At 32.2% G+C, this 121,525-nt stretch overlaps 4 protein-coding genes across 4 annotated transcripts; 2 read left to right on the forward strand and 2 right to left on the reverse strand.

Annotated features, from left to right (window-relative positions):
• Nucleotides 1-656: 656 nt before the first annotated feature.
• Nucleotides 657-27,391, reverse strand: LOC124360309 (heat shock protein 60A). Its single transcript, XM_046813816.1, has 10 exons — nucleotides 27,243-27,391; nucleotides 24,725-24,892; nucleotides 22,759-23,011; nucleotides 21,906-22,054; nucleotides 18,909-19,032; nucleotides 16,644-16,812; nucleotides 15,689-15,896; nucleotides 10,500-10,812; nucleotides 6,367-6,545; nucleotides 657-1,376 (listed from the first exon to the last, which is right to left on the reverse strand). Exons 2-10 carry the CDS (start codon nucleotides 24,890-24,892, stop codon nucleotides 1,215-1,217), a joined length of 1,725 nt encoding a protein of 574 aa, XP_046669772.1. The 5' UTR covers nucleotides 27,243-27,391; the 3' UTR covers nucleotides 657-1,214.
• Nucleotides 27,392-27,991: 600 nt separating this feature from the next.
• Nucleotides 27,992-35,009, forward strand: LOC124360310 (10 kDa heat shock protein, mitochondrial). The gene is made up of 3 exons (XM_046813817.1): nucleotides 27,992-28,245; nucleotides 31,443-31,610; nucleotides 34,705-35,009. The coding sequence occupies exons 1-3, from the start codon at nucleotides 28,243-28,245 to the stop codon at nucleotides 34,843-34,845; spliced, it is 312 nt and encodes a 103-aa protein (XP_046669773.1). The 5' UTR covers nucleotides 27,992-28,242; the 3' UTR covers nucleotides 34,846-35,009.
• An 8,550-nt stretch (nucleotides 35,010-43,559) lies between these two features.
• LOC124360311 (exosome component 10) lies at nucleotides 43,560-83,992 on the reverse strand. The gene is made up of 16 exons (XM_046813818.1): nucleotides 83,746-83,992; nucleotides 75,450-75,583; nucleotides 74,518-74,629; nucleotides 71,863-71,985; nucleotides 67,874-68,079; nucleotides 65,222-65,414; nucleotides 64,123-64,266; nucleotides 63,210-63,400; nucleotides 61,360-61,516; nucleotides 60,536-60,684; nucleotides 59,787-59,952; nucleotides 58,578-58,805; nucleotides 57,094-57,264; nucleotides 55,586-55,681; nucleotides 47,619-48,077; nucleotides 43,560-43,719 (listed from the first exon to the last, which is right to left on the reverse strand). The coding sequence occupies exons 1-16, from the start codon at nucleotides 83,824-83,826 to the stop codon at nucleotides 43,648-43,650; spliced, it is 2,682 nt and encodes an 893-aa protein (XP_046669774.1). The 5' UTR covers nucleotides 83,827-83,992; the 3' UTR covers nucleotides 43,560-43,647.
• On the forward strand, nucleotides 66,623-96,542 carry LOC124360312 (bromodomain-containing protein 8). The gene is made up of 6 exons (XM_046813819.1): nucleotides 66,623-66,675; nucleotides 93,194-93,295; nucleotides 94,716-94,912; nucleotides 95,510-95,642; nucleotides 96,041-96,164; nucleotides 96,372-96,542. The coding sequence occupies exons 2-6, from the start codon at nucleotides 93,204-93,206 to the stop codon at nucleotides 96,525-96,527; spliced, it is 702 nt and encodes a 233-aa protein (XP_046669775.1). The 5' UTR covers nucleotides 66,623-66,675; nucleotides 93,194-93,203; the 3' UTR covers nucleotides 96,528-96,542.
• The last annotated feature ends 24,983 nt before the right edge of the window (nucleotides 96,543-121,525 follow it).

Consider the following 121,525-nt stretch of genomic DNA (forward strand, 5'->3'; position numbering starts at 1 on the left):
TAAGATGTGGAGATTGGTTAACTGTCTATTGCCAGAGTACGAAGGTAGTGGTTTCTTTCCTGGTTAATCTAATTCTATTAATGCTTCCAGGTATTCAAGTCATTCTTTCAAAGTGTCAAATTTTTGGTATGTTTTCTGATTTTTGGTCTCGTAAAAAAGGGCAGGTGATGTCCATTGCTCCAATCTTTTGCTTGCATTGCATGTTTTAGTTTATCCATACTGTTGTTTATTTTAATTTTATGTACCGTATTTGTGCAAGAGTATTCCTTGTGTTAATATCACATATCTGAGCATGGTGGTCCAATATTCCTGTTGCAAGGACTTGGGTGGATATGTATACTTCATCCAAGTTTGTGCACACAGTCAATGGAAGTTTGCACTGGCATTGAGATCATTGGAGGAGTAATTACACTGTCTAATCAAAAGTAACTAATTTAAATGCTGTATAATTAGTTGAGTGTTTTGAACCTTGCTACACATGAAAAGATTTTAAATTTTTATTTGAATTCGATAGAACTATAACTTGTTAAATCTAACCTGTTAGGACACTGGAGGCTAAAGAAATATAGTTATAAGAAATAGATTGGGGGTAGATCCACCCTTATACAAAATGTTGGCGTATAAAACATCAAGGTGAAACTCAAGGAAATACTCAGTTACTTGATCAGTTTTATTTAACAATTATTCATATACAAAAATTTCTATCATAACTATTACAATACTACAATAACACTATCATTCTCTCGCTCTCAAAACCTAACTTACAAATGCATCATTCAACTGAGACAGTACAAACATAAGAAGGAATAGTAGAACACCGGTAACAATAACTTCTTAAAAAATCAGTCTAATTATAATTAATTAAATTGATTAATTAATTCAAATCATTTTATAATAACAACAAAGTGTTTTGTTTAAGTTAATCTATTTATTCCTTAAAAATACAGTCATGATCAACTTATATTGATTGGAACGTACAATCAACAAAAAACAATTTTCACAACAAGGTTTCTCATGGAATTTTGTTCAAACAATGCAAGACTGGAAAGATAAACAAAAAAAAAAAATAGTTAAGAAATCTTCAATTTCCGGGCAGTTGGAAATAGTTAATTTATAATTAGTAACATAAAAAAATACAAAAATATAACGTAAATAAATGAACACTTGTTGCGACTACCACTGTAATCAAAGCTTAATTCATTACTAAGAAAAGCTTACATCATCCCTCCCATTCCTCCCATACCTCCCATCCCACCCATTCCTCCCATACCACCAGGAACAGCAGGTTCTTCCTTTGGAATTTCGGTCACAACAGCTTCAGCTGTCGTTAATAATGATGCAACTCCAGCAGCATCTGTCAGCGCTGTCCTCACAACCTATAAATTGATGATACAAGATATTAAAAAAAAACCTATTACATCTAAAAATAATCATAGGGGAAATTACGTACAGATGGTTTTTGTAAGTTATACTTTAGGGATGGTGACAGGAGTATGGAAGATGACTAAAATCAGTGGTTAGAGTTTGCCGGCGCAGCGCAGTAGCGTTTGGTGAGGATCAATCATATTATCTCATCTCAGCTATTTACCTATTATTTTAAAGACTAATGATTGATTAGTTTTAACCAATCTTTTATTCTCCTAGTAAAAATAACTTCGGCTCTGTGTGTTTTGAATGGAATCTGAAATATGATACAATTGAGATGACTCCAAAATGTTTATAAAAGAAATCGCTGAAATTAAAAAAAATATATATCTGATAAAAGAGTTTTGTGGATTTAATTTTCATACACCTTCAACAATTTTTGAATTGTACAGGATTACAGGTTTTTAAACATTGAGTTAAGTATTTTTTAACCCTAAGGCTTAATTTATTGTAACAAATTGTTACATGTCATCTATATTTTCTATCTAGATAACATTGAAAAAAATCAGGCAACTATCTCAACTATTCAAGTTGATAGAACCAAGAAAATTTATAAAAGTTAATTAAGTTCAAAAAACACTAACAACAGTAATTACTGAATAACAATAAATAATTGCTTCATATGTTTTAGATCATTTAGCTACCTCTGGGGATGCTTTAATTCTGGCCTCTTACCTGACACAAATATTGGAACAACTTATATAATACAGGCATATAACATTCATCACAATACAAATAATAAAGTCTTCCACAAAAAAGAAAACTGGATTTGTTAAACATACACAACTAAACCAACGTTTTACTATTACAAACTTCTCCCTGTATTCCCAAAACTAGAACAAATAAATATATCCAAGCATCTTAGAATTTTTCAAAACAATTATGTGGATTAGTAGTACCATGAAGTAAAGAGTAAAAGTAGATTTCTAAAGTCAGATTTCAGTCCAGCAGCAGCTCAATGATTGTATAGAAGGGGGTTGGGGGCGAATCGGGGGTCTGGAATATCCCCAGCTATAAGCGGGTCCAGAGAATAAGATAACAACACCTTACTTCGAATAAGATACCATATTGCCTGCAGTTACTTAGCAGAAATAACAGCCTTTATAATGCAGGCAATGTACAACAAAAAAAGTTTAACTGGCTATTCAGAACTGCATTTACAGGTGAATATAAGTCAAAAACACAAAGTGAAACTTTGTTGATTTTTGCTTAGTTTAGCCATAACCTGCCATTTGTTTTTTGAAATATTGATTTAAAATTATTATAAATAGTAACGTAAAGTAATTATACAATAGTAATTATTTCAAGAGTAACGCCACTGGTTCAGCAGGATCTGATGAATGTCGGACAAGAGTATTTTAATTTAGCAATTGCTTTTATATGGTAAGTGAAATTGTTACTTCTCCAATATTAAGAATTTTGTTCTGTAATAATTTATAACATTAGTCTTTGTTTCAAATAAGTATCGATTGTTTCCAGATGCCACCCAAGTGGAGAGCCCTATGGGAGTGAAATTCAATTTTTCAGTTGATTAATACTTTCCTCTGAGCTGTACCAGTGATGTTTGATTTAATGTTTCAGAAGAGACAAAAAACATGCCATGACCACAAGTAAAAATATTTAATTTTAAAGTTTCAGAAGTTTGTTCTGTCATCACTTCAAAATGAACAGCCTCAATTGATAAACAAATAAAAATACAACATACTGCACTATGTCAAAGGCTGCAGTTTTACTTTAAATGGTTCAGTGATATCTACAGCTAACACAGAAAAGCTTTTGTTAAATCAAATCTAACTGAATGAGAAGTAACGGAAAAAATAATGGAATTTATAACTAAGAAGAAATTTAGTTAGCTTTCCTTCAACAAAGATGAGATTTCTTATTTGGGGGTCTGAAGCATTGCAAAGTGTGGCTGACATTTGTAGAGGAGAACTTAGTAGAAAAGTATTTTTGAATTAGACATCAATTTGCTGTGACAGAATTGATATGAGGTGTTCTATTTTCTGCAAATGTTTTACACCAGCTTTATAATAAACCTTAGGGGTCCCATTTGTTCCCCACCAGGTAGACTCACCAGGTCCAATCAATTTCAAGTGAATATACATATATTTCAATATTCCTAATGTACATGTCACTATAAACTAAGAAATTGTAATAAATTCTTGTTTTTTACAAGGAAGAAAGTACCTTTGCTGTAAATAGTTAAATAATGCAAAATAAAATTTGTGTTCATCATTATTTGTTGGATTAAAAAAAAATGAATTAAAAATACATTTTTGTTCAGGTTTTCACCTAATTTATTTCTTTCTGAGTCAAAACTATAAGGAAGTAACCGTCATAAGTATTAGTCATGTTCTAAATACCTACATAATTATGTTCATGGCTTAGGAAATGTCATTTGAAAATAAAAATGTATATTGTAACATATATATACAACATATTTGATTCAGTAAAATATACACATTTTAGCTTATGAAAGTAAGTAGTACTAATTACATGATAAACTGTAGAAGTGGACTAGTTGGTGTGCTGTTTTGAGTAAAGTAGCCTACTTGAACATACATAAATTACTTGGGTTCTCTTTCACTTCAAAATTATTATATCAGTACGATAGTAAAATAAAATAAGTCGTTACTGTAACAATGGCTTATAAAATTGTACATAAAATTAAAAATGAACCAAAAGAAAATTTACTGCTGGGCATATTTATTAAATATATACATCACCATACAGAAGGCCTACACTTTTTAGCTTTTTGTAGTATGATGCTTGTCAAAACACGAGTTAGGATGGCTGGACTCCATGGCTTATGTTTGCATGGGCATAACCATAGGCATAGGTCTAACCCTACCTGGTGCTGAAGGTTGTTGTTTAGACTCGTCATCTAAATCACGATCACTACAATTTTGTCAACAAAAATAGCAAAATAAGAATTAATGTCGTCATCGTCACTAACAAAATCAAACAGTACATCTTCAATGGCTTCATTGTGTGAAACAATTCCATCACCGCCTTGGCTCATTGGGATCATTTCAGTTGAAATAGAAAACTCACTTTACGTGTTCCTTGTTGACAACTAAATAATCATAATATATCTGCATCTATTCCTAAACAAATTAATTCAAAGCAAATGTTTAACCAAACATCAGAAGACGCTACAAGTCACTGGTCAGCTGAAAATAAACACTACGCAGGTTTTCAACTAGCATTTCAAAGGCCTTTTGTTAACTAAAAACTCTGGAAGAGACATAATCTATAATATCGGATATAACTGTATTTGGTGTTTTGGTCAAAGTCTACCAAGTCTACCTTGGTTAAAACCCTTTCACAAGATCTACAGAGACGTTACATCAAACCAATATGAGTCTGAATGACTTTTTTGTTATATATACATGTAGCAACAGATGTCGAACTGAGTCCGGCCTTGGATCTCAGAAGGATAAGAGGTATCTAGTCCCAGCAGTAAGGGATGAAAACATAAACAATGAAGAGAATCAGTTTTGTAAAAAAAAATATATAGATAGTACAATGTTGATAGTATTTCTTGGGAGGGGCTTGTAATCAGATTGTACGAGATCTGTCCAAAAAGTATCCAACCGCTGACCAGTAGGCGGCCGCGGCGTAACCGACCGGATCGAACCTGTTATTGGAGGGGAGGGGCGAGCCTACTCCTTCCCATATTAGCCATTGAATACGATTCAGTCACTCAGTGAGTCACAGCGCTTTGTTCCGTACAGTAGTGCCGTGTGTGTGCGTCGCATTTCAATATGACTGAACGTGTTGAGCAGCGAATTTGCATTAAATTTTGCCAAAAACTTGGCCATTCAGCATCAGAGACGATTACTATGATACGGAAAGTTTATGGTGACGTGTCTATGGGCGATACACAAATAAAAGAGTGGTTTAGGCAGTTTAAAAATGGCCGCATATCAGTGGAGAGTGATGACCGATCTGGCAGGCCTTCAAAGGCCAGAAATGCTGAAAATGTTGAATGAGTTCGTGCAGCAATTAATGAAAACCTTCAATTGACTGTCCGAGAACTGGAAGAAGATTTAGGAATACCAAAATCGTCAGTTTGTAACATTTTACACAAAGATTTTAAAAATGAACCATGTTTCGGCAAAATTTGTTCCTCAGCTGCTAACAGAAGACCAAAAGAACTGTAGACTTGAAATCGCACAGGACAATTTGAATTTGATAAAAAGTGACCCAGGGCAATTAAAAAAATGTATTACTGGTGATGAGTCATGGATTTATGGCTACGACCCTGAGGCTCAATCTTCACAGTGAAAAACTCGTGAAGAGCAACGGCCGAAAAAAGCAAGACAAAGTCAAAGCAATGTCAAGACAATGCTGACAGTTTTTTTTTTACCAGGATGGCGTTGTTCATCACGAATATGCTCCAAGATGCCAGACAGTGAATAAGGAGTATTATCTTGAGGCCCTAAGGCGGCTACGAGATGCAGTGCGAAGGAAACGACCTGAACTGTCGACAAGCCGTGACTGGATCCTGCACCATGACAACGCGCCAGCTCATTTCTCACATCTTATTCAGGGTTTTTTGGTCAAACACGACATCAACCAACTACGACAGCCTCCCTACAGTCCTGACATAGCTCCTTGTGACTTCTGGCTATTTCCGAAATTAAAAATTCCTTTGAAAGGAAAAAGATTTGATGATGTTGAACAAACAAAATGCAAAGAAGGACCTGTTAGCCATTCCGCAAAATGAATTTAAGGAGTGTTTCCGGAAGTGGGAGGAGCGTTGGAATAAGGTAGTGGCTTGTGGAGGGGAGTACTTTTAAGGGAACCAGATTGCCGTTGCTGCTGAGTAACGTCAGTTCATGCCGAACGTCAAGGTCGGATACTTTTTGGACACACCTCGTATAATTTTTGTACTAAAAATTTCTTATTTTAGTTACTGACTAAAACAATACTAACCTTTGTAGGATCAATGATGCCTTTCTCGATCATATTTACATACTCATTGTTTAAGGCATCATATCCCATATCACCTGAAGCTTCTAAAACTTTACTAACAACTACTGAAGCATCTACTCCAGCATTTTGTGCTATCGTCATACAAGGCATTCTTAATGACTTCTTGACTATTTCAACACCTGTAACAACGACAAAATAATACTTTATATACTTTATTAATTTTATTTCTATAATCAGCTTACACAAAAACTACAGAGTTCCATTGTGTAAAATAAAGATGAAACGCTAATACAAGTTTGAACAAGTAATGATTATTGTTATTTCACTTATGTTTTTGACTATTTAAAACAAAAACAATAAAATAACAATGTTTAATCCTTTTGGGGGCCACTGGCATTTTCCTAAGTCACATGCATAAAGTGCCGGGCTGTTTTTTTTGCAAGCTTCTGGGAAAAAAAGGTGTTATAAAATAACTATCAAACAGATTTTCATAATTTTGTAATTTTTTCCTAATTAAATGAAGAATAACAGAAATTTAATTAAAAACAAAATTATAAAAATATAAAAAGTTTAGTTTCTATATGAAATGATTTTACTTTTTTTTTATAAAATTTAAGTTTTTACTTAATTTCAGTGTATATGGTATTTTATTCTTTATTCCATGTGAAAGGCCATGACAATCTGAACAAATGTCGTATATTTTAACATTTTTTTTTACCAACAAAAACAAACATGTAAGTTGACTCAACCGAAAGTAACACTTTACTTCTTTACTTCAAATTACAAGCATTTACGAAAAACACGATTGCAAAAAAGCTTTTCTTTGATTTTCATGATTTAAAAAAAAAAAAAAAAAAAAAAAAAAAAAAAAAAAAAAAAAAAAAAAATGGAGGATAGCATTTCATTATTTTCTTAGATTTTAAGAATACAAAACTTGTTTAAAAAAAACCCCACTTTTTATAAAATAAAAGGTTTGTAGTAAATTTAGTTAGTAGGCACCGACTTTTTCAATATTAAAAATCCATTTAAACGTATTTGGACTTTGGCATTGATAGTCATTTGCTATTTCCACGTTTTTATTTTATACTCTACTAGCGGGCCCGGCGCGCTTTGCTGCGCATTTCAATAATTTTTTGCAAAAGTTGCCCGCGGCTTCGCACGCAATTTCCCGTTGAAAACAGTACACTATATTCACTTATTCTTTTTCTATCACATTCTAAACATTGCTGAGATAATTGATAGTCGTTCAATCGTGAGCCTCTTGGGCGTATTATGAAGGTATGTACCATATTCCTGCCTCTATCTAGCTGTTACCCACGGCTTCGCATGCAAATCTTAAGAACCGAAGTCCTTATATTACTTAGTAAATTTTTTTTTTTACTATAATAAATTTTAGATTAAATTAGTTATATCTCCGATGCCACGATTGAGCTTGCTTTGTTGTCTCGATCGAGAGAATATGTACACACGGAGTTTTGAGAACCATACTTCTGTCAAAAAAAACAACTAAGGTTGATTTTATAACATTCTTTATATTTGTAGCCAACGTAAGATAGTAATTATGATATCTGCATTGCTCTTCTGATCAAGCATGAGCATGGTTTATATTAAATAAATATTGCAGTTAAAGGTGAATTTTTACGTCAAATTTGAATTGTATTATCTGGATAGTAAAGTCTATGTTTAACAGTGATTGCAGAAACAGTTTAAACAAAATTTGTCGTTTCTCTTAAGCTTACTCTATGCTTTAAAACTATAAGTGTAATATATGTTTACAAAGAACAGCTGATTAAAAATTTGAAAAGACGTTAACATATGTTTGCTGCAATGCATTTCTTATGGGTATTTCTGTAACCAGTGGGGCGGAATCCTGAATCGGGAAAGGGATGGGCATAGCTTATAAACCTTCTCCGTGGAAAAATACATATACGTACAAATTTTCATCATGATCGGTCCAATAGTTCACGATTCCATAAAGGACAAACATACAAACATTCATTTTTATATATATAGATGAAAGATGAATTATGATCTATGAAATGATGTTGGCAGTCATCTGGAATATCGGAAAAAGTGGTTTGTTTATCATGTCACGGCGGCCGTTTGTTGTTGTTCTACTAATCTGTCATCTGCATTGTAATTGTTTTGTTGGTACTTTGGGATTATACCGACCACACCCAGTAATGAATCGTTATTTGACATTTTGTTTCTACTGATTACTAGATTAGCGTAGAACAATATTTCGTCAATATAAAATAGGTATTGTCTTATCGTAAACCCCTCCCCATCCTCAGACAAAGGTCAAAGTCGAGCGGTCTAGTAGATAACGTGATTGCAGAGTCTTGCCGCCCGTTCAGCTGGTGCGTCGCTTTGTTGTACCCTGTGTTTTACCCCTACATTTCTCCAAACACAAAAATTCAACAAAAACAAACATTACCAAACAAAAACTAAACTCTTTATTGAAAAAACTCACAAAACTTGTTTTTATTCTTGGTCACACTCCGCCACCCAAAATGCGAGTGCCTCCGGCCATTAGCACGGGCTTCGGCAGTGCCCCGCGCTGATGTCAACAACAGAAAAACATCCCTCGAGATAGTACCTATCAGTAAAATATCAAATTCTAGAGGGGGGGTGATCAGAAATATAAATTGAATTGTAATGGAAAGGCAATTATGTACCGTGCAAAAACTTAAATAATCATGTGATGACGCGCGGACTGCCATAATCAGGATTCTCGAGAAAGATAAGATAACAGCGACAACAATACCGATCATAATACCTGGAAATTGCTTGTTGATTGATGGAATGTTAGTTCTATTACTCAACTACATTGTTTTATAACGTTGTAAGTTCATCGAAAAAAGTTTAAGCGTTGGGGGTATATAACGGAATCTGACCCCATTAACAATTGATAATCATTGTAAGTTTGTAATTTTGTAATTAAAGAGTTGTTTTTTCATTCTATCATGTTTGTTTCTATAAATTTATATTTTTGTGTTCTTCATACTGGTGTGGTCGGTATAATCCCAAAGTACCGTTTTGTTTGCTATTACTTTAGTTTACAATGATTGTTTTGTCAGCAACTACAATTAATCATGACAGTATTGAAGACAATCAAGTACTAGAAGAGTTATTCAGATTTTTAAGTGACAGTGACAATGATGATTTATTCCCAGATCACACAGGTAGATAATGATCATAATTTTATTACCGATGGACTTCTTCGAGACACAAGTAATTTGTTGACATTGTTTTCTTTTTACTCAAATAACAAATGAAAGCTAAACAGTAATAAAATACAATAGCAAAATTGCAATGTGCAAAGAATCATGCTTCAAGACTTTCAACACTAAAAAAATATTTAAACATAAGTGGATTTCAGATTTAAATATGTCTAGCTATAGTGACAGTAATAACAATGAATACAGCAAATAACAATGAGATATATACTTATGTTATAGACTAGTTAGCTATAGACTAGTAGACATGGTGATATTTTTGGTCAACTTTATTTATTAAAAAAAATTTGTTTTTTATTTTTAAAACAAGACTTTCTGTTTAAAAAAATTAATGCATGAGAATTTGTGTAGAAAGAGGAAGAACTCAGCTTAAAAAAAGCCACATATCTTTTTTATAATTGGTTAAAGTTTTTATAAAAAAAAATAAAATAAAAAATTAGATGGCAGTGTAAGAAAGTTGTCAAAAAATAGGAGGCGGCAGTGAAAGTGTTAAATAAAGTCTGTTCTTTTTATTACTGTAATTTATTTTGGTCCCTGATAAGGAAAACACATCCAAAAATAGTGGCTTTCCAATAATACTAAAGTACCCATTGGGTATTTACCCAGTCTCATACGGCTAATAGGATTTGTATACATGGAGACAGAAAAAAAGAAACTCTTTACAAAAATTTTGTCAAAAAAGAGCAATCAGGGCTATGTTCACTCTGAATTTTTTGATTCTGTCAGAAAATGTTTTAAACAACTTAACGTTTTGACTGTGATAGGGCTTTACATTTTTTAATCTATAATAATCATAAAAATAATCTACAAAAAACCTCAGAAGGAGGACATAATCTCCAATTTGGATTTATCATTTAGTACTTTACGACAAATAAAAATTAATAGAGGTCATACCTGTTTGTTGATCTGGATTGGTAGTCTTCAGTGACTCAAGGACTGACATACACCTAAGAAGGGCAGTGCCACCCCCAGGCACAATGCCCTCTTCAACTGCAGCTCTTGTAGCATTTAAAGCATCATTTACACGATCCTTTTTCTCGTTTACTTCAACTTCACTAGATCCACCGATTTTGAGAACAGCTACTCCAGATGCCAACCTAGCTAATCTTTCTTGCAACTTCTCTTTCTCATATTCTGACGTTGTTTCACTGATCTGGTCTCTGATCTGTTCTGCCCTTCTGTCTACATCACTCTTTTTACCTTTCCCCTAAAAATATGCAAATAATGTAGTACAAACAGAATTACGATCTTCTTAATTAATCTAGTTTGACAAATTCTAGTAAAAGTGAGGACAGTAGCATATCGAGACATGAATGAGAACTAAAAATTGAATTTTAGTTTAATTTGCTTAATCAATCAATAAATTTAAGTCTTCCATGGCATACTAATTATTAATAATACACGAGATTAAATTATTGTTTTCGTCATAATATGAGGCATGTTTTTAAAGTAAGTACCGTTTTTAAATTACGCCGCCGCAGCACTGCAGTTGCCGTTTAGCGCATGCGCGTAGTGTAGCTACATCAGTTTTAAAGCCACAGACACCATTACAACGCTGTTTGATCGAGTCTTCGTTTGTTTACGTGATTCGTTCTCTCTGTGCTAAAGGCTTAAAAGCAATTGACATTCATCGTCAAATCAGTGGTTTATGGTGAAAACATGAGTGAAGGAATGGTGCGGAAACGGGTTAGGGCCTTCAAAGATGGCTGCACAAACGTTCATGATGAGGAACGAAGTGGGTGACCTTCAGTCATTACTGATGATTTCCTTCAAAAAGTGGACTGTAAAGTGAAAGAGAACAGACGGTTCACAATTTCCTACTGTATCAAGAAGTGTTCTCTACAAAATTGTGTCCGAACGTTTAAATTATCAGAAACTGTGTTCACGGTTATAAAAATAAAATAAAATATAAAAATATTGAATGATGAGCACAAAACCAAACGATTGGGCAGTGCATTGAACTTTCACGAGCGTTACAGTAACGAGGGCGACAATTTTTTAAGCCATATTGTTACAGGCGATGAAACGTGGGTGGAGTACGTTACACCAGAATCAAAACAACAGTCAATGGAATGGCGGCATTCAACATCCCCTAGGAAGGTCAAATTCAAGCAAACAATTTCTGCCCAGAAAATCATGTGCACTGTCTTTTGGGACAGACAGGGTGTGCTGTTGGTCAATTTTCTGCCTAGTGGTGAAACAATTAATGCAGCTGCGTACTGTGAAAATAAAAAAAAAACTGCGCCGAGCAATTCAAAACAAAAGGCGTGGCATGCTGAGTGCAGGCCTCGTTTTGCTCCACAATAATGCTCATCCACATTCAGCAAATCGAACGCAAGAGCTCATCACTTCATTTGGCTACGAACAATTGGACCATCCTCCATACAGTCCCGATCTAGCGCCTAGCGACTACCATTTGTTTCGGCACTTGAAGACGCATTTGGCAGGGAAGCGTCATTCCAATGATGAAGAAGTAAAAAACGTCTGTGCAACAGTGGTTGTCCAGTCTGGCGGCAAGCTTCTTTGACGACGGCATACAAAAGCTGGTCCCAAGATACGACAAGTGACCTAATTATAATGGAAATTATGTAGAGAAGTTGAGGAAAGAATGCTCTTTCAGGTAAATAAAGCTTTGTTTGAAACATTTACTTGTTGATTTTTTTATATCAAAACGGTACTTACTTTAGGAAACATAATGGTATCACAACAACATAATCAGGCTATAAGAAACTAGTATTATACATTTACAAGCTTGTATCTGGTACAGATTTCTCCACAATGTAGTAATTTGTAACATTATAAAATGATATAACTCTTATAATAAAATAATACTTGTTCTTAGTCATTGACACTTTTAAGTGTGGCAAATCCAAAATTTTATATTTAGAAAGATATTCAACACAGCCATCATCAATGAATAATGTTGATTGAATGTATAAGAGGTAATGGGGGATCCTAGCATTTCAAAATCTGCAGTTTAAAAAATTTAACAGAAGCATTTGAAATGAACTGCGTTTCTTAAAATTTGTCCTTGGCTATAGATGTATGATCAAGGACTTTCCGAGTTTGAATCAACCAGCAAATCTCGATCTGTTCAATAAGAGCAGAATATGTTCTAAAGAGTTGTTACTGGTTATATTCTAAAAGCTTAATCTTGTCAGTGTAAGATTTGTTAAGGGGTAAGAGCGTAAAAAAATAGACAAAGTCTCAGCAATGCTAACAGTTGTTTTTTATCAATAAATATACAGGGTGATTCATGAAGTTCTCCCCCCACTTCTACAGCACATTGCACTAGTAAAAATAATGAAAAAATGTTATATAAACATAGGTCCGAAAACGCTTCGTTAGCGAGTTACAGCTAGCGAAAGATTTCGCCTGAATTCCTGGGTAAAGAGTAAAATAAAGCCATACTGAACTTTTGGAAAGGTTAATTAAGTAAGAAATATCGTGGATTCTTATGTATTTTTACCTGATAAAGCTAATAAAATAGGTTTCAGAACTGTACCTGTAGTAGATTTTGAGGGATTCAGGGTTAAATGCAAAAAATTGGGGCACGAAACAATGTTTTTTTAAGTTTGATGTACAATAACTTTGTTAAATTGGTAATAAATACATACATCAACAAACATTAATTGTAGAGAATTTAATTCTGAAAAAATTGATATAATCAAAATCTAAAATAAAACAGATATAAGTACCAAAAAAATCAATTTTATTCAGTATAATACATTACTAGCTGTAAAGAAGTACCGTACGGTATTTAGTTAAAATAAAACAAAACAAAATGTTTGTTCCTTAATGATGAGATAAATTGAGAAAACAAGATTAACTGTTAAATAAATTTGTTTGTAAATATAAATATCATGTTTTATTACGTTGTATTTTTGTTTTAAATAAAAATTTACTTCAAATGTTCGAAAATAAATGAAGCAAACATTTTCCCCATTATTGTTTACTAATCATCGAAAATGTAGTTTTTGTTTTATTAATTTTCTAAGTTGGTAACGCACGAATAACATCTGGATCAACAATGGTATTCTGTACTGTTACGTTAGAACTGTGTATTAGTGGTGTTTTACAAGCTACAGCAGGAGATCGGGTTTTGTGAATCGTGTTATTAAATGCAATTTTTCTGTCAGTTATAATTCGATTGTTTATTCAGCGAAAAAAAAATGCCTTACTTATTTACATCAGAGGAATACGCTGATATGGTTTTTATTTTGGATTACTTTTAATGGTAATACTAGAGCTGCTGTAGAAGAATATGAACTACGTTACCCTAATAGGAGGATTCCAGATACCAAAAACAATTTCAGGAACTTTTCGTACTCTTCGGGAAACAGGATCACTACCAAGTACTAGAACCAATTATGAACGAGCTGTCCAACTTGATGATGATATTGTTATTAATGCTGTTCATCGCAGTCCAGGCGACGTATTTCTAGGCGGATTGGAGTTTCGCATTCAACGGTGTGGAGGTCACTTAATCGAAAAAAAATTGTATCCGGTTTCATAAACAAAAGGTTCAACATCTACAGCTAGGGGATGGTCCGCTTCGCTTGGAGTTTTGCAACTTTTTGAATCATATAATCAACTCTACAAGCGTATTTTGTTTACGGATGAGGCACAAATTCACTCGGGATGTGGTGTCAATAACTTGCACAATAAACACTCATGGGCAGAAGAAATCCACATGAGGTAGTGGAACAGAACTTTCAACACCGATTTTAGCGTCAATGTCTTGTGTGGCCTTTTGAACAATCGGCTGATTGGACCTTTCATATTACCTGGACGCCTAAAATGCTGAGTTATATTTGCATTTCCTTCAAGAAAGAGTTGCCGCATCTGTTAGAGAATGTTCCTTTACATCTCAGACAAAATTTGTACTTCCAGCATGACGGAGCACCTCCCCACTTTTCACGTGCCGTTTCTGCTTACTTAAATCATCAATTTCCTGGACACTGGATTTGGTCGTGGAGGGCCTCACCCTTGGCCATCAAGATCACCAGATCTATCTCCATTGGATTATTGCATCTGGGGATGGATGAAAGACATTGTATACAAGACAAAAGTGAATTCTCGTGATGAATTAATTGCCCGTATTATGGATTCGGCTGTGCAGATACAGGGAAGTCCTGAAAAATTAAGAAACGCAACAAAAGCAATACACAAACGTGCTGCAAAATCTATTGATATGATGGCCTCATTTTCGAACATCTATTATAAAAAGGTGCGTACGGTTGGCCCCAACCTGATTAATTTTGCTTAAAACTAGTAATGTATTATACTGAATGAATAAAATCGATTTTTTGGTACTTATTTCTGTTTTATTTTAGATTTTGATTATATCAATTTTCTCATAATTAAATTCTCTACAATTAATGTTTGTTGATGTTATGTATTTATTACCAATTTAACAAAGTTATTGTACATCAAACTTAAAAAAAAAAACATTGTTTCGTGCCCCAATTTTTTGCATTTAACCCTGAATCCCTCAAAAACTACTACAGGTACAGTTCTGAAACCTATTTTATTAGCTTTATCAGGTAAAAATACATAAGAATCCACGATATTTCTTACTTAAATTAACCTTTCCAAAAGTTCAGTATGGCTTTATTTTACTCTTTTACCCCAGGAATTCAGGCGAAATCTTTTCGCTAGCTGTAACTCGCTAACGAAGCGTTTTCGGACCTATGTTTATATAACATTTTTTCATTATTTTTTACTAGTGCAATGTGCTGTAGAAGTGGGGGGGAGAACTTCATGAATCACCCTGTATATCTTGATGTTCTAAGATGGTTCTATGAGATGCAGAGTGAAAGAAACTGCCTGAACAGTGGGAAAATTGTGACTAAATTCTAGACAACCACACACGCAAGCTCATTTCTCAAATCTTATTTAGCTTCTGATAAGTAGAATACAATATCAGGCCAGATAAAAAACTTATACATATTGGTGAACAAAGACTAGTACAGTCACTTTCTGCACATCAAATCTTGTGTTCAATAACATTTTTTGTGCAAATCATTTCAACTATGTTATGTAAGACAGATTTTGAAGGAATATTAAGAATGTGGAGGTACCTTTAATAAAAGAGTATCATCTTTGGTGATAGCCACCTCAGCAACCTCACCAAGATCAGATGCTTGTACTTCCTCCAATTTGACATTGGCCGCTTCATCCCCAAATACAATACCTCCAGTAGCGATTGCCATGTCTTGGAGAGTTGCTTTACGGTTGTCTCCAAAACCAGGTGCTTTTACAGCTGCCACTTGTAAACCTATTTTTAACCTGAAAAATTTGAAACCATTATTGATTAAAAAAAAAGGTACTTATTAACCTGTTTCATGTGTATAAGTTATTTATTTTATGTACACTTTGATATTAATTATGAGTTTACATCACTCTTAAGAAAATGTGTTACTATAGATGTCGTAAAATATTTTGTGTCCACTGGGCATTTTGTAAGCCATAGAAAGAAAGGAATTCAATTTCAGTAATATACAGTATTGGGTTATTCCATGTCAAATCAAACAATGGCCTGGACCTTGACATCTCAGATTTTTATGATTTTTTGTATGGAAGTTGTTGTACCTACCAAGATTAGTTAAAATGAAAAATTTTACATTTTTCTACCTTAGGGTTTTTGGAGTTTTTTAACAGGCTTTTAAAACCCACAAAAAGGCAGTTTTTGGTAATTTTTCAGTATTTTCTAGTCACCATGGCTAAAAAAACTATCAGCTTTAAGCTTTAATACAAAAAATCATAAAAATCTGCGAGGTCAAGGTCCAAAACTATTTTTACATAGGTAGATTTGAAATGGGATGACCCTATTGCTAATGGAAGTACATTTTTTATTTTCCCTTCTTTATCCAGAATATCAAAGCTCTAACTTTTAATAACAATTTGAAAACTCTTATGAATACTATGTCTGAGTCTATAGAACAGTGATAAAATGAAACATTACATTAATGATTTAATGTATTTTAATGTTAATGAATGACTAGTGAAATTAATATAAATTATGATTTAACATACCTATTGACAACTAGAGTACTAAGAGCTTCACCATCAACATCTTCTGCCACAATAACAAGAGGTTTTCTTTGGGCATTTGCGAGTTCTAGAGCAGGAATGATTGTTTGTACACTTGATATCTTTTTTTCACTCAGCAGTAATAAGCAGTCTTTGAATTCAACTTTTGCGCCTGAAATTAATTAATATAACATAAAACCAACGTATGAAAAAGTAGAGAATAAGTAAATATAATTCTTTTATATATTCACTGAAATCAAACCTGGAAATACATATAAATGTAATAAATCTAAAAAATGTAATAATCAATTAGGTTTACACCCTTTTAAAATAAGTGTTGCTGGATAAAACATATTTTTAATCCTACAAATGGCTTCACCATATTTACTTACTTTTATATTACATAACTTCTAAAACAGTAATATAGTTTTCAGTACAATTCATATGATTACAAAGAGGAAAATTAAACTTCTTGTAATATCTGGGTTTGTTAGATTTTCTCTTATTTATGGTTTCCTCTAATGCTCTTGGTAGCTGTTAACTAAAACAGCTGCCACAGATGTCATTGTACTTACTGAACTATATTCAGTTACTTATTTTGATTAAAGTGATCATTTTGGGATTAATTTAAGTAAATTACTAGTTGAATAACAGTTTATTAATTCAGATGTACCCAGTTCTAAAATTGGGACAGCAGGGAACTTAAGTTTTTGGTGGCTTCTAAGTTTTGTAAGGTTTTGGATTTGCCTGGATTAAATTTATCTACTTTACAATACAACAAAATAACATTGAACAGCCTAAAACTAAACCAGACTGAATTATTAATGAATTACAGATGTAAATAAAATACTTATAAAAATATTTTAAAGTCCTATAAATCATATTTTTGAAATCAACACACAATACAGTAACATTTCTGTAACTATGTTTTTTAAATCAGCATAAAATGTTCAATTAAATGTAATTATTTTCGAATTAAAAATTAGTTTTCTATGTTGTTTCATGATTAAAATAATAGTGTGTTGCACATTTCATTTAGAGCATTGGTTGTGGCTGAAACAAATTTTATCATAAGTGGTTAGAACCATTGTACTGTTGTTGATATAAGGTACCCTTCATATATATGGTCATTTAATTTCTTACTAGAGAATTATTTTTCATTGTTTTTAAGTCTATTAAAAAAATACAGAAGATAAAAATAAAAATTTTGCCTAAATTAAATTAAATTTTATATACCACCTTTAGGAAAAACAAAGAATTTTACAATGTGAAATAACTTATTTATAAAGCATTAGTTCGTTTTTAAATTTGTATAAAAGATGGAAGGACTAAGCTTTCAAATCGTTCAATTTTGAGAAAATAAAAAGTCTGAGATAGCCATTAGTTTCCAAATTTTATGTAGTGTCTAAAAATATAACGTATCATATTGAATTTTATTGTTTAAAATAATTTTCATCACAGGAAATACATATGTTGTGCATCTTTTTTCTCAACGAATTACCAAATATTATTGACATTTTAGATTTTTCTAAACTTATATGCTAATAAATTTGAGTCAAAAAGGCAACATGATGTTCAAAAGTAATGTTTAGACCCAGAGTAAAAACAAACTTTTCTAGCCTACACACAATCTCAGTAAAATACAATTCTTTCTTACTTATAAAATGTATTTACAAGCGTTATAGCACTAATCACTAAGTAAAACCACATCACTAAATTAGGATATTACAACAAAATTACTGAATAAACACAATTCAATTTACGGTTGCTTGCCGAGTAAACAAATGATCAAACAAAAACGTCGACTTGCAGACCAAGTCATATTTCAAAGAGTGGACTAAACTAACAAAATGTAAAAAAATAGATTCTAATGTTTTAAGTGGTATTTTAACAAAGTAGACACATTTATCTTTCGCATTATACGAAATGATATAAACAATAAAAAGTTTGGTGTGAATTACAACAGTTAAAAATCATCTGCATTACTTGCTGACTAATTTTTATGATCCATGCGCCAAAAGATTTGTAATTACATTTAACAAAATATTATCTTTTTTTAATGTCTTTTACAAGTTTTATTAGTTTTTACAATATTAAGCTTCAAAATCTTCAACCATCCACCATCTTGAAACATGATATAATTTTAATTGTTATGTTGATTTAAGATTGCAGGAAAAATGACATTTCTAAAATATTGGTTATCAATTATGAACAACATGTATATAGGAACACTATTTTTTCATAGTACACTAGACGTTCTTGTATTACCTTTTGCAGTATTAATAAAATAGGGAGAAATGTATCCCCTGTCAAATTTCATTCCTTCTATCACTTCAAGCTCGTCAGACAGTGTTTTTCCATCCTTTACTGTAATAACACCATCTCTTCCTACCTGTTAAAACGACAAACAATAAATATAGTTTTAGTTAAGCACCTATAATAGGTGTAACAAAAAACTAGTGTTATTATTAACCAAAACAAATTCAACTGTGTTATAACTAATTAGTTATAGTTAATGCCAACTATCAATATTCATGGCTGATTTTAATTAATAACATTGTTATTAGGTTTTTACATTCATTATACATTTTTGCAGGGGTTATAATTAATTGTTGATTACAAGTAAGGGAAACTGGTAATTTGAGCAAGCTTACAATAGTTGATAGCAGAGTTCCCTCTTACCTAACTGCAGTATGGTTTGGTTTATGCCTTGTTTATATAATATGTTCAAAGAATAATGTCACAAAAGAGGGTGAAAATTGTCTATGCCATCAATTCTGAGTTAGTATCGAGAGTTAAATGGTTTATTAATAACATACCCTTCTAATGTCAGAAGTGTATGAAAGTTTAATTAAATTTGGGATTAATGCAAATTTATTATTGAATTTGAGATATCCTTGCTTTTGGGTAGTGACAAATTGAAACATTACAGTAATTTACACATTATCTTTCTCTTTCAAGTTTACTTTCCAAAAACTGTCAAAGTGTGAATCTGTTCAATTTTGTTTGGTTATCTTAACACATTATATGTAAAATGATTAGATAGACGTACTAATGATATATAGTATAATTGGAATAACGTTTTTGATAAAGAGATTAAGTTTATAAAAGTTCTTGAAGACTAAATGTTTATACTATTATTTCCAAATTACGCTTTTTTCAAGTTTGAGTATGAAAAGTCTGTCTTGACAATAATATCTACTTTGCCACAGGGATGTCTTAATTATTCAAAAAGTACTGTGTCAACTGTATGTTAATTAAAATTGTAATTCTGTTTAAAATTATAATATTAAGAAAAACTTGTACCCAAAAAGTATGTTAACAAAAATTTCTCTCTGCTATTGCTGTTAGGCTAGGGACACACAGTCCCGGTTACCGGGATGCCGACCACCGGGTTGCCGGTAAACGGTTTGTTGTGTGCTGGCCACACAGTCCCGGCGATAAACACCAAATTGTCTCTCAGTTAACCTTTGAGTGTTGTTCGGAACGAATCATGCTATCCAAAGTGAAGTTAGTTTGTTGTTTAGAGGCTCTAAATGAATTACCAAAACAACGAAATAGGGTACATTGGGTTCATCCATTCAATGTAGTTGCTAAAGCTGAAAAATGTTCCATAACGCTGGAATACCGTGGACACATTCTATAAATTTGTCTGTATCAAACATTATCGCAACTTTACACTACCCTCGACAGTAAAACACGATACACAAACCAGCAGCACACCACAACAGCTACACCGCACACACAGACTTGACTGGAATCGGGACCCGGCGGCCGGCACTGTGTGAGCACGCACTACAGATATCAAGTGTTTTGTATTGCCAACCCGATTTTCACCGGCTGCAGGGCTCCCGGTCGCCGGTAGCATGCTTGCCGGTCTGGACCGGCACGCTTTGTGCCGCACAGCACCGGCATTGTGTGTGCGCTCTTCAACAAACTACATGTTCTCATCAATCCCGGCCGGGATGCCGATCACCGGCATCCCGGTAACCGGGACTGTGTGTCCCTAGCCTTAGAAGTTGGAGGGAAATGGTGAAATCTTAATGAAGCAATTACTAAAATAAGGGGAGATGTACGGCCTTACAACCGCCATGTTAATTTGCTTAGATTAATGTTCCCATTATCTCATTAAGTATTTGTTATAATTTTATGACATTTTTTTATGTTTCATGAACATGTTTAGGAAATTCAAAAAAATTTTACAAGAAAACACATAAGGCAGAATTTTTGTATAATATACTAATAACATATCCTTAGTTTTTTTTTTTTTTTTTTTTTTTTTTTTTTTTTTTTTTTTTTTTTTTTTTTTTTTTTACATTTCTTATTTTAAAGTAATTTACACTGAACTGCTACAGGGGTTATGAATAGATGATGGTAGATTTGAAACTAATATTATGAGTACTTTCTCAGATAATGGGCCATTTATATATGAAAAAGGTTTTTCGAGATACTTTTACAGAAAAATCATACACAGAAGACAACAACTTTCCCAGATCATAGTCCTGATCTTTTTTAAATACCTATGTTCTTCAGCATTCTGGTGTGTTTTCTGACTTATTTGGTTGCAGATTAGCATGTTTTTTTTTGACATTAATGATATGGCTTTGATCAATGTTATATTAAGAATAATATTATGGCATATAAAATTAATGTTAGGAGTCCTGGACAACAGTACACAATTGAAAATATTATTTACCTTTTGTGTAAGGCCATTACATTTTTTATTAAAAATAGGGTGAACAACTAAGTGCTTGTAGGTAGACTACAGCACAATCTAGGATTTGTTAAGTGTAGGTTTTATTTATATCTTCCACATACCATATAGGATATAGTATAGATTATATACCTTATAATAGGCAAAAATTGGAATGCATTTTTTTCTTGTGTCATGAAAAAATCATTTAAAAAATTGAATAGTTGAATTCCCTCTTCCCATATTTAGTCAGCAGTGTAAAGGGAAGTAGTAGACACTGGCTGATCACATGACTGTTTTATTCTGGTCACAATGTAAGTACTGGTGTCAGGGAAGTGAAATAATATGGAATTAGATAAGATATAGAAAGACTATAATAACTGTACCGTCTGAATTTACTCAATATGTTGTAATAGATTAAAATGAAGTTAAAAACTTAAGTTAGCACCCCATACATTATCTTTACAATAAAAGTGACTAAACATTTTTTTTTATTAGCTTCTTGTACCAACAAAGTCAAATCAATCAATTTTAACCAAATTAAAATTAAATTTTTATAGGCTTACACCTACCTTTTTCATTGCATCTGATATCAGTTGTCCAACCTCCTTATCACCATTAGCTGATATTGTTGCTACCTGCGCAATTTCTTCTGGTGTTGTTACTGGTTTAGATAATTCTTTGAGTTTGTTAACAATAGCTTCAACTGCCATCATAACTCCTAAAAGAAACAATATTGAAGGATAGTAAAGAGCTCTGTACTCTCTGGAGCAGAAACAACACAAATTCATGGACAGACCAAAATAAATTATATTGACAAACAGAATCCAAAAGTTCTCAGAAAAATATTTTTTATTTACTCAGGAAGCTACATTTAAACTATATTAAAATCTCTTTCTTTCTATACATTATCATAAGACTACAAAGAATTTAATGTTTTGTCCAGCAACAAGTATATGTCCATGGAATCACAGATTTTTTAGTTGCTTGTGCATGTATGTCCCTTCTAATTTTTCTTTTGAATGAAACAATTTTAGTTTATTTTTGTTTTTGGCAATGTTTAGAAAACAAGAAATTTGACCTTACTTTTAATGTACGATCTATAGGAATTATACTACATTGCAATATTTTATCATGAAAAGTTTGAAATGTATTAAGAGCAAAAAGTTGTGTTAGAAGAAAAAATATACAAATAAACACTTTTTTATGTTATTTTGTGACACCAATGGTCAGGTCAGTGCTATGACCAGCTGTGATGAAACAAAGTACAATAACTGAGAGCAGGAAACAAATCCGAGGATTAGGTGATTATGTGAGGTAAATGCAAAGCCTACCACACGGATTTTAAATTAGTTAAGCATCTATTATGTTAGCGTATGATAACATAAAATATACTTTATGAATCATACAAATAGTCTGGCTTACCTTTCCTAATTTCAATTGGATTAGCACCTTTACTAATTTTATCAAATCCTTCTTTAGCTATAGCACGTGCCAATACAGTCGCTGTTGTAGTTCCATCGCCTGCCTCTTCATTTGTGTTGTTTGCAACGTCTTGGACTAGTTTAGCTCCAATATTTTGAAATTTGTCTTTAAGCTCTACTCCCTTGGCAACAGTAACGCCATCCTTGGTAATTTTTGGACTTCCCCAGGTCTGCTCCAATATGACGTTACGACCCTAAAATATTACATTGGGTAAGATTACAAACATAAAGATTAAAAACATGTTGCTTGTATATTGTCACTATACAAGCAACATCTCTGTTTCAATACCTTCACATTTTAAAATATTGAAATAACAAAACAACTTTTACAGGAATATACTTCACCACAGCATATTTTACATAACAATTAAATCACAATCTAGAATAAAAACAATTTAAATATTAAAATGCTAAATTTAAATATGGACATTCATACCAATACACACGATTATATGTTCATTAGACCTTGTGTTTAACCCTTTCCGGGCCAGGCGGCAATATATTGCCGCCACAGATCGCGTCTGAAAAGTGCCAGGCGGCAATATATTGCCGTCGGTGACATACACCGCCTTGATATTCGTTGTTTTCTTAAATAAATACGACGTCAAATGATTAAAGTTTTATGTTTTTTTATTCCTTGATATGTTTGTAGATAATTAATATGAATATCATTTTTATTTTGGAGGTCTATGCATTTTTATTTCGTAATTGTCACGTGACATTATCAGCTGACTCGATCTATTGTTGTTAATTCTTTATGCTTTAGTGTAATCGTACTGTTGTATGCTGGATTCTCCTTTATTATTTTATTTTGTGGTTGTAAATATTAGTAGTGTTAGTAGTTACGTGCTTAGCTATTGTGTGTAGTAGTTACAATGACTGACAATTTGCGATCTCATGGGAGTAAAATTGTAAGTAGCATATTTGTAAATAGAAAAAGTGTAAATAAATTTCAAATAAAATTGTGTAAATATTTCTTGGTACATAGTGTTTTTAACTGTATTGAAACTGTTTATGGATCCTACAATCATCTGTTTACCGGTACATCCATAATGTGAATATTTATTTTAAGTTTCTTGCAGTGTAAGAGTCAGTTGCTGTATCACTTAATTATGCGTATTTATACAAAATGTGTCATAAAACATTTATTTATAAGAGAAATAACACAAAATTTTGTATGGTTGTTCCTTTATAAATGTAAAATATAATAAAATAGCTTCCCACGGTAAAATTATTTTTCCTTTTTTAGTTATTTACAAAAAAAAATAAATAAAATAAAAAAAAAATTTATGTAACTTATTAAAACACTATTTTTTTTTATTTTAAATTACTTAAAACTACATCTATATATTTCTTGTTGATAGTATATATCTATACGAGTAATTTGGTGCAACTTTTAGGTCATTCTCTAATTGTTATGAAAAGTTATAAATTTTAATCTTAGAGACTGCAAAATCGCCAATTTTAGCCTGGCACTTTTGACTAGTCACAGGGGATATGATATGTGAAAAAATTTTGCAACATCTCATATTTGGTCCTGGCCCTGAAAGGGTTAAGTTTAGAAAACAATTGTAAAATTTAAATGTTTACTGAAACACAAGCTATTATAACAAATGTATATTATGATCTATTATCATTTACAAATAATAATAATTAAAAAAAAAAAAAAAAACTGAAAACAAATTATTTATTAAATCCTAGAAAATAAAATGATACACTGACTCATAAAAAACTGGGTTAAAAATGAGATAAAAATTGTAATGAAAACAAATTTGAAAGTATTTATATGAAAAATAGACTTTTTTTAACAAGAACTCATGCACACAATGAACTTAACACCTACCTTTCTCATGAGTTAAAAAAATGTGACGATTATATTATAAATGTAAATGTTTGTCAATTATTACCTTGGGGCCCATTGTAACAGCCACTGCATCAGCAAGAATGTCAACACCTTGAAGCATCAATCCTCTGACTTCCGCACCAAAACGGACATCTTTGGCATAGAATCTTGTTATTGCAGGACATACTTGTCTGGAAGCGACAGTCCTCAATACAGTTGGCAAGCGGTACATCTGTAACAATCATAAATTTTCGCTTGTTTGAACTGACTTACTGAAACAATAAGACAAAAGCTTAAAGACGTTTTCAAGAACTTTTTTTGTTACAACTCAAGATCTATATGACCTATATAGAACTGAAATCTGAGCAATTTTGCTTGCTGTTGTGAAGTTTTATTAGATATAATGAATGGTTTCAATAATACCAACAACTGAAATTTAATAACAAATGTTTAGTAAGATTCTAACACTTCAAAGTGACAATGTATTGTTTCTTTCCTCAAAGTAGCACACAGGTTGGGTACATTTTTGTTTTTTCTCAAAACAAATACTCTGAATAGGATAGGTAAAACAGGGTATGGCAAGTCAAAATATAGGTTGTTTCTTTAAAATAAGGGTACAATTGATTAATACACATTCTGAATAGTAATGGTTCGGAACCTTAGTGCCAACAATTTTAGTTAGCTTATAGGATTCATTTTAAGGCTAACAATATTATATTTTTATAAACTGTGCACATTCTTAACAATTTTGAGGTGAAAATACTTAATGTTGACTATCCCATGATTCCCAGATATCTGGGAATGATTAAAATATATTCCCAGAGCTATATTTTAATCATTAATGTCTGCAAAATAGCCACTTATCATATTCACCGGTTTTTATGAGAAAATATAAATTTGTAGGCCAATTACATAACCTTGCATTAGTCTACTAACTAAAATTTGGGAACCTATTAGTTTTTTGTTTAAAATGATAATTGACATCATAAAGAACAACCTGGTTCATTATACCGGGGGTTCGACAAAGATGTTTAAACGCTTGATTTTGCATTATTTCTTGCCCCATTTATGCACAGACCATTTTCAAACTCAACACAGTTCATTAAATAGGTTTTAAAAATATTCTGTGAAATTTCAGCTCTAAAGCAATTGTTGAAACAAAATGGTGAAATTTTGAAAAACTTTACTTTCAAAACAGTATTTTTGATTTTGTAAAATTATTTATAATTGTCATATTCTAGAGAAATAAAGCATTTCAATTAGAAAATTAGAATATAGCCTATTAAATAAACCTACAATTACAGGCCACAATTATTCGAGCTGTAATCCATCCATAGCGACTTACTGATAACAGCATTTAAGAAATGAATCGTAAGCTCTTACAAAGAAATTCTGCGCTATCTGGAGAAGTTCCTCTTCAAGTGAGTTTTAATTCCTCACAATTATTGAAGCTACGAATATAAACTTGTTCCTTTAAGTAACCCCATAGAAAGAAATGACACACAGTTAAATATGGGGATTGGGGTGGCCAATCTAAAAAAATCACTTCCACGATCAATCGAATAATATATCGAAATTGGTAATATAACTTAATCATAACCATCGATACTGATTAATTATTTTGAATAATTAACTTAAATTACCTATATCAACAGCTGTAAACACTTTCAAATAATACACGTAGGGTAATATTTCAATTTTACATAAGTAACATTTAATTACATAAGTACATTATTAAAAATGGCAGTCAATTAAAAAAATAACTACACAGCATTGCTTTGAAAGATGATAAGACATCATGTTTTTCGTGGCTTCGACATGTTGGACTCGTATTGAAAAACCTATTAAGTGAAATTTGTGGGAAAGAAACAACTGTAACTGTAAGAGGAACAAATAGGCTATGGTAGTCTTCAGTTTTCCTAATTTTGGTTATAATAATTTGTTTGATCACTGTAAGTGTTAAATTTATATTTTAATTTAAAACATATATGATTGTTAGATACTTTTATATCGATTGATAGTCTAGGATTTGAGATATTAGGTATCAATGATGACATTCTTCGATATAAAAAAACCAGGTCGCTTATCATACCCGTACCCTTCATGAATATTGTTGATTCCATATCATTTGATAATCATCTAATTTTGTTAGTGGCCACTTATACTGTAGCCCCTTGCTACCTATTACTTATACCTAAATTTATACAAAGAAGTATAGAAATACTTTTCTTCTTTTATACCTACGTAATCCAAGCTACTCTATAATCAGAACTAGTAAAGATAATTAAGAATTGAAATTAAAATTACATTTACTTTTAAGTGGGTAAAGAATTTAGTAAGCTTGTTATTTAAATCTTTGTAAGCTAAATAAGAGTGTGCTGAAAGTAAGCTACAGCTCAAAATACTCAAACGATCGATAACAATTTTTAATAATAAAAATATTTATTAGATAAAATCATTGAACATTACGACTCTTAGAACTTAAACCCCACATAGAGTAATTGTAGTTCATCCAAACTCAAGGGTAAAATGTTTAGTGGTGATTTTCTATTTAGTAACTAAAATAAAAAGTTATTAATTACCTTATTATAGGTGGTTTTATTAAAAATGTGAATACAAAATAGCTATTTTATTGTAACAATTCACTCTAGGTTACCAAAGCCGCACCTGTGCCGAGCAAAGCTGCTGAATACAAGAAAACTACGTCAGTCAAAAGATATCTCTTTCGAGAAAGCACATGGCGGATTTGACCCCTGACACAAAATATTTTTTATATTAAATGAGTTTCTTTTAAATTATATTAATATTAAATTTTTAAAATAAGCCATGCATGACAAAAATTAAACAAAGTTTTATGCAGTATAAGTTAAAATGAAATTTTATTATTCTATAGTAAGAATTCAATTACATTGTAATGAGAACAAAGTGTAAGGGCCTGAATCTAGAAGCTACCGGCATGTGATGTAATAGTTTTAATAATTGCTAAATTATGATGTATTATAAATTAGGCAATTGAAAAATATGTTAAGATAAATTTTAATATAGGCTGGCAGACAATTTGTCTTTATTTTAATTCATTACTTAGTAGAGCAGCGATTTTCTGTTATTAACAATTGTTTTAATTTCTTATCAAAGAGTAACCAACTCAAATCAAGCACTTTTTTACTATATGAGTACTTTTTCTTAATTTTTTATTAATTTAAAAAATAGAATGTCAGTAATAATTTAATTTACAATCAACATGTATGTTTTAAAATAGTTTTTATAGTATTTTAATTGACAGAAAGAGTAATTTTAAAAGATTTTCATCGCGTTAGTTACATAATTTACCACCGCGGTCGCCTCTGTTTCTGTCTTCTGTCTCTATCTTGATTGAAAATCCAGAATTCAGTACTTTGGGCTTGGGCCTCCAACTTTGGGTGATTAAAACAATTTGTAACTTACACGGGAGATTAACATTATAGTTAACTACATTAAATATAGCTAACTAATATTATTTATTTTGGTTTTTACTGCCTTCACAGAGAAAGCAGCCAGCAATTACATAGACTTGGGTCTTGTTAGCCTTCTATTATCTCAAAAATGGTAAGAGCGGCATTGTGATTTGTTTTTTCACTAATTGTATTTCTTGTACATATTAAAATTAGTATAGTAGCAGTAATGAGTCTTTATTAGAGTGAGATCGGAATTTCAAGTTTAGCCTAATTATGTTATCCAATTTTACATAATAAGTTATGCTAATGTTGTAAACTTAAGGGTTAAGGTCCCTTGCTAGGTTGATTTAAAATTAAGTTAACAGTGTATTAGGTATAGTTAGACTCAAACCTTTTTTTAGAGAATATGAGTTGACCACTTTGATATATTTGATAATATGATATGCCTAATTTTATCATCTTCGTAGGTAGAGTATGGATAAGCGGACCCGGTTTTTTATATCGAAGAATTTAGTCATCGATACCTGATACCTAATATTCGCATCTCAAATCCTAGACTATCAATCGATATAAAAGTACCTATAGTCCTCAATAACAATCATATGTTTTAAATTTAGATATGAATTTAATATTTACACAGTGATCAAACAGGTAATTCTAAGCAATATATGGGTCAACCTCGATTTTTTCTCATATTACAATATAATGTTCCAATAGTCAATTAGAAAAGGAAATGACTAGAATTTCTTGCCGGAAAGCAGTTATAGGGAGCAGGCAACTCATATTATAATATAATGTTCCAATAGTCAATTAGAAAAGGGAATGACTAGAATTTCTTGCTGGAAAGCAGTTATAGGGAGCAGGCAACCGCGAGAATTACCTATTAGTGATCAGGGGCACTGACGTGATCTGGGCTTCAAATTTGGAACTACTCGAGTTAATTTTTTTTTCTAAAAGAGCAAGCAGCGCGAAGCGCTGCGCAGCGGGCAAGCATCGTGCGTGATCTTCGTACATACTGAATTGATTCAGGCCAAAGGAATGACACAGATTCCTTTACCAGATTTTTACGGAGATTTTGTATTGGGCGGATTATATTGGTTTACTTTACTTTCCAGCATGTAATTATGTGTTTAAAATTGTTTTACATACATTACCAACATTATATTGTAATATGTAATAACAATTTATCAGAAATTATTAATAAAAAAAAGAATCACGCACGATGCCTGCCCGCTGCGCAGCGCTTTGCGCTGCTTGCTCTTTTAGAAAAAAATTAACTCGAGTAGTTCCAAATTTGAAGCCCAGATCACGTCAGTGCGCCTGATCACTTATAGGTAACTCCAAGCAATATATGACCATCTGGCGGTTGCCTGCTCCCTATAACTGCTTTCCGGCAAGAAATTCTAGTCATTTCCTTTTCTAATTGACTATTGGAACATTATATTGTAATATGAGAAAAATCGAGGTTGACCCATATATTGCTTAGAATTACCATCAAACAAATTATTATAACCAAAATTAGGAAAACTGAAGATGACCATATTTGCTCAGCCTCTCACAGTTAATTGTTTCTTTCACATAATGGGTTTTTCGGTACGAGTCCAACACGAACTATCAATCGTTAACGTATCTAAAATACTAAATTAAAGTCAACATGTTTCAAATTAATAGAAATAGTTTTAAACAATTACAAAATGTCATAAATAATAAAGAAACCATAACCATTAATCAATCAATAAAATTGTGACAGGTGATGGGAAACTACTACCTAGTACTATATATATTTTTTTGTTCAGGAGGGTGTGCAGAATACGTTGATAACGTCAAATTCGTGATTTGCCGCTCCAGCCTTTTATCTTATAGCTACCAGATTATTTAAGTTAATTATTAAAAATAATCTATCGATTGATTATATCGATGGTTATGATTAAGTTATATCACCAATTTTGATATAAAAAACCGGGTCCGCTTATCGTACCCTTCCCTAACCTTTTGGTAACCTCTCATCAGGTTTAAATTAAAAAACAAATTTTGTGGTGTTTGGAGTAATGTTCCAAATTTTTAAAATTATAAACACATGCACCTCAAATGGAAGGTAAGATCATGGTCTCGGAGCCGATTCTTTGTGATGTAATGACTCCTAACTTAAATAGTGATGCGCTAATCGAATAAATTTGTTAATCGAATAGTTGTTATTCGAATAATTTTGTTAATCGAATAATTATTCGAATAATTTATTCGTTTGAATCTGAAATGAATAATATGAATACGTTCCAATCCCACGGTACTGCGCCCTATCGCGCGGTTAGGGCGGAAATGAGTCATCTCCTTCCCTGCCCTCTCGCCACAATTCCTAGAATAGGGCTCTCTATATAATATTTCGTTACTAAAATGTTACTTGAGTATCAGACATCAGTTCAGTTCTTGTCACTTGTCTGACCACATACGCGACTAATTTAACATGTTTGTTGTTGAGATTAAGTTATAGTATTATTTTGTGTTTTGTTTTTTCTGTATTTGCTGTGAATAGTGTTAACTGTTAGACTCCTCAAAATGAGCAGGAAAAAGTCTGAAGCGTGGGAATATTTTGATCAAAAGGAACAAAATAGTGTTATTTGCAGGCTGTGTAAAAAATCTTTGAAGTATCAAAATAATACTAGCAACATGAGGTCCCATTTAAAATTTAAACACCCACACACTTTAAATTTTAACGAATCAAATATTAGTTGTGAAAGTGGTGAAATGTCCTCCGAACCATCTTCCTCCTGCAGCCAACACAATCTACATCCTCTTCAGCCTCTGTAGCATCTTTGGAGTCATCTGAGCCCTTAAAGAAACGCCCTCGGCAGCTTAAACTGACACAGGTAACCCAAAAAACGTCATTATCTCAGTCGGAGAAAAAGTCTATTGATCGAACACTCGTTAAAATGATTGGTGTAGACCTGCAACCTTTGTCAATAGTGGAGAATAGAGGTTTTAAAGAGTACTTCGATATTAAAAAAACCGGGGCTGGTTAATGTACTCTATCCAAATATACTCTATACTCGACTTAACTTTTTTATTTGAGAGTAGGCAGGCACTTTCCAACCAGACAGTCCAGCGGCCCGATACTTATAGTATCATTAATAAACAAATGCAATCACGGTTTAAACCCTGTCTAGGGCTGTAGGTAACCTTCAAAATTAGTTGTATTTTATGTTGTGCAATAGATATTGGGATTATATAGGTTAATGTATTTATCCAGTGTTAGTTTATATATGAATAAAAACCCATTTAACTTTTTTAAATGATCTGTTTTTAAACTTTATTACTTTTTATATTGTTTATAAAATTAATATTGTATTTCAGTCACTTTCTGGTGCAGCCAAAAGACTAATTCCAATGTTTGACCGTGTGTTGGTCCAAAGAGCTGAGGCAATCACAAAAACAAAAGGTGGTATTGTAATCCCAGAAAAATCTCAAGGAAAGGTTCTTCATGGGACTGTAATTGCTGTTGGTCCTGGAAGCCGAAATAGTGTAAGTAAAATTGAAGGATTTTTGTGGATTACATTATTGGTAATTATTTATTTCAAACATATTTAGTGTTAGTTCTCAGACTTGTACAGCCATTGTAAATTGTAAGCAATAATGAAATTTATTCATCAGAGACAAAGATGTGTATATTCACTTTACCTATATAACAAGGAACCTGTAGAAAGTGGATGGTATGGTCTGGTTATGCAAAATCTTTTCAAATTTGGTCTGAACCAAAGATACCATTTGGAAAGTTTTTGTGGTTAATTACCAATTAATTGTATTTCCTACATTACATTTCTATACACACATACATTTTTAATAGAACTAACACTTTTTATTTCATTTTCCTCGTATGTACACTACTCAATCTGGCAAATTTTTGTGGTTTTGCCTTGCTTTTTAAAACTATATTTAATACTTTTAGCACTCTACACTGAGTGTTTAGGAAAGAGCATAATCATTAGAAAATGCATTCATTCACGAGTGGAGTAACGTAATGCCTCTCTCATTTGTTGATTTAACACCTGATAATATTAGATACAATGTATGAGTATGCCTCATCATGTTTTCATAACAGGCTTCGCTGAGGTTATTTGCAAAATTTCAGTGCCTCTTGCGCATTTTATACTCCAAATTTCCTAAGAACAGATAGCCAGTCAGATATCATACAGAGAAGAAATTTTTACATCCCCCAGCAGACATAAGAGAAACAGTGTCAGTCATCTGAGTGACAGGCGTCAATGACACACATCCAAATTCCATGGTCAGATATGCACCAACAACTCATCCTTGTCTATGTAGAAATGAAGTTTCATGCAAAATGAAAAGTTTACTGATGATCGTTGTTGGCATATCTTGCCTCATGATAGGCTACATTCACATTTTTGTTCTTTGAGTTATGTTTTTATAGTAGTGTTTTAATAATTAAAGGTAAGGTAAAGTGGGAAGGGTATTACAACACAAGAATGCACTGAAATCAAATCTTATCCTTAACTATTAATATTGACTTTCCACTCTATGAACTTTATATTTTACTGTATGAATAAGCTACATATGTTAATAAGTCATCGTTAAAATCTTATATGATAGTACTCAGTTTTTCTTGTTGCTATCATGTTTTATCATAAACCAATGTAAATATATTGACTAACGCTCAGTCAAATCCTAAGAATTGACATGCACCATCGTCAAACTCATTATTGCCTATATAGATATGAAGCTTCATGCAAAGATTCAAGTTTATAGGTTAATTCGTTTTTGAAATATCGTGCAGACAGAAAGTGATAAAATTGTTCCAGCCCCACGAGTGCTAGGTTTCGCTAATGCTCACTCAATGAGCTCTGTAAATTAGCCTAAAGAATGGTGAAAATTAATCTTTTTTATCTTCTGTTACTAGTTTGGTGAAATAAAACATATAATTAACCTATTTCCTTTCAGCAAAGATATGGTTAACCCTCTCCCGCTCGCAAGGCATGAATCAGCACGGCCACCACATAGCCACTGCAGCTTAAACGGCACAGATCGGCACGCACTGCTTTACCCACTAGAGCCGATAAGTGCTGCTCTGGAGTAGCAATATTTTGTACTACTACGGGTTGTTTGCTATCAGGAGACCATTTACTTTACTTTTACAGTAGATTTATTCCATTATTTTGCTATTTACATTAGTTTTGCGGAAACAATGGCGGGTCATTTACTTTACTTTTACAGTAGATTTATTCCATTATTTTGCTATTTATATTAGTTTTGCGGAAACAATGGCGGGTTGTAGTCGTACACTTTGAGACAGTGAAATCGATCTCGTTATTAGTAGTGATTGCTACGATTCAAGTGAGTGTACTGATGTATCAGAGCCTTGTGAAGTGGTTGTTGGCATTGAGGATGTAGTTCAGAGCGATCACAGTGGCAGTGGCAGTGGCAGTGGCAGTGACGGCGACGGTGAGCCAGACAATAACCTTCACCAAGTAACTGCGCAACAAACAACCCCGCGCCACTGGCGCCCAGCTGTCCGTGTGCTTATAATAATTAATTATATAAATATAATATTATTAATTATATATAATTAATATATATATAATTATAGTTAATTACAATGACAGAACGTGTGTGAGTTGAGGCGCCACGTATTTTGACCGAGCGCGACCGGCAGAGCAAATTAATTGAGGTTAGAAGCACCGTGAGCGCCTGGAAACAATGCGAGTGAGAGAGGGTTAATCTCTTCAGCCCTACCATAAGTCCATTTTTTCTAGGTTTCCAGTGATGTGCTAAAACTTAGTAGTGATATTTGTAGGTGTTCAGAGCTTGATGGATCAGAGCACTCAACAGTTGCCTATGAACAGTTGTACTCTTAGCTGACCATACACCAACTTAATTTTAGTTGTTATTAACTACTGTGCATATCTATCTTGGTCTAGACGTCTTAGAAACCCTATTAATTTCAGTTTTTTTTTTTTTTATAGTTGTAAAAATATTTGTAGCTGGTTTATTTATGAAACTCTCACAGTCTTCTTTATATTTCGTGTATGTGCAAGCGCGTACATAAAAACCTTTATATTATTCTGTATAAGAAAGAAGTATGTTTATTAAACAAATCAAGTCTAACGTTCCTCACCTTCATTATTTGAAAATAATGCGAGTACGGCTATGTATGTGACTGAGTACATTAAATAAAGCAATCACAACGTACAAAGTAGTTTTGGTATAACATTTTAAGTAAATTTACTAAAGTATATATTTTTTCAAATTGTGGGGTACACACATTAGTTTTACTGATTACTACTATGTGCAAATAATTATTATCTACAAACATTTTCACTACATCTAGTTTTGTCAGGAAATAATCCAAGTTAGGATTATTTTGGTATTTAGGATTATAGGTATTTTGACACCTAATTTTCATCATAGAATATAAAATTGTGAAGTTCATTAGGCTCATCCAACTACTTAAATACATTGTTGAGAGATAATTCAACAGTTTTGGTATTAATAAAAAAAATGTATAATTCAACTAAGATTTCATTAATAATATATGTAGGGCCTTTCATGCATGTTTAATTTACATAACTTTCAATTAATACATATTTCTGTTTTTCAGCAAGGAGATATTGTTCCACTTCAAATTCAAGTAGGAGATAAAGTTCTTCTTCCAGAGTATGGTGGCACTAAAGTAGAACTTGAAGATAACAAGGAATTTCACCTTTTTAGAGAAACAGATATTCTTGCTAAGCTTGAATAAATGTGACTGTATTCTGTAGATTCTTGTTAAATGTTAACTAATTATAAGTTCGCTGAACTGATGAGTGCATTGTGAATAGTATGGTTGAGCTTACTTGTTTAATTTGACATCTTCATAGATAGTTTTTTTTGTATATTTCAACTTAATAAAATTCATTTGTATTACTTACGTCTTTTATTTGTCACTACATATTACATTGTGGTGTTTATTCAATATTCTTTAATGTGTTTCTACCCGTTATTAATGCATTGGAGAAAATCCAACATAATAAATTTAATGTAGGTTTTTTTATATTTTTAAATTTGATGCCAGCAGTTTTTGTAAAAGTACAGACTCTGATACTTGGTTTTTTATGAACCCTACAACTGGCAATGATATCATTGTACAATAAGGCTCTATTTAAACAGTCAAACATATATTTTATATAATGTATCACATTTTATAACTGGTTGTCCACATATAAACAGTTATATGTAAATTTATTCACAAATATTTGGAGAACATTATATCAACAACTTGTTGTTTCCTGGTAAATAATATTCTTTTTAACAAAATATAAAGAAATATTTTTTTGAATTTATTTTTGTAAATATTCTGTTTTGCAACTGCTTAGCATAAGTTATATATCAAAAGTGTAAATGTATAACTTATTCTAAATTTTGTGCTGATTCCAAAAAAATGTTATCTTAACTTTCATTTCAAACATATTTATTGTGTGGCTCTATATGAAAAAGTGCATACAGTTTTTATTTTTTGAAAGAAATAATATCTTTCATGGTTAAACATAATCTTAAGACTCCATTTATACTTATGTAAGTATGACAATATTAACACTTTCACTGCCACCTCCTCATTTTGACAACTTTCTTACACTGCCTTCAGTTTTAATGATTTAAAGAAATAAATATAATGTTTTAACCAATTATAACAAGACCATTGGACTTACATTTTTTCAAAGCTGAGTTCTTCCTCTTTTTGTATAAATGCTCATGCAAAAATATTTTCAAACAAAGGGTTGTGTTAAAACATAAAAATATATTTTTTGTAAAAAATAAAAAGTTGACAAAAACATCACCATGTACTACTAGTATATAACATAAATATATTTCTCATTCTTATTTAATTACTGTCCCTATAGCTACAAATATTTACAATTGAAATCCACTTATGTTTAATTTTTTTGTATTGTGGAGCTGTAAACCACTTGTTCCAGGGCTATTATAAACATCTTCATCAGAAGCTGGAAATAAAGAAAAAGCTGTAAAATTCTGTAATAAACCATTTTATTTAAAGACAAGGATACAAGTTTTTATTACTAATATGTTGATATTTGCTTTTTTGAGTAAAAAACAATGTCAACAAGTCATTGGTAGTAAAATCAGAATCATTACCTTTGTCATCTTGGAATAAACTATCACTTGAAAATCTGAGTAACTCTTCTAGCACTTGATTGTCTTCAATACTGTCACGATTTATTGTATTTATTCGCAAAACAATCGTTGTAGTCTTAAAGTAATAGCAAGTAAATCAATAACAATGCAGACAATGAATTAGCAGAACGACAACAAACAACTGCTGCTACGACGAGTTTGTAAAAAACCACTTTTTTCCGATATTCCTGGTGACTGCCAACAACATTTCGTAGATCATAATCCATAGAGAAAGAAATAAAATCATGGAAATAGCGAATGACTATCAATGCCGAAGTCTAAATACGTTTATATGCATTTTTATTACTGTAAACGTCCGCGCCATCAAAAGATGTCTACAGTCTAAAGAATTCCATGCACGACGTCAAATGACGTCAGCAGTGAAAATGTTAAAACCAAAATTAAAATAAAATACTAAATTACTAAACTAAAAATAAAGATGGAATCCAACCTTATTTACACATGTACAATATATACAAACTTTCACTCAGAATCACTGGATTCCACCCTATTTTTGTAGCCTCTGATGAACTGGTTTGGCATATTGTTTAAGCAGATGGTAGCACTTAGGAACTCCACGATTACATCCAGTGCAAAAGAAATTGGTTTTTACAGTTAAATACGGCACACAAGTGACAGTTCATGTTGAGGAGTTTCTCAAGGCCAAGGTCATCAACAGGTGGAACAAAAACTTCTGTCTGACTCACAAAATTGTGACAGAACACATACTAGGAAATCACGTCTACTTGGTGTGTTAGGTTCACCTCAATGTCAGAATAAACTTAGGCATTGCTTGAAGTAGGATGCTCCAAAATGAGCTCTCTTAGGATCACTTGATCGGTCTCTAAAAAAAATTATGGTTGCCTGTAAAGTCGGTTTTACGGGCGAAGATTTTACGTGACAACGTCTTTTTCTTGGTAGAATATTTATTGATATGAATATTATTAAATTGCACAATAGGAACAAGGAATTGAATGAAAATAAGAATTGCACAAATTTTAACTATATAAATATATTTTGTTTACTAAAACATTGTACATAATTTGAAATTAATTAAAATTTGTTATTGTAAATGGTAAAGTTGAATAAAACATTTACTAAAATTGGAATTTGAAATTCTTGCTAAACACAGTTAAATTCTAACTCCGCGCGTGGTGATTGGTCGGTTTAGTTCGTTTGTTTGGTCGCATTGTTATGACAGGTTAGAGGTTATAATTTGTTATTTTAAATGTTTGACTAGCAATACGCGCTGTTTCTTCTCAATCGACTGAATTACGATTGATTGCAGAGTGATTTAAACTAATAATTTACTTAACACTATCAACATTTGTCAATAGTATGACATAACCTATAAACTCAGTTTCTCAACTTTTGTGTCAATCTAACAATTAATCAATCAATCATAGTTTACGATAATGAAATATCAGTGTACAATTATTTACCTTTATTGTTGTAGTTGTTGTAAATGACGAATCTAAGCACTCCACATTTTCACGAATAAACATAGTTATCTGCTTTATCCCGTGCGGCGAACCCACAGTTATCTGCTTTATCCCGTGCGGCGGACCCACTGGACGGGCATCGTAACGTTACCGGGCGTTACACTTTTTCATGAGTGACTCCGAGCCGCAACCTAATTTAAGACGTTGTCACGTCAAAATTTCCACACACAATAAACATCTAAAACTATAACCTAAGAAAGCTAAACCACTAATAAAAACACTATAAAATACATTTTTCTACAAATAATATGGGAATTGTAACTCCAAACAAAAACCCCGGCACATGTTTTCAGTTTCACAACATGACATACGCATTTACATTCACGTCAACTGTCCATTGAGAAAGATGTCTTTACAGCAAACGAAGAAGACGATAATCAAATTAAGAACAATAAATCGTTACTAGAGTTAATGCTTTGACAGAATATATAAAATAAAAATCATTTGTGTAACCTTAAATTTAAATAACTACATTTGTTCTTTGGTTGGCGACTGATATTTGTTGTTGAAAAATTAAATCGACCTTTTGGGGTGATGAAAATTTTTTTCATGCCAGGTGTAGGGTTAATTGATTAATATACATGGTGAGGCAGACAACCCGTCCATATGTATAGTGGCTAAACCGAAAAACCTACCTTACTCTTTCTTACGAAAACCTCCATACTTTGAACCCAAAGAATTCAGGAGAATAGTGTTTCAAGTGCACCCAATACAGCACTTGTAGTAGGGGTGCAAAAGAGTAACTTTTAAAGATTTTCAAATGTAACGGGTTTATTTGTACCTCATTTTAAGATCTATCCAAAGATCATTTTGAAAAAGGAAGTGTTCATTTATTAGGCTTCTTGTATACAGGGTAGTCCAAAGTGTCAAGGTTGCATGGTTTCAGTTTTTTTTTACTGTTACCTCATTAAAGATTTGAGCAAATCCAACTTTTTACCCAAGGTTACCAAAGAAATACTCTTTCTAAAAATATGTTACAGTTGTAATTGTTCAGCACATTTCCAGTTGATTTTAAACAGTTCAAATTTAGGATATTTCAAACTTATAAAACCTACAAAATTCAAATATAGCAACAAAGTATAACTTTCATTACACCTGTCGGTCTCCCCTAAAGTTTTTTGTAATCAAAGTTTATCTTTATCTTAGATGGTTGAGAATGCTAAAAATACTAATTTCATAATTCATGAACTCCTGTATTTTTCGTAAGCACTTAATAAATTGATTCTTTTTGCCTTTTTTTTTAACTTATCTGTTAGATACTGTAATTATTATTCTTACAATTATTTAGCTTCTAATTATTTCATTCCAACAATTATACTATTATTCAACTAACCTTATTTACAGATGTTCAAACTGTAATCCATTGTTTTTCAAACATAGGTCTACCCTAGAACTGAAGTTTTCTACAGCCTTTAAGACCTCTTCTCTGTTTGTTGACTGAAAAGCAGCCCTGATTTGTTGCGTCACGTCATCTCAAGTTATTTGTCTAGAATGCATACACCTTCCCCATAAGTAGAAGCACAATCATGTATGTTAAAACTGGGAATCTGGGTGGGTAGTCGACTGGTCCGCCTCTCCCAATCCAGTTTTGAGGATATTCCTTATTCAGAGTTGTCACACTGCTTCAGAGTAGTGGACTGGTGTCCCATCGCGCATAAACCACATTTCTTGGATGGTTTGTTCACAAATATTCAACAATAAATTAGGAAAGTAATTGATGAATTACAAATAATACCGCACCAAGTATTGAGGGTCCAGTACCTTTGGTTGTCTAAACTCACAACCTGTGGGATTCTAAAAGCCCAGAATCTCATGTTGTGATGATGGTTCACTTTTCCATTGGTCCAGAAAATTACTTCGTAACACTATAAAACCTTGCAAAATAAATTTATCTTCATGCATTTTATCACAGACCCACAAAGATGCGTCATTCTTGGAAAGTAGTCATCTCCACGCAGTTCTTGATATAGTGAAATTTGGCATGGATGCATTTTATTGTCCCAAAGGATCTTTGTGATCTAGATGAGTCATGTGAATTGAGCTGAACCACAGCCAAAACGTCTGGTGCCTTATCATCCTTTACAGACCTAGTGAACTGCTTCCCTTTGTTGTGAGTTGGTTGTACATTTCCAGTTTTATGGACATGACTAGCTTGTCTTTGGAAAACCTTTTGTAAATGATGTTCATGGTTTGTGTAATGTTGAGTGTACAGAGCAAGTAAACATTGTGTAGTTCTGTAAACATTCACCTAGCACCATCAACATCAAGATAGGTTCCTCATTGGTAAATGGCACACTTGACAGATAACACATCTTCACAAACACAACACAAAACTGACCGAAAAACTAAAATAACTTATCATTGTCATCTCTTATCATTTCTCCCAAACTTTAAAAAAAAGTTAAGTAGTTGTTGAGGATAATGTTATCATGTTATCAAACAAAGCCATCACTAATAGATAAGCCATAATCAACATTTAAATACGATAAGAATTCACACTTTTAGTACACAGTAGCTCTCTCATTTTACAGAAAGTGTTTTAAAAATGTGGGTTTTTTTCGTTATATAATGAAAAAGGTATAAGTTTATCGGTTCAGCCGTTATACATCATGGTTGGGTGGTCTGCCTCATCCTGTATAACTAAGAAGTGATAAAACAAAAACATATAATTACGTATAAAAAGCTTAATTACATGGCTTATTACAGTGATTCTTTATGCAGTAGATTGCACTCTTATGGACAACGGTAATCTCTTCAGGTCGATATAAGACTATAAAATATTTACTCGTTTGAGCATACCTTGACTAGAAAACGATGATGTATAAAACATATCTCCATTAAACAACAATCACGCTGGAAAAAAGTATTATGTTAGGTCAAATATACTTCTGCAGTAATGCAGCAGTCCGACATGGGTGAGATTTTAGCCATGGCTTACAAGGTGTTTGATCTTGAACTCTACCAGTTTTCAGTTTGTACCAGTTGCTCCTTTATTCACTATAGTCATAGACAAATTTTGGACTCAAAGGTTTTGTTCATTGTGAATTTTCTGTATTCTGAGTCTCGTGTGTTTACTCTCTGGATAGATTTGGTGACAAAGAGATTTATGATAAGATGTTTCTAAAAGTTTCTGTTATATCAAAATATATAAAAATATTATTAGATATTAAAAAAAATCATTTCTTATTAGTGAAGTCCGACCAAAACTAAATTTTTATTCCACAACTACACGGATTACTCAAATAACCGTATGTATGTACACGTGACAAACAATGATCCAAATAGTTATCATATATAACCAAAGAAATTACAGTGTGTATATATATATATAAATATATATTTGGTTGTGAAAACTATCTATTTACCAATACTAAATTGCTACTTCAGAACTAAAGGAGTGCTGGAAATAATGTTAAATAAGTGAAAAACAATAGCAAACTATGTGAAATTAATTTTAGCCAAGTGATCTTGCAATAGCTTAGTCAGAGCCGATTATTTATCAAACAGATTTCAGTAAAAAGATATAGTGAATCATTTTATTGTTGTTTTACTACAACAATAAAACACTAATAAAACTTACAATAATACACTGCTCGGTACAGAAGTAAAAGTAAACAACTCTGGCAAGATTGTGTTCATAACAAACAGGCGTTTTTTTTTACGTTTGAAATAATCAACCTGGTACTTCACAACCATAATAACAAAGAGAAATAAAACTTTAGTTTTCATTAGCATTTTTCTTCCCAAATTCAATGGTCCATGAATCTAATCGATACATTGCCAGAGTATGTTTTATTAACAAAATTTTGTCAGGTAACACTGAAGAAAAGGCAAAAGGAAAGGCTACAAAACTTTGTCGATTAACACTACAAGAGTTAAGCCTACTGCACATAACGTATTAAGCTGAAGATATTTTAGACATTTTTTTTAGAGTAAAGGTTAATTTCACCTTTTGTAGTATGGTAATGGAAGCTTAAAGATTTTTCAACAGAAAATACACATTTTATTTAGAACTTAACATAAAATTAACAATAATGATTTGTTTCCAAATAAACATTTAAATATTTAAAACAGTAAAAATAAAACACATTTTGCTAAAAAAAACAGACTTTGATTTTTAAATAAACAAAATTAACATTTACTTGCAATTTTAAATTAGTATTACCATTGTTATACTTTAACATTATAAAAAAAAATATTTTAGGTAAAAGAATCAATTTGTCAATAGTCAAACGTCTTTATTCATGAATCATGTACATTGGTGGTACAGTGAATAGTGTCAAAATAAAATATAAACCTAAAACAAAAAATAATACATACTACATACAGAAATGTTGTGTAACTACAGCTAACTATGGGAGGTGGAAAACTCATCTAATGAATAAACTGCTAAATTTATTATATATTCTTTGAGCATTTTCTTAAATTTTGACCAATCATTCTCTTTTTTAATATTTTCAGGAACATATTTAAAAAATGTGTTACCTGCATATGAGGGCTTTTTCTTGTAAAATTTTAACCTGTGAGGCTGAACTATCTCATTTCTCCTCCTAAAATTATAAGAGTGGGATAATGGTATTGATTTTGCCTCTAGTTCTTGTTTTTTGGCAATAAGAATTGTTTCAAATATATATTGACCAAAAACTGTAAAATTTTTTAATTTTTTAAAATGTTCTCTGGCCAAATCATCACGTTTCAGCTTAAGCATAATAATTCTAATGGCCCATTTTTGTTTGCTTCAAAATGCTATCCATGTTTTTGTTGATCCATATAACGCTATACCGAATAAAAGGTGGGAGTGAACATGGGCAAAATATATACTTTTTAAGGTTTCCAAAATTTTGTATTTTGTAATTAACATAATACTGTAAGTTGCGTATTTTGTTTATCAGAGAGGTAGTTTAACATGTATTACAACTACCAAGTTGCATTACAATCTATCTAAAAAGCATGATTAAGTAAGAATTACAAGCATAAGTCTCCAATTTTGACAAAATTTATTTGATTTTTAGTGCAGTTAAGAGAATGTTTATAATAGTAGATAAATGGTTTAATAATCTTTATTGATTTGCTACTTAGTGTATATCTGCCAATTCAGTATAAAATTAGGTGTCAAAAGTGTGTTTCGTGAAAAATGTGAGCTCTACTGGACGGAAAGATGTTTCCAGGATGATATATAGATTGATAATTTTATAGTGCTACATGCTTTGTTAAACCTGGCCTTCATCTCTAGATTTTTTTTTCTTTTGGGTTTTCCTCATGAGTACAATGTATGAAAAGGGAACTGCTAATCCCCATGAATGAAGAACAGGGATTGAAGACGCATGCCACCATCATACCACAAAGTTAAGCAATGTGCACCATAATTTTGAGTCCAAACTTCATTTCTATCAAGAAGCAAATGGTAGCCATTTTGAGCATGTAATCTGTGTTTTCAAGATTTTTAGCATTGTGTGTAATTCATTAATAAGGTGTTGTTAGGGAAACTTTTAACTTAAATTAGCCTCCACACTGGAAAGGGTACAATAAAGATCTTATATTTGCACAGTTTTAGTACCTTCAAAATAAGATGTACTTGATAAGTGTCCCTATTAAAAACTTTTAACACCCATTTCTGGAGGAGGTGATGACATTTTTCATATCTTACATGAAAAAACTCTTGGTTGGTCATATAAACATCACCCTAAGTGAATTTCTTAATCTCCATTTATAAAAAATGAATATCGGAGAAAGGAGGAGTGAGCCTTTAAAGGTACACTGTATAGGTAAATTAAGATAACTATTTGAAATAGTAACAAATCTTATACTTTATTTACAGAGTCCAAATTTACAGGTCTCAATGTTGATTCTCTCATGTGTAGAGTCCAAGTTCATTTTTTACCACTGTTGTTTCCGTATTGCCTGACAAAGGTGAAAGATTTGTTTTGTTGTTTCTTTTTACCCTGAAACAAAAAAGAAATTATTCAGTAATTTAATATAGAAATCTTCTTTGGTATAATACGATAAAAGTATACAAAACAATGAAAAAAGATTGTTAATCTCTGTCCCTAAAAATACTCGTATATTGGTCCATCTTCTGGTAAATTATAGCAACCAGTAGAATTCTCAAAAACTACAGTATCTAAAACTAGCCAAATTTCTATGGATATCAATCCTTCAAACGATGTGGTCCTAAAAGAGATGAGAGTAAATGATCAATCAGTCACAGCCATTGTTCATGTACCAATTATTCCATATACATATTCTACCAAAGTTCATGAACAATTTCTGATTTGACCTTACAGATCTTTCAAAATTCAATTTTCTCTCTGTTATCATATAAAAGTTAAGTAAAATTGTAGACTATGTAATTAACATCTGCTGTTTGAAAAACTAACCACCTCACAAAATCTTCCCTACTTAATGTTTATAAAATTAGTACCATAGTGGGACGTATTCACATAAATACTAATAGAAATAAAGTAGATGCTCTTTCATACAGGACCAAAGTTTGGTCATATAAAGGAAGAGTTGGTTAAGAAGAAAATAGTCATTATTCAATTTATAAGCAGTATATTATCATAATGAGCCTATGTTATAGCAATTAATGTTAGTTTCATAATCACTTTAACAAGTTTATGTTCCACTCTGCTCATTGTGTGACTTAATGGAACAAAATGCAACACATTAAACTCATAAAAAATATTCATTCAAACCAAAATTTGTACACAATTACTACCCACAAAATAAATCAATACTAAGATAGTATAAATATAAACTAAACTTTTATCAACAAAGTACAAAATCATTGCTAATGTACTGAGTGTGGCTAAAAATTAGATACATCTCACTTCCTGAAACAGCAACAATTATTAAGGCGATGAGAAGTTGATCCAAGCGTGGATAAGAGGTACGTATGAAACTACAAACATATTTTTTAAACCATATTCTATTATTTCTATACACTTTTAAAAATTTAAATTGAAATATGTTTAAGGCACAATAAAATATGATGGTCGCTGGGAAATATAAACTCATGAGAAAAGATAAATTATACAAATAGTATGCCTACAATACACTGATACATTGGTAGGTTAATTTCAGTTTTACTGAAGCCATTAGGGTGGTATAAAAAATGTATTGCCACTTGTATAGACAGTACTAAACACACAAACATAAAAATGTTAATATACACTGATAATGTATTTCTGGAATATAAAATTTGTTAAAATCATAAAGTTTAAAAATACTAAACATTTTGTATGACATGCTTTCTTACACCTAGTAAATGTTTCTTTAACATGCAAGAGGTTGCAGCAGTTTGCCACAATGTTCAATTATGGTTTACAATATCAGCAGCTTGGAAACTAGTCTTATCTCTTCTCATGTATTTCTTCACAAGACCTTGACATCTGCTAGTCTTTTATACACTTTATTTTCAAAGTAATTAATATTTTGTTGTTCTTTGCTTTCAATTGGGTAATATTTACCCAAAAAATTTAAAAACATTTAAATTTATAAATGCAATCAGTTACTTATAATAAATTCAAGTTACATTTTGGATGGTGTTCTTTGGTAGACACATTTTCTTTTGAAGTACAAAAGAAATGTGTATTTACACACTTAGAAAAGAACATACAGCAATTTGCTTACGCTTGACCTCCCGCATAGTGTCAATTTTATGACAAATTTCTAGTACTTTTTAATCTGTTTTTAATGACAGTTTTATTTGCAGATAATTAATTTTAAGTGGTATATTCTGAAACATAATCATACTAATCACATAATTTTTTTGAGATTTTCTATTGTAGGAAAATAAAGAAATAATAAAAAGTAATGTGCAAAAATTGCCTTCAAGCAACCTTTCGCATGTTAAGAATATTAAATAAATAATATTTATATGGTTTCTTTTGGCCACAAATCGCTAATATACAGTATGTAAATTGATGATTTCTGATATTTTCAAATTGTATGTTTTTTACATTAAAATGTATTATGTGTAGTAAAGTTGTAACAGTTATTTTTCAGTATGTATACAATTTTTTGATAATATTCTGTCACAGTGTAAACACATGTTAATTTAAATTGTGAAGGTAAATTATTTAGGAAGATAGATGAGAAGTAAAAATAAGCAGCAACAATCACTTGATTGTTATATACAATCGGTTATCCCATCACTAGTTATACTTTAGTTACAGCTGGAAACACTGGACTAAAACCCAGGCTTGCATTTAGTGCAGCAGAGAATACTGGCAGCATCACGGAAAATCTCAAAAAATACACAAAATTATAATGTAATGATAATTAATTAATTACCATTACAATTATTTTGTTATCTGATACTAGTAGTATTATACGGTAGGAAGTGACGAAGGTTAATCCTTTTCTTAAAACTAAAATACCATCTAGAAAATTGGCAGGGTCCTGAAATTTACTGAAAATTTGCAATAACGAACTTTCAGATTTACTAATGCATCTTATTATCAATATGTCATCCCAGGAAGGAAAGTTCCCGACTTCCTTGATATCAACATTTCATAAGTTACTAAAAAAAGCTCTGAACTTGCTTCATAACCATCACAATCATGTGTAACCATAACCTATCACAATTCTATGTGCTCATAAGTCAGCATTGTTTTATAAGAGGCTGATCTACAAAAACTGCAATAGTAAGATTGGCAGAGTTTATTGTTGATAGATTTGAAGCTGGCAACACCACTACAATAATGTTAATAGATTTAATAAAGCGATTGAATATCTGGAGCACTATAGATTTCTTAGAAAATTGCAAACCTTTAAGTTGCTGGTACAGCAGTAAGATGGTTCAAAATTTAAATTGTAAAAGTAGTAATGTAAAAGTAGCAAGTGGTTCATACAAATAAGAGAACGTTGTTTTAAGCTGTATTAATATACAGCACTCTAAACAAATATCTTGAATTGATAGACATTTCATGTATAAAGCAATGAACATGGTTATTATTTAGTATTGCAATAACAACAACTTTGGCAGTAAATGAAGCTAACAAATAAAAAATCGTCTTTGGAAGAAAAAAAAGAATTAAATAAGAGCATTAATGAACCTTGACCCAGTAATTACAACAGACAGTCCTATAATATATAGGGATTGTGATGGTTATAGAAATGAAACGGAACACATACAGACAAGCTCTGTAAGGTGCTCAAGACTTTATGTAATTCACCTTATTAAATCATAATTCAAAATATCTATTAAGTGTTTGCACATAATATTGTAATGGTATCACGACATTTTCAGAATTATGTTAATAGAGAAATATACAACAGTATTAATATCTATATTAAAAGGTTAAAGAAACAGCAAATGAATAAATGGGATACTGCATTTAAAATGTACTTAATTTTGTTTTCACCTTATATTATACAAGACCATTGATTCTACAAAAATATATAGGACATTGACGTGGTTGTAACCAAGGGAAAGCTGTAGAATTGCCTTTGTTGAACTTTCTATAGTAATTATGAGTTATTTACACATCTTAGAAACAAAAACATACACCCATGAGAAAAATTTGTCTGATGGCAGAGATATTTACATACATACATATTTAACATCAGTCCTCCTTTTAGCAGATAAGCCTTTCTATAAGGAAGCAAAGCTGTATGTCTTACCTACAGATATCAAGATACTTCAAGAATATGTTCCATCAATATTCTTTCTAATTATTAACTGGTGAATGTTTAAGTAACAGACTTTTAACATCTACCAGAGAATACTTTCCTTTACAAAGGTTTGATCTGTAATTTATTATTTGATGATAAATATGCTATTCATAATGAGAGTATTCACTAAAAGAATAAAGTAAGGTTTTATATAAAAGCTTACCTTATGTTTAAATTTGGACTGGCTACTTTTAGGAATTGCGGACAGCTGAGGACTCTGAAATTTGCTGAAGTCAACTTGACTATAATCATACTTAATAAAGGTTTCTGATGAAGTCTTATTGGTAACAGTCTTGCTACTGGGTTTCTTGCCAACACTAACTGGTACAACTTCAATTTTATTGTTAACTTTCCTCTTTTTTGGAGGAGAACACCTGTCAACGGTTGTATCATCTTCGTTTTTAATCCTAACAGATGCGTCATCTTCATTTTTTATGGTAACAGGTGTATTAAAAAGTTGTGCCTTGAACTCTTCATATGCAGTCATCTTGGGTTTATTTAGAATTTTAGTCTTTTTAGATTTGCGAGAGGTTTCACCATGATTGCTTCCTGATTTTATCCCAATAGGAGTATTGTAGTTGCTACTGTCTTGTGAACGATCTCGTTTTCTTGGGTTGTAATCCTGAGAACATAAACAGTTGAAATAATCAGCAATATTCGTTCAACTATTCCTAGGAGTATTAGTGAAGTAATTCTAGATGAAATACTGATAGGAGAAATCAATAATTTCCTAATTTGTTGTAACTATGATTTCAGTATTTTATTTCACACAATATTAACAAATTAAACTCTCTTACTCTCTATGTAAAATACAAAATTACAAGATTAATAATAATGGTCTTGACCACACAACTACAATCTTTTTACCAAGATATTTGTTTGAACGCTGGATAATATTTTAATTACATTTTATAAGCAAGTCCACAGACAATGTACTTTGTGGAAGAAAGGAACTCTGAACAATACTTACAGTAGGCTTCCTTTTAAAAGTTTTCTATCTTAAATTTACATTAACATCAAAGTAAAATTTATATTATTTTAAAATTTGTATGGATTTAATCTGAATTATAAAACTGCAACAAATTATTCTAGCATTATACTTGTATTTATACAACACATCAGTAAATTTTATATTTTAAAATGTGATGTACAATTTTTTTTAGCTTTCTACATATTTTTCTTTATGTATTTTTAAATTGCTATAATTGCTTTACTTTTCTGAAAATATGTCATTTTGTACACTTGAAAAATTTTGGTGGATTTCACGTAAGATTTAAAAGTATTTTATACATCTTTTACTCTCATGGCTTTGCAGCACTTCAGTGATCTTGTAAGAATTCCAAAACTTTTTAAACATTTTCTAAAAAACTTATGAGAATTTAATCCAAATTTAAAACAGTCTAGAAAATTCAAATCATACAATTTTCTTGGAATTCTGTATATTTCACCAACATTTCTGCTCAATTGCTACCTCTAAATCCTTATAGAACATTTTAATATTTACAGTGGAGTTTCTTTACTAAATAGTTCCTTGAAACCAAATTTGTTTTCTGGTTGTTCAGTAAAAACAAGATACAAGCACTTTTTACCTGTTCAATTATTAATAATTGTTTGTTTAGTTTCTATTTATTTTATTTTTGTTGTGTTAGTGATTCTTGAAGAATAAAACATATATTATTATATTAGTTGATGTTAAGATAATCTGATAGTTCACTCCTGGGTTCAAAGACTGGTTTTGGAATATAAAGGCTAGCACAACAGGTCTGATCCAGCACTGACAGACTGAATACATAGAATAGAATATACTTATTGTGTTGACAATATATATGACGTTGCATTGCAATAGTCAATGATAATAGCAATTTTTCACGGCATTATTCCATTCTCTTGACTTTCCATACAGTTGCATGCAGGCACACATTCATACACATACAAACAAACAAAATTCATGGGATCAACCCCCAGGAATGCAACACTACCGCAAATATCAATCCCGAGTGTGCTCCATGAACTCGCCAACTGAGTAAAAAGCACAAGACACCAGGTTGTGTTTTAATTGGGATTTAAATCTTTTTTCGATTGGTTTCTAAATTTAGTGTTTCAGAGAGATTGTTAATGAATTTGATCCCAGTTTGAGAAGGAAGGCGTTCAAATGCTGCTGTTGTATGCTGTCTGGCTTGAAAACGCTTCCGAGCTCTTGTCTCGTATCTATGTAAATCACTGCCCTTTGTCATTATACACAGAAATCAACAGTAAAAAGAAGTGTCTAAAATATAAAAATTAAGCAGTTAGCACATTGAGCTCCCTGAAGCCACTTCAACATGACTCTCTGTTGTTCAATTTTGTGATGATTCAAACAGTTTGTTTTTACAGTCTAGACACACTTTCCAAGTTTGATATGGTACTACTGTCCCACAGAGAAATTCCGTAGGACAGGTATGGAAATATTAATTCATAGTAAGCAATCATTAAAACATCAGACGTAGAAAGCTTTGATAAATTTCAGACAGAAATTCCAGGTGCCAATTTAACACATACACTTTCAATGTGAACTTTCCAAGTTAACCCATCATCTAGGTGTAATCCTAGAACTTTAACACAATTAGTTACCTCCAGAAAATGTTATCCACCATTACTGTTGGGGTTTCATAAGTATTCAATCTATGTATACAGAAGTTGATGTAATTTGTCTTTTCATGATTGGTTTTGAGATTATTTACCAGGAAATTTTGAATGCAGGAATTGATATCAATGAAGGTTTGAATCTCCAAAGTCAGAAATTCAGCTTGGAAACAGAGAGTCGTGTCATCTGCATATTGGATGATTTTCCCATATGAGGCTGACGCATGGATATTATGTACATAAATCAAGAAAAGGACAGGTCCTAAGATACATTTCTGTGGGACTCCTTGGTGTATTCTAATACTACTTGATACTGTATTCTGGATCTGAACATATTAATTTCTACTGCTAAAATATGAGTGAAGCCTCTGGTGTGCTATCCCCTGTACATCATGGCCTTCCAGCTGTATAGCAATATATCATGATTAACAGTATCAAATGCTTTTGAAAGATTAAGAAAGACACAGTGTTCTTTGACGAGTATCAAAGCCTTCTACAATAAAATCTACAAGTTGTGTGATTGCTCTAAAGGTTGATTTTCTTGGTCTGAAACCAAATTGTTCATCAGACAAAATTTTGTGATTTTTGAGAAAATTAAGAAGTTGGTCCAGGAACAGTTTTTCAAAAATGTTGCTAAAAACAGGCAAACTGAAATTGGTCAATAATTATCAGCTATCTTTGGATTGCCTTTTTTGAAAAACTTTTGCGAATTGGAGTGCGGATGGGAAGTAGCTAGTTTTGAAAGAAACATTTATGATTTTTGTCAATGGACTTAACATGTTCTGATAACATTGTTTTATAAGCCACATTGATATGCTATTTTGTCATTGGAAGTTTTAGCTGAAAAGCTTCGAACAATACATCTCCTTTTGTCCTCACACACAGGAGCCAGAAGTATAGATGAAGCAGGGGTTTGTGTGGTGATAATATCCACTTCCAATTTATAGTCAGCATTAAGAGAACTAGCTACTGAGGAGAAAAATTTGTTAAATTGCAAAGCTATTGCATTTGGATTGGTTAATTTTATCCCATCAGCATCTAGTTGAATGGATTTTGAAAATGCTTTATTTGTTAACCTTTTTATAATGCTCCAGACTGTCTTAGAAAAGTTTGATGACTGTATTAGTTTATTGTTTATTTGTATGATTTTGCAACAGTTATTACTTTTTTTAATTTTTTGTAATTTCTATAGAAAGCTCTGTATTTATAATGATTAGTGTTCCTAAATATTTCATTATAGAATTTTAGTTTATTTCTAGAAATCAGAATTCCAGGTGTTATCCAAGAATTCTTTTGAATTTTACCTTTTGTTTTTATTTTCTTAAGGGGATAGCAAATATTTAAGTGGAACATGAAACAACTGTTGAAGGAGTCGAATATTGTGTCTGCAGAAGTAAGAGTCTAAAAATTCCAATTTTCATTTGCCAGACATATATTTAAAAGATTTATATTATGGGAGTGGACAGTTCTCTTTAAAACAACGTTGTGAGATTCTTGGCTCATTGGACACATATGGATCACCCACCACCTCCTATACGTAATCGTCAGATATACGTGTTCAGCACTGACACAGAGCTACTGAGTATGTTTGTTATGACATTATCAATGGCAATACTCAACATCATTGTTACACGAGTCAGCGAGTTTACAGACCAGCTGAGACTAAAAGATTTGAGCAAATCTCTTAGCTGTTAAGTTTGCTTATCATTCATACTTATAACAAAATATTTACAATTCTGAAGGAGTTTAGAGCTTCTCAAGCCTCTCGAAAAAAACCCAAATTGGCCATTTGGTATAAACCAACCACGGCAATTCTCCAGAGAGAACTCAAGCAGACTTCAGATGTGTTGTATTAGCACTGCACAGAAGACACGAAACGAGCAAGAGGCAAACACATTACAAGGTGGGTAGACAGTCAATACATGTCAGTCAGTGCTCTGGTTTATTAAATGTACGAGGTATGTTAAAAAAATTTGCAACTTTTTAATTACCGCGGGTTTTTCATTTTTTAGTGGCATTATGTTGGTACTCGTGGCTCTGACATATGCCAATAAGCTCGGTCATTTTGAAAGTTAGTTAATTTTTGACAGCTGATTTGCTTGCACGTGCCGAGGCTCGTCTTTTGTGCCTATTCAAAAAAATGTTTCAAAGAATCTGCATTACATTTTGTTTTAAAACTGAAATTAAGTATGAAGACTTATTCTGAGTATTGACTGTGGCTTAGGGAGAAGCTACCTTGGATTGAAGCAAAGATTATCGGTAGTGCAAAACCTTCTCAGAGGGCCGAGAAGATGTGAAGAAAATAGTATTGGCCAATCATAGAATCACCGCTAGAGAAGTTGCAGAGGACCTCAACATATCGATTGGCTCTTGCTATTAGATTTTTATCAATTATTTGGGAATGTGACGGGTCATTGCAAAATTTGCACCAAAATTGCTCAATTTCTACCAAAAAACAGCAGCGCACTACCTTTGCTAATGAGCTGTTAGACTCCGTGATGACCCAAATTTGTTCCAGCGGGTCATAAACGGTGTAGAATCATGGGTTTATGGTTATGACGTAGAAACCAAAGCTCAATCATCCCAATGGAAGCTGCTGCACGTGCCAAGACCGAAAAAGCGTACCAAGTTCCGTAGACTGTGAAAGTTTTGCTTACAGTTTTCTTCGATTGCAGGGGCATGTTTTATTTTTTTTTTGTTCTCTTAGGACAAGAAGCTTATAAATTGTACTTAGTCCTGTAAGAACCTTTGCGCTGCTTCCGGAGTAATAGGATATTCAGGATGGGTAAGGTTAGGGAGTAGGGGCCGCCTCCTATTGAGATCCATAAGGATGAATTAGGGCACTACATCTCAAAGTTATCCTGGAAGAAGGGGAGGCCAGCTCTGAACCAGCGTAGGCAGGGGGTGGCACACCCTTGTTGAGGTTAACAAGAATCTCTGAGGTAAGGGAACAGTAGACTAGACCTATCGAATTGCCCATGAACCCCAGAATCTCAACATTTGCGGTTAGTGATGTGCCGCTACTGGACATCCATAAGGTTGCCCAGATTGAAGTGGCACATCGGTTTTTGCTGTGCCCAGTGGTGGGTTCAACTGGTAGGTATAAACCAGCCAGAAGTGATCCCTGCTGGGTATGCAAGGGCATGTTACATCATGGGTTCTTGCCACAAGGTAGAACTGCCAATAAAGAATATTATCTGCAAGTTATGCGCAACTTGCATGAAGCAATCTGCCCAGAATCGCCCGGATTTGTGGAAGAACAAAAATTGGCTTTTGCACCGTGATAACGCCCCTGCTCACACATTGTTACTTGTGCACAATTTTTTGGCCAAAACAAACACACTAATGATGCCCCAGCCACCGTATCGTATTCCCCAGATCTGGCCCTCTGTGACTTTTTCTTGTAACCAAAATTGAAAAGGCCCATGAAAGGACAATGCTACGCTAAACAACACCACAATAACTACTTTTTGAAGTGCTTTGAGGATTGGAAGAAACGTTAGCACAAGTGTATAATATCTATTGATGATTACTTTGAAGGGGACAAAATGTATATTGATGAATAAATTAATAATTTTCAAAAAAAAAAAAGAAAAGTTGCAAAATTTTTTAAACAGACCTTGTACATGCATAGAGAACCTTTGTACATACCACTGAATTATAAATTAACTTATCTACATGTTTTATTTTTTGTAAGTATAATTTGTAATACAGCAAAATTGACTTGCTTAAATTACATATAGCCCATGGCCATAACAGTAATATTAGTATTTGAACACATTTGTATGATTTTATTTACATTATTTAATTCAATTATTCATCACTATTTTGATGTGTAAAACTTTCCTAACAGCAACAGAACAAATTAACTACTACACTAGTAAGTAATACAACCAACAAGTATTGAATGTTATGTGAGTTAAGGGGATTCACCACTGAAAATAATGAAAAATTATGTAATTTTCAAAAAAAGTTTTTTTGTCATATTTTGTCATTTGGAACCTACTGAACAAAAACATAGTATCCTAAGACCTATATTTTAAACCCTAAATATGAAAAAATAACGTTTTTTGAAAGTGCGTCAATGTCCAAAATTTCACATTTTTACTAGATACCTTATTTTGTACTAAAAACATCATAATTTCTTTTATATATTTCATTTTAAATATGTAAACCAGATATTTAAATCTAGTTTAATACGCATATCAATCATTGTACTGTTTTATTTTCATTACTCTATGCTGAAGAAGAAGAAGAAGTAGTAATAGAAATAGTAATAGGAAAAAAACGCTGCCAAAATTGCCAAGTACTTCGACAATAAAAGACTAGCACTGGCACAGAAACGCAAAAAGATGAAATTCACAGAGTACAGAAGGAAGTTGAGACATGCACAGCTTGAGGAAGAAACCAGGAAAATAGAAGCGGAGGGGAAAACATATGGTGCCGGTGACTTTTGAACGTCACCGACCGAACTCTGTTTTATTTTACAATGTATATATATATATATATATATATATATATATATATATATGTATATTTTATTGAACACTGACATAATAATATGACCTAATATTGATGTATAATACAACTTGACCTAATATATTGTGTAAATTTATTTCAGAAACATAAACTAAAAAAATATACGTGATATATTAGTGTTGAACCTACGTTTACTTTCTATCGCAGTTTTCCGAAAGTTTGAATTTCGATAAATTTTCAGAGAAAAATCGATATATCTTGGGAACTAATTGAGATAGTAAGTTCATATTTTTACCACATATTAAGTAGATCTTTTTCTAAATATTTAGGTAGAATTAGATGTTTAGGTATATATGATGAATAGAAAAATAATTTTATATATATGCATATTTTTTTTTTTTTTTAAGTCTAAAGTTTACTAAATTATTTTATTAAACCGACTAATGCTACCATGATAAATCTACCTAAATATTTAGATTATATCCATATCTTCAAAATTAGACCATGAGTAGTGCAATATGTTGGATAGTTTCTTAGATATATCAATTTGAAATATGGTCTGAAAAACACGAAAAACCCCCGTTTTTATTCACTGTAGGCTGTATGTGACAACTATTTGGCTGTTTTATATTTTTTGTTAGCCTACTACACACTAGACAAAAAATGGTTAAGCTATTTTTATTGTGTATTTAAAAAAATGTATGTTTTCAGTGGTGAATCCCCTTAAGTTATTTTCAAGCAGTGACGTAGTTCTATTCATTGATAAAATTATTATCCTTCCTCACTAGTAGTCTTTGTATCGCTTAGTACGAGCACATATGATTTTATTTTCTTGCAATAAGAATGAGAGGAGTATCAAAACAATGAAAGGAGTAGGAAAAAACCAATAATGTAAGAGTTGCTCTTTCATTTAACTTATAATGCAAGTCAAATGGAATAGATATTATAACAATATCTCACTAAAACTCCTTTAAAAATATCCTGTACATAAATCTGTGAAACTAATAACATTAAAAAAATTTTAATCACCTGTGTTTCTTCCTTGACTTTTAATACTTCATCAGCTGGGCTTTCTAAAATCTCACAAGTTCCTGCAGCAGAACTTCGCTGCTTCTCTCTCATACACTGAAAAAAGTAAGAAACTATGAATGTTTCTGCAATTGTGATTGTATTTAATTAACTACAACAATTAACATTTTGGTGGCATTGTCAATGTTGTGTCAGCAAGTTAGCAATAATCCAATTTAGACGCACTAACTGTTTGATGGCATTAGTGATCTAGTATCGTCCGATTGAGAGGACAAGCTCCATCCGGATTAAAAGCCTGCGTTAGTAAATACAACCATTCCATCTTTCAGGATGGAGGTGTGCTTCTGTTGTTTAGACTTTGTTTAGTCTCTTCAGTCATAGATAGGTCCAAAGACCAATATGAGACAACGTTAAATGTGAAGGAACGTGATGTCGTTTCATTAATGACAATCACAATTCACTGGGCGGTACGAGCGTTTGACTCGCTTTTACATACTCCTTCTGTCTGGAGTGCCCTATTTTCAAAATTTCTTGAGATTATTCATACTACCTCAAAATGTATAAATTTTCAAAATTGAATCTCTGAATGGTAGCTAAGTAGTTGCAGATTTCAGCAACTCTGCTACGTAGGTGACAGATTTCAGTCACTTAGGGAGGTGGAGAGCAAGGCACATAACCTTGTTAAACGAACGATCTCTCCATAACAGTAATATCAAACACTGGTCAATAATAAATTGCCAGGTCAAAAATTATTCATAAATATGGGTTTATTTCTTAAGGTGATCTATCTGATTAAAAGTGTGAAAAACACACATATATCAAATTAATCAATGTTTTTATTTTCTAGTGCACAGATATTATATGAAATGCAAATAAAAAATAAAATATTATCATCAAAATGTACAAAAAGTAATGTTTGTATGTTATTGAGGTATCAACACATCCATGGACTCCTGTCCAGACAAATCTACCAACATTCATATTTCAAGAAAGATTAGCGTGCTCATGAGGATCAGTGATTGACTGCGATGACTGGTAGGTAGCTAGTGTAAACCGTCCAATGCTCTCCCCAAATACTACTACGTTGCCAAGACTTGACACGGCACTGTCGGCTCCGTTCTAGTAGTAATAGCGGATGTTACCGATAGTCGCATCTGCACGCTGTGGTCGGCTACGATTGGCCAGCTCACGCCCGATCGCAGCGACTAGGCTTGCCCAATCTCGCAATCTCACATGGGAATCGAGCCTTTTGACATAGTCATAGCGAGTCATGTTGAATGATATAATCACAAGTTGTAGAGATTTTCACGGTTTGTAAATAAAATTCATGGTTTCACGGTCAGGTGGAGACCCTGAAAACATGTGTGCAGTTGCTATGCAACTGATTGTTTATATATATATAAAGAAATTTTATAGACTTGTAACAAAACATTACTCTGATAAAATGTGAAATGGCCCACGTATTATGAAAAAACTTTTTTTTTCTTTTTAGTTCAACTAGCACTTACCTCATCCAGTAGTTTTTGTGTGTCTCTGATAAGCTCTTGTTCCCTTTCTTCTTTTGATTTTTTCTTTTCATCTTCCAAGTATGTTAACATTTTTTTGTAGCGCTCAAATGGGCTCATAAAATGTATTTGGTTTGGTAAATTTACTTTGGACGAATTGTTACCTTCAGGTTCCTAAAATTATAGAAATTGTATTAATCAGTGAGGATTAATTAAAATTAAAGTGGAGATAGAAATAACAAATGTTATGCAAGAAAAGTACAGTAATACTCACATTAAGGAAAAAAGGCATTAAACTATAAAAGATAGCTTACTAAAATAATAATAACTATAATACATTATTACAACATTAATTATAACGTGTATATACTTACAATCTACAACTTTCTTGTTTCAAAGGAATTTTTAATCCAGTAAAATTACTATATGTTAATTGTAACAATAGACAGTGTAATTACAACCACACACATAGCTAATACAGAAAAAGCCACATAAACACAGCTTTTAACTCATATTATACCCAGATATCTTGAGACAAATTTTTTTCAAAGTATGAATAGAAAATAACATATATACATTTTTTAAACTCACTATTCTTAAATATATTGATCACTCTATTTAATGTCATTAAGAATAAACAGTAATGACAATGTCATAATAGAGAAAATGTGCTGTCAAAAGATATAATATTTATTAAATACAATAAATTAATTACAGGTAACCATTTTACAATATTACAAAGATAACAACTACAGTACGAATAATACTGGTTTACTGGTTTTATAACAATAAACTATGTTATTTAAATGTATGCCTATACAAGTCATATCCTTAATTAATTTTATAAAAATGTATTTTTTCGCATATATTATGTTATGACTAAAAAACTTAAACCAAATTGTTTTATAATGAAACTTAAAAGTTAATCTATAATTTTGTGTTGATACTGGACAAATTCAACCTGAATAATTAAAAACTTAAAAGAAGTATGCATGTCAGAAGAATGTGAAACTAAACTGTTAATAACAAAGTACAATAACATATGCAATTACAGTGTTAACCATTATTTTGCAATGTTACTGTGTAGTACTCAAAACTGGTTACTATCTGAAAACTTTACAAGATATAAAAATCCTCAAACATTATTGTAAATAACCTGAGAATTGTAAAACATAAAGGTCACTCTGAAAGTTTTGAGACATCAACAGAGAGTGCAAACTGCAGTAATGTTATAATATTCTTATCTGACTCTCTGAGCACCAATCAGTACTTGACAGCAACTTGGGTTCATCAGTGTACTTGTGTTAGCTGTTCAGAAATATCAGTCTTGTAAAGTCACAGAATTATTGAGAGCATTTTCTGGCTATAATTTTAAAGTCAGTTTGTCGTGTTTACGAGTTCGCGTTATATTGCATAAGCCCACACACACACACACACAAATATATATTTCCATTTCATTATAAAAAACACTACAGATAGTTACATACCTTACTTGCATCCTCATCGCCAAACACAGACAGAGTAGGCTTGCTCTGTAGTAATGTAGCATTGTGATTCGTGTCAATGCTGAGAGCGTTGTTGAGGAGTGTTGGCAAGTCATCTCGAAAGTCCATACTGTGTGTCAGGTCATGGGGGCAGTGAAGAGCTCCATCGAGGTTCACATTTGCTTGTGGAACTGGCCTGGCATGGTTCTCACTATTTAACTTCAAAGCAACCTACAACACAATGTAATACAGTTCTATAGAATTGATATACTATAATAAATAAAAATCATTTTTAGTATATTACAAGACTTGTTATAATAATTCGTTGGCTGCATGTGCCTAATTTGGACACACCACATTAATTTTGCTTCCGTAGAGTAAGGGGAACTCCCATAACATATGAATTATCTTGAATGAAAGAAACTTTAGGAAATATGATTCAAAATTTAGAAATAAAGGCTTCCTTATTGATACACTCCTGCCATATTGGTACTATTTAGTCTTATACTAAACACAAAAAGGAATACAATAGAAAAGTGGTTGATCTACAATCCACACTGGCAACTTTGAATACATCTTGAATCAGTATAGTTATTTGATTTGTTATTGTCCATAATAACAATCTGTAACTGATAAACTAAAGCTTGAGGAATATAGCTGAGGGTACTATTGTTGCCTCTATAGTTACAGCCATACACATTACCTGCATCTTACGCACATTGCGACAACTGTCGGATTGGTTATCAGATTGAAACAACCCAAGACAACCTCTACCTTAGTAGTTAGGCTACGCTTAGTAAAAAGAGATTAATGAGACAGAGGTAGTGTGGTTTTACACACTGACAAATTAGATAGAATTTAGTTTCATAATATCTGCAATAAAGAAATGTTACTGTCTTCCATTATGTACATAATATTGTTCCAAAATATTAAGCAGTTCTCTTTACATTGATTTATATTTAAAACCAATCCTTTAAGATAGTTTTTTATGACAGAGGTAAAAATGTCTTTGAGAACATAGTGCATGAAATAAATTTGCATGAAATAAACATAGTGCCACTTATCTAAATTTAACAATATATGTATAAAAATAAATGTAATTTTAACATTAAAGCAGTTACAATGCATATATTTGGTACAAACAGTTTTTAACGTTTTTTCTTAAAATAGACTTAACCGTAAATTACAATCAGTTTCAACAGATTGTCCTACCTCTGCAACTAATGGTTGTTCTCTTGCTTTCAGAATGAGTTGATGAAGGAGAACTAGATTTTGCCTGACTAGAGGAGGAATAGGGTTACAACAAGCAAGAATGCCCTGCATTTCCTTGGGCAGCTTCTCAGCAATCAACAGCAACATGTGATTTGGTAATACATACCTGGAACATTACAGTGTTTACATGATTTTGAGCAATATGTAAAAATAACAGTAATTTACTTTTGTAGACTACTAAATAAGATTATTCAAGTATATTTCTATATATACTGAAAAAGGTTGAACCCAAATAATATTAAATGTTTAAAATATCTTGTTAATAACTGTATCAATAAATAATTTCAATAAAGATTGAATCAAGAAAAGTGAGACATTTTGCCAGCTGAGTCCAATGCTGTGACTAGCCAAAATTCCATTAGTAACTTAGTTCCCTTTCATGCTCTGTTATTCGTTTACATTATTGTCTTTAACAATATGCTTCACTCCTCATTCATTGGACTGAGACACACACACACACACACACACACACACACACACACACACACACACACACATGTATAATTTAAATAAATATTGAATCACAAGAAGTACTTGCTCCGCCGAGCATATATAGATATATATATATATATATATATATATATATATATATATATATATATATATATATATATACATACACACATACATACACACACACACAAAATGTAAACAGAATAAAAATGATAACTGCCAACATGTAACATTACCCAGTACTTTCATCTTCTTCTCTTGCTGTCTTGTCTCTCCATGCATACAACTCCTTAAATGCAAACATTTGCCTGTTGTCAAAATTCTTCTTGCTCTGATAGTACATGTGCTCATGGCTGTTTTCCTTGAATATTGATTTCCAATACCTCTGAAAACAGAATTCAACACAGGCATCAATAACAGATAAGCTAACTAAACAACACATTACCTCAGGGGGTCCACTTCTGGCTGGTTTATACCTTCCAATTGAATCAACACTGGGTGTAGCAAAAACCAATGCGTCACTTACATCTACGCAACCCCATGGATGTCCAAGAGTGATACTTAACTATCTGTAAATGTCAAGATATTGGGATATAAGGGTTGATAGATGGGTCTAGTTTACAAAAGAGGGGGAGGGGAGATGAATGTTAGAATTAGTGGAGTTCCTTTAGTGTTAAATGCCGAATAAAGAACATATATAAATTGAAAATAATTTATTATTTTGCATATTTAGGATCTTATCAATGGATTTTGCAATTTATTCCCAAATGTTTACCTCTAAAAATATTTAATCTCTTATTTAAGAACATGATTTAGTGAAATAAGACTATTTTTGTTCTTCATTGGTTCTAAATATAGTTATTAAGGTTTAAAATCAAATAGGATTTGCTCCTTTCCTTTGTTCTCCAAATAGAAAGCATATTGAGAAACTGAAACTGATGTGATATATTTAATTTTAGCGTTACTATTTCTTTAAACGCTACTAAATAATATAAATTGCTACAAAAAATTTAATTTCTAAGAAAAATTATGAATTGAAATGAGACCATTCTAAACCTACCTTCTTGCAAGTATCTGCACTGCGGAAGAGAGCACTCTGTAGTAGTTGAGGGCCACCACTGGATTTCTCTAAGAGTTTGTTCCACAGCATATCGTAGATATATAGCAAGTAATGGGTGTCTTCCCGAGCATACTTTATGGCTTCTTTAGAGAGTGGTCTAAAAAAATGTAATATAGAAAGGTTTAATACAAGCAAACATCTTATAATATACATAATAACCATCTTGTGTTTGTGCTGGCAAGTTCATAATGCCTTGAAAACTGGTTTTTCACATCTTGCATTGTTGGCTGACTGAAACAATAATTAAGATACCTCAGACTGAATACTAAAACAACAAATACACAGTTTTGCCACAATACTCCAACCTTTGCATAAGTGAAAATATGTTATATTAAATTTTTATGGATAAAACCATTCTTCAACTGACTGGTAACTCTGAAATGGTCAAGTTGCCAAAATTATACAATGATTTTGAAGGATATGTTTATAAACTTTTAAAAATCCATAAAAATATAATTTACTCATTATATTCATAGAATACAAAACACAGTGTAATCTATCATTCTAATAAATTACAAAATGTGTAACAGATACATAACCACACACATTTTGTACTCAAAAGTTTGCAGAAACAAAAAATGTTTTTCCACTTTCAAAACCATCCAGCTCCAATGCCATAAAAGTTAGTAACAACATGAATAAAATGTTGACCATTTCATTAGGAAAATAATGTTTTAGATACATATGTACAGTGAAACTAAAGATAAAACATTATATACAACAACAACAAAAACTGTGTATCTGACAACTAATCTACCGATGAAACACTATCTGGTATTTCAGTAACGGTAACAAATTGTCAAATGAATAAAATATTCACAACTTCATTAGAAAAATAGTGTTTTAGATTGAAATGTACAGTAGAACTTAAGATAAAAACTTTATATGAAAAAGCACAAGCTATGTCACTATCTGGTATTTCACCATCAGATAAATCAATTTCATTATTATAACTAACACCTTCTTCAAGTAAAATGTGTATTAGTCTCACTAAAATGACACAGGTCAGCAACATTAAGCTATAATTAAATCAATAAAACCACAGCAGCAGAACCATACTGCCCAGATGTAAAGTAACAATGAAGCCCCTAAGCAGTTTGTGAGGTTCTTATCTTTATATCAGCTAAAACTAAAGCAACAATACAATTCTATGAATTTGGTTATTGTAATTACTTGATACAAAGAATGAGCTACAGAATCAACTTTTACACTTTTGACAGAAATACACTGAGCAGTTGCTGTGCTAAATTTAAACAAGGATCTTATTTATGACTTCAGTTCCAGGGTTAAGACAAAAAAAATAGATTGATTAATGCAATATATTCATCTTTACAATACTACATATAATACAATTACATTACATGTACCACTTTAAACTTGCATATAACACAATCTCTATTGTACCATAACAGAGGTAGGGGTGACTATGTGAGGCTTTCTTTGTTTTTTATTTGTGCCAATTATCCACATCCTATAGAATCCCACTTGCAGTGTTAAAAAAACAGCATGTGACTAAAACAGGGTTCCCACTCAATCTTCATCATCACATTCACAGCTTTTTCACGGTTTTTACAGAAGAAAAATAGTAATTTCACGGTCGATAGTTTTTATAAACATTACAACGAAAAATAGAAAAGGTTGGCTTTTTCACGTGGAGTGGCCGATTTTTAGTATCTAGAGCCAATACGCACCACGAGCGCATTTTTGAAGATTCAGTGGATTTGAGATTTGGATTCAACACATCCTAATAAACAAAGTTATATAAATTCAGAAATTTTAATGTTACCAACCTTGTCCTCCAGTCATATAACTGGAAATGCTTGTTAGCGTCAATATTGCAGAATGTCTTAAGGAGGAAAGCCAGACTGAGCCTCGGCAGAGAAAGTAGCAGGGAGGCTTGATATGTGTCAAACATGTTGACAACATACAAGCACAAGTCACGTTGTAGCCACTGAACATCACTATCAGCACCGTGGAACACCTGCTCAACAAGTAAATCACTGAACACAGAGGATATTTAACATTACAGCAAATTTCATAAATGTTGTATCAAAATCTTTGTTACCTTTTAATACTTAACAGCGATAAAAATCTGTTATTATCTCAGTTACAATGTTATATTTCATGCAGTAGTAACAGAATGCTATTCAGTCCGTAGAACATTTATGTGGTAAACACTTACATTCTTATCAGTTCAACAATTTAGTCAGATCAAAGAAAAAGCTCTTAAGAGTAAAATTATGACCTCTGGACACAATCATGTAATCGCTAGAGCTAAGACGGTCAGAATACTGGTCTTAAGGAGGCAACAAGGGCCTCAGTCATTATTACTTAGATGACCAAAAGAAAAGAACAAGAGAATTTTCAGACAAATTGATTTTTAGTACATTTCAAATCATTTTTGAATAGGATGGTCCTGTTTAGTTTTGTAATATAAAAAAAAACAGTAACGTCATTTTGTTTTTTAAGAGAAAACACATTTAAAGGGTTAATCTAATAAAAATATATAACCAAATTATTTTTATTAAATAAGCAGCTTCTTGATAAAGTCCTTTTAATTTCACTTTAGTCTTTTCTTGAATTTTCTAATAAAATATAGTTTTGAAACAGTTTATATAGTCTTCTTTGCAAATATATACAGTTTGTATTTTAAACAAACATAAAAGGTTGTACAATTACTAAAACAAATCTAAATATAATTACCTTGACAATTTTGGGATTGGTGAATACTTCATTGAGAACATATAGCTTGTGTCTTAATTCCAAAGTGTCTATAATGTAATCTTTCTCACGCGTGGAGATCTGCATGAGACATGTAAATCCTTGGAATGATCGGTATGAGTGGTGCTGGAATAAATACATTTATTTATAGACTATTATCGATAATAAAAAGTAAATAAATAGATCAATAGTAAAACAAAGTAAACATTACCAAAAATAGCACCAACAACTTTTAGCATTGAAAGAACATAAAAGAAAGGTTTTTAGAATGAGAAAGAAAAGCAGAATTATTTACAGATTTAATTTAACCTTCTCCAAACCAATCACCTTTAATTGGTTTGTCGAGGAACATGGCACTAATATCCAATCGCTTAATCTACTGTATCATCGCTATCAGCATTGTCCAGGCTTCATACAGCAATTTTTGAACATTTTATGAAATAATTGATTATGGTGCTAATAATATGGTTTTTTTCCACTAAAATTGTTCTGCAATCTAGAATGAAACTTTTGTAAACTACTCCATTGGTAATGTGATATTCCTTTCTGTAAATTCATCTTTTTTCCATTAACAAGGCAAAAAATAAATATTTTTTTAACAATAACAAATGTAAAATTACCTAATTAAATAAGTAATATCACGTAATTTAAAAAATAAAATGAGGTTAATATACAATCGTAATTTTTTATGTACAAGGGCATAAAACTTCCTTTACATGTAAAGAGAAATTAATACTTAATTTGGTTTCAGTTTGTTAACCTAACAATTTGATACTCATAGAGAATTTGATAAGTTTTACAACAATGTATGATGCAGACCGAGAAAGAAATAATATTACTATTCAAATAAAGGAAAATGAACAATAATTATTTGTTTTATTACTTCTGATGAGTGGAAAATTCAATAGATTTCCTAAATGGATGGATAACTTGTGCATTCCAGCCTCAAATCCCTAGTTTAGACCTATCTTGTTTTATTTATAAATTGACAAATAGTTGACACAAAGAGAATGAAATAAAAAACAAAACAAAAACAAGAAAATACACATTTGTAAAGACTACAATGATTTATGCAACTAACCTCCAAGTCCACAGCAATTTCTTTTTGTGAATGTAGATCCTTAAGCATGTCCATTAATTGATCTTCTTGGGTTATTGTCAATAAAGGTGTTTCTTCAATAGGCTTGGGAGGTGTAGGTTTTTTGGGATCCAAGTCGAATGAATCAATTTTATCTTGAAATCTTTCTATTTCAAACTCATATGGGTGACTGTAACTAATGTAAATCAATGTTTTAGATTAATTATGTGTTTGCTAATATAGGGTCTGGGGTAAAAGACCTCTCATATTAGGAGATGAAATTTGTTGGTACCACATTTCTCCTTCATAGTCTTCAATGAATTGGTTAACTTTGGTAGAAGAAAAGTCCCAATCACCAATACAGTAGTACTCGGAGTGGGAATCTCATACAACAAAATCAGACTTAACCGTAATACATAGCAGAGAGTATATTCAGCTGATTCTTTAACACTAAACAACATTATAAACATTCAGTGAAGTAGTAATGAAAATGCTTTCTACAAGACATTATTATGAGGTAAAATTAAACACAGATTGTTTTTTCAACCTGAGCTCTTGCTGAATGAAGATTGTAGACTTTGAATGACAACTGACATAAATGTTTTGAGAAGTAAAGTCTTAATTTCATCAATGAAATCAGATTTTATTATTTAGTGGAAGATACACTGGATGATAAAGCGTGTGACTGTGAAGTAGGATACCAAAACCAATGAAACTGTTTTATTGTTGAAAGAATACCCAGCTGTATAACTTCTACATTACGAAGCACAACAATCCCAGTACAACAATAGCAATATACAACCATAATAATAGTTTTAAGATGGTCACAGTCAGGACTGTGGAGAGGAGTCATTAATGAGCTAAAACTTTACTGTGGAGAAGTGCAATTTGGCCTCTCAGAAAGGATGGGTATTTCATGTGATGGACTCATACCACTCATAAAATATGAAACACGGTTAAAGTACACCAATTATTAATTATCTAATACATTACACTACGTATAAGGAATTACTGAGGGGTTCACACAAGATTAGAGGAAGAAATCACATTGCCGCATTGGTGACAAACAACCAAGACGAAACAAAAGAAGACAAATCACTAGATGAAAAGGCAAAGTGCAAAATTTCAACACCGGCTTATATAAGTTAGCAAAAATACACCACAGCTTAGACATCAGCTTACAAAAATTGCAGGTACCGCAGCTAGAATCAAGGTACAGTGGTAAAGATAAACTGCTACCACATACTTCTTATGCAAATATAGTGCTGATTGACTTACTGAAATCTTTGGGTTGTACCTAATCATTTTTAGGATAGCCCTACTGTTGAAATACATGTTGAAAATAGTAAATACACTATGTGAAGGAAACAGGATTTTCTGGACATTTGCCATTGTTCAGTGAAACAAGAAATCAGTAACACTACGTTTCGAGATCTGCAATCTGATCTCTTCTTCAGGTAATACGAGTACATACACTACTTTATTCTTTTACAGAAATTATTTCTATTTAATTACTTATTCTTACACTAAATTTACTGAGCATTTCTATATAATGCTTTCTTTTAAGTTTGTCTTCTGACGATGAATGATTTGAAAGAAAAGTAGTATTTTGGAAAGACTGTTTATTTACCATCACTAGTGAGTTACAGATATGTTATTTTAGGAATATGGCCTTCAGTAGCCTTGTTCTGGGCAAGAACATTGTTGGTGCTCAAGTATGCTTGAGTTTTTTGGCATAAAACTTTTTCAGTTATTAAACATGGATTCAGTGAGTTCATTGCCACGTACTTAATAGATTTGCTTTTAAAGATCTTATCATCAGTATAAGCACATTTAATTCACCCTGGTCTCCCTATTTACCAAAATTTTGTCACACCAGCCCCCCCCCCCCATTAGGCTAATCTAGGACAAGCCTATTACACTTCAAGGTTTAATAATGACTTGTTTATTCTCTTTAATATGTATAATCAACTACTGACAACATATATTAATGTATTAGTCTTGAAAAAAGCACTTAAGATACCTGCATCTTGCAATACTAATTGGCATAAAAATAAATTGAACTGAAATCAAAAAGAATTTATAGAAGCAAACAAATAAACATATGCCAATTATTTAATATTAATAAGAAAACTGTTTCTTGCACATATTTGAACATTAATTAATATTCTAAAAATCCTTATATTACATTGTTCATATATGGTTTGTTGTTATTTATGGTTGTGATCAACTGTAAAAAGTCTGCCAATGACTCTTATCAGATACATTTAATTGAGCTAGGCAAGAATTGACACACAATGGTGGTGTTGGGAGTTAAGAGTTAAAACCAATATCTATCCACTATTAGTTTATCTGAACAAGATTTATGATTTTATGCTGTGTAAAAAAGTAGAATACCATGTTAATGTAAATTTTCTATTCAAAGTTAGAATGTTTGTAATAGGAACCTTTTTTCAAGTTGCAAACAAATAAATGACGATAATTGTTTGTTATGAATAGGTTTCTGATTAGTTTAGCTAATGGTAAATATTTAAAAATATCAATGACGCTCTGGAAGACAAACTTAAATAAAAAAGCTGCTATTAAAATTTTGAACTAAAAATATTTCATGAAAAACATTAAAATAACATCATGTAAGTATATACTGTAACTTACCAAGCATCTTCATTAGGAAGTGATTCCAAAAGTATGGCCAAAGGCTTTAGTGAATTCGGTTTTTCTTTAATCCTGGGTTCAAATGGCACAGAACTGTTGTCAATTTTATCATGAAACTTGACCTGAGGGCGCTGAGTTACGCGGGCATTCTTTAAAACCATTGGTTTCTCAGGATTCTTGGAGTGTCTAACTTCTTTCCATGCAGCCTACGGAGGAATCATACATAATTGTTACCTGATAGTAGGTGAAAGTCTAAAAGAAACTTTTCTTGATTAAGAAAATAAGTTGATTATACATGCAGGAGATGGATTTATAAAGACGATCTATTTCAACCAAAGTTTATTACAAATCACAACCAAAAATTAATTAAATTATTTGCAACAAATATTTAATCCTTTTACGACAAATAAATGTTTAGGAGCAGACTTTTAAAATCAGTAATAAGCAGTTTGGGAAGAATTAAATACTTTATTTTATATAAAAGTAGCGGGCCCGGCGCGCTTTGCTGCGCATTTCAATAATTTTTTGCAAAAGTTGCCCGCGGCTTCGCACGCAATTTCCCGTTGAAAACAGTACACTATATTCACTTATTCTTTTTCTATCACATTCTAAACATTGCTGAGATAATTGATAGTCGTTCCATCGTGAGCCTCTTGGGCGTATTATGAAGGTATGTACCATATTCCTGCCTCTATCTAGCTGTTACCCACGGCTTCGCACGCAAATCTTAAGAACCGAAGTCCTTATATTACTTAGTAAATTTTTTTTTTTTACTATAATAAATTTTAGATTAAATTAGTTATATCTCCGATGCCACGATTGAGCTTGCTTTGTTGTCTCGATCGAGAGAATATGTACACACGGAGTTTTGAGAACCATACTTCTGTCAAAAAAAACAACTAAGGTTGATTTTATAACATTCTTTATATTTGTAGCCAACGTAAGATAGTAATTATGATATCTGCATTACTCTTCTGATCAAGCATGAGCATGGTTTATATTAAATAAATATTGCAGTTAAAGGTGAATTTTTACGTCAAATTTGAATTGTATTATCTGGATAGTAAAGTCTATGTTTAACAGTGATTGCAAAAACAGTTTAAACAAAATTTGTCGTTTCTCTTAAGCTTACTCTATGCTTTAAAACTATAAGTGTAATATATGTTTAGAAAGAACAGCTGATTAAAAATTTGAAAAGACGTTAACATATGTTTGCTGCAATGCATTTCTTATGGGTATTTCTGTAACCAGTGGGGCGGAATCCTGAATCGGGAAAGGGATGGGCATAGCTTATAAACCTTCTCCGTGGAAAAATACATATACGTACAAATTTTCATCATGATCGGTCCAATAGTTCACGATTCCATAAAGGACAAACATACAAACATTCATTTTTATATATATAGAAGACAAATACCACTCACTGTCTGACTCACACTCACAAAATCTCCAAAACTACTGAATGGATCTTTTATGAAACTATGTACACATAGGTGCTTGCTAAAAAAAAGGCTTTGCAAATTACTAGCTAATAATGAAGCTTATTATTTACAAATATGTTTTACTGCCTATATACTATTCATTATTTGCTCTTAGAACATATAAGCACAAAACACATTCTTGACAATTCTTTCGATGCATTAGATCTTCATCTTTGAGGAGATATTTTTTTATTTACATCCATTAAAAATTATTTAGGGGTTTATTGTGTTTTCCCAAACAATGTATTTTGTGCAATTTACCCAATGTAAGGGTTTGGGAGAATGGTTATTGTATGCAAAGTAGTGCACGGAATGAAATGGCAATTCAGTGCTGAAAAATAATTTATTTCTGCATTTGGTGAGTGATATGACGTAGCTGGCAATAGTATGTCAGTCATGTCTATCAAACCTGTGATTGGTTATAAATTATGTATTTGGTAGTTTCTTCAGACAGCTGGCATGAGCTTTCAAAATTATATTTTTGAAAAACGTTTACCAAACTCGTTGCATTATAGATAAAGACCTATAAAGACAACATTTGTAGTTTAGAACTTCTTGAATAAATTGGTACATCCAGATATTTTGCCAAAAAATAGTACTTTTATCCAAAAACCCTGAAGAGCTTCCGAGATGCGCTTCACACTGCCAAGGTTACCAAAAAAATTTCCAAACTCAAGAACATTTGCACCCTCTTATACATTAACGTGGCACTGAGAGGGTTAAAGAAATATAGAAACTGTAACAAAACAGAAAAGTATATAAGAAATTAAATAAATATATTGCTTTTAAATATTTCAGATGTTTGATTTTTTACAAGAAATCAGGCAATACTTTCCAAAATAACTCTTAAATTTATTTTTAACCCTTTAACACTTTGTACCCTGGGCCCTTTAATACATGTTTCAGCGTGGCTCCCTGGGGGTTTTATGATGATTTAAAAAAATTCTGTGTTCTTAAGGTAATTATGTTATAAACTCATACTATATATCTTTTTAAAGATAGAGATACATACTTTTTTTAATGTATACAAATATAAAGTTTATTTTCAAAATAAAATTATTACATAATATTGAATGTTATGTAAAAAAAATACAAAAAAAGTTTTTGCTACATAGCTTGTTAGTTCAGGTAGTTCGCCTTAGTGTAGTAATTTTTTAAAGCACAATGGTCTGAATTAAATACAGGATCTCGCACATTTTCGTTTAGATCGTTCATAAAATCAATATTTGGTCCCAGGCGTGTATCAAAATCATCGTAATTTTCCGACTCGGAGTTAAACAAAAGATCGCGAATTGCATCACTTTTAATTTCATCACCCATATTATTTAAACTAGAAAATAATAAGTAAAGAATATAAAAGAAAATCAACGGAAAGTCGAGAAGAAAGAACAAAGCGAGTGTAAATACAAAACAAAACACACGGATAACCTCACATTGCTTACATTTGCCTTTACTTCATTCAGTAAGAAACTAAAGTTCTGATTTTTTCAAACAGTTAAATTCACATTTAGAATACATTATAATAACATTTGCTTCAGTATTTGTTAGCAAGATTTGTAGAAAACTTAGTAAGGCATCACTAAGACTCTCAACAAAACACTACAAAGCAAAATGACAGTACCGACGATCAGCCGCGGCGCCTACGATCAGCTGTCTAGACTCGCTTGTAATATGACGATAAATATACGTATTTCATTACTAAAACGTGATCCAGGGAGCTCAAAACCAACAAATACGAACTTAGACAACCAATGAACATAATAATAATGTTTGAATCCTAAAATAAGATGACTGAGCAATTAAATAACACGACCCGAGGTATACTCGGGCGCCGGTAGCAGGCGTTGCCGACGCGGCCCGACCTATACTCGGGCTCAGGGTACAAAGTGTTAAGTTCCAACATCCTACTATATGAATATAGTTGAAATTTGCAAGAAGAGCCAACGTCCGATTATATGGACATGTAACAAAATTCTTAAAAAAACAAAATATGGTTGAACAGTCATAATTTTGGTGTATATATATTTATTTATAAAGAACCAGCCTTTAAAAGAAATTTTGTAAAGTTAGTTTTTATTATATTAGTGTTATAAATGAAACAAAATACTTTGTGCAGTGCTAATTTGTGTTGTTTACTCAGTTTTGCCATTCACACCAAGCTATTAGTTGTTATTTTAGTTTCTTGCATAGATTATTATTAAAAAATGTAGTGTAGTCATTCACCTATCAGTGAAAATACTGTGCGAAAAGTGTTGGAAGATGAGAGTCATTGTTCAGTGAGTGATTGAGTGAGAGTGAAGAGTCTCCTAGAGTAGGTTTTGACAATACAGACAGTGATCGGGATTTCAATCATAATTTACCTTCTAAATCAAACAGGAGTAGGTCTAGACTAGATCACTTGTTTTTTATAAACTTGTATATAAATAGCTTAAGAACCGTTACATATACAGTTTTATTTATAATCTATGTCTAATATACAGTTAAGTATGGAATTGATGGACCACTTACAGAATTAGCGATGTCTCTATTCCAACTCCCACTAGCAGCACTCACTTGGCTGACAACTATGTCTGATGAAAAGCCAGATGGGTTGTTTCTTTTAATACCAGAAAGTTCATCTAAATGTGTACCCTGCAATCAACAAATAATGAGATACAAAAAAATTATTCTGCTTATTTCTAAAATGAATAGGTAAGAAAACTTGGTACACATTCTAGATAATGAGTATGTTTTGCCACAAGTTGGTAAAACACGTAAATCTACAGCTTTGTTTCAACTTAGGATTTGTATTTACTTATTGTAAATTGTAAAATATAGCTACAGAACTGCTATAGAATTATTACATTTTACTGCTAAGGGGTGAAATACAACTAACAGTCAGAATCAAAAATTATAACTTCTCTCTAGAGCATACAACCAGAAAGTACACATAAAAGATCAGAAACATTTACCTTAAATGATTAATAAGATTGTAGCTAAATTACACTCATACTGTGTAAGCTTAAATGTTACAAGCTGTTTGTATACAGCACATGTTATTTTGTATTATTCTACTTCAAAAGTAAATTTGAACAACTAGAACAAATACATTTTAGAAGCTCTTTCTTTATTGAAATTCTTAATGAATTTATTCTATTATATTACTTTATAGACACATTGTTAAGTAAATGAGAGAACTATTCATTTGAAAGTGATACAAATTTCATTCAAAGAAAGCTAATTGCATCTTATGCACTGAGAGTGTTTTACAATGACTGAGAATTCATGAATCACAGCAGTGATGATATAACTTATTAGACATCTTATGTACATATTTAATTAGAAACAACTACTCTAAAAAAGTGTTGGTTTTTTTAAATTTATTGTTAACTATTTGGAAACGTCTCTCCTTAGCTAAATGTAGTAACAAAGCTTTTCTGAATCGTTTATTTTCAGTAAGTTCAAAAATAGATCTAAATTATTGTTAGTTTAACATATTATGTAATGTAACATATAAACATGTTAAATTATGAATAAAGAAATTGTATTTATTGTAGGCTGAAATAAGAATGACAAAATATCTCCATACAGATACCTGCCATTGGCAGGAATGGGATTGGCCGAGGCAGCATCTGTATCATTACTAAGAGTGGCCAAGTTGTGTACAGGACAGTGTCTGTCCTGGCGTACTAGAATAGCCGATTAGCATGTAGGACACCTACTATGCTCTATTCTTTATTTATTTCCTCAAAAGCCAATTAGCTTTTTCACGTCAAATTTTAACCGTTCACTTGATAAAAAGTTAGTTTCTAACAAAAAAATAATAATGAAAATTTTTGTGTGTGTTTTTGGTTTACATAAACACTTTTTTGTTTTGATTTTGTTGTATAAATAACATCTATCAGTAATTATTACTAAAATGTACAATGCAAAAGTCTATTTATACGTACCAAATTTATTTTCTTTATAAAGTAAGTTTCACAAGTTTGTTTCCTATATAAATTATGTCATTTTCCGTGCTTATTACTATTATTATAATGATATACAAATAATTCAGTACCTTTAGTTTAAAATACCAAATTTTTAATACTGGTGATTTTGTTTCCTACAAGAAAACATCCACTTAAAACCAATTAAGTAGTAAGTCAGCTAGATGCATTTAACTAAAACACAAGATTTGTGCAGTCCTGCTGGCCACTCAGGACAGCTATGTCTGTACAGCGCTGCTACTCACAGGCAACCCGAGTCACATATGCCACTGACACTAAAGGGTTAACTTATAATGTTAACAAACTAAAACTTTTCATTTCCAGTTGAGGATATTAGATATTAAATTATATGTATATTTGTGGAATTTTGAACTGTAATCAATGGAGTTTATTTTTTTTGTTTAATACCTTTAAATTATTTGGATTTGGTGCTTTCTAAAAAGAGTGTAAACTTTGCTACATGACTGGTAAATAAATACAGGTACATTTTTCTCTGACCAATTATTGTCCTATTTGTAAAATTTTTTGTAATTAAATTTAGGAACTTTAATTATTTTTTGAAAATGTTTATAATTTGTTAGTATTTATGTTATTAAGCTTTAAACATTTTAATTGTCTACAATCTTAAAACATAATATGATAATCTATTATTAAATTTTCTCTTGATTTGAGACTAAAAATTAATAATATAACATTTTTATTGGTTTTTTAAATGAAAAATAAAACTTATCATAAGAAAAAATATATGATATCTAGACAGACAAATGGTAAGCTAAGCATTTCATGTTTATAACATTGCATTTTTTGTTTGTCTTGACTTGAAGAACAAACCCTCAACAGAGCTCTGTGGAGTTTCTAAACTCCATGCCTGACATCTGTGAACTGATAAACTAGTGACTGTATTGGTGTTTGCTTGGACAACACAACTCTGTAATAGAACTGATTGATTGCTACTGTGCCTTGATGACTACTCTGATACTATTACCACATGGTGAGTTGTAACTTGTTATCAACATAGAATGTTATTCATTGTATGTTTTGAAATTTTATATGGCGATGTTTATCTTTCTGTTTTTTTTTTTTGTTTAGTGTACAAGACTTTTTGTTTTGTTTAGTGTTTAGTGAAGACATATCATACAACTCAAAAATTAATCAAAATGTAGTATCTGTAAAATATTTAATTGAAATAACTTACCACTCTTTCTAAAATTTTATCATTAGCTTCGACCACCAATTCATATTTCTCTTCCAAGTCTCTTTTTCTTATATCCCGATTCACACCTTGATGATGAAGAATTACAGCCATCCTGTGGGAAAGGAGTTGAAACGTATATTTTACACGCAAACTTGACCAATATTAATTAGCAGGATGACAAATACCTGCTGGTCCTCAGTGTGGAGGGCATAATGCAGGCCCCATCAGGTCATAAGACTAACTGCTACATCTATTATAAATATGTCATTCTTCAAACACTGAACCTAACACTATCTTTTTGGACATGTCATTTAGTGGGTAAAACAAAATTCACTCTAAACTAAATCATGCCAACTGTGGAAGTAATTCATTCAATGTTGGTAATTCTGCAACTAGTATAGTGTAATTTTAGCATTTAACCAGCAATTATGTAAGCTTTAAATCAACTTTTAATAATACAAACACAAATAAATACTTATGGTGAATAAACACTTACAACTTTTCACTTTCAGATAGCAATAAATTAATATTTTTTCTAGTAAAACTTTGTTTATTTTCTTACTTGCTTTGTGTAAATTGCCCAGAAACGTACGGCTGTACATTACTTGCTCTTGTAAAGAAAAACTCACTTGTGCACTTGCCATTAGCTTACAAGATGATATTATGTGTTGACTTGTCAAAAGAAACAGCGAACAGATTCAGTCCAATAGAGTTTACAAGACATACCTACAGATGTACATTTAACATTCATGCAAGGGGTAACCTTTGTGCTGTGCAGGTATATATTTATGATATAAGATAGTGATTGAGGAAATTATTTAAGTTTTTACTTGGCATTATGTGGTGAGTGAATCAACCGACTGAGCAGAGACACAGTGACAATGTTATATCCAAATGGATACATGCTAAGTAAAAGGGTTAAGAAAACTCACAGTTCCAAAGCTTTATTCCCAAGGGAGTCCATGACATCTTTAAATTTTGGAGATGTGCAGAATAAATCCCATTGCTGTCCTTTGGGTAGACTGTTGGATGCCCTGATAGTTGGCATTAGTGCATCATATCCTTCCTACAAAAATAAAACAAATGTTTAATTATTATATGGCAATTCCAATAGAAATCACCTTGCTTTATTACCTTCACAAAACCAATATACAATAGCAATTAATAACCTACAAAAATAATAGATCCACACAAGTTTCTTCAGCTTGATACTAAACACAAACATTCATCAAAAACATAAATAGATCTTATGTGAATAAACAGCCCTTTATGTGACCCTTTAAGATATATTATCTTGATACAATGTGCAACTAAAACCATTTCCTAAAACACCAAATGTTTTGTTATAAAACTCATATTATTGTATCAGAATCAGTGCTTTTACTAATAAATAAAAAATGTATAATACATATTACTTTTTAAAACATGCATTATTTAAAATACTAAAATAAATTATATTGTAATAAATAAAATGTTTTTTTTTTTTTTTTAGTAAAAAACAAATATATCAATAAAATAGTAGCTGTTAAACAATGAATAGTCATTTAACACATAACAATTAGGGAAGGGATTAAAGTTGTAAGATAATGATAACAAATTATTGTTCAAAATACACTCTCAATAATTGAGTATTAACATTGATAAAAAGTTCACTTTATAAATAAATAATCTGGTGATTAATATATTAAAATTTTTATCAGGCTGATATCAATAATAAATGTCTTGCAGATCAAATATATATATTAGTTATACTTGGCTAAATCTTTTGGATTCAATATATTAAGGGATACGTTATAAAATCTTCTTGTTAGTAATAAATAAAAATGGACTAGTCTATAGAGGAACAAGAATTGATCTGAGCAACATTGTTCCAGACACTTATTACAGAACGAATTTAATAAATTGAGAAACAGCTCAGAGAAGGTTTTAACCTATGCTACCCACTAAGCACAACACTAATCACAGCACTGAAAGAAGGAAAATGAGAAATTTGAAATCGATTTTGAATCTAGACATATCAGCTAATTAAATTCGATTGGAGTGTTTAATTAATATGAAGGCATTAATAAAATATTGGACTAATATTAATAAAATGGATGCAGTGACACTTGGACAAAATTAATAATATTTAAACATTGAAAACATAACTGGTGATAAATAAAATATTAGGTGAACATGATGGGATGATACAGATATTTTAGTATTGCATAGAACAAATTAAATTACACATATCAGTTTGAAAGTAAATAATTAAGTAATAACACACAGAAAAGATTGAAATGATATTAATGAAACATCTTACACTTCACAACACCTTTTATTCAGGGAAAAGAGGGTATACTTCATAACATATTTCACTATTTTACTATTACTTACAGAGCATGTGATTAAAGACAGCAGTGCACAGTCATACCTCTCAGATTTAAGCAGTAGACATCCAAACTTGTTATTTCGGGTCTTCAATAATGACTAAAAGGCTGTTTTATATGTATATCATTTAATGGTGTATGACTAGTAATAGTACTTATACCACTAATTTATAGATCAACCCAATTAATGTCAAACATACTTTGGAAATTACGTGACTAATAAGATGACGCTTCCAAGGTTAATTGCTTGAAATTAGACACAAATACTGTAGAATATCAGTCTCAGATTCACTAAATAATGTAATTTTAAAGTCAATAATACAGAATTAAAAAAAAAATTATTCCGTTTGGGATTGGGTCTTTAATAAAAGTAGTAATCTTCTATTTTTGTATATAAATAAAATATACTTTTTTGTCACTGTTACCTTGAGTAGAATACAAATTAATATCCTCCAAAATTTAATAATTCCCACCTCTACTGGCCATTACTCAAATATCATACACTTGGTTTAATTAATTTTGGTTGAATTAATTTGGAGCAATAATGTAGAACTGAATTACGTTTTAGGCTTTCAAAATCATATTATAGTGAAGCTATACTTTTATATGTAAAAGAAATGTATTTGTTTCAGATTATATAAAATGGCTAAACTTTATTTAAACTATGTTTGATCAGCTATGTTTAAGTAGCTTCAACATGTGGAGTTGATTCCTGGTAACACACAGGGAGAATTCTTTCCTCCATTTTACAAAAGCGATTACTCATTAATATCAAACAGGGCAAGTTATAATTATTGTGAGGTTTCTTTGATATAAGTCTAGGCCATACTTGGTTTTGTTGTTTTGCAAGTGTTAAACTTATGTTTTTAAAACTGTAATGTACGAGATTCTTCTTGTTACAGCAATTTATTATAACTCTTATTGTGTACGATTTTTGCATATCTGAGTTGGATAATATATCGAATTGTTAGATAAAAACAATCGAATAACGAGTATAGGCCGCTTATTAACGTTTACCCCATTCCTCGAGATAGTACTCAAATTCAAGCTCAGATCATGTGAGCACCTGTAAATGTTATCTAAAACTTGTTGTATTTATAATACTTCATATATACAGCCTAATAACAATCAATCCATTCGATAATAGAATTCTAACAACGAGTTTAGGCCGCTTATTAAAGTCTACCCTTGTATTCGATAGTTTAGCTATTTCTAATTGATAATTTGGATTGTTGATTTGATTGTTTATTATACTGCAGACTTCGTGAATATAGATCACTCAAGTGTTGTGACGCTTATTATATTGAAGCCACGAGTATCTACGTGAGAGGAGAGGGTAAAAAATGCTAAATAAAATATTACATTATTTTTAATGTACTCGGCTGTCATTAAAAAATATGAAATGAGTACATTAAATACTTATTGTATAAAAATGTACGGGCAGACTTTAATAAGCGGCCTACACTCGTTATTCGATTGTTATTATCGAACAATTCGATATATTATCCAACTTCGATATGTAAAATTCATACACAATAGAGTTATAATAAATGGCAGTAACAAGAAGAATCTCGTACATAACAAATTTTAAAACATACATTTTACAATAACATTACAAAACAACAAAACTATGGTCTAGACTTAGATATCAATAAGTAACCGCTTTTGTGAAATGGAAGAAAGAATTCTCCCCATGGGTTACTAAAATCCAAACTCACATAAACAAATATCTCACATATTTCCTCATATTCATCGCCAATTACTAATAAGTTGAAATTTGCGTTGAAACCATATGCTAAGTTAAATAAATTGTAATATCGAATTATCCTACGGATAAAAACAATCTAACCATTCGATAATAGCAATTGAATAACGAGTGTACGCTGCTTATTAAAGTCTACCCAAATGTACTGTTCCAGATACTATAAATAGGCTAGTAGGATGTGCTTGTTTTTATCCTGTACTGGATGTCTGTTGATTGTTCTCAAATTGGGTAGGGTACGATAAGCGTAGCCGGTTTTTTATATCGAAGAATATAATCATCGATACCTAATATTCGCATATCGAATCATAGACTATCAATCAATATAAAAGTAATCTATAGTCCCCAATAACAATCATATGTTTTAAATTAAAATATGAATTTAATGATGTCACAGATAATAAATGAACATAACCAAAATTAGGGAAACTCATAACTTTAACTAAATGAATCAGAACGAGAACAATCAAACAGCAAAACTCATAAATAATTAAGAAATGATAACAAACATTGGGAATAGAAAAATAAATTAGAACATAACAATAATTAAAAAGGACACGGAAAATTTTCAACTATCTACATGTTTTCGCCTGGGTAGCAATTTTTTACTGCTTTTAAGAAATGGTTGAGCGCCCTCTTCAGAAAATCGTACCTCTCTTCTATATAAATATTCATAGAGGTGATCTGCGAGAAGGTCGGCTGGGATACCGCTTCTTAGACTGCGTTTTATGGCTCTCCACGAACTTTCAACTGTCTTGAGTGTTGGCACCAGTTGCTGGGTTTAAAAAGTTTTCACTATGGTTGACAGTAAAATGGACAAAACCACAATCACTTAATCCAAAATAAGCTTTCCACATATCTGTGATATGGTTGTTCCAGGCTATACGTGTTTTAGTACGAGAGGAATGAGAGTTTTAGCATCTCGTTTGTTTTCAGGACAAATCTCTATCCTATACCTACCCCCATGTTTTTGTCCTTCCGGTATAGTTTCTATTAAACCTAGAATCCAGGTTCCTTCTACCAACCTCCCTTTGTTATTTTTACGTTTTCCAATTTTACACTCATCAATTTCCACCACCACTCCAGGACCTCCAAGCTTTACTTCCCTATTAAACTAATCATCAATCCAAACAAAACACACTTCCCTGCAAAACGACAGCCAGTCAGATATCGTACTTCTTGATGGATTGTGTAAATCCAAACTATTCTCAAGAATTAAAAATCGTAATTTGTCTGATTTCTGGAAAAGAAGTACATTAAAGTCACCATATTGCGCAGTCCGAACTTTGACCCTTCAAAATAACTATTCTACAGTGCGTTTTTACTAAAACTGTGTCCACCATTACCTTCTTTTTTGCATCTGAAGACGACCATGTTTGCTCCTCTCACAGTTACATTTGTTTCCTTTCCACAAATATCACATAATGGATTCTTAGGTACTAACCCAACATATTGAAGCCATAAAAACATGTTTTATAATCTTCTAAAGCAATTTCGTGAAGCTTCCTAAGATTGACAGCCATTTTTTTAATAAACAATGTTACTTATGTGAAATTTGAAATATTACCGTACTACCTTACTTGTATTATTTGAAAGTGTTTACAGCTGTTCATATAGATTATTCAAGTTAATTGGGGTAGGGTACGATAAGCGGACCCGGTTTTTTATATCGAAGAATATAGTCATCGATACCTAATATTCGCATCTCAAATCCTAGACTATCAATCGATATAAAAGTACCGATAGTCCTCAATAACAATCATATGTTTTAAATTAATATATGAATTTAATATTTACAGTAATCAAACAAATTATTATAGGCCCTAACCAAAATTAGGAAAACTGAAGACGACCATATTTACTCCTCTCACAGTTACAGTTGTTTCTTTCCCACAAATTTCACATAATGGGTTTTTCGGTACGAGTCCAACATGTTGAAGCCACGAAAAAGCAACGTCTAGTTTTCTAAGATTGATTGCCATTTTTAATAATCAGAATTACTTATGTAAAATTGAAATATTATCCTACATGTATTATTTTAGAGTGTTTACAGCTGTTGATATAGATTATTTGTTAATAGTTCAAAATAATTAATCAGTATCGATTGATTATATCGATGGTTATGATTAAGTAATATCGTTTGCCAATCTCGATATAAAAAACCGGGTCTGCTTATCGTACCTTACCCGTTAATTGTTCAAAATAATTGAAGCGGTAGCTGGTAGAAGGGCCTATCTCGAGATGGGCCCTTTTTGCGGAGATCGCTTATATTTTTTCTCCATATGTTTAAGTATAACCTCCATCTCACTCATTCAAATATTCCTCTTTGTTGTCAAGATAAACCTATTTAAACGTCTATGTGTCAAGAGGCCCTTCTAGCATAGACAAATGGTGGCATCAGCTGGCTGTGTGTTTGTGTTTTCTGCTGTACAATATAACCTCACTTCTTGTTGTTTTGTATTGTGATTGTGTAGCTTACAAGTAGTATTTGAGTGTTTTATTTAGATTGGTGTTAGATACTGAAGAAATGAGTGGTGAACTTCTTTTGAAATCTAAATCAAAAGGTGTAAAGAGAAAAGTAGTTAGCACTGAACAATGGGGCCATAATGTTTGGAAACAAAAGCGGCAGTCGGGCCTAGGTTATACTTCCACTTTGGGAAAAGATGTTCCTCCGAACGTTAATAATACAGTTAAAAATAATAAAAGTAATTAAACTCAGTTACACTGTGGAAATATAAAAAAGAAATCTGTTTATAAAATAAAAAATATAATAAGTGAATAAATTATCAAAATAAATAGTAATCCAATAGTAAACATTTAAATGCAGTTTTCTCAAAACGTGGTTTTTTGAGATAGGCCCTTCTAGCAGCTACCGCCTCAATTAATTAGCCTAGTATCGATTGGTTATATCGATGGTTTTGATTAAGTAATATCATTTGCCAATTTCAATATAAAAAACCGGGTCTGCTTATCGTACCCTACCCCTCAAGTTAACCCTTAAATGAGCGCGCGGGGGCCTCAACGACCCCACGAGTAGATATATTGCTCTATTTTTCGAAGTAGGTTGGCTAGACTGCTGTGACGCTAGATACCTTCCGGGTAGACGATGAGTAATCGCGCCCTACAGTCAGTTTGGCTGTGACCGTCGCGGGTGAATCGTACAGTCCGTTCCAAACAAACATTACACGTTTGGGTCGTCTAGACCCCCGCGCGCGCACTCACGTTACCTGCTAGTGTTGCATTACCGGGTCATTTTTACCCCCGCGCGCGTACTTGTGTTATTTGATATGTGCATTGAAAGTGAATATTTTTATATGTGATACAGAAAGAGAATTTGTATGTATATACATTGCTAACGGATTTTAAATATAGATTGTGATAAAGCCTCATGTAGCGAAAAGGGCAACTATTTCTTCGCTTCCAAAGACGCTGCGATCATCGATCCTCAAGGTTGCTAATGTGCAAGAGATTCATCATCGAGAATCAGCAGTCAATCGGCCAGCGGGTTCGAGAGTAAGCCCCGTACACATGTTGTTTGCCCCCGCACAAAGGACACCAAAACAACACAAAAATGTTGTAAGTGCCAACGACCTATGTGTTTATCGCACATGGAGACCTTCTGTAATCTCTCCCAAAACATATATAACGGTGCAATTACTGATTCAGACTAAGTTTCTGTAGAACACATTTTTCACGTGTTTAATTGTGAGGTATATTTCTCATATAATTCGAGTTTTCTATACTGCATATATCTACTGTCATCTGAGGTGTGTTCAATATTCAATAAATAATTTGTTCTTTATCAGTGATATCTTTCCCCCGTTTACTAGTCCTACTTTTATCTCCCCAAAACAAAGTCTTAGTAAGTTCAACAAACACTATATAGTATTTATATTTATATAATACTTTAAAAACAAAGCTTATTGTACAAAATAGAAATAAATAAAAAAACTGAATTGTATTTTTATTTTTATTATTAAATTTTACTACGAGATCGTGGAATTACAGTTTTACATTTTATTTCAATCGAATAATTCAGTATGTATATAGTTATTCTTATAATAATAATTTTATATCATAGTATAGTAAAGCATATATATATGGTGATTTATGCAATAACACTTTTTTTCGTAAAACTATAATTTAATACTTTTAACTTAAAAATGAATAAAAAATATAAAAATCATAATAACTATAGTTATCTTTAATTAAACATGTATTAGACATACGCAATAATGTAAGTAACTATAGTTAATAACCCAAAGAAGGTAAGAATGCACTCATATTTATTATTTTCTTAATGGGGGTCTAGAAGACCCCACGCGAGCACTCACGTAACTTTAGGAGGCGCGCTCACTTAAGGGTTAATAGCAAAATATTAGAAACCAATGTTTAATAACACTAGCCTATTATTGAGTGAGAATAGTGATATTTGGCCTTAGTTTGCAAAAAAACTTATTAATTTTCTCTTGAGGTTTAAAAGTAATTTGTCAGAAACTGCATATGAGATACATAGTGCTAAACCTATTAATATGTTTCGGTATCAATTTACAAAATCGTGACCATGGAAAGGTATGTTCATTTTTTTTTTCCTGAAAACTACAATTTTTCCTGAAAACAATAGTGAAGAAAAAATTCGTCGGCAACAAAAATCAAAGGAGTTACGATTTTTTGAAATCCTCTGAAAACTCTGTTTTTGACAGTACCTCTGGCAATTTTACTGAAATGATGACGTTAATCCTGTCAACGATGCCTGCCCGCTGCGCAGTGCTGCGCACTGCTTGCTCTTTTAGAAAATAAATTAACTCGAGCTTGCAAAAGTCGAATCCCAGATCACGTGATGCCCCTGACCCTTAACCCTCCAAGTGTTGTTCGACAAAATTTTGTCGGTTATTTTCCATCCTTAATGCAATAATGCCCGAAAGGCATCAATATAATACAATGATATACTTTCCCCCCAGTTTATATGCACCTGTGATAATAATACTGGGCTATAAATGCCCAACCCATGAAAAAAAGTCCATTTTTCATGGTCACGGTATTGTAAATAAATACCTATGTTTCTAATATACAGTAACTCTAAGCATATTTGGTTACCTTGACAATGTCCATAAAATCTTTACTGCTCTTTTCATCTCCGTCTTCAACTGTAATTATATCCTTGTGTGATTCATCCATATCTAGTTAATTGTGAGAAATATGCGTTCAATACTATATTGTGTACGTAATTAAATGTACACAATAACAACCAATAAATCCCATAGGCTATATCAATCAAAATGTGGTTGACTCGACGAAGTGAGATTTACGAGGTTATGTTGTGTTGTGTGGATGTAATGTGTAATGGTGGTATTTTTTGTTTAGAGTCGTGAATGTTTTTTTTTTGACATAGCAAGTGTAATTTTGATTTTGGCCTTTTAAACGTTGGCAAACTACCATAGAGTAAAAATTGAAAACGGTAATGTTCACCGTGTTCACGATATTCTGGATCAAATGTAGTATAAAGAAAAGTAAACATTTTCGCCCGCTCAGAAGGGTGTAACATGTAACTACAAAGCGATAGAATAGAAACAGACACTCATTGGTAACGCTGGTCTTAGTGGAAAACTTTGATGTTGATAATCTACAAATTCCGATCCATTATGGCTTTTTGAAGTTTGCGCGTGATTCGGATTTTTATTAATATTATTGTTGGCTATTATTTGTGAGGTAGTTCACACCAAAAACTTAATTTATCATACAAGTTTATGTGCATTCTGTACTAATTTCTTAATATAAAAAAGTAAAAAAAAAAACATTACTATGTGATTTTTTGTGAAATGTAACAGATATTATTAAAGTGGTAATTTGGTGCGAATGTTTACCTGCAGAATAAAGATATTTGTAATTTGTGTGTACTTTCCTTTTTTTTATTATAATACACTAATAAGAATGAAAGAAGATCCAAGAAGATATCACTATGGACTTTGGTAGTGGGCTTTCAAAACTAATAACGTATCTTGTTTTCACCTTTCATTATTTTCCGTAACTTTACTTTTTAAACACAAGAAAATGTATTTCTCCAGCCCTAAAAGCGATTGGAACTGTAAAAATGTTCTTCAGTTATCTGAGTTTTTGTAACATAATTACAAAAAATTAAACCCTATTATTTAAAGTCGATTTTGGGATTTCTAAAAAATATGTTATAACTTAATTTTATAATTCTGTTTCTAATCCATACTGCAGATTGTATAGATTTTACTTTCATAAACAATTTCAAAAACATACATCACTTGTAGAATTTGAGGAATGTGTTTTTTTTAAACGTTTACAAAACACAATACAATACACTTCCCCTTTATCTTGGAAAACATATTATATTAACAATTATGACATGTTACAAGCAGAGTAGTTCAGTACCGATTTTCGGAGTGAAGGTTTGGTTTTAGTTTACCATTATTTTTACTGTAAGGTTGCATTTTTATACAATATCAAATATAAATGTTTTGAATGTTTAGTTCATTAAGTTAATTACTTAAGAGTAAGTAAAACGAGATTTAAATAATGATTACCATAGTCTATTGGCTAATACTTGATTGTTGAAATTAGTTACACGTTTATGTTTACAATATAAGAGTAATCAACAAAGTCCCCCATAAAGATTAATATGTAATACAACAGAAACAAAAAGGGTAATTATTTTGATATCGTAACAGAATAAAATTTGAACTACACAATCCCCATACGAATGCAAGGTATGTTTTTTAAAATTTCTAATATTTGTACCACTTATACAAAGAGAAAAAGGCTCTTAAAATTACAAAACAAAAGCTGCAGTCTAGCAGCATGGTATAAAATTAAAGCCTGCATTCACGAAAGAAAGTATTGTAGCTCCCAAGTTCTAAGCCGAGACATAGGCTTTGTTTAATGTTTATAATTTGTATTTTAATAGCCTGTGGTGAAGCAAGGGTTATGAGTGCAGTTAACCGTTTTTGATATTCTAGGTAATTAAAGTGAAAATGTGAATCAACTGAGAGGAATAATCACTTAATCAATATCCGTTATTTCCAGGAATTTATTCAATAGTGGTAAATATAATTGGTTTAACTAATAATATGAACTGTTGATTTGGTAACAGTGTTAGGTTAGGTTAGGTTCATTTTGTTTTGTGTAAAAGTATTAAGTAATCTAGGCCTTCAGCTTTAGCCGATATTTGCAGACCACAAGATAGAGAACTCTAAAGCTGGCATCAATGCCAGCTTTTCTGGCAGCACTATTTTAATACAGTTTTGTATAGTTACTTTGTATCTAATATAATGTGTATCTATCAGATTTCTTTATTTGTAGTCTAATTAAAAAAAAAAATTCACATAGATGTGGGCAACAATATAATAATAAAATGGCTTCACTGTCCTAAAATATTTGACACATTATTTGTCAATAATATTTAAAATTTTGAAATTAATATGTAAACGTATAACTTTTTTCTAAATTTTATGCTCATTACAAAATGATATAGTTTGTATACTATACATTTTGTTTTTACATGGGGTTTTATAAAAAAGTGGGGCAAAATATTTTAAGGGGACACTTTTGTATATTGATTAGTATATATAATATAATACATTATATTCGCATATAAAATGAGACTATCAATCAATATCTACATATATTGTACGGTCAGAATAACGGGTAGGGTCCAATAAGCGGACCCGGTTTTTTATATCGAAATTGGCAAACGATATTACTTAATCATAACCATCGATATAATCAATCGATACTGATGAATTATTTTTAACAACTTAAATAATCTATATGAACAGCTGTAAACACTTTCAAATAATACAATTAAGGTAATATTTTAAATTTCACGTAACATTGTGTATTAAAATGGCCGTCAATCTTAGGAAGCTTCACGAAATTGCTTTAAAAAACGATAAAATATGTTTTTTATGGCTTCAGGATGTTGGGTTAGTACCTAAGAATCCATTATGTGATATTTGTGGAAAGGTAACAAATGTAACTGTCAGAGGAGCTAACATGGTCGTCTTCAGATGCAAAAAAAGAAGGTAATGGTGGACACAACTTTAGTAAAAACGTTTTTGTTCTGTTTCATTTAGTTAAAGTTATAAGTTTCCCTGATTTTGGTTATGTTCATTTATTATTTGTTATCATTAGTTCACATTTTAATTTAAACATATGATTGTTATTACTTTTATATCGATTGATAGTCTATGATTCGATATGCGAATATTAGGTATCGATGATTATATTCTTCGATATAAAAAACCGGGTCCGCTTATTGGACCGTACCCATAATAACAAACATGTACAAAATTAAAATAATTTATTTATTATACATAGTGACAATCTGATCGTAACAAGGAACCATAATGATCAAATAAACAATTTGAACAGGAAATAGGAAAAACTCATAAATAATAACTAAATGATAATATCATAACAGGAAATAGGAAATTTATGAAATTATTTATATTGTTTCTTCTGAGTAGCAATGATTAACCGCTTTCTTGAAGTGGTTGAAAGCATCATCTCCAGAAAACCGTACTTATCTTCAGTACAAATACTCACAGAGATGATCTGCAAGCAAGTTGGTTGGTATGCCAATCTTCCAACTTCGTTTCACAGCTCTCCACGAGCTTTCAACAGTCTGAAGATTAGCACCAGTTGTCAGGTCTCAAAATTTTTCACTATGGTAGATGGTAAAATGCACAAAACTCAACCCAAAATATGTCTTCCTCATGTCAATTAAGCAGTTTAATTAAGTTTTAAAAAGTTTAGTCATTTTAAATTCCAAGAAGTCACTTACTTAAAAGTAAAATATTATGTTTACGACGTGAAAAAGTTTTTACAGTTGGTACAGATGACATAAGTTAATTATATTTTTCAAATTGTTTAGTATGGTTTAGTTATATCAATGGTTATAATTAAGTAATATCATTTGTCAATATCAATATAAAAACTGGATTGCTTATCGTACTCTACCCATAAAGTGCAGTTACTCTCCTATCAAAAGTGCTATTAGCCTTAGAACTATCTGCCTCTGAATGTTCATTAACCCTGGAACTGGCAAACGCCCGATATCGGGCGTTTTAGTCGCATCCTAGATGGCAGCGGCTGATATCGGGCGTTTTAGTCGCATCCTAGATGGCAGCGGCCGATATCGGGCGTTTTAATATGTCTTTTATTTCTCAATATTACGTACTTAAAAAACGATCAATGAGTATCGGTATTGATACCAATCGAAAGAGGAAGGTTCAATTTATGTAAATAATACACTAATAAATAATTTTATCGTTTCGTTACACTTCCATACGTTTTATAATCTCTGAACTGTTTGTTTACATTCTCCCTTTTACCGCGCTAGTTGCGCGTGCAGCGATGAGTTAACTGGTTCATTCGGCTTTTGTTATTTCGTCAGCTGCATGGTGTTCTGTCTGGTTTATTGTTTGTTTGAGTTTGTTGTAATGATGGTTGTGTATATGACACAATAATAGTAAGCTTTTTGTGCGTGTTTATGTAATAGATCGTAATTTCCGCGATCGTTCAAGTGACATTCTAGAACTAGTTGTACATGAAATAAGCAACGATGAGGATTCCGATTTAGACATTCAATCAGAACATAATTAAAAAAATATATAATAAAAAATAAAAAAATAGAAAATTAATATGAACTAATAGTTAAAAGATTGTACAAATCCAAGTGAGCTTTGAAGTTCTTACTTTTGTGTGGCACTTTCGGATGTAAGTGTATGATTTTTGTATCGTTTACCACATGTAAAAATAAATACCTTATAAACTACGTGTTGTTTTATTTTTACTCAGAATTAAATGCTCTTTCTTTTTTATATTTTGGATTTTGCATATCACCAACAACAACAATTTTACAAATCAAAAACTGAACTAACTTTTCTTTTTTCTAAAAAAAAAAACTTCATGAAGAGGTAGAGTAAGGATATTTTTTTTGTTTTAATTATATTATGTGAAATGTTCTTTGAACAATGCTGAATAAAAAAATATATAATATGACATAGGTACTTTATAGTAAACATGTAATAATAAAATAAATATAAGGCAATGTATGAAGTACTAAAAACACTCCGCCACTGAGAGAAATATGACCGCCAGTTCCAGGGTTAATAATTATTCACTCATGTAATACAAAAGTAAATAACTAATAAGACTAAAACACTAAAATGCACTGATCCACAAAAACTAGCTCTTCCATAACATAAACACTTGTTTGTTTACTTTGCATAACAACAAATGTGGCTGACCCTTATTACGTCGCTATACGTCAGCTTTCCATGTAGAACAAAATATTTTGCGTCAAATGGAGTAGACCAAAAAGTAATTAACATATTCACAACAACGGCTTTTACTGGACTTTTTAATTTGCTATTGAATGTTTCAATAATTATGACAAAAAACCATAATTGACTTATTTTACGTTATGTCTAAGCATAACAAGAATAGTATGTAGACTGCAATTTTGGACCAAAAACATTATTTCAATATGTTTTTTTCAGTTTTTCTCCATACACTTCAAGGGGTACCTTAAAAAATTACCTTAAAAATTAATCAATCGTGTACCCGTCGGGGCAGACAATAGACTGAAGTATTTATTTAATCGCGTGGTTAAATTTAACAAACCACCAAGACATGCAAACAATAAAATTACAATAAGGAATTACATAGCAACGTATACCCCATCGGGCGCAACTGATGTGCCTTACGAAAGCCTGGTGTGTATCCGATTGGGTTCATTGGGACGACGAAGAAGCTCAAAACAAAACATTTACATCGTTTCGACATCAGAGACATCTATAAATAGGTGAAGTGGTAGTCTCATTGTCTTATCAGGTACACAATTGATTGCACTACAATGTGATAGACATGATCTCTAAGCACGGTGGAGTTTTCTACACATAACGTAGCTATGGTAGAAAGGGTTGATTCAATTAAATTTTGAGTTTAGCTCCAGTTCACCTTCCTTTTATTACAGATATGCAGATACCAGACACTGCAGTAAAAGGAAGGTGAACTAGAGTTTAACTCAAAATTCAATTCAATCAACCCATCCTACCATAGCTACATTATGTGTAGAATAAACCGGTACTATATTTCATGCTCTTTTGTAATATATTCTTTATAAGTCATCTTTAAAAAGAATAATACTTGAAAATGAAACATTTGTACTCATGTGTTTTTGTGACGAACATTCGTCTTTGCCAATCCAGATGGAGCTTTCTTCTTCTTCTTCTTCTATGGTTCTATTGCCATGCAATTAAGCCTCAGGGGTCTTTTGCGCACCCTGGAAGCACACCATGAGGCCTACCAGTCAATGATTTAAGCAGTTCCACAAACTGCCGAAAAGACCTTATCAGGTCCTTCTGGAGAAATTCACCATCCTTGTCCAAACTACCAAAGATGGTGTAACGCTTCTTTGCTATTGCAGGACGAAAAGCAGGTGTTCAGCAGTTTCCTCCTGCTCATCACACATTTCCAATTTATTTGGCCCAAAATTTTATTTTTATGTTTGGTATTAGTGCTTGCAGAACTCGTAGGGATGCATCTTTATTATCAGTTCCAATTCATCGGACAGCCTTATATAATAAATCTTTCACTGTTTCCTCATGTAGATTGTGGAACGTTCTCCCAGATAATATCAGAATTATTGACAAGCGCGATTGCTTTGGGACTGAGGTTAGGATCTTTCACCTTGAAATACCACAGAACGGTTGAGAACCCATCATAATTGACGCTTAGCCCTGGTTGGCCCTTGGATATCAGCTCTCATTCCCAAGGATCCCCTCATTATCAGAATCCAACAATCAGTCACATTGTTGATTCTGGCAAGGGAAGAAACAACTTGATAGTAATTCTAGACAAGTTTGAAATTAAACGCACAATAGTCCAGCGCCATCAGTGCTGCCTGACTATCTGTGAAAGTATTGATCGTCTTACTCCTATACCGCAGACGAAGATTCTCATGAGCACACTCCATAATAACTGCGACCTCCGCCTGAAAAACTGTAGGATAAGGACCTGTGGGGACCACCAGCTCCATGCATGGTCACACCTCCACAATTCCAGTGTCTGTGCCACTTTTTGTTTTAAAACTCTCTGTAAACCATTTAGGCTCTGCTGGTGGAAGAAGTTTCCTTCCCTCCGACTAATTGTCCCTAGGAGGTATCACAATTCTAGATAAAGATGGAGCTTTAGAAAAGAATATTTTTTGCATGTCTGCCGGAGGGTTAAAGATATTATTTTGTTTGATTTATTATTTACTAATTCAATGTTAGTCATAAGCCATTGGTTTGTCTATAGAATCGGAAATTTAAGCTTTTCAAATTTGAATTGTAAAAGAGTATACTTGGACTAGAGGTGTCCCTAAATGATCTAGTTTATCTATCAATAACTAGTTAGATTATTGGACCCTTTGAAGTGTTTATCAGGAATCTAAAATGTGCACTGATTTTTGTAAGTTTTACAGGGTCCTATTGTAAATTTCATAAGAAAATCTTATAAGAAAAACCACATTTAAAGAGTTATTGGCCTATATAACTTTTCTTGTTAAGAATCAGAGAATACAACTAACTAGATTAATTAAAAACAAAATATGTTAACATATGCATAATTTTAAAGAGACTTTATATAGGTAAAAGTTACTGTTTGCTTTAGAAACTAAACAAAAACTAAATGTTTATCAAAGTTTTTATTTGTTTCAAGAAGCTTATTTTGATGTTATAGTTCCTTTATTTAAATAAAAGTTGTCCTATTATCTGTTCTAATGGTTTGTTTGATTATTTATGATGGTTCCTATTATTTAGAAGATGCATAATTTTATATTTTTGTATTATCCCTATGGAGACTGACCGATAACATAGACTGTCACATATAGACTTTACCTCACCACACTACGTCGTCAGTGGTCTTATAAGTGTTTTATTAGTTCTCTTAAGTTCAAACATATGATTATTTAGTATTTTAGATATGTTGATAATAATTGATAGTTCTGTTATGAAGTAGCAACGATTATACTGATATAAAATCCAGATAAACGACTAACTAGAAGGGGAGTCACTTTACTATCAATTCCAATTCATAGATCAACAATTTTTAATAGAGTGTTTACTGTTCAGGCTTGTGTGTGCTTCAGAGGATTTTAGAATGAATACAAAATTATGTTCAATTTTTTATTATATCAGTACAATAAAATACATGGGGATTGGCAGGTAGAGTGCACTCTTCAGTGAAGCACCCTGTAGTACACAACGTTTTTCGTCTTATCAGGTACGAGAACAAATAAAGCAGATAGTTTTCTGACTCGTGAACATGCCATATACAGTTGACCATGTGAAAAACATGCATTTTCTAGATTTAGAGCACAAACTTTCAAGGATTGGCCTTGTGATTTATTTATCGTCATGGCAAATGCAAGACGAATCGGAAATTGAAGTTGTTTAAACTCAAACGGTATATTGTTTGGGATCATCGGAATCCTCGGAATGAGAACTTCCTCATTTTAAAATTTTCCTTTCAGTATCTTCGCTTAAATCACATTGATTATCAGTTTAGTTATCACCAAACGCGTTACCTTGCACAGTTTCAGTTGGTTTAGATTCCGAAGCATGATACATCACTGTCATCAAAGATGTCTTGCCTCTTTTATTACTTTATTGATAAAATATCATATTATTAATACTTATCCTATTCCCGCTGAAGACAAATCCAAAAACACAATAATCATAAAAACAGTCCAGACGTTCTTGAGTTATAAATGGTGTAACTGACACGACTTTCTTTTATATATATATATATATATATATATATATATATATATATATATATATATATATAAATTAATTAAGAATTATATTATTAAGTTCAGGAGTTATTTTATGTGAATTAAGCAATTTTGTTTACATTTTATTTTAAACTGTAAGTATGTTAACAGTTTACATGTTTCTGTATTCAATTATTATGAATTTTCTGTGTATGTCTAAGGAGTAACCATAATTGTCTAAGGAGTAACCATAATATGATGTTAGATTGAATGGTAGAGAGGGCTAGACAGCCTTAACTACGCCTCTTTAATAAAGGCATTTTTACTTCATTTCATTACGCAATATCATTCATTATGGAAGGTGTTTTTACAGTAATTCTTTCCATATTTTAGACTATAATTCCTCCCATATCCAAACAACAACAAAATGGTGCAAAACAAATTTCTGCTGCAAGCAATTAAATGTGTGTATCTTAAAAATGTCCATAGAATTAATTAAAAAGTACAGATTTAAAAAAATCTGTCATTTGCTTTATATTCACAAAAAGATTTTTAAAGATAAATGTCTTTATAAGTCCAACATTAAAAACAATAAAGTAGCTCTGTGGAAACTGAAAGCTATTCAAAATTTATTTTATTTTTACAATAAAGAAGGAAGGGACCTAAAAATGTGACCTCTACTTGATTGAGCTTCTTAACCATTTTTGTTCTACTTGTATTGACTCTTTTCTATAGCTTAAAAATTTTTTGTCGCAGGACAACAAAAATGAAGCGTGGAACAACTATTTTAGAACCATGGTCTACAAAAGAAAAGTTATGTCTTTCTTCTGCTGTTTTGAGAAGTGGGGATCAGAATTGGTAAGTTAAATAGCTTATACATTTATAAAAAGTAATAATTTTTATAATTCAACCCCCATTAAAAATAATTTTTAACAACCAATCCCTCGACTTTACACAAAATACAATTTTATTTAGGTATCACCTAACATCATTATCTAGTCAGCAAGTTGGTCTGACAGTCTCAGAAGTTTAGGTAGTGATAATAAAGAGCTCTATTTCCTAATTTGCTCTAATATCATTGGAAGAATGGCTCTTTGGACTCTCAGAAAACTACTTTCTTTATCGATGTGAAATCATCTTAATTGTCCATGAGGTCTGTGAGTAATGGCACACCTCAATTGGCGCACAGATATGGAATATCTACCAGTGGGCATCTATTATCTTAAGAATGCCTGGAGATATCTTGCATGGAATATCTACCAGTGGGCATCTATTATCTTAAGAATGCCTGGAGATATCTTGCTCTCCACAACATCAAACGAATTGAAGGAAACAAAGTGTGGTACATTAATCAGGAATGGGACGGGAGAATGAAATTTTCCCCTAATTTTGACTATAATTGACCATGTGATTATAAGCACAAAATCATTATTTTATTTTTTTTTTTTTAATATCTGTTGATCTTAGAATTTTCTGTTCTAAAACTGCTAGCTAGTTATTTTATTGGTGTGTTTATTGAAACGTGCCAGACTAATTTTTATAGTTGATTTAAGTTTCAGTAAAATTGGTATCTTTTTTATATTTGATACGTTATGAATAAATACTTTTTTTATTTTGTTCTATATAATTTTTATAACTTTACAATTGGAACAGTTTTGAAATTTTCAACTTCCAAAACAAGAATTGCTTAAAATCTACAAGAAAAGCATGGAAACTAATTTAAATATAATTACTTTTAATAGCAATGGGCTAACAATACCGTTAATTTAGTAGTGTCTTCAAATAAATCAAAACTTGGAGTTACCTACAATATAATACCAGAAAAACACTTTCACGTAACAAATTAGTATTTTTAATGCTATTATATTAACTAAAATAGACGATTCTTACTTATTTAGTAATATTTCAAAACATAGAATAACATAGGGCCAGACAAATATGTTTGGCCTATGGATAATTGTCTGTCAGTTGGTAATAATTATTTTCACTACTTACAATTTATTTCTAACAAACAATTTTTAATACTATGAATAGAGTAAAACAATATAATGTAACAAATTTAAATAAACTAGGTCTGTTATAAAATGTATGTACGCTGTAAAAGCAATTAGCAGTTAAAAGATCGTAAACACTTTATAGTTTTTTAAGGAGTGACTCAATGAACACTGGCAGGTGGTTAAATAACTTTATGGTAGTATATTTGAAGCTATTTTTAGTAATAAAAATCAGCACATTAAACATTGAAAATGATGATTTAAACGTCTGTGCTTTTAATCAGGATGTCGGTGAGTCGAGTACTGCGAGTGTTTGGTGAGCCCGATCGCCCATCAGAGTGGTACTCGCAGAAGCAGTGTGCTCAGCAGTATGAGGCTTTGCTCACCAATGTTGGCACTTCAAAGCGAAAGAAAAGGAGTGAAAAGGGTATTGAAACAGTAGATACCCCAAATGAAAGCATTGTCCGCAAACTATTACAAGGTATTATTTTAATTAACATAAGTAATTCTTTAACAATATTTTGAAAATTACATAAAAAAAACCACTTCATTTTCCACATAGTAGAATTTTAGATTCATTTCAGTCATTGAATATATGCGGATCATTAATTTTCCATATAAATAAAACTGACAACAGTGTTGGGCACAGGGTGTAGTGGGGCGATTCAGGCCCTCAAGTTACCATTGGACTATTTATGTGTGAGTTGTATTGTTTGTTTCTACATGTTGTTCTTTTCTTTATTTTTTCAACATTCATCGTTTAATCTGCATTTTCGTTATGTTGGATAGGTCCCGGCTAGTCCGACTTAACAAGGTTGCACTGTATATTGTTAGAACACGTAACTTACATTAGTACTGAAGATATACTTCACCATAGTATTGAAAATTAAATATATACCATATTTTTTATTTACATAATTATTTTTCTCGTAAGAAAATAACTTATAATTAAGTAAGGAATGTTTAGTTGAAACATTACTCAATTAACATAATTTTATATAAATATTCAGTAGTTTTAGTTATGTTTTAATAGTTATAGTTTAGTTATATTAGAGTTTTAGTGAAAATATTTCAACAGAAAGAGTTGAAGAACTAACCCGGCTCTTGGAGGAAGACAGGAGAGAATATAGGCGTATCAAGAAAGAAAAAGAAGACATAGAAAGTGGTAAAGCTGATGACAGGTTGGATGAATTTGAACGAGAAATTGAAGGGTAAGAGACATTTTAAATTAAATAAACTATATAGTGGTTCAACATGAAGTTAGAAAGTGAGATTGTTAATACTGAATAGGTCATGTTGTGACTGCATTAAGTACTTACTTGTTTTAGTTATCCTAGATAAAGTAGCCTACATTACAAACAAACTGTATTTTATCAATTATTGTATACCATCTTATTAATATAATAGCTGTTTTCCAAAATGTAAACCATTACTTAGACAAACCTTGTTTTAAGCCAAATTAAAATAATATGGTATATAAGTAGCCTTTCACAAGAAATATTTTATTTCAAATAAAATAACATTTGTACAATTAAAACATTCATAAATTATTTTATACGTAAATCTATTGTTTTAATTTCTGTTGATTAATTACGCTTTTAAAACGTAGAGAAAAGGAGAGAGAAGCAGCTAGAGGATCAATTCTGAGACAACATGAAGAGAGAAGTAGACTGGAGGGTGGCAGGCTTACACCCCACATGGACCCTCCAACACCAACTGAGAATAACATTGAGGTGAGTAAGTTATAGGTTATGTCTTGTGTAAACTATTATATACTCAAGACTAACTTTTAATTGTACTTTAAAACCTTTACAATTCAAAGGGTTATAAAAAAAGGCATCAAAGGACCTTAAATCAGCGTGTCAGATGTATTTGGAAATATATCTAGCATAGAAAAAAAAGAACTAATGACCAGCTGAATGACATTGTGAATGTTGTAGCTGCAGCAGCAGGCAGAATCCAAGGTGCCGACTTCACCTCTGCTGACAAGTCTGCTCCAAAGTCCTAGTCACTACCGGGGTGCTGCCTCCATACACAGTCTACTCAACCCTCCACCCCAACCCTCGCTCTCTCGGGTCACTGGTAAGTGGAGATAACATGTGATAATAACTATTGTGAATCCAAGGTGCCAACTTCCCATCTGGTGACGTCTGCTCTAAAGTCCTAGTCACTACCAGGGAGCTGTCTCCATAATCAGAATCTTTATTGGCGTTACAAAATACATGCATGGCATCATTGCAATCAAAGCAATATAATAGGCTCAAACTAGTACTCACTACATACACTTAATGTGGTCTAAAAGTTCTTTCACATTGTATACCGCTAGATTTATCAACATATTTTAAATGTATTTCTTAAAATTAGATTAATACATTTCATATGATTTAGTAATATGTTATACATTTTAATGCTCGACTCTGCAAAGCTATGTTTTGTAGACTGATAATTACAGTGATTAACTCTAAGTTTATAATGGTTTCTGGTAACATGACTATGTACAGTTAAATATTATAAGTTATTTTTAACATACACTAATACATTGAGCACAAAAAAGGAGGTACATTCAACATTCCCAGCTGTCTGAACAAACAAGCTATCTTGTACCTCTGGGGATATACTGGTGAAAACTGACTGGAGGTACCCTATCCCAGACTTGCCATCAGTTTGGGTAACAGATCCGAAGGTTAGAGAGGGGATGGGGCTTTGGCTTCTGTCCCTGTACCTTTGGGTGCAGAACACGGGATAGGTCATCCCGGGTACAAGGTTCAAAATGACCTGATGATACACTGTACAGAGGGTACTGTGGGAAGGGGGCCACAGTGAGGATCAGAGAAGCCGATATGCTTTTCCATTTGGGGTGTTGTGCTGCAGAAGATGGCAAAAGGCGAGAGGAGAAGGACTTACAGGCACTGCAGAAAGGACAAGCTGAAGACAAGTCGGCTCGAGGAGCTGACTAAGGAGGTCATATAAGCTTGTACAACCTGTCCTGGAAGGAATCAGGATAAAACCATCAAAAGAAGTCAAATATCTGGGCATAATCCTGGATGAGAGGCTGACTTGGAACCCACATATTAAGAACACAATATCTAAAGTGACAATGGCCCATGGGGCCTGCAAGAGGCTCTTTAGATTTAAATGGGGTTTGAAACCCAAAATGATTTATTGGATGTATGATACCATTATAAAACCAATGGTCACATATGCTGCATTAGTGTGGTGGCTGAAAGTAGAACAAAAAACAGCTGCCAAGAGGCTACATAGTCTTTAAAGGCTAGCTTGCGTGAAGCAACACAGGAGCGATGAGCTCCTGTCCAACTCTGGCACTTGAAGCGGTCCTGGGATACACTCCTCTGGGACAGGAGGTGATGAGGACAGCCACTTTTAAGTGCAATGAAGCTTCTAGGTACAAAGGTAATAAAAACTACCTCCTTAGAAGGTCACATGAAATAATCCAGGAATTTCCTGAGGCTGAAATGCTAACCAATGTGTCAGAAGCAATGGTTAAGAAATGCTTCTTTGAAATACCGTATACAGTCTGTATTGAAGAAAGGGGAAAATGGATTAAAAAGGAGGCCTACAAAAGGAGTCCAGAAGTTTTACACTGGTGGTTCATACCTTGACTGTAGGGCGGGATTCGAAATATACGGACCAGGACTTAACCTAGCCGTGTCCCTGGGAAAGCATGCCACCGTCTTCCAGGTGAAAGTCATAGCAATAGAATCATGCGCCAGAAGACTCATACAAATGAGGCCAAAAGGAGCAAATACTTAATACTTTCTGACAGCCAGACTGCACTGATGGCACTTGATACCTGTTCGTTTGATTTGAAAGCAGTTTGGGAATGCAAGAATGCTCTGGTAGAAATGGCTCAAGAAAATAGAGTAGCGGTTGGGTGGCAGACCACGAGGGCATTCATGGAAATGAAAAAGCAAATACCCTCACCAAAAAGGGAGTGGAGTCTATTATGGTGGGGCTAGATCTGGGTTACGGAATAGCTTTCTCCTACAGCAAAGCTCTTGTAAAAGATTGGGAAAAGAGGACAAGAAACTTTAACTGGAGTAGAGCCTCAAGATTAAGACAATCAAAAATGTTGATCTCCTTATGCTAAAGGGTGAGCATCTCTCCTAGATCAGAGTAAGGAGGATATAAGAATGATAATAGGGATGCTGACAGCATGGCCCCTTTAGAAAACACCTCACGAAGGTGGGCCTTAGCCAGACTGATGAATGCAGACTTTGTGGAGAGTAGGAGGAATCAGCGGAGTATATTTGGCTAAACTGTCGTGCCATACCTAAAATTCGGAAAAGATTCCTAGGGGCATATCTCCTCAGCTCCAAGGACATCAGAGAACAGGAGACCTCAAATCTGATCAACTTCTGTAAATGTCTCAGATTCTGAGGATACACATATAAGTTAAGGCCTTTTCACACTGCAGTCCACAGCGTCCATGGATGTCCACAGCGTCCATGGATGTCCTTGGATGTCCATGGATGCCGTGGACGTGCCATTTCACACTGCATGTGGACATATTTGTAGTAGATGTGTCATTTCCCCCGTCTACTCTTACAAACGTCAGTCTTCGACAAAGAGATGATGTCTTCTGACTTGCCGTGGTGTAGTGATGGGTTTTGTGAAGACGTACCGTGGCTTGATTGTGAAAGTAGCAGTATTGACGAAGAAACAGTACTGTTGTACAGTCATACAAATAGATCTAAATGGGTTCACCCAATAAACAAAAAACGAGAAAAGTTTGGTGAGTACCACCATTTAATACGCGATCTCAAGGTGGATGATGACAGGTTCAAGACCTATTTTAGATTAAATAAGGACGAGTTCGAAGAAGTTTTGTCAATTATTGATGAAGACATTTCGAAAAAGGATACAAACTGCTGGAGAGATTAATAGTCGAGAACGCCTTGCCTTCTGAGTCGACTGCGCATGCGCGTCCACTCGGATGTTCCAAGCTGATCGCTCCGAGAGCGATCTATGTGGACGCGTCAAATCAAATCAAAAATCAAAATCAAAACATCCTTTAATAACATGTTCATTGAGAACAGAAATGGTGTCAATTATACATAGTCATAATTCAAATCACATAGAGAAACAAATTATACATTTGTAAATGAGACAGTGAAATGTTTTAACAGATAAAGCGTTCTTTGGAATCGTTTTAGTCATGTTGAAGGAACTCGTTGATGGAGTAAAATGGACGTTCGGCCAACCAGCTGTGAAGTCTTGATTTCAGCTTGCTTCCACTTCCTGTTCTTATGTCCCTTGGTAGACGGTTGAAGAATTTAGCACCTTTATATGTGGTTTTTTTTCTCATATTGAGTGAGGCGATGTGTTGGGAGGTTGTAGAGGTTGGCATTACGTGTGCAGTAGGTGTGTAGATCCGATCCTCTCAAGAGATCTTCTCCATCCACGTACATCACAACTTCTTTGATTTAGAGTCCAACAATCGTTAAGATATTTAATGATTTAAATGCTTCCCTGCAGCTGTCAAGTCGTTGCAGTCCGGCTAAAGTTATGACTGCCTTTTTTTGAATGACCAGGATTTTCTCGATGTTTTCTGCAGAAGCTGCACCCCAGACGGCAAGGCCATACCTTAAGTGTGTTTCGAAGAGTGCAAAATATGCAGTTCTTGCTGTTGCTAGGTCACTAATAGCCTTAATTTGTTTAATTGCATAGACACTAGTGTTTAATTTTTTACAAAGATTTTCTATGTGTGGGGTCCAGCATAACATGTTGTCTAGAGTTATGCCTAGAAATTTCACTTGGCTTTCCAAGGTGACGCCTGGTATCTGTGGTACATCTTCGTTTCGGTGCCCAAATCCAACTTGGTTAGTTTTTGTAGGGTTGACGACCAGGTCATTGTTATGGCAGTACTGATAGGCCATGTTAAGAGCTATGTATGCGGTAACGGCTAATTTATCAGTTGTTTTGTCATTTAGTAACAGTGTCGTATCATCCGCATACATGATGGTAAGACAGTGGTCCTGAAGAAGTTGGGGCATGTCATTAGTGAATAAAACGAAGAGGACTGGGCCCAGCACAGAGCCTTGAGGTACGCCACGGGTTACTGGCAATGTATTTGATTGTACATGTTTGGTAATGCCATTTTCTGTGTGCTTGAGCTCCACCAGTTGGTGTCGTCCAGTTAGGTAGCTTTTGAACCAGTCTTTGGCTTTCCCTGATATGCCTAAGGCTTCCAGTTTTGTTATAATGAGGTCATGGCTCAAGCAGTCGAATACCTTTGAAAAATCTAGAAAAAGTGCAGCAGAAAGTTTTTGCTGTTCGAGGTCGTCAATAACAGATTCTATGAGTTTAATCATGGCTGTTGTTGTTGACTTGCCCTTAATAAAGCCATGCTGTGCGTTTGTGAGGAGACAGTTTTCGTTGCAGTATGTCAGGAGTCTTTTAAGGACTATTCTTTCACATAGCTTTGAAAATGTTGATATTAGGGAGATCGGTCGATAGTTGCTAGCAGTGGCTGGGCAACCCTTTTTGTGTTTTGGATACACCTTGGAGATTTTCATTCCTGATGGAAAAAGTCCTTGATCAAACGATTTATTGAATATCGCAAACTTAGTGGTGTGCTAAGTTCATTGATACAGTGCTTTAAAAGTTTTGGTGATATTTCATCATTGCCGGAAGAACTTTTTGGTTTGAGATGTTTTACTATTTCTTTAATTTCTTGGTCAGTAGTGTGAGGCAGGGTTGAGAATATGTGATTTAATGTTTTTTGTGAATGGGCTATTGCATTTGATCTCTTTTTATTACTTTTTAAGGTTTCCTCCGCGATGCTGGTGAAGAATTTGTTTAGGTGGTCTGCAATTTTTCCTGCATCTCGGACTATTTTACCTTCTATTTGGAGATTTATTTCATGTGACTGTTTTTTCTTTTTTTTTTTTTTTTTTTAAGACGTCCTAGGACATACGTGGATGTCCATGTATGCCAGTTTGAATGGTCCCATTAAAATACATGTTAAGCAATTTTTTTCCATTCCCGTCCGTGGATGTCCATGGATGCCAGTGTGAAATGGCCTTTAGGGTGGCTCAAAGGTCCTTTTAGGACTAAATGCGGGGACCATTTTACGTATTTGAACATATATTCTATTCACCAATTTGATTCACTTAATTACTTGATCTGTAAATGATCCTAGTAACACATGTTGTTTCACAACACAACTATTTAACTGAAATACATTTGAATGTCGATCTCACTACACATTTCATAATTTTATACTGTCACTTCATTTACTTACTTAAAATTAAATTGTATAAAACTGTGTGCTTCCTCGAATGAGTACTACTAATACACGTCCTTTCTCTATCACCATTTACGTACAATTTTACCGCCTTAAAAACTTTTGAAATAATTAGAATTATCGAGACAGGTCAAAAATTCTTATAGTCAATTCTTGATCCTTTTTTAAACAGTGGTATAAAATTTACTAGTTTGATAGGCTCCATCTTGGAAATAAACCATTATAAACACAATTCAGAAAGTAGGCTAACATTTTGGCAATATGAGGTTCAGCTAGTTTCAACAACTTAGAATTAAAACCATAAACATCCAAACATGAACTGTTATTTAATGAATTCCCCCCCCACCCCCCCCCCCCCCCACCCCCCCCCCCCCCCACCCCCCCCCCCCCCCACCCCCCCCCCCCCCCACCCCCCCCCCCCCCCACCCCCCCCCCAAATAATCAGATGCTTAACGGAATATGTTGTATTTGTTAATGTGATGAATGGATACTATGTAGTCATGTGTATAGGTGTTGGAAAAATGAAACACAATAAAAATTGGATTATCAGATAATATGTAATAACACATTTACTTACATTTTTGTTTGTATTATTTTAATAAGTTATGTTATTAACTCCACTTATAGGGTTATCTATGTATATTAATGTAATGAAAGTAACTAAAACCCTTTTAAAAAACTTTTTATTACATACAGGGTTTTAGTTACTTTCATTACATTAATATTTTAATAAGATATATTACTTCTAATTTCTACTGTATTTAATTAAATGTTCCAAGATTTGTCTACACTTGTGTGGAGTTAAATAAAACGAACAAATAAAATTACAAAACTATCTTGTAAACACTAAATCTCCCAGTTTGAACAATTATCAGGTTAGCCGAGTGACATGCCGAATCGATAGTTAACATAAGAATATCGTTAACTTTGATAAATCCTTTTGTGTTCTTTACTAAACCAAAATCTAACTAAACATTCTACATAATACTTTTATTCATTACTAATTTAATAATTTATATATACCTTTTTTGGATTTTTTAAGTTCTAAATTTTGTTAACTCCTCACTCCTTTTCTGGTTTGTATACGTTTATTTTGGTGAATAAATGAAATTGCAGAATAACACGTAACACTATTAATTAATTTTACCGTTCAATGTTTATATTGGTTCCTAAATGCATCTGTTATATGCCATGTTATATTTCCTAAAGAGTTATATTAATACGAAGACGAACTGAAATGAAATTGGTAAATATAAAATAATTGGAAACGATAAAATATCCTGAATCGGTTTCCAATTATACTTATATTTGCTCTCACCATTCACTCAACTAATTTGATCGAACAATAATCACATTCGCCCATTAAGAGGATGGAGCTGTTCAGCTAAATTGCGGGCAATCAGCTTGATTGTCTGGCCGTCTATCAAACATTTGAGGTGTGGTAAACCACTAATTACTATAAAGATTAGAATTACTGTAATTTTAAACCTTTTAGTATATTGTAATGAGTATTTTACTGTTTATTTGTGTTTAGAAGTATGATTATTTTCTCTATCGTAACTACTGCAGTTTGCAACATGATAAGCGTCAACTTATATTACACGTAAGTAATAATAAGTTTATAATTTACCTATGTAGATTTTCCAAAATATTTAACTGTACGATGATTGATTCCTTTCTCGTAGGAAATTTCAATATTGACAAAATCTATGTTGTTTTATTGTACAATGTTATTAGCTCTTGACTCCAGAATTATAAACAGTTTCGTAGTCATCAGACCAGTACTTTCATATGCAAAAATAGTTACTTTTTTAATAGTTTGAAACAGCGAACAAACATTTTCAAGGATATTATTTTAACGTTTGACTACATAAAACGAGCAATGTAAACCTAACATCAAAGTCTTCCTGTACACACCGTATTGACGCATTGCTTACACAATAATTAAGTTCTTGAAATATCTCGGTCTCCAAGAATTATGCAGGCAATATTTCAACGCGGAGTGAACTGGAAAAATCGTCTGTAAGTTGTGACACCGGGTGAGTAAGGCTAAGAACTAATAATGTAGACCACATAAAATTTTTATATGTGGGAGACATTGTAAATCACCAGGGATCTCCAATCGCATAAACGTGTCAAAAGGCAAACAATAAAGTATAAATTTCTAATTTTTATTATTAGGAATGCTAAACTACTAATACTGCTACTAAACTACTATTAAAGTGCTACACCACTTTAAACACCACATGATTGGTGGTGGTAATTTTTTTATATGTTCGGTGTATATATTTTAACACCCCCATTGCACTCTGCACACGTCAAAGTTTTTGCAGCACCAATAAGGTCGTTGGAGCACTTTGTACAACAAGATAGTTGTAAATGTAATTATTGTAATTTTTTTTCCTTCCTGAGGGAAAAGGACCGTTTGTCTCCGTGCTTAGTCCTAAAAGGACCTTTGCGCCTCCCTTACTTTAATTTTGTGCCCTCAAAGTCCGAGGCTTTTGCAAAAACCAATCAGATTTAAGGGCTCCTGTTCTCTAATGTCCTTGGGGCTGAGGAGATATGCTCCCAGGTATCTTTTCCGAGTTTCTACGATGGCAGGACAATCTAATCAAATGTGCTCCGCTGACTCCTCCTTCTCTCCACAGAGTCTACATTCGTTACTCTGGCTAAGGCCTACCTTCATAAGGTGCTTCCTTAGAGGGCCATGTCCTGTCAACATTCCTAATATCAGTCATATCCTCCTTATTCTGGTCTAGGAGAGCTGTCCACCCTTTAACGTAAGGAGAGATAAACAATTTGGGTAGTCTTAATCTTGAGGCTATACTCCAATTATTGTGTCTTGTCCTCTTTTCCCAATCTTTGACCAGAGCTTTAATGTTGGAGAAGGCTATCCCACAACCTGGCTCAGGCCCCACCATTGTGGACTCCGCTCCCTTTTTGGCGAGGATGTCTGCTTTTTTCATTCCCATGAATACCTTCATGACCCGGTACCCAACCGAGTGTTACTCTGTTATTCATTTCCAGCTCTGCTAGAGCATTCCTGCATTCCCAGACCGCTTTCGAATCCAACGAACAGGTATCAAGTGCCTTCAGTGCAGCCTGACAATCAGAAAGTATTAGGTATGATAATCCTTTTGTCCTCATTTGTATGAGTCTTCTGACATGAGTCTATTGCCATGACCTCCGCCTGAAAAACCGTGGCATGTCTTCCTAGGGGCACAGCCATGTCAACTCCAGGTCCGTGTATTCCGTATCCTGCCCTAGAGTCAAGGCGTGAACCATCAGTGTAAAACTTCAGGACTCATTTTGTAGGGTAGGCCTCCTTTTTAATCCATTTCTCCCTACTTCCGATAGAGACCATATATGGTTTGTCAAAAGAGTATTTCTTAACCATTGCGTCTGACACTTTGGTTAGCATTTCAGCCTCAGGAAATTTTTGCAATATTTTCATGTGGCCTTCTAAGGAGATAGCATTTATTACCTTTGTTCCTAGAAACTTCATTGCACTTATAGCGGCTGTTCTCATCACCTCCTGCCCAAGAGGAGTGTAACCCAGGACCGCTTCAATTGCTAGTGTTGGGCAGGAGCTCATCGCTCCCGTGATGCTTAAGCAAACTAGCCTTTGTAGACTCTGTAGCCTGTTAGCAGCTGTTGTTTGTTCTACTTTCGGCCACCACACTAATGCAGCATATGTGACCATTGGTTTTATTATGGTATATATCATTTTGGGTTTAAGGCCCCATTTAAATCCAAAAAGTCTCTTACAGGCCCCAAGGGCCATTGTTGCTTTGGATATCCTGTTTCCTATATGGGAGTTCCAAGTGAGCTTTTCATCCAGGATTAAATCCAGGTATTTCACTTCTTTTGTTTTGTTTATGCTGATTCCCTCCAGAACAGGTTGTGTTAGCTGGAATTTTCTTTTCCTGGTAAAGTTAATCATATTTGTTTTAGATGGGTTGATCCGTAGACCTTCCCCATGACACCAGTTGCTTTAGTTCTATTTGTATTAGGCGTTACACAGCATGCCTTTGTTTATTCCTTTGATCATAAGCACTAGGTCGTCCGCATAACATAGTAGCCTAGTTCCCCTCTTCTCTGCTTTGCTTAGGAGATCATCCACTACCATCGCCCACAGGAGAGGAGACAAAACTCCCCCCTGGGGGCAGCCTTTCTGGGCCGTGATTGCGCCAGATTCGTCTTCGTACTTTGCTTTTACTTGTCTGCTTTTTAGGAGGGCTACTATCCATTTGACTACATCTGGGGAAACTCCAAAACGTTCCATCGCAGTCTCCGTGGATTGATATGCTACTCGGTCGAAAGCTCATTCAATGTCCATAAAGACGCTGACTAGGGCTTCCTTTTATTCGAAGGTGTTCTCCATCTCTCCCACTGTGGAGAGCGGTGGTGGTTGATTTACCTTCTATGTAGGCGTGTTGTGTGGGACTAAGTGGGTGATTTGGTAATATTACGTCCCTCGTGTCTGTTTATTTTTTCCATAGTTTTCACCATGAAGGAGGTTAGGCTTATGGGTCTGTACGAGTTGGGTTTTGTCGGATCCCTGTCGTTTTTCCGTACAAACACCACAAGTGCTGTCCTCCAGTTCTTTGGTATGTATCCTAAGGCGAAATTGCTTCTAAACAGAATGCTAAGAGTATTTAAAAGTATGTCCAGCCCATCTTGAAGAAGGGCTGGAAAAATTCCATCTGCCCCAGGAGATTTAAATGGCTTAAACGATCTTATAGCCCATTTAATTCTTTCATGTGTAAATAGCCTGTTAGACCGCTGTCTGGCTTCAGCAACCTCCCGGCTGGATCCCCCCCCCCCCCCCGATTAGAGAATAAGTATCCTCATTTCGAGTCAGGTGACCCCCCAGAAAGTGCATCTCCAGAAGCAGTAGTGTAATTTAATATATCTCAAAGAGAAAAATAATTATAAAGTGTAACAACGTACAGTGAATACACATTAGACAGGTGGCGACATGTTGGAACAGGACCGGCTGGACTAGATAAAAAGGGCACAGAGCGATCCGTACTGGCTGGCGTCTGGATAAAATAATCATAGGACAATTCAACACATAGGCGTATCCAAGGAGGGTTTTTGGGAGTTGAAAACAAACCCCCTCCCCCATTAATACAAATATTCAAGGAATATTTTAACTTGCGTTAAACTGAAAGTATACTCGTGGTCGAACAATGTATTATAACTACAATTATAGTTAAGTTTAATTTTAATTTGTTTGATATATTCAGTATAACAGCTGACATATAGTAAAACCAAGACTCATGCTTTGTAACTTTTCAGAATGACGAGTCTGCGACCCATGGGGGTTGATAAACATAATACAGACCAAGGCGTCAAAAACTCATCTGAAATGCTTCCTAGACCCAAACGCATTTTACAGCGTTGACGAGTTTCTGGCACTTAACTGGGAGACAAGTTCATTCTCCCAGACATAAGAAAAGAGGTAACTACATTGATAGTTTTGATTTTTTAAATCCAAATAAGAAGATAATCAACACTTTCGGATGGGTTTGGAATGTTACATTGTAAGCCTATAGAGAAAGTGGAAAAATGAAATGGTCAGAAAAATTGTGGAAGAACCATAATCTCCTATCTTTATTCTCAACATTAGTGATGTTAAACTAATAAAACGGACGATTGAATAAATTGTTTCAAAAATGACTAGCATACATGTTAATTATCCACAAATCTAACGAAATCAAGGTGAGCTTCCATACCTATGAACTGAAACAAAGACTTACATTATTAGCATAACCCAAGTGATTGCTTTACAACTTACAAAGAACTTGCTTTATCAAGTCGTACCATTTCACTCGTCTCATTTTAAAGGTATGGTAAATACGAATCCAAGTGATTGTTTCACAAATTACATAGGACTTGCTCTATCAAGTCGTACCATTTCACTCTTTTCATTTTAAAGGTATGGTAAATACGGATCCAATTGATTGTTTTACAACTTACATAGGACTTGCTCTATCAAGTCGTACCATTTCACTCAACAAGTACCTAAGTAAATTCCTTATATCTATCAAAAGGAATTTACTTATATCTATTTTCTCCGTTTAATGACATATGAACACATAACGATGGAGGTAATGTTCATAATACTGTGCATTAACCCATTCAATTATGCCACATACTCAAATACATAAATTCATCCATCATTTGGTTTCCATCCCTCTACTTTTCTCTTGTTCTTTACACTTGTTCAATTTTTTGTATTCAAAGTTTACTTTAAGAAATTGTTTTGATCTTTACTGAAGAGACAGCTACAGGAATGCCTTTAAAGAGTTGTAAATCTTGTAAAAAGTGAGAGTAAAAATTGTTGTAAAAAGACAGTTATCAAGGTCTATCTGTTGGAAGTGATCTGCCTTGAATTCTCAAGACAACTGCAGCACCACATGGACACTCACGCCAACCAGACGAGAAATGCCAGGGACTGTTCTGCCAATTCACCAGTCCTTTCCAATCAAAGCTGTAACCCTGAATCTGGCAGTTGGAATTCTTATAATGGCAGGCACTATTTTGCTAGTTGTGCACACCTTCTTTGAAACCTACGTAGAATGTAATAATTATTTAAGTAAAGTATACAAGATTTTATTCTTCAGTATGAAACAAGGTACATTTACAGTATATTCAGTGTATTAATATTTTTTGTTTAAAACTAGGTCTTGGTTTTTCATTATAAGTGAAAAAAATTAAAAGTAAGTCAAAAATATCCAAAAGTAAAGCCTTATAAAAAATAATAATTTTGTATTACTTTTCAAAATATACAAAATGCTTTTAAAAAAGTATTTTATTCAACACATCTAAAAAATTCCACTTTCCCCAAAATTTGTAAATTGTTTTTTGTAAATAGTAAAATGTTGTGTTTTTATCAAAAATTGACATATTCACATTCCCACATTTTTAGATATTTTCTGTATCCTTATTGTATTTTGAAATATTTTCTATATTGTAGAGCATAAAAGTTCTGAAAATAAAAATATTTTTTGTTTCTTTAATACTTTTATATGTAAAAATGTTTGTTGCAAATCCTAAGAAGTGTTTTTTCACTAAATAAAAGTTGTACAAAAACACAATATACCGTCCGAAAATGCTTAAAATTAAGTAAATTTTTTAGAGCAAAACCTCATTGTCAAATAATAATTGACTAACTTCACCTGACTAATTTACTAGGTCACTCATAGTGTTCAATAAATAAAAAAATATGAAATAAACAGTATTTGTAATCTAGGCGTAGGCCTAGGTGTAACAATTTTTATATCACAATTGTAGCCTACAGACCAGTGAATGTCACTAAATTATTTTACAATAAATGAATCACAAACAAACCATTGTTTACGGTATAGTTTATACATACAAGCTTATAATTCATAAATAACAGTTTAGAATACACAATGAGTAATGCTGGTGCATCAATATGGCAGCTATAGTCGTCTCGAAGTTATAAAATTTTATCACAAGATAAACACTTGTAATTTACTATTCTTAGACGATATCTATACCCCTTGATGGCAAATTTCACAAGGAAAAGTATTACGTTGTTTGATACTAACACAACTCTAGTAATATTAAGAGAAATAACAAAATACTAGAGACTAGTTTCAATAATTGTCTAACATTACAGAAATGTTGCAAACAATGGTTGTGTCCAAGGTCTTTTTTCGCAACATATATCATCGAACAGATGTTTGAAGCAGATGATCTTGTTGAGAAAGAAATCTGAACGCAGTGATGTAGCCGAACTTATTCCTAAATGAAATTTCCCGTGGCAAAAGTATAGGGAAAAAGTCCTTTTTCTTGCGTTTTCTCAAAGTACACGGCAAAACAACATTTGTATTGCAACTTTATAATTTCAGTGCATACTTATTACACATTATTATTTAATAAACTATATATCAAATTAATCTGTGAAACATCCCGATTAATTTGGAATAACATTTGTCCTACTTAAGTTTTATTTTCGATAGCAAAAGTTTGATTAAATAGATGACTGCAAAATCGACTAGCGACTAGTCCTTCAACATTGGAGAAACATTTTTTAGCGACTAGTCACTACTCTTCTAACAGAGGGAGGGTTAAAGAAAAAACTTCAAAACTGGTTGCTCTAACGAACGTATAAGTGTAAAGTTAGTTCTGGACTGAAATTATTATTATAGTCAAATAATTATTATTACAGTCAAATAACTCCATTTTCAATCTTGAAGATTATAAAATAAAGATGTTCTCAAACATTTCAACCCTATCAGTAATTTTGTCTGTTTTAAAAGAACCTAATATTGAATTTTGTTTGCAACCATTCCATTGTTACAATCACGTAAAGATTGTTACAATCATGTTAAGTATTGCTTGACAATACTAGATGGTGCTACATCCTGTAAGCGTAAGTTATAACTTCTTGGAAATTCACAAATATAGATTATCTTTATGCAGTTAAATACGAGAAAGTCTATAAACTTTTAAATTTATGCTGTTAACTCTTTATTTTCTAGTGGACAAAAGTTTTATTAAAACAAAATGCTTTAAAATGCTTCATGGAACAAAAGCAAGTACTAAGAAATGCTATTGTGAGGTAAGCGATATTGACTTTGTTGCAAGCTAGAATGTATTTTCTAATAATTAAAAGCTGGGAACAGAAGAACTGACTGGCTACTTGCTGAAGAAAAAGAGGGGAAATACTTAATTTAGTTTGTTAATTTTTAAAAGTTTTATTAAATTATGTTTGTTTTGTCAAAATAAAATGTTTGATAAAAAAAATAACATTTGTTAGATTATTTTATAATTTTAATAGCCATGTAAAACACAGTTTCAGACAAACAATTACCTAAAATATTAACAAGGTAGAAATATGCTATATCATATGTCATATGACAGGCTTTGCTGAGGTTTTATGAAAATTTAGTCTACAGCTACATGTGTTACTGTCAAGTGTTAAACATCACATGATTATACTCAGTTTGTTTACAGTGTATTTATGCTGGTATTTTCTCGTTGCCAACATAGTTTGTTACTCTTAAGACTAATGTAAAAATGACTGCAACTGGATCTCAAGGTGTAAAATGCACCACTGCTAAGCTCCTTGAGTGATATGCTTACACTCAGCCAATAAGTAGTAGAATTTATATACATATTCTTAACTAACAGGTTTATTTGGAGATATGAAAGAAGCAAAATACACGCAATATAGTTTTATTAAATTAATAAATGCTACACTTATTGTCATTTGCCAAAATTAAAGAGAGCAATAGTGCTTAAAAATAAATCTTACATACACAAAATTTTCAACTATACAATTACATAAACATACATAACACAAAATAAACAGTAAAAGTACAACAATAAATACAATACTTATTTGGCAGACACTTAAAATTAACCCACACTAAAACGTGTAGATAGAACACCAACGTATAAACCAAGGAAAACTAATAAAACCGTAACTGAGTATTTTGTTACTTTTATAATACTTGTTATAAATTGTTTGGTTTTTTAATCCAGAAGAATATTATAGCTTTTTAATTCAAGAGTTTTGTAACGTTTGGCATGAACAAATACTACGTTATCACAAAATATGTATATACAAACAACTACGTTTTAGAATTCTGTTTTTTTAAAACATTGTTTAATTGTATTTTCTATGACTTAACAGGTCAGTCTGCATTACCTGCAGAGCAATGTAAAAAGGCCATTAGTTAAGTTCTGTCCTTGGACTTAACTAATAAACCTCTCTGGACCTGAGTACTTTTTCCTAATAAACCTCAGCAAGCTATAAAAGCTATCATCTCAGGTGTAGATGAAATGTCTAAATATCACTTTAATATGATAGGGTTTGATAGATAAGAAAGAATCATTTTAGGGTGGTATACCAGCCTATTTTTGCAAATTTCATATCATCTATAAATTTTAAAAATTAATTCAAACATTTATGTGACAAAGTGGAATATTCGTCAAACTAATATTAAGGTAGATAGTAAATAAAACATTTTGATGTAAACCTTTAAAATTTATGTGCTTTAACAGTTGTCGAAAAAATCATTTCATTGTTAATTAGTGAAATCAATTGTGTTTTGAGAGATTTCAGGAATTTTCAAAATCTGTTTAATATCTTGAACTTTTATGAAGCTAGTAAAAATATGGTTACATTAAGAGGAAGAATATTACATAATTAAAGGAATGTTTCACAAGCTATACATAAAAATGTTGTTTTTGTATACATGTTTAAAACAGAGAAGTCTTAAAAGCATTTTGTATGGCCAATATGTGTAATAAAAGGTGTAACTCAAAAGTAACCAGATTAGTATTGGCAGAGCCACAGGACAAATGGAATGAGGCTGAATATCATACGGCCGGCAACATGACTCACCCTCCCACCCCTCCTTGAGTTTTTTCTGGCTTCTGTACTTATTTCACCCGTAGCGTTAGTTATAAGCAGTTAACCTTGTGTCTCTTTGTCTGTGAAAAGTTTTGAACATTAGCGTCCTGACTACCCTACATGAGGGTGTACAGGAAAAAAATGGAACAATGTGGTAAAACAAGTCATGTGTTCTCCACCAGGACAATGCTCCAGCCCACAAAGCTTTGTCAGTGAAAACGTTTTTGATCAAACACAACATCCCTATCTTAGATTATTCACTTAACTCATCCCACTTTGCTCCTGTGACTTTTTTTTTTGTTTCCTAAAGTGAAGTCAGCTTTAAAAGAAACAAGATTTGAGACTGTTGAAACACAAAAAGAAAGTCTCTTGAACAGGGTTATGGAAAATAATCTGATGCATTGTTATGCAGTGGGAAAATTTGCATAGAGCGGTGTAAAATATCGAGGAGGGGAGTACATTGAAGGAGATAAAATAAAAATGTTAATATCTGTAAGTAAAATGTGTTTTCATCCTCAGTCTTGTTATTTTCTAGCCACACCTCATACTTCATGTGTCTGTTTGGCAACACAAGTGTAGACCACATGAGCAATGATATTTTTCTTTAAAAATCAACCTCAATAGGAGAAATATTGGACCATCTTGAATTTCTGTTATGTGATGTATCGTGTGTTTAATAATTGTCTTATGTGGTGTATCACGTGTGTAATCACTCTTATATGATGCATTAAAAGTATAATTTCTCTAACATGTTTCATTAATTTCACTGCAATACTTAAAAACTTATTTCATGTTTTCAAACAAGCTTGATAAAAAACAACAATCAAGACTAAACAAAAGTAAACTTTATTTTACTATGAAGGAGGAGGAGCTCTTCTTAATGGAATATAAATTTTCTATTATTTCACAAAAGAAAACTCACAATTATCCAATAATTAGTGTATTTTTCACGAGGCCTTTCGACATCGAAGATGCCATCATCAGGTGTGAATCAACAATTTAAAAACAAATATCAGCTGAGTAAAACTATCAACATTTATATGGTTAAAATTAAAATAAAATGAAATAAATATTAGTATATGTATAAAAGTTTGGGTCAAAAAGAGAATTAAGTTATATTTTAAGGAATGGTAAATTTTGAATCGGTCCAAAATCATTGTTTAAAATTGTATCTTTGTGTTTTGTTATGTACAATGTTTCATATGCGTCGAGTTCTTCTTGTTTGTGGACTTCTTTTAATAATGTAAAGTTTTTAAATGTGTGGTTTGTTTCAAAAGCATGTTTGGCGATAGCAGATTTATCAGTTTGTCCATATTTATAATATCTTTCGTGTTCTTTAAATCTTTTTTTAATAGTTCTTTTTGTTTGGCCAATATAAATTTTATCACAATCTTCACAGTTAATTTTGTAAATTAATTTTACTTAATTAAATTAAATAAATTAAATTAATTAACTCGACGCATATGAAACATTGTACATAACAAAACACAAAGATACAATTTTAAACAATGATTTTGGACCGATTCAAAATTCACCATTCCTTAAAATATAACTAAATTCTCTTTTTGACCCAAACTTTTATACATATACTAATATTTATTTCATTTTATTTTAATTTTAACCATATAAATGTTGATAGTTTTACTCAGCTGATATTTGTTTTTAAATTGTTGATTCACACCTGATGATGGCATCTTCGATGTCGAAAGGCCTCGTGAAAAATACACTAATTATTGGATAATTGTGAGTTTTCTTTTGTGAAATAATAGAAAATTTATTTTACTAATTGAAAATAAAATCTTTTCTTTAATTTAGAAAGGTGATGATATGAAATGTACAACAAAAATTACTGGCATTTCATCTTGCCTTAAATACATCTTAAATATTTAACTGTGTTTACTGTTATCAGAAATGCATACCAAATATAGACAAAACTCTGGATTAATACAATTAATACTGATGTCATTATATAACAATCTGATCTGCACAGATTTAATCCTCAATATTTTCTTACTTCTCTGAGGGATATACTTAGTTATATAAATTTGATAGCCACTCCACTAAACCTGTATTACACAATTATTTATTCTAATTATCTACCCAAAACTGAGTATTCTAAATGAACTTAAACTTTGGTAATTCAATATTAGAAGGTAAACCCTTAGTGCTCGTGTTTCACATATATAATTGTACTTTGAGCTCAAGGATCCCCTAAGGGTGACCATGGCAGTTCTCTTTATCAGATTGGAGGATTATCATTACATCCTGTTTGGCTCAACCATTTTCAGTGAAAAATATAGATTGCAAGTTCTTAACTTCTGGCAGTCTCTTAATTATACATATATAGAATTTAATAGAAATTCTCAATAGCAAAATATAATAAGAAGTCTACAGGTATATTGTGGTGATATTAGATACCTACTCGAGACTAAAGTAAAGTATAAAACCCGTAGCTTACATTACAATATAAATTATTTCCTCTGGTACAATGAAAAATAGATAACCAATAAAAAAAAAACTTGACGCTAGTGAAGTTGTAAAGGTTCAACAATTTTAATTTTAATCCCAGTAATTTAAAACATCATAGTTCAAATATTGCCATTTTAACACCCAAGTCAGAGTGAAATACATGGTTAAGTAATACTGTGCTGTCAACAGGACAATTAAAAGTGATTATAGGTTATTAGAAATTTGTTATGGCCACATACAGAGGCCTGTCGAGCTCTTAAGGGTTGAACAATCATCAATTGTTAAGTGTTCAAGAAATTCTGACTACATGAAATATAAAAATACTAAAACTAATTTAGAACAATCAAGTTTACCTAACCAATAATCAAACTACACAATTAACGAAATATTTAATTTAATTTGATCAAAGTCATACCAACTTTCAAAAGAAAGCTCCCAGAAGTGTAGTCTGTAAAGTCGTTGGCTGGCAGAAGAATCGTCTCGTCATAATTAATTTACTGGCATCGTTTAACATTGAAAATAATTTTTGAATTAGTAAAATTTGTATATAAGTGTACTTAATGAGTTGAATTAAACACAATTGACAAACCTGACTGAAAAGATATTTTTTATTATTGAAATTAAATTTTAAGGAGACTTAGAAAACTTTATGTAGTTATAAGGTACATTCTTCACAATAAAGCAACAATTCATATTAAAATTTTCATTTGGTAAAGAGCACTGCTACACAACTGTAGTAAAATTATTTGAGCAATTTTTGGTAGTTATATAGTTGCACATATGCTTAGAAGCGTGCTCTCAGATCTCACAAAGCATTGCTGCCTTTTCATACATTCACTCCAAAAATTGGTGTTGGTTGCACAGCAGAGTATATAACTGCTGGCATTTTTGAGTTTTCTTATTTTACATCAAGTTTGGTCAATCATGTACCCACCAAATTACATATCTTAATTTGAATAGCATAATTAGGTTTTCAGGTACAAATATTTGAACATAGGTTAAAAAAATTGTTTAATAAAGCGTGTATAGTTATGTAATAAATTTTCTCAATATTGCATATAAGTAATTAAACCATATTTGAGCTATTTAATAGCACACATAAATTCAACTCTTTAAGTACATACAGGAGTCATACTTTTTTTAAACTTAACATCATTTTGAGCATTAAGAGTAGATTATTATTTAAAAGAGGACTTCTTGACAACCTAACATTCTTATACACAGTTAAAAATTGTCTTGCTTCCCAAAGTAAATTCATTACTTTACAAATATTATTTTACCTCTAAGTTAGAACACTTAAAATTTTGCTCTTTAAGCATCCATGTAATTTATCACATATACTCATGGGTGCAGAAGTTAGACACAATTTATTAATTACATGCAAGAGTCTAATGCTCACATTTTATGGGACTGTTTTTACCCTTCTGATCCTATTAAACATTTTGAACCATTTAAGTTGTTTCAATTTATAACTTTTATAAAACAGAAATAAATTATTCAGTTAATTAGTTATTTTATTTCCTAATGAACAAAAATCATACAAATTAAAATTATAAATATTATATATTTATTTTTTTTAAACGCTCATTAAATTTCAGCTTGACAAATACTTTATTTTGAACTCTTTAAAAAGTTTAGACTATTTCAATATTTTTTACAGAGGTTAGTTATATAAAAAATATCTTACATAATATGATTAAATATGGTTACATGCAAACATGCAAAAAATTCACAAATACTGTCAATTTACAAAGCTTTAAAAATAGCGTCGTTTTACTCAATAAATCATCTAAAACCAGCAACAAGAAACACATTGAAGCCAAAAATATGTTACTTTGTTTTCTACAACATCTACACAACAGATAAAAGGCATTTCAACCACAGTAGGCGTTATGTAGTATTACAGAATGTGACAATCTTGATATGTTAATTTACATTTTTTTATTCTTATTTACACAATATATGATATGGACTGGATATTATTTACAACGTTTCAGTTAAAATTGAAATTTTGCTACTATTTCAATCAATTGGTTCTTTAAAATAAGTAACATTATACTAATTTACAAATTTTATTAACAAATTTTCGAAAACAATGGTCAATGACTTTACAGGTAAATATTTACATTAACTACTCACCCTGAAGTTTGGTGATATACCCTCAAAATATTTTCTAATAATTATGTCTTGTGTTCGAAAAGGATATTGATAATCCTTAATACTTTACCTCTTTAGTTTTAGTAGAATAGCAACTAAAGTAGAACTTACTCTCCTCTCTTATGCTGTTTCTTATTTGAACGAAGACATCGGAATGGTGGGGTACTAGAATAACTGTACAACTGTATGTGAATATTGAGTGCGGAAATGTCAGCAGTCAACAGGTAACGTTTACACACTCGTGTTGAACACACGCTTGCGCATGCAGGCTGACCTAGACCTAGGTGTCCCAACATTAGGAGACAGTTATGTGAATAAGATAAGGTAGTAAGAATCTTAATTGAGCTAAATCACTAATTAACATTCTACATTACTCTCTTAACTAGCATTTTCCCACTAGTCATTTTTCTATAATTTATTGAGATATGCTACAAGGAAGTGTTCTTTTTTGTTCTAAAACAAATATTTCAATCACATTTATTTGATACTAATACTACCTTTTCATAATATAATTGCATGATCTATATCTACTTTGGTAGAGATTTATGTTGATGTTCTTAAATTATAGATGAGAAATGTTACAATACATTTTTCACTTGGAGTATGTATACTTAGTTAAAATAGGTTTCTAAAAGGATAATACAAATATTTTCATTAATTAAATCTTATTTTAAAAAGTAAATATAATTTATTAACAAATTTGTTGTATTATTCTATACTTTATTCTCATAGATAAAAAAAAGTATTTAATCTAAAAACTTATAATGAATAGTGAATTATGACATAAATTATGATAAACTAGTCTATATAAGAGAGACACTCTCTGTTGGAAGAGTATTTTTTTTCCGATGTTCAGTTTCGTTAAAAACCAATTCTACATTCACTTGACACCAAAATCTTTTAGAATTTCATGTATATCTGTCTGTCTATGATCCAACTTCACTCAAATGTATTATTATATATTTACCATGTGTAAATATGTTTCTCATATATTGTTGGTTTTAAACCTGGTCCACTGGTTTCATTGTGGACCATGCATTGGGATCACACAGCAGCTGCAAGTCAAGTTGTACAGTGTATTAACCACATGGAACATGCAGCAAGACAACAACTGTGTCATGTGAAACTTGAAAAATGAAATTTGGTTGTGAAAATTCATTTACAAAAGACATCTCCAAACAAGAAAAATGTACTTTATTTTTATTTTAACTCGGGAAACACCTGAATTTAGGGTTGTTGAACGCATTGAAACAGAATTGAGGTCTATAGAATTTTTAACCTCAAGATTTTGACTGTTGCGGGTATCAGTGAAAATTGAGTCACATTAGTATACTTCTTTAACTTTATTTCCCTAAAATTTGTTAATTTTGATTAATCAACGTCAAAATAATTGGCTGAAACAAAATTCAATCACCATTCAATTCACCCATGACTCCAGTTGAGTTCTGACCTGCTAAATACTTGTATGAGGTGTTTAATGATTAGACAAAATAAAATGTATACCTCTATAATACATCTACAATCTCAAGTGATTATAGTTTTGGTTTTTTAGACTAGTTTTAATGAAATATGCTAGTCATAATTTTATTACAACCTCAACTTTGGTTGTATACTGCAGCATTTTTACAAAACAATCAAATATGTAGCATTGACAAATTTTAAATAGCTTTGTTAATATAATTTACATTAAACATAACTAAAAACAGAATATATTCAAGCACATGTTGAGAGTTTGCTGTGATTCTAGATAGTAACAACTTTGACAGATTATATAAAATGTAAAATAATCCTCAAGTTTAAATACAGAGACAAAATATAACATTGCTTAAAATAAAACAAAATTTATTATACAGAAATGTGATTAGAATACTTTGCAGATGTAGGTTTTAGCAGGTGCATAATTGTTACTGAGCACCTTAAACAACTAAGTCAACTAGTAAATAAAATGACTTACTACTGATAGATTGAGTAATATCAAGACAGACACTCCCCCATACTGAGGATTTTGTGCTAATGACATTGATTGAATTTTTTACTAATATTCTACGTTACATTCTGCTATATGTCACAAGTTCTTGACTTAATTATATACAAACTAGATATAGTTTACATATACAGTTTTTTAATGTTATACTTATATAAGGTATTATTGTAATGAAAGAATATATTTTATTGACAATATGCTGTAAATCTTTTACTAGCTGCACAATGTAAGCTGTATCTAACATTAAAATTGCACTTTTAATTTTTTATTAAGAAGAGGAATAACCCTTCGAACTGGTAAAGGTAAGTTTTCTCTTCCTATCATTTTATAAGGATACAAGGATACTTGAGATTTCCGGTCTATTTTTCAAAAATTGTACAGGTCTTCAAACCTTCCTAGTCAAAGAATTTACTGAATATTTCAAGAATCAACTTGGTTGTAAACAAATCAATTCTAAATCTTTTGCATATCTTGAAATGTTACTTTAATACAGACCAATAGCCTATTTTTTTTAAAATTTATAACACAGAAAATCCAAAATCCATTTTTAACCTTCTTATTTAAAACCATGAGTGGTCTTTAACAGTTTAGAATTAAAAGTTTTATTTGCTGATAGGCAGATTTTTTCATTAGATACTAGCTGTTACCCGCGGCTTCGCACACAATCTTTAGAACCGAAGTCCTTATATTACTTAGGAAAAGCAATTTTGATGTAATATGATGGGAGTCCTATAAAAATTTTAAAACGTAAGTAGGCATACATCAAGTAGATATTATTTAAGTTCATAGTAAATAGTACCAGAGTAACTTAATTATTATATCATGTTTGGCACGTGTAGGAGCATTTCTGGTTCTAATTAATTATTTACATAACATCACAGCTGAATCTGCCTTGTCATCCCGATCAAGAAAACACAAGTCTCGGATCACACAGGTCTCGTAAACTTACTTCGGTCAAAAAGCGTATATTTCCAGTCCTTGTCATATATTTCAGGTCTAAAATATTAAAGTTTGCCTTGTTGTTCTGACGAAGAAAAAATATATACATAGGACAGAGATGCCTACTTTGGTTAAAAAGTGCCTACTTAAGACCGTTTAAATTCACTTACCTACTATGTCACAGTTTAGCTTGCCATATTGCCTCGATCAAAATAATATATACGTTGGATTATCTAGTTCTCAGAAATCTATTTTGGTCAAAATCATGTTGACATAGTTGAGTTTGCCTTGTCCTGATGAAGAAAATATACACATAAGTAGGACTGAAAAGCCTATTACAACCTAGGGGAAAGTCCTACCTACTTCTTATGTACTTTTGGTATAAGAGGTATAAGTTACACTTGTTTTTTGGACTGTACCCAGGGAAAGAATGAATCTTTGAGGCATGTTAGTATTCATTTCTCTGTTATTCCATGAGCCATTGTTAAAATGTAATATCATAATGTCAAGAAAGCCCACCATTTTAAAGTAACTTATGTGAAAACATTCATAACTTTTGAATTACGAAACGTAAAAACTACAATTTTTTCTGAATTCAAAAATATTCCAGGTAACTTTTCTTAACTTTTTCTTCATAAAAAACCTTCCTCCAATTTCAATGGACATTTTACAAAAAGAATTAACCGAATGGGTCCAGCCGTTCTCAAGATTTGCGCTTACTAACACATTTTGCGATGAATTCTCTTTGTATATAGTTGTATAATCTGTAATAGGTCTAGTTAGCGTAGGCTTTAGTTTCATTATTTAGAATAAGACTCCTTGCTATCATTTACAATAAATCAGGGCATTCCAATGCAAAATCAATAAGCTGTTTTGATGTACTTTACTCCTATTATCTGATGTGAGAGCCACTTCTCATAGGTATCTCGTGATGACATCGAGTGTGAGCGGCATCTCAACAAAGTTGTCCGTAACCTCTTTGTAAACATTGGCTGTAGCAGAGCCGTCTTGGAACTCACCACGTTTTGAACTAGGACAAGTTAGTTTCACTTTAACAAGATGAGGGGTATTTCAAAACCCCCCTTTTCTTCCGCTTTAGAGGTCGTAACCCATTAGTAATGTAAAGACATGGTCTGGGAACGGACACAGTCTTCTCCTTTTGTTTTCTCATTTTCAGTATCAGTGTGACTCTGGATCTCGTCTCGGTGGAATCATAAGCAGTCATCCAAAAATCAATAGGTTTCACTGCCCTTTCTCTTATTTGTGGTTGTAGTAGTGCCGTTCTGAACTTTGTCTCGGTATACTAAGTCGATCAACAAAAACTTGTTCCCTTCATTTATTCTTTGGCAGTATGCCGGAGTCACTTTGGAAATCCTCTCGATTACAATTCGTTAGTGTGTGATATGACAGATGGATCCCTCGAAACATGTGTTCCAGCCCGATATCAGTGTCGGTGAGCTGGCATCACTCTTTATTTAAAAAAAACCTCTCTTTAATATTTACAGCCCCAACCTTCCACTCCGGATTTAAGTTTTGAATTGTATTAATAACTTATTTTTATTATTGTTATCTCGTTACTATCACTTTAATACAATAGTAATTTCTATTAGGTTTTGTAAAACTGGTTTATACTGTTTGAAGTTAGTAAATTAGTAAATTTGAACCCCACCGATTTAGTCATGTTTTATTTTATGTAGTTACGCTGTCAGAGCAGTGTTTGTTCTCATATTTCAATGCTATCAAGTCAGTAGACATGATGCATGTGACATATACTGCATGAACAGTGGATGTCCACAAGATATGTAGTTACGCTGTCAGAGCAGTGTTTGTTCTCATATTTCCATGCTATCAAGTCAGTAGACATGATGCATGTGACATA

Source organism: Homalodisca vitripennis, chromosome 4, assembly GCF_021130785.1.
Source record: "Homalodisca vitripennis isolate AUS2020 chromosome 4, UT_GWSS_2.1, whole genome shotgun sequence".
In the NCBI taxonomy this organism is placed as follows: domain Eukaryota; kingdom Metazoa; phylum Arthropoda; class Insecta; order Hemiptera; family Cicadellidae; genus Homalodisca; species Homalodisca vitripennis.

Coding starts and splice junctions, on each gene's coding strand:
- LOC124360309 (XM_046813816.1), bottom strand. CDS start 24,892: ATGTACCGCTTGCCAACTGTATTGAGGACTGTCGCTTCCAGACAAGTA. Junction 16,813..18,908: donor TTTTATTAATACTGCAAAAG/GTAATACAAGAA, acceptor AATTAATTTCAG/GCGCAAAAGTTGAATTCAAA. Junction 10,813..15,688: donor ATGATACTCTTTTATTAAAG/GTACCTCCACAT, acceptor GCATATTTTTAG/GGGAAAGGTAAAAAGAGTGA.
- LOC124360310 (XM_046813817.1), top strand. Junction 31,611..34,704: donor GTCCTGGAAGCCGAAATAGT/GTAAGTAAAATT, acceptor TCTGTTTTTCAG/CAAGGAGATATTGTTCCACT.
- LOC124360311 (XM_046813818.1), bottom strand. CDS start 83,826: ATGGATGAATCACACAAGGATATAATTACAGTTGAAGACGGAGATGAA. Junction 55,682..57,093: donor CACAAAAACTACTGGATGAG/GTAAGTGCTAGT, acceptor TACTTTTTTCAG/TGTATGAGAGAGAAGCAGCG. Junction 48,078..55,585: donor AAGTCAAGGAAGAAACACAG/GTGATTAAAATT, acceptor TTATGTTCTCAG/GATTACAACCCAAGAAAACG.
- LOC124360312 (XM_046813819.1), top strand. CDS start 93,204: ATGAAGCGTGGAACAACTATTTTAGAACCATGGTCTACAAAAGAAAAG. Junction 93,296..94,715: donor AGAAGTGGGGATCAGAATTG/GTAAGTTAAATA, acceptor GCTTTTAATCAG/GATGTCGGTGAGTCGAGTAC. Junction 96,165..96,371: donor CAACTGAGAATAACATTGAG/GTGAGTAAGTTA, acceptor TGAATGTTGTAG/CTGCAGCAGCAGGCAGAATC.